The sequence below is a fragment of the Micropterus salmoides genome, unplaced genomic scaffold, assembly GCF_014851395.1.
Source record: "Micropterus salmoides isolate LMB-PRFRI ecotype aquatic unplaced genomic scaffold, ASM1485139v1 Ms_hic_scaffold_1, whole genome shotgun sequence".
NCBI classification, from domain to species: Eukaryota; Metazoa; Chordata; class Actinopteri; order Centrarchiformes; family Centrarchidae; genus Micropterus; species Micropterus salmoides.
The window spans coordinates 34,804,764-34,948,942 of NW_024040040.1; the positions used below are offsets into that span (position 1 = coordinate 34,804,764).

The following is a 144,179-nucleotide window of genomic DNA, read 5'->3' on the forward strand; positions in this document are numbered from 1 at the left end:
CGCATGCTTTGCTCATGAAGTTGATAGAGATTGAGCCATTAAAGGCATTATCACCGTTCTGCTCAGGGGGACAATTGATGGCGACGCAAACTAAGACAAAACCATCTCAAACTGTCTCTTTGCCATTTATCATTGTTAGGACGACAGCTGCAACACTCCCAATATCCCCACAAAGTCCCCAAGTGTGTGTGTGTGTGTTACCGAGAATCCTCCACCTCACACTGTATATTCCACAAAGGAGGCAATTTACAATGATGTGAGGGAGATAAAGCTCAGGGAAAGAGAGGGAAACACAAGACGCTGATGGAAGGAAGCAAATTTTATCTTGGCAGAGAACGGGTGGCCAGAGGGTTGATGGTGTTTTTGTATTCCAGATGCTCTCTGGAAAAATGGGCTGTCGTCTGGATTTCTATGTGAACATAAGAGGAGACAGTGGTGGGACCGGGGGTGTCCCAATGCACGGTTGACTCTCTTTGTATAAATATGTGTGGATGTGTATGTTCTTCATTATTTAGGAATCTCCGGACACCTATCTAAACAAAGTTTCATTGTGCACTTGTTTATGCATGTACACTCGTCTGTCCACAGACTTGATTTCCTGTGTGTGAGCGCATGTTTGTATGTGTGTCCGGACCCCTGAAGGGACCTGTCCAGGCCACAGTGTTGAGCACTGAGCGCTGAGTGAGTGCATTACTGTCATGGCAGATGTATCCTCCGGCCTGTCCCCTGGCTCTCACTGCAAGCCCATAGAGATGCATTCAGCTGCAGCCAGCGGCACTTTGCGTGATGAGCCTGGGCAATGGCCTCAATAAGGACTGATGGCACCATTTGGAGAGAAAGAGGGAAGGAGGAGGGAGAGGAAGGGATTGAGGGAGGGAGAGAAAAAAGTGTAGGAAGGATTACTGAAAGGAGGAGGAGATCTAGATATAAGGATGGGGTGATGCTAAGGAGAGTAATAGTGGGGAGAGATGGGTAAAAGAAGGGTAATATTGGTGTATATTGAGCTGTGTGTGCACTCAAATGGACAAACTGCTGGCCATTACTGATAAACAGTAATGTTCTCTGACTACAGCCAGCTCAGACACCTATCATTACCCTGGTGAATTTATTATGAGACACTGGGGGAAAAAACTGAATCCATTTCACAGCGACATTGAATCAATGACCTGAGATTCTTGGCGGCTGAGTCCATGGCACGTGTCAGCCGATGGCACGCTTTTAAAAGCCTGGTGCTGCTGCTGATGGGAGGGGGGCCAAAACAGGGGGTGCCATCTGATTAGCACTTCAGATCCATATTGCTGGGACTTATAAATAATTAGCAGCAAGGCACTATAGGGAGCCAGGCATGCTGCCGTCTCACAAGCTCATCAACAAAAGGATGATTTATTTACATGGATATCATTGTCGTGTCACATGGCTCAGTCAACACATGTTGGTTAGTCAGATAATGTTTTACACAGCTGACCAGATGCTGACCCCAGGTCAGTAAAAAGACCATCAGTCAACAATATGCCAATACATTTCTATCTCGCTTGTAATACCTTAAATAACTGGAAGGCTGGACCAATCTGCAAACTATGGGGAAAGGAATGACCTTGACTTGCCCAAGGTCCAAAATCTCTCTGTTTGCGTCTAAAAACAGTTTCCAAACACAGTTGCCATTTGAATTTTATCATCAATGGCTGGTACAGTAATTTTGGCCACATTTCTTCAGGTCGCTACATGCATAACACAAGCCCATTGTCAGCCTATAAACATTAAAATAGAAGGGTGTTCCGTCAGACGCGTGTGAGCTGAGTCACTGAAAAAACAGCTGAAATGCCTCATGTAGACACAATGAGACACAGAAAGCAATGCCAAACAAGCTGCAAGGTACTGAAAATGCAACAGCTCTTTAATTAGAGCGACACTATTCAGCCTTTATAGTGAGCAAAGTCTTTCAAAACCTTAAAATTGGTGAATGACATGGCTGCATCCACCTCCCTGGAGCTTGATTATCTATGTGCTGATTTCATGTACCACCTTTCCCCTAGTGAATCCCTTTTGATTGGGTATGGCTGTATATAAAATCCAGTATGATGAAGCTATTGTGCAGCAGAAAAACAAAACATAGGATACCAAACTTATTATGTCCATTGAACTGCTTAAATGTACAGTTTAACTGTAACCCAGTCACCGCTATCTGATGATCACCTATCATGTCCGATAGCACTGACAAATCAACACGTCAGTGCTGACATTTAGCTGACTCAGATAACAGATGACTCAGTGGTAAAAGTAGACTGATGGCATCACCAGCCTTCGGTACCATTAAAATCAAATCAGGTAACCGAAAATTATGTTTAGGCATGCTTATGCCCATCTCCGTAGTTTATGATTTAGAGTGTTTTGTTTATAAACCCATGTGTTTCTCAGACACATTTAACATTAATAATTTGTAGTCTTGCAATTTGCTCAACATTCCTTCTCCTATCAGCAAGAGGACTACTCAATTCTGAATATTACTACAGTCTGATAATGAGTTCTTCTGCTGAGGGTCGACTCAGTCAAAAAGCTTTCTAATCAGTAGCTGATCACCTACCGACCTGCTGCATCTACTTCCATTGAACTTGATTATCTCTGCTGATTTCTGGCAGCGCAGCAACACTGCATGACATCTCCATAATAAGAGATCACAGCTGACGGCTTTGACTGCTAATGAAAATGGAAAGGAATAAAGGAAGGCAAAGGGAATGACAAAAGTTGTGCAACTGACCAAATAAAACTTGTAGCCCGCTGCACTGGTTATGTGGGTATATTTGAAATTTTCTATTGTATACAGCAGGTTTACACAATCCTTTCTTTTGTTCTTATTTATGGCACCATCTTCTTTGTTACTTTGCACTGAACTGTAGTACTGTTCACAACACTGTACTGTTTAAACCAAAAGTAAACAGCAACTAGAACAATCTCAACTTTTGGTTCCTACTTGGCATCCTTTAGTTTTGCCAAATTTCCTGCTTTCACTCATTGTTGAGATTTCAGGATGTTATGGACACTGTTCAGGTTGCTGTTTCTGGAGCTGTTGCAAATGTTTGCCAGCAATTACACCAGTGGGCTGGAATCTCACTGTTCAATCCAGGCTGCTTATAACACTGCATAGCTATGAGGAATTCTGTAATTGTAACCTGTTTTTCACATACAGAGCACAACCATGTAATGTGCACTGGGACAATTAATGACAGCTTATTAACTACTGTAAGTCAACACATCCCCTGGTCTCTCAACCCCAGTGTAACGGAATAAAACTTTAACTTTACATGATCAACAATAATCCTGTAACCTGTTGGCAGCCAACGTTAATAATTAATGTGATGGCAGCCAGCGGGACATAAATGATTACCTTAATCGACCACCACAAGTTTGGCAAGCAAACAAACGCTCATTCATCTTTTCATAACATCTAGCAACAGACAGTCGAACTTTACTTCCCGTAGGTCGTAGCTAAAGCAAGAAGCAAGCTAACGTTAGATGGCCAATGCTGCGCTAAACATGTTTACTAATCTATCAGGTTACTCACGTAATTTGCATTCAATGCTTCTTTTTTTAGGGCCTTGTTGAAAATGATGAATGATGGATGGCACAGCAACTGCCAGTGCAGTCAACATGTTTGTTCTCCTCTCTCACACGTGGCCATGCACAGCAGTAAAGTACTCTAGTGTATGCCTCAGTGCCACAGATGGGAGACGCTGCATGAAACTACCTGACATCGCCTTCAACGAGATAACCCCTTTCAATTTTCCAGCAGTTGGTAAACTCACACACAGGCGCTTTAGCTGCAGCCGTTATTCACTGACAAACTGCAACTGAGTCAGAGAGAGAGAGAGAGATAAGCAACCCAACACAATGTCCAAACAGAAAAGCAAAGCAACAATGTTAATAATTGTAACAGCAGCTGTCGAGCAGGAACACAGGAGGCAGAAAGCCTGCAACCACAGACCCAGACCCCACAGCTCAGGACCCAGAAACACCTGCAGAAAGCGACAGAAGGAGAGGGGAAAGAGATGAGAAAGCCCAAAATTAAGGGAGAGGGAAAAAGTCGAGTTAGTAACAAGCATTGATAGGATAAGAATGCATACAGATGAAGAGGGAGAGGAGGAGAGGAGCTCGGTGTATCATAAGAAGTCTCCCGGGAATCTAGGTCTATAGCAGCATAATGTAAGAATTGTGATTTTTATCTTTTAAAATTCTGAACTGATTCCCAACTTCCAAAAATCTCTGGGAGAAACTGTGCCTGCTTTTGGTAGAGGTTGCTATGTAACCATCTATTAATACATCCCTGCAACAAAGTTTAATTTTATGAAGCCACATGTTGTCTCTCTTCTGTATTCAGCTTCCTCTTCCTTTGACAAAGCATTCTTTAGTTCACCAAACTGATTTCACCTCCCAGCAAACAGACCAGCAGTCATTGTGTTCCCATTAGCTCTTGCTAACGCCGCTGCTCCAAACATTATCACGCTTAGATGCTAATGTTATGACTGTGATTATCATTATGTGTTTTTGGTGTTGGAAACACACACACCGGTGCTGGAGACCTCATTCTATTTCCTTCCCTGCCGTGAAACAAATCAAAAACTAGTTACGCTGCTGTCTCTGAATGCCATCTCTACTACCTCACCACAACATTAATGTCAACTATCAATAGGAGTCAGCCAGGAAACTGTCGACTGGGGCCTACTTCTAAGCTGGGCTCTGTTAGTGGAGGACAACCTCTTTAGATCTCCAATTATTATCCCTTCTCTAAAAACCCTCTGGTTGATACCAGTCCGCCCTAATAGCATCTCAGCTGCGCTGCTAAGTAGAACTAATTTACATTTATGAAAGAGGATGAATGTGTGTGTGTTTGTACATGTTGTAAAGCGCTTCAGTTGCTTGGTGGGGATTTACACACTTTCACAGACTGTTTTTCGCCTGTTAAAATGTTTTCTTGACAAGTTTCAATATTGTAAACCAAGGACAATGTAATTGCAATGAATTCTGCTCCTTTCAATCTGCTTTAGCTTGAATAATAGCACAACAATAACAGATGTTAGTGACTGGTCACTTGCCAAACACAATTTTCTTACTTTTTTTACAGACATGCAGAAAAATACTGAAACCAGAATGGCAATAAATTCCCTTCACCTGTGAGAGCTGCTGGTCTAATGCACTGATTTGTTTTACTATTTTTATCTTACCTTTCCAAAACCAAAATAAATTAGCAAAAGTGAAAGAAATACATTAAACAGTGTGTTTATATTGTTGCATTATGGGTAATGCAGGCACCAGGTTTTGACAAGAAAGAAGAATGTGTGGAATTAGAAAGACACTATCTAAAAGTCTGCCGAATTGATTTTTCTATGAATTGATTGTACTCACCATGGACAGTTTTCAAACTGACAATGGAGGAGTGCAATGCAAACTGTTGTCAACCAAAGAAAAAACCTGCAAAGTGCCTACCTGCACTTTCCTGCATAATTTCTGCAGTTTCACCAATTATTTTTCACACTTGGCTATATCATTACCTTCAGGGCATGTCTGTCAAGTAAATTTACATACAGCAGCAACACACACACACATAAGCAAGCATCACAAAGAATGGGCTTCCGTATAACAACAAAGTGCTAGCTGGGCTGCAGTATAAAGTTTCTACTGTTACAGGCATCAAACCAAATATTCTCTTTATTTAGCTGGCTTCAAATCAAACTTAATGTTCACACAGTTTCCCTTGACTGTCCTTCAATATTAAAACATTAGTCCAACATCCCCCACCCTGTTGGAGCCACATTATCCGCACAACAGGCTAACCTACAACCTAAACAGTAAAACAAAATAAAACAGCTTCCAAGTTTGAAGTCAGGTCACTGACAGCCGGAGCCATTAACCATGTTAAGAAAGCAGTCTGTAGTCAAATACACATAGAGGTTGCCATCAAAAATAAACTTAATCCACTCAGCTCTTCTGTCCTCTGAGGCTGGAGGTCGATGTAAAGATTTGTGCTGCTTCTTTGATATGATGTCAATTAGTTTGGAGGCGACTAGGGCACACCCACACTTGGCCTCAGCGCGTTTAACCCCCAAAGTCCGGTCCGTTTGACCAGTGTGATCGCTCTGTACCCATGGTTCGAATTACGGGGGTCTGACCCCCCTAGTTAAGGCTTGGATCCCCCGAAAAGAGCCAAAAACAACAGTTTAGGGGGGTCTTACAATATAGTTCCCATACTTATGCCTTCTATGTAAGAATTTTGAAATACGATTTTAGACACCCCTAAAATGGACCGTACCACTTTCTAACATTGCCGTTAGTTAGTAACGTCTGTCTGCCCACATCACTCGCAGTGGCAGCTGCTCCAGTCCGGTACATCATACGCTTAATGGAGACACTGTAAGTTAATGTCAGAAGTTAACTATCCAGCTGCTTTAATACACTTAACTTTTCTACCTTCAGAGTTTCGTAATTTGCATTTCTTTCACTTAAAATGAGCTATCTGATGTTAGCTAGCCCACCCTGTCATTTCATGATCACTATGTAATTTAAAATTTTATGTAATTGTCAGCTAACATTGGTGCTTAGGCATGAGCAGTGAAATTGGCGATTAGTTATTATAGAGATACATTTTTACATTAATATAGAGTTTATTATTTCATTTGAAGTCTTTTAACCCTGGAATTCCCAAAATAATTCCCCAACAACAGTGTATGACTACTGCTTTATTGAACACAGATTACATCATTCACAGTCAACATGAGCAATTGGAAAGGAAATATTTGCTTAAAAAGAATAAGTTGAAAATTTAACTTGATGGAAATGATAAGAATGAGGAATTAGAGATGATAGTGCACACTGTATTTTATGATAGTGTCTTTGGTTCTGGTTCAGCATTGTGTGGGTCTGGTTTGAGCCGTCATGATGGTCTGCTGTTGTGTGTCTAACCTCAACAATCCAGTTGTAATCTACTGTTAACATAGCTACCCTTATTAGTTAGGTTCTTTATATGCTTGCTAATAACTTTTTTTGAAGGTGGGTCTCCGACATCGACAGCTTCATGTTGTGTGCAGCGGTGTTCATGAGAGAGAGAGGTTGCAAGCGAGCGAGTGAGACGAGGAGCTGAGCGAATATGTGCTCTGCATGCAGCTCTGCAATCAAACAGTAGAATGGCAACCGGGCCTAGTGTGAGTACGCCCTAAATGTTCATTAAGTTAGGCCTAGCAGTTAGATTTAGGTTAGGTTGGGTGAGTTCAAAGTTGTTAAAACAGGGTTTTTTTTTTTTCTTTAAGTCTATTAAACGATACAATAATTAAAACAGCATAATTAAAACATTAAAAATAATTCATTCACAATCAAAGTTATTGCTAATACAATATAGCCTATAACTCAAAAAAATAATCAGGACTGCATTAATCCCTCCTGCTCATGTAAATAATGAATTAAGAGCCTGTCTCCTTGAACGCGAATTTGGTTGGAAAACATCATTCTGACCAACCTATCGACCACCAACCAGAAGGTGTTTGCCCTAAATGCTAAATCAGTGAGGTACTCCTTTTACAGTATTTTTGTCATTGAAAGAAGTCAGTCAGAAACATTGAAAATTCAGCCAGAAACAACATGTTTAACCTATTCATGGCACTAATGTTAGCTTAATTAGCTAGGTAGCTACCTACGGCTGATAAAATATAGCAAAAGTTGCGAAATCAGTCACTAACTGAGAAACTTGGTACTGCCACAATTATCACTGTGCCACATGACACCAGAACGTTTGGGCTTCGCAAACGGACAATTTTAAGTATCTAGAGTTATTTTACACCAATACCACGACTAGTCATTGTTAATTAATCACACTAATTGCTATTGTCTCTCTTGCATCACCATCAAGATGGTTCAAACAGCCACGTACGTCTGGAAATCCCCCTCCAGTATCTCCTCTCACCTCCTCTACCCCTCCATAACCTCACACCTTGTTCTTTTCTCTCTTTGATCTCACGCTGACATATCTGCACATCTGAGTGCGGCCTTATTTTGTTAACAGTAAGTGGAGAGGCATGATGCGAGTAAAATGCAGCTGGACTCAATTTGTAATACAAATGTAAATTTGATTTACTTACAGGGTACAGGGAGCACCTCTTGCTCTTGGCATCAAAGCTGTCTCTACTTATTCTTTTCCAGATCAAAAGAATACAAGCACAACGTGATTTTTTTCAGAAAGGCAAGGCTAGTTCAGTTGGCCAGAGTTCATCGATTCAACCGAATGAACCTGTAGAGGTTCACCTACACCTGTCATACTTTCTACTCTCAATTTGTTCTCAGATTGATCCTCAAATTTTCTCCAGTAACAGGTAATGTTTAGTTTTTATGTAGTTTAACTTGTAGTTTATGTTAAGCAGCTGTGGGGAGATGCTGCACTTTTCCCTTTTTTGTACAACTCATTAGACTTTGCTGGCTTTGCAATGAAGTACAAATTGCATCCTGTGGCCTGCGAATAACATGGGAAACAAATAATAATAAAAAAATCCTCCCCCAAACCTGCCCCCTCCCTCTCTGCATTCTCAATCTTCTCTTCACCTTCAGCTTCCTAATAACAGTCTTAAGTTGACATTCATTTTTTCCCGGGGCCAAACACTTCTGCTGGTGCTGCCTGCTTTCTAATTGTAATAATAATTGTGGTTCCGCCTAATCTTAGCCAGGGCTTTGACCCCGGCCTGCTGTGAGCGGATTTGAGATAATGAAATAATTGCCCCAAATGCTTTTTTCCCAAGCAGCCGCTGAAACCTGAACCCTCAGACGAAGAGGCATCAACATTCATTCGGTCTCTATCAGCGGCATTTTCCACTTTAATTGAAATTTAGATTGTTGTTGACCCCCTGGGTGAGGCTTGGTGGACCAAGCCAAGGAGAGGGAGGATAGCATGCAACGCTGATGGGGTGGGCTGGCCGGAGAATGCCATCTATCTATCATTGTACGTGTGTGCTCATGTGTTTGTGTGAGTGTGTGTTCATGCTTTCATAAAAAGAGGAAGTCCAGATCATCTATCTTCCTGCTGCCATTTCTGCATATGTATGTTTTTGTGATGATTAGTGGTGGACTTCAGACACAAACACGCACACACACACACACACACACACATAAATGACATGTATTCCATTTGTCTCTGCAGCCGGCTGGATATCACCATGCATCATTTATCATGCAGGAGGCTGGTCCAGCCTCTGATGTGAATAAATCGGAAGACAATTTCTGACTCATTTGTGAATGCCCTACATCACAGTGCGGCCTGAGGGATATCAGTGGACCAGTGGTTATCCAGCTTTTAAACGATTACTCCATCTGCCTCCATTTCAGTTTCTGTGTGTCCGTTCTGTATATCTGCTTCACTAACTAATGAGAGTGGTAAAAAAAACATATATAAAATGACTCACCATATGTCTCTTTAAGCAGTCAGTTTAAGCAGCTTAAGGATTTCAAGTCCGTTATCGCAACACAAATGTGGGCTAAGGCTTCATTGTTGGCACACACTGCATCATTTAATAGGAGTGCTTTAAGGACATTTACAGTGGAACCGAAATAGACATAGGCTATTGCATATATGAGATTACAATGTCATTCTTTAGGTTTGTTATTCTGTAGTAAATCACTATAACCTCACAGCAATATGCCAACTTTGAAAGTCATGTAGTCATCTACCATGGTTACATGTGTTATTGTGTATTAAGATAATTGTTCCATGCATTCTTCTTTCTTGTCAAAACCGGGTACCTATATTACCCACAATGCAACTCGGTTGGATTTAGGCATGTTTTGCTAGTAGTGGCTAATGTAGTCTCAAGCCTCTTGCCTCAAGCAGAGATAATTAGCGGGCTACAGGGGTCTGAAAATCTCACTTCTTTCCAACTTAACACCTAGATTTTTTTCACTTTCAAACTTGTAGCTCCAACTAATGCTGACTAAAGTGACATCATTTGAGGTAATTCATCAGATTTCTCGCTGCTCCCTCTGGGGCCACAATTTTTTTTTAATTACATTTACAAAAAAAAAAAAAGAATTACATTTACAGTAGTAATCCCCATGACCTGTAAACAGACTTTGATGTGTAAAATTCAGTAGAGTTCCCCTTTGAGGAACACGGTGATTTGTGTCTGCATTGAGGTACAACCTACCAGCACAGGTGGGTTTGTCACTATTAGTGGCCCCTTAGACACAAGTAGTCATGTAATACATTATTGCTTAAAACCACTTTAAGCAGTTGTCAGTGACTGATATGAAGGCTCACCTTTCGTTCTCAAACCTTCCCTGTAGTCTACAGCTGAATATTGATTTAGGGTGATACTACATCTCCTCACTACTCGTTGCACAATGCTGTTGACTGCAAATTTCAGAGTGCGTTGCTGATGAGTGAAAAGAGAACATGATAAACAACATGGTTCTGCATCTGTTCAGTATATTTTAATGCTATGATTATGCCATATTTATCATACTGGTTGACTAGTTGGGCACAAGCTTCCTGTACAACACCCAAACCTGTGCAGTTAGTATACCACCAGGCTTCCAAGGTGCTTGATAGAAAGCCAAATACTCATCGCCACTGTCACAGTCTAATCATAATTTACTGAGCTGGGACAATTATATTAAATTTACAGATGCTTGTCTTATTTATAAGATTCTGCATGGCTTGGCTCCTCCCCCTCTTACTGCTTTTATAAAGCAGAAAACAACTGATAATAGACACACTCGGTCTGTAGCAAGAGGAGACTGTATAATACCTATGAGGAGGACTGCCTTTGGACAGTCAGCTTTTTCAGTGAGAGCAGCTCACACATGGAATAGTCTGCCAACTGTTATTAGAGATTATGAAACGTATTATTCATTTAAACTGAATTTAAAATCATGGTTAAAAGACAATCAAGTGTGTGACCACAGTCTGTGAATTATTTAGAAACACCTGAAGTGCTTTGTTTTATGTTTTATGTTTTTTAAATTGTTGTCCTTGTTTCAAAGTATTTTACGAGTCCTTGTGAAAGGAATTTTGTTGTATGTATAGGTACTGTTGTTCCTGTTTTAGTGTATTTTATGTAGTTGTGATAACACCTGCCCAGGGACTACAGTCGAACATTAGCCAAGCTGGCTAAACTGGCACATTTACAAATGTTTATCAATGTGCACTGTCTCTGTAAACTTAAACTCTATAAATAAAATAAAATAAATTAGCGCGAACAGGTTTATTGCTTTCTTCCTAAAAATGGCTGCAGTATTGATGCCCAGATATAACTCAGACTTTATAGTAGTAAAACATTTGATCCATTCTGAAGCTTTAACTTACAATTTTAAATGATCAAAAAAGAAACATTTTTAAAATCATGATTCTTTCAAAGTGTTTTTATCCTTGTAATAATCAAGTAACCCAGATCAAAGACAAAGAACAAACAAAGCTTGGTATCTATCAAATATAACATCATAATTACTTTGTGATTTGGGCAACTTTTGGCTTCCATATAAAATGTCGCAGAGACCTCACAAAATGTTAAATATTTCACACACATTTCACAAATACATTTCAGCTACCATTTTTCTACCACATAGCTACAGTCAAAAATAAAGGAACACATTTTTAACACACTGCCCCATTAACGTGCAATGCTGCAGTATTCATGGGAAACACCATGTTGGTTACATTGCATGAAGGTTAAGATATCACTGAGGGGAATCACTGAAACATAAAGCCAATAAGAGGATTCCTCAGAACTGGGCCCATTACCGCACGACACAAATAATGTGGAAAATACTCCAATGGTTGGGGATGGATCGATGTTTCTGAAGAAATGAGTAAATGAGATGTCTTTCTCTTGCTTTCTCTCACTGAAACACAAACCAGGGCTTGACATCAACTTTCTGAGGCATTTTCATTTTGTTTGTGAATGCAGAATTCAGCTTCTAACACGTCAACTTCAATTTATTTATGTAAGTGTCTATATGAAATGTTTTCACTTCAATAAATCACCTTCATACTCATTTAAATTTTTTTAATAGGCAACGCAGCAAGAGCAAATTTTTGTGGATTACAGTACTTTAAAAGTCAGTTATTTAAAAGTCAGACACGTGCAAAACATTTATTTAGATGCATATTTTGAGGTGTGGTCTAAATTTTTAAATCCTTCACTGTTATGGTCACAACTTACCCCAGGTTGTATTACAACTTACCCCGGTGGTGGGGTGGGTTGTAACAATGGAACTCTCTTTTTATTATGTATTGATCATGCAGCCTGCCAAGTGTAAATCACTCGGGCTGTAAACAACATTATTAAAATACAGGACTAATCATTTAGGCGGACAGGCCTGGGTTTTTCTTTTATTGTCCCGGCTGTCAGACTCTTTCTTCATAAGTCCCAATTTGAAAACTAGCACTGTGTTTGAGCGTCCAGTGTTTGAAAACTCACTGGATTAGAAAAATACTGTAAATTGGTGTCTATGAAGATTCTCAGTCATCCAGGTCATAGTTATCCAACGAAGGTTAAAATCAAGGGCAACTGGACTTGGTTGAAGATACTGGAAGACATTTCGTCCCTCATCCAAAGGACTTCTTCAGGTCTGACTGACTGGCAGGGAAACTCAGCTATTTAACCTCAGTGGGGTCGTTGGTCCGGGTCATCGACCATGGCTTCCTTCTAAAAGAAAGAGGTGTCAAGGAAGCCATCTACACCAGGGTTGAGAAGCCATCATTGAACAGGGGAGGGGGTCTACGCCACCACTTATCCCCCACTTACAATGCTGTCCTTTCATCACTTCCCAGGAAACTCAACAAACGTAACCTATTGGCCTCAGGTGAAGATACCAACGATGGTCGTTCAGTCTTGGCCACAGGTGGTCCTAACGACTGTAACAACTGTCGTCACAGCAACAAGGAACACTAACGAACCAGCGGTATCGATGACCCGGGATAACGACCCCACTGAGGTTAAATAGCTGAGTTTCCCTGCCAGTCAGTCAGAACTGAAGAAGTCCTTTGGATAAGGGACGAAACGTCTTCCAGTATCTTCAACCAAGTCCAGTTGCCCTTGATTTTAACCTTCGTTGGATAACTGTAAATTTGTGTGCACTGAGCTACATTCCAGTTTAAAATCCTGCTGGTTCTGTCACTTTGACTGAATGATGGACCTGACTAGAAGTTATGCTATTTGTCACCTACATGAGCCTCAAGTTTTAAAAGAAAAAGTGACCGGAAAATTTGGTGCTGTATGGTTTGGCCAGACTTTTGCCATAGCCACCCCCTGGCTCCATCCTATAGGTCAATGTGGATTATTCAGTGAGAGCAGGTCACAGTTCTCTAGGTCAGTGCTTAGTTAAGCTAAGCTATTTCAGTTTGTGACTTTTAAGGATATTTCTCTTCCACTTGCCCTAAAAAAATCCACTTGCCCCAGACAAGCAAACAAGCCTTAATGCACACACACACACACACGCAGATCCATTCAGTGCTCAGGCCCATTGTACCAGACCTGTTGTTATAAAAGCCATGACACAACAGTATGAATAATAGTCGTTATAAGTCCACTTCAGGGCCACAGTGACCACAACCTCAGGAATCAGTGAGTCTGAATTATTCAGGTCACAAAGATGAGACCATGGGAGTGAACATGCTGTTCAGGGATCAGAGGGGTACAGATGACACATATACATGTGCAGGATGAAAATATTGATATAAAATTGCAGCAGGTAGATTTTGTTGTCTTTTTGTTTTTTTGTTGTATCTTCATTACGTATCAAATGAGACAACCTGCCCATGTCTTTTAATATCAGTAGAGTTATTAATGGCTACAGGACAGCATGACTGCAGTCATTAAAGTCAATCAGAAGGGAGAAATAAAGTTTGTGTTTAGTTAAGACTGCCCATGTTCAATCACAGCATGCAAGTGATGAATATTTATAATATTCGGCCTTTCAGCAGAACATTTACAGTAAGTCTCCCACCACAGTGTCTTAGCAAAGTATTACCAAAGAACTATTTGAAGTATTTGAAATAAAAGGACAAAGACAAAGCATTTTTCTAAAACTCCACAAAACAGCCTTCGTCCAATGAGTTCTGTGCTGAATGGCATTTAGATCCTGGTTCTTACACTATTCATCACACTAATTAAACTGACTAGGGAACAAAAGCCAACTTAGCCCATCCAGTTTCCTTAATTGCTTTTGACGCAATGCACAGATCTTCAAAGATAAGATCCATAGTCAGTTTTAGAATTAGTACAATTTTTAATTAGCCTCTTCTATAGAAGTAATTTTCATGAAGGCAGAAGGAGGGAGACAGGGACTTTTTATGACCACTGAGAGCACTCAAGTGAAGGAATGACCTGATTCTGATTAAGGCAATTTCTTTATTGCAATGCTCAACAATATTGCAACAGTATAACATGAAGCAGTGAGGCTAAAGCAAATACAAGTTGCCCCATTATTACAGTTATCAGTCATGGTCATGGTGCAGGTTCAACAACCCAGCAATGGACCATTAAATTACTTTTCTAAAACCCTTGGCCTCACTACTTGTATGGTCAAGGTCTGCAATGTCCATCAGCTCCAAGAGCAAAACACGTGACAGTAAGCTCAGCTGCATTTATATACTTATTAACTCCTGGCAGATAATATTAACATATTTCTATAATAAAGTTTGTGAATATTGCCTCGTTTTTGGCAATAGTTTTAAATGAGAAGAGTAGAGAGATGTTCTTACATTTTTGATTAGCTCACAATTTTAATCTAATATGGCAATCTGAAAATATATTTCTTTTGTTCCGCAAAATCTACAAAAGCCTTACACAGTTACACAGTCACTCTGTATCGCTGTCAATCGAGAGACACTTGAAGCCAACAGCTTAAAAAAAACTACCTCTGTGGACACCAGATGATAAAAACAGAAGAGATCAAAGGTCATCCAGGAGACACCAAGGTTCAGAGAAAAATCAGGGAGGCCATTAACATCCGACAACAGAGACAGAGGTTGCATTACGCTTTCTCGTAGTCTGTCATTTTGGCAGACTGGTTCGTAAAAATTCTGTCATAATTGATTAGTACCCGTCATTTAAATTGAAATGTTTCAATGATAATGAGACATATAGGCTAAAATAGCAAGTAACTTTCAAAAACAACTCGATCGAAGTGTATATTAAGTAATTTAATATACAGAACATACAGATTATGCATTTATAAAAGCATGGAGAGAAAAGATTAACAGAGACACTTTTAATGTCACCACACGAAGCAGATAAATGATTTCGACCTTCTTGCTGCCACTTGCTTCCCCCATAATATTAGCTGCCTCTGGCTGATAAAAATTATCAGTATTGCTTGCTCTTCACCCTCAACCGCATCTTTTTTTTAACTCGTATATCAACCACAAAATAATTATTGGGCTTTCTAAAGAAACTTTGGACACTCAGCTGCTATGACGTTTGCGATAGCCCAGTAATACTTCGACATGCAGACTTGGGGGAGCTGGGGCTCAAACCACCGACCTTTTGAAAAGAGGACCGCTCTATCCCCTCAGCCACAGCAGCTGTCATGCATGTCAATCAAAGACAAGACTATTAGACAACAGCTAATGAATATGCACATTTACCCCCAACTGGACAGGGGCATCTACTACAGGTGGTCTACATGTGGTTATTGATAGTGTGAACGTTACAGTAGAGGCCTTTTATTATGGCCAGCCTAAGGCACACCTGTGCAATACCCATGCTGATCAGCATCTTGATATGCCACACCTGTGAGGTGGATGGATTATCTCGGCAAAGGAGAAGTGATCACTAACACAGATTTTGATAGATTTGTGAAAAATATTTGAGAGAAATGGGCCTTTTGTGTACATAGAGAAAGTCTTAGATCTTTGAGTTCAGCTCAGGATAAATGGGGGCAAAAACAAAAGTGTTACATTTATAATTTTGTTCAGTGTATTTAGAACTGTGTTTGAATACATTGTAATCCACTTTCTTGAAGCCTTAATTCCCAAGCACACCAGAAAAGAGGAAAATATACAGTTGGATAATCATCTCATGAAATTTGGGAGGTCAGAGTGTCTGTGTGCGGTGGGATTAGAGGAAAGACTAAATCAGATCGGAATCTGAGATGAGTTTAGTTATCAAACAAGAGCTAAGGTGGGAGGCTTTAGCTCGCAGTCCAGGGTAAATTAATATGAGTGTGTGCACTGAGAAATACATCTCAGTTATTGATAAATACACTTCCCTGAGTTAAAAATGTAACTGTACAGAGAATTTTAGAGTGAGTGCCAATTTATGTTTCATTTTTAGAATAAGCTTTGCCCAAAAATTTTAATCCAGACGTTTCAGCCTGCTTTCCTGAGAGGTTTGGAAATGAGATTCTGCTGTCGTGTATAATCCACTTCTATAATGACTTCCCTGTAAAAAGGATAGATAGTCTGAGCCCACAGGGGTTTGCTAAGTAACTCTGTCAGAGAGCCACGGCTGCTCACCACTAACACAGCCGCTTACTATAAATACACACTGTCTGCTGAGCAGCACATTTCCACAGCTCAGGTCTATACTGTGAAAAGACAGGTGACAACGCTGAGCCAACTTACAGTGGAGGCTCAATGAATGTTTTCTGATACTTTCGTTTCCCTTACAAAGGGCCGTCTGTGGGGCACTGCCACAGTCTGATCATGCCTGCCACTGAATCACTAATAATGAATATTTCATTATGACGTCTTAAATGGATTCATTAAGTCGGGCCAAATGGTGCACAAGCTTGATAAGGCAGAAAGGGTTATTTTTTTAAAGCTGGAATATTACCATCAACATCATTCCTTCCTAACGTGATGCAATAACAAGCTTTAATCTGAGGTGACAGGAAAAGTCCAGGGTGAGGAAAAGTTGGACAAGGACATAGAAGTTATTTAATTACAGTCATCCATGGTCATGGATGAATTATTATATGAGCTCCTGAACCTGAGCTGAGGTGGTTGGCAACTGAACTGGGCTCAGGAGCCTCCCAGCGAACGTGGACCAGGACTGAACAGAGCCTCCAAGACCAGCGAAGGCCAGTTTCACAACAGGGAATACTATACAAAGGTGATTTACAGCTTCTCCGACAAGGACTCTGACTTCGGGGATACAACGGCGGCGAGTTTTGTGCCCTCCATCAAGACTCCTGACGCGACAGTGACAGACTGTTAGCATGCTAGCCTGCTTATAAATTGCGGTATTATATATAACAGCAGTGACAGCACTTGTCAGGTGTGCAGCAGGCCTGACAGAGCAGCACAGACAGTGCTCAAATACACCAAGCTATTATAAAGGTGCGTGGAAAATATGTCTCCAGAAGTCCATGATGTCATGTGTGAGGGCAGCTCACTTTAGTAGCTGGCTGACTTACTCTATCTATTTCTGTTTTTTTTATGGATTACATGCTGGAGGAAAGCAGTTAGGTTCATTTACTCTGTACTTAAGTGCAATTTTGAAGTACTTACTACTTCTTGTATTTGCAATACTTTACATTACAGTTTTTTTTCAATTGCTAACCTGCATTGGTCAAAACTCAAGTTACATTGTCAAAACTCTTCACACAGTCAGCGAAACAGAAGTGTGTGGCCCGAACTGTGAATCATTTTTCATTGCTTTCACACAAAATGCATTCAGTGATCTCTTTCTCCAAAATCCATGAATTCTTTTCTCATTATTACTTCACCAACCTGCAAAACAATGTATATCTGCAGCACAAAGATGGCAAATGTCCTGCTTTTCTGCAGTAACTGGACAGATATATATCGAAAATATTAGCAGAACATTTACGTACACTTTATGTTTATGTCTATTTGCGTAGAGAAATGTGTGTAGTGTTTTAAATATAGTTTTACTGTAAAACTGCAAGCTGAGTGTAGAGCAGGAAATATGCTTGTATTTTAGCAGAATTAGTTCAAGGGGTTGGTACATCAATTACAGGTTGTGGTCATTGTGTCTCAGGTAGCAGTGTTACTGTGTAAACAACTGAGAAAAACTGTAATGCAGCACTGAAATTTCAGGAACTTTTTTTTTCACAAGTAAATTACTGAATGCAGTGATATAGAGAGAAAAAAAGGATATTGAAGGAAATGTCTGCATTTCTGATTCATTCTTGTTAAATATACTGTTGCACAGTCAATAAAGTAAAACTATGTTATTCTTACAGTTTTTCTCAGTGGCTTTAGTACATTTCTAGAATCATCCTAAACATTTGCAAAACTATTTGTACTGGTAAACTATGGCTAAGGTTTGAATGAAAATGCACAAGGCTGCACTTTTTGTGTATGGCATATATCAATTTCAACAGTACAGAGTTATATATTGCAAGGGTTTGGATTGGGACAGGATTTACAGTTACACCTTTACTGGATGCACTGTAATTTGTTGACTGAGAATGTCATTGTGAGGCAGAAAATAAAAAAAAATGAGACTATTTTACCGCGCTGCATAGCATAACGGAAACAACTGCAAAATAAGAAATGGAAACATGGAAACACCCCCTCAGGTTGACGTTCCTGTCAATTGGGCCACAGATTCTTATTCTTTGTCTGTAAGTCGACCTGATTTAGAAACTGTGGAGCATGCATCTTACATGTAAATAAGCTAAAGACCATGAGTAAGTTGTGTGTGTGTGTGTGTGTGTGTGTGTGTGTGTGTGTGTGTGTGTGTGGCACAGCAACTGAAGCCAAACACAAACCATCAGGACATCCATGAGTCATATTGAAATCTTGAGCACATTCATGCAAAGACATAACACAGATACACTTACACACATACACCATATGCACTCTAAAACATATTTCAGCCTATTCAGGCCACTGGCCATACATCCTGTAAGTAGAACAGCATGCAACTATACCCTTCAGTGCCCTTAGTCAGTTCCTTTGTGATCATACAGAGCAGCATACATAATTATGCACTTTGCGTTACAAGGCCCCAGCCCACATTTCCTCTGTAAGGAGCCATTTACATCAGCTTGACTGCTTCATGGAGCTCCCTGTCTTTCCCACAGTCATTTGTCTCAAACAGCCTGCTGCCATCTTACTTTAACTCTCACTTCCCTTCCTTTACATATTCCCGAGAGACCTAATACATGTTGAAGTCTACTTATGAGAATAAAATGTTTATGTTTGATATTGAAGCTGTAGATTTGTTCGACTGAGGCCAATAAAGTCCCACGGATCTTATCCTAATTGCATGAGATTTAAACTTCTGCTGAGCACAGGAAAGAAAATTGTCTCTGGAAACAAACAGGGGTCCATCGTGGCTTTAGCACCAAAATAGTCCACAGCAGCCCCCCCACCCCCACCCCCCAAATATTATCTTCACATCAAGGCTTGAGACAAAGCAAGGGAAAGCAAATAAGATGGGCTGCCAGCGGGTAGCCACACAGCCAGCCTCTCTGGGCTGTTTGAAATGCGTAACACTTCCTGAGCCTGAGTGAGTTTTCTCTCACTGAAAATAATCACCAAAGAGTGAGAAAAAAAAGGAAATTGTCTGATTTTGCAGATTTGTTGCTGAGGTCCTCAGAAATGGTAGTGTTCAACATGAAGAGATTTTGTCCTGTGTCTCCTGCTGATAAAACTTTATCACTGTCAAAGGAAGCTGCGAATTCATTGCAGGAAAAAATAAACTGATATTTTTGCTCTTCTGGTGTTCTCACGCTCATTTTATTCAGTTCTGTAAAAAGTCAAAATGGTGTTTTGATTCTTAGCCACGGTGCAGCTTTTGTAAAGGGGCACTTCACCAATTTTACACATGAAGTTCAGGATACTCATTATGACTACCGCTGATCATAACACAGTTTATAACAGTAAAATCTCTTCTGTGGATCTGCAGGAAGCTTTCCAAGTCATCAGTTATCTAAGCTTAGATCAGAGACTGTGTGTGTGTGTGTGTGTTCGTGGAGTCCAAAAACCGGATATTCACTGTACTTGTGGGGTCCAACAAGCATTGGGGACCAGAATGCTGGATTTCAGTTTACAGTTTTTTTCAATTGCTAACCTGCATTGGTCAAAACTGAAGTCACATTGTCAAAACTCTTCGAACTCTGCGAATCAGACGTGTATGTGGACCAAACTGTGAATCATTTTTCATTGCTTTCACACAAAATGCATTCAATGATCACTTTCTCCAAAATCCATGAACTCTTTTCCCATTACTACTTCACCACATGCAAACCACTGTATATCTGCAGCACATTTATGAAATGCTAACACACTGTGTCCAAAACTGTTAAAAACACGTTCAAAACAAAATGTTTGCAAATTTCCTGCATTTTTGCTGTAGCTGGACAGATATATATAGAAAATCTTTGCCGAACATTTACATCTATTTTATGTTTTAGAGAAATATGTGTAATGTTTTGAATGTGGTTTTACTGTAAAACTGCAAGCTAAGTGTAAAGCAAGAAATGTGCTTGTATTTTAGCAGAAATGGTTCAAGGGGTTGGTACATCAATTACAGGCTGTGGTCTCAGGTACCAGTTTTACTGTGTAAACAACTCAAATTGCAGCACTGAAATTTTAGCAACTTTTTCTATCACAAGTAAATTACTGAATGCAGTAAGAGTAAATGTCTGCATTTCTCATTCATTCTTGTTACATATACTATCGTACAGTCAATAAAGTGAAATATATCTTATATTTTATCTTTGTCGCTTTGGTACATTTCTAGAATCATCCTTAACATTTGCGAAACAATTATAAAATAAGAAACAAAAATTACTTCCTCACGTTGTCTATTGCACCACAGATTCTTATTCACAGCACAACAGATATCTTCATCAATTTACTGTATTTACAAAAAAAGTCAAATAGACATGTAGAAAAAATCCAGATTATGAAGAGTTCAACCACTTTATGCTTTCTGAGTGAGAATTGTCGCCAGTGTTTTGGTTGAACGAGTTTATTTTGAGACTTGTATGAAGTGTTTTGGTGGTTTGAGTGACTTTTGGAGGTGAGATTAACTGTTTGGCCAAGATGCATGTTGGTAATGCAGACTGTGTGAAGAGTTTTGAAAAAGTTGCTTCAGTTTTGATCATTGCATCTTAACAACTGAAAACAACTGTAAAGGGCTGTTTGAGGTTTGGTTTTAGGGTTCAGATTAGAATTAGATAAAGGTTAAGTTTAGGGTAAGGGTTAAGGTTAGGCATGTAGTTGTGATGGATACGGTTAGGGTAAGGGGCTAAGGAATGCATTATGTCAATAAGATGTCCCCACAGGGATAGAGGAACAAATGTGTGTGTGTGTGTGTGTGTGTTTGTGTAGCTTGTTGCAGACTAAACTTTTCAAAGTTTTCTGACCCACATAACATGTAAAAGTTTCACAATGACCAAAAAAATGCTATCTTGTTAATCATTACGATTAGGAAGTGGGAGGTTTTGCTGGCATTTGATGTCTGGAAACATGTTTGATGTTTGCAAAGACTTTGGGGTTTGCAGAACTGACATGCCAAATAAAATTCCTCTCTTTGTTTCCACCAAACCTAAATGGCTTGTGTCTGATTTCCACAAATGTTGCTTCAAAGACCCATAAAGATATACCATGTGGAAAATCCCTTTTTTAGATGTTTATTTTCAAACTGTGGGTGAGAAGAGAAGAAAGTCATTATGAGTAGAAGGAAGGTGTGTTTGATTCACAGCTCCATGTTCAGTGGCGACCCTCCAGGTGCTGGACTGTCCTCTATGAATGGCCAATGAAATCCTGCAAAAAAACAAACAGAAACTCCACAATTTCAAAGTACAATGTGTGTATAAAGGCGCATTTGAAGTCTAAGAGCACTTCCTTAATTCCTGAATGAAGGTATTCTTATTCAGAGCAAGTGGTTCCTAACTGACAACATTTTGTTCCAGCTTGTTTAATGACCAAAGAGCTGGCAGTGAGGGAACACACTGGGTTTTAGATGAACAGATACTGTTTGGCTGGATTGCACTGCACAGGGGGCTTAAAGAAAAACACATCATAGGAAAAAGGAAAAATGAAACACACGTTAATATCTGCCACTGTATTTGTGCAGTAAAAAGGCAGCGATCTCTCACAGGTTTGGAAAATAACAATAGAGTTTCACATTTGCAGGTATTTGGCGCATGACGGCTGGCGCATAGTAATGGCCTCTCTTGCCTCAAATCTCATACATCTTTCTGGAAGGTGGATATCAATCAAAGAGAAAGCTCTCTCACTCCCCCTCTGGAATCTGGCTGCAAAAAAAAGTTTGAAAAAATGAAAACAGTTCATAATGTCTAGGTCACAAAGCCGGCAGAAAATCTATCAGGGGGAGGAAGGAGAGAGGACAAAGGTGGTGATGCAGAAAGTGAGATTTAAAAGTTTTCAGGCAAATCGCTTCTTGAGTCTCCCTTCTTTGAATGGGCACTTGGGGGGAGGAAGTTTTCAAGCCCAATTCTTCTTAATCTACAAGGAGACAGGTATCGACTGTTCCTCCAAAGACTGAAAAACACAAACAGTGCGAGGGAAGAGTCTCCAGATAAACAAAGATGTTTCAACAAAAACTATTCCTCCACAATAAAAACATATCATTTATAGTCAACCATACAGCCATGCCATGGAGGAGCATTGCATTCTGCAGCTGACCAATCAATGGTGTGATTAATGGAGCTAATTTCACCTGGACACTGCAGATCATTACTTCTTGCTTTCCATCTCCTCCTTCCGCCTGTCTATATGGAAGTCAGCATGGATAATGTGTTTGCTTCACTAATGAGAGTCCTGCAGAGAGACAGAGGACAGTGGAGGGTAAAGTCACGGTCGACAAGTCACCTGGGACAGCAGCCTGGCACGCAGAGATGCTATCTGCAGCAGTCGCTGAAAGCACCGCTACAGTATGACCTTCCCCACAGTGCCCAGTGCTGACAAGGTGTTGACTTGTGTTGATGTTATCCTGCATACCTGTCTCATAACAATATTTCATTAGGCTGTCGTTCTGTGGAGAATTTTAGAATGGAGAAATCCTTTACTGTGGATGTGCTATCAAGAACATGGTAACCCTGAAAAATAAAGTAGTCCTATCTTGGTCTGGAAGTCATGCCACGTTAGGGTAAGGTACTATTGCAGTTAGTGAGCTAGTTAGCTGGACATGCTAATGTTTGCAGCTTACATTAGAGCAGACAAGTCACAGTTTATGTATGTATTTTTGGTTTTGAAAAGACAAAAAAACCCTCAACAAAATACTCTTTATGGATGCAGAACTGCATGCACACTGCTTCAACTGGACAGGCTTCCTATGCCTACGTATGGTTGCTAAGCTGTGACTGGACAAAAACTGTTGGGTTTAGTTAAATGGTCAAGTAGCAGTGTAATATGCCTGACACTGCAAAACACATATGGCAGGAATGATGACATATAACCTCAGTTTTGTGTGAAAAACAAACAAAGTGGACACTTTTAGACCTTTTGGGTTTGTGAAGCCCTTTCAAAGCACAGAGTGCATGTCTAAGATAAGGTCAACATAAGGTCAAAGCTGGTTTTCCTGAGCCTCTGCAGTCGGCATTTTGGACATTTTAATGCAACAGCAACAATAAGTAAAGCATCTTTGTTGACCTTAATCTTGAGCCCAGTTTCACAGCAGGACAAGGTCACATGTGTGATGCCTTTTGTGAATTAAGGCTGTACCGCTGCAAATGCCACATGAGACCACGGTTTGAAATACGACTGAAAACAAGGAACCTCCCGGGGGCAGTTTTCTGAGGATGACCCCTACAAACTTGTGACCCATGCAGGAAAAGAGAAAAAATAGGCCCACAGGGGTTTGTACAATTTATAAGGCTGACAACATGAGTCAGCTGAGGTCTTTGACTCCATTAACCATTGAACTACTGGAATGTGTCCCTTAATGAAGTGTATAGTACTACATATTTCCTTTGTCAAAATCACTATTAAAAGGGTCAGTTCACAAACCCCCCCATACATCTACTTTAAATTTAGTGGTAGCTAGCCATGCAGATCATGGTTTTGGTTTTATTTGTTCTTATTGTGAGGTATCCATCACTGAGAGTCAAGCCACTACATCAATACTATGAAGGTGGAAGGAATTTTTTTAAGGGTCATTAACATTTTTATTTTGTAAGAGTATAAACATAATCAGTAGTATGTTTTAACCTAGCTTATTCTCTTAAACAGTTTCCATTGGATGTGCTGTACTTTCTACAGAAGAAGTAGTAAAGATGAAAACTGTAAACATTGTGCTGTGCAGATTATGCAGAGGAATGGAGCCACAAGCGAAAGAGATATAGCTTTTTTAAATGTAGCATGGCTCTAGGGGTGGAAATATCTGCTTAAGTCTGTCGATTCGCCGGTTCACCACCTTCAAAACTAATGACATTCCCCCAGCCATAGTCACTTTGTGTTTAGTGCTAATTAGAAAAAAATAGCATGCTAACACACTAAACTAAAATGGTGAATGATTGTACCTCATAGATATCAGAATGTTTGCATGCTGATGTTAGCATTTAGCTTAAAGCCCTGCTGTGCTTAAGTGCAGCATCACAGAGCCACTAGCATGGCTGTAGACTTAGTCTTGTTCAAAGACAAATTAAACCAAAACTATCTGCATGCCCCGTTAGCACTTGAGGTAAATGGGAACATACTCATTATTATAATCTTCATGATTAGTGGTGTTGGCAGTAGGCATAAGTTTCCAGATGTTCTGGGTAATAATGGAGACCTTGAAGTGCTGGATCTGCATTTAATAGATGAGCAGATGGTCCTAACGTTTCTTAGCCTGAATCTATACTACCTTAATCTACAAAGTCAGATAAAGCCTGCAGCTCCAACCTCATCAGCCTAACTTCAGGTTGTGCCATCTTGTACCATTAACCAAAAGCTTTCTAGGAGGACAGTAAATGGACGCAACAGAGAGCAAATGAAAGCACAGAAAAGGACTGTTTCTTTACTTCGTTTAGGTCTGTTCTGTATTAACCTCTTTTCCATTGTGTCTCAATCCATCAGTCCCATACCACTGGAGTTAATGATGTGAACATAGCACACATAACGGCAGCGCCTGAGACAGCTGGAGAATCAGGAACCAGAAAGCTCTCAGTCAAAACATGGTGGGAAATCTAAACAAAATGTCAGCAATTAGGAAAAAAAGGATCTAATACTGTTACAACAGTGCAGAAATACTTTCAACAAAAGCATAATGTGTCTCATTTGAGTGTCTGGAATGTACAATATGCCGTGGGTATGTTTTCATATGCATGTAGGTGTTATTCTAAGCAGATTTCAGTGAGAAGGTGCACGGCCGAAAAACCATTTGGAACCAGAGATGGAAATGATAGAAATTGGAAACAGATTACAAGCTCGTCTGGTCAGAGCAGCTCGTTTGAAGCCAGCAGACACAGAAATTGGTATTTCTTTTCAGATGTCCAGTGTATTGCAGCAGTGAGGTGTCATTGATTTGTTCGTTCAATATCATTCTACATGGTGCTGCGTTAGAAACTTCAGTGTTTCATCCTCCGACTGGATCCAACCGTCCTTACAGAGGTGGTTTATTGCTGCGGATGAGGATGGTCTATTCTGTGGTATGAGGAGAAAGGCTGTCTGCCTCTCAATGGACCTGAGGGAGATTGGAAGATGGCTTTCATCTGTCACACTCCACATAGTGACAGTAACTATTCTATTTCTATACAAAAAAAGGAGAAAAAATCCTGGCACGGCTCTCTTCACCTCTTTGAAGGGATGACAGAGAATGTGGGAATGAATGGATGTGAGAGACATGAAAAGCTGACATATGATCAAACTCTGAGTATAAAAAATTGGAAAGTAAAGTTGACAAAAAATACATTTTAGATCCCAGGTATACCTATTTCACATTATACCTGTAGAGATAGTTTTAAGAAAAGTGTGTTTTAAAAAAAACCCTGTTTCTTGATCATCTGTAACTTTTCCGTGTCAAATTGTCTTGTCACGACTGAGTGAGCTTGTATTCCTGCAGGGAATGACAGTGGGTCAGGACCATGCATGCGTGAACACAGGCATGAACAAGACAAGGATGCATGGAAACATCTTTTAAAATGTATTTATTGATCGACAGAGCAGAGCTTCCAAAGACAGACTAACAGAAGAATGATGCAAAGAGACATTCGGTGGAAAAATGGTCTAAAAAGAATTGACATTTTTTTAAATGGGTGTCATCAGAGCGCCTCCCCAAACATTGTAACATGACTGGACAGGTCAATTGACCATTCGCTGAGCCCTGTCCCCCCTAGCTGCAGTGCCTGTCAAGCTTGCAGTTTATAAAGATAACAGAGGCATTTACCATTCAAAATTCATAGTAACTTCTGAAGCAATGGGTTTTTTGATTTCAGACAGAAGTAACAAAAGCTGGCTTCCATTTTTTTAACTGGTGACTGTCCACTATGTTGGCTGAAAAGACAACTGTCGCTAGCAGATTTGATCAACTAGCTTGCTAATTGAGCTAATGTTAGCTCCATGAAAGGGTTAGGGTTGAAAAAGTTGTTGATAATGTTCCAGCTGACTATAACCCGGTCAAAGGACCTTAAGTAGTTTTAGAAGGAAAAAAAATAAGATAAGACTACTTTCATTTTAACACAACTCTGTTTAGCTGCTTAGCTTACATTCTAGGACAAAACAGAGGTTAGATTTATGATTTATTGTTCTTATTTTGTCAGAGCAATATAGTGAGTGTTTCTTGTTAAACAAAAAGAATCTTACTCTTTAAAAAAGGTCTCTTACTGTAGGGATCCTTTCACCCCTTGTTGCTCCAGAGGCGTGTGACCTCTCACATATTTAGCAATTGTAAGTCGCTTTAGATAAAAGCGTCAGCTAAATGAATGTACCTTGACCCTGACTTAGTCACAAAGACGTAAAAACATGTGTAAATTAGGTCCAAGTTTAAAAATAACAAAGATATCCTTTAGGTGTAAACTTCCCCCAATCCACTAATGAGCTGAACAGAGTTGCTAATGTTAGCCTAAACTTTGGATCCAGGACTAGCTTTCACCAAGAGGAAATACAGTCCATGTACACAGAGATTCTTTTTTTCCATTACCCAAAAAAAGAATGTATCACACTCCTTTTTAGTTAATGATCTGCTACTTGCCCTTGTTCAATTACTACTTCAGGAAGTAAGCTATTTGGCCGATTGGTCGATTGTAGCTTAGACACAAACACTATTCCTTCCATTGCTGAGACTTTTGCTTGATTTTGGTTTTGGAAAGGCAAAAAAAAAAAGACCCAACCAACCATCCTCTTTAAGTATAGAGTCTCGCTCTTAGTATGGCCACATGCACACGTACACCGCCTCGGTGTGTGGAGAAATCCAAAGCTTGACAGACCTGGGGTTTAGCGAACGGTCAATTTTGACAATGAGTGAGCTGAAAAGGAGGTGCTGAGATGTCACACACATACAGTACGCATATTAAATGTCATCAAACTAATGTAATGATCCAACAAACAGAAAAGAGGAGAACAAGCAATGTTACAATGTTATTTCTGAATACGGATGATCTACTGGCCTCCCTGCTGCAAAAGACATTACAAGTAAATAACCACTGACCTCTGTGTGTGCCTTCTTTACCTTTTTTGTCTGGGCCAAGGCAACAGCTTGATCCCTACTGACCTTCAACAAGCTCCTTTCAGCTGCTTTACTGTGCCGTGCTAATAACCACCACTAGGATATATGGTTCTTAACCTAAGAGGGGCCATTACACAGTGCACTGTAAGGACTTGGGTTAAATGAAAATGTATTACTTTGGTTTCTGTTGTAATCACTCAAGTTTTGAGCGAATGACATTAGGAGAAGGAGGTGGAGGAGGAGGCGGGCTGGTAAAAATAGCACCATTAAAAAAACAGCCCTTGCCAGTGTAGGTCAGTTTAGCACCAATGTTTTAGCCTGGCAGTTGCAAAAGAGGCTTCTGGGCCCACAGGGTTTGTCCAGGCTCCAGTTGTGAGGTTGACATGCTTGCAAAAACACACACACACACACACAGTCCAGTAAGCATGCACAGGGTCAAGATGCAGAAAGAGAGTCACTTATTATACACCAGACAGAGACCAAGACACAGATATGCCGAGGCGGGCAAAGAAACATGATGTTTATGGACCAACCTATTACTTCTTTAACAACACCATGCACTCTGCTCAGAGCACGCTCACACATGAGCACACATAGAAACAAACAGAAGTAAAAGAAAGAGTGCCGACTCACTTTTTTCAACGCTAAACTGCTTGTATTACTGCTACAGGACTGGCACACCATACAGTGCACACATCTGCAGGGAACATAAGGGAGAACACAAATAGGCACATGGACATAGACACATTTAAAGTCTGTATTTACAGCGATGGAGAGAGAATGGACAATGAGTAAGAGCCTCGGGAAAAAGCACCGATCTAAACATAGCTGAGCATATAATGCCTTTGTCTAAAAGCAGAGAGGCAATTTCACCACTGAACAGTCCTGTGATGAGAACCAATGAAGTGTTATCCTTAAGAGTTTAATTTCATCACACACACACACACACACACACACACACACACACACACACACACACACAGTGACCACAGTCAGTAAACTGGCTTGACTTACACCTTCTTTGTTGTCAGTAATTGTATGGCAAATGTGTCCCAGCAAAGCTAGAATAAACACTAGCGGGCCGCAGACGGCTCCTGTTTCACATTCAATCCGCAATAAATGCCAGCGCTGCACAGCTGGGATCATACATCTAAAGCCATGACTTTTGTCATGCCACCCAAAAATACAGCAGCAGACTGCTGAGCTCTCAAGCCCCGATCAACACGTATACAGCTTTCTCTAAATCAAATGCTACTTTTTTTATTTTTCTTTCCTGCTGCAGGCTGAGTTTATCTCTGGAGTTCAGAGTTCACTATAGTTTTAGCCAGTATCCTTATCTACTGTACGTCTCCATTGTTTGCTCTACATTTTGTTTCCGGCCGAGTTTCAAGTCTCTCAAGTCCAACTGAAATCACATTTAGTCATCCCTTTTTGTAGTCATAATGTCAATGTGATTTTTTAAAAAGTGCTGTTCAGAGACGTAAAAAGAAGAAAAAAGGTCTTTGAGGAAAAATCAGAAATGCTCCTTGTTGTCTCAGCCGGCTGGAGAGGCGTGTCTGTTTGATTGACAGCAGTGTGCCGATGTTACGCTGTAGGGAAAGAGGGGCAAAGTAAAAAAACTTGCACTGTAGCTTAAAGGTACTGTGCAGACAGCATGTTGTTAGTGGTATTGAAGAGTAAGGACCACACCAGCATCTAGCCAGACAAAAGTGACATTTGTAGGTATGTTTAAATGCTATTTAATGTGCAGCTGAGCAGCCAATCAGCTATCTAGGCTTCAAAATGATGTTAGTGGCGCACTTTTCCCCGGTGAATGTTTGTTTGGAAGCTCGTTCAACCAACTAATGTCCTTTGTTTATAATTCAGATAAGGAGACTAGCAGAAAAGCTAATGTTTATTGGTCAAAATCTGTGGCTCTCGTGTTGTGTAGCAGACCGCTGTCTGACTCAATGTGACCGTCTGCTCTGACTTGGATAGAACGCTGGCATTACTGCTGTATGCAAGATTTGATTGGCTATACTGAAATAAGGTCTGCATCTATGCAGACTAATACCGAACAAATAGCGTGATTCAGTCAAATTAATGCAAAGGAGAACACATTGCAAGTGATTTACAGAGCAAATATGTACGCTGTAGCAGACAAAATACTATTTGATTTTAGTTGGACTTTATTCGAAATTTAACATTTTAAAGCTGCACGAGGTGATTCATATTTTAACCATGCTTGCAGCAGCAGACAGAGGCAGATTTCTTTTTTCTAGCCAGCAGATAGGGCAACTGTCTAGCAGATTTCATCAGCTAGCTAGCTAGATATTTAAGCTAATGTTAGTGCCATAAGTTGGAGATGAGTTGGCTGATTTTGTAATGTTTCCAGCTGACTTATTTTACAGTGACAGCTCTGTAAAAGGGGTCTTACATATTCACTTGATTGCTATATGTGTGATTGTGCTAAAAAACAGAGGCTAAAGCTACATGCCCCAGTTAGCATCCAGTTAATGATCCATGTGCAAGAGATGTGGAAATAGGAAAACAACACTTATTTTATCACAGTGTAGCGCTAGTTAGTCCTCGTGTTGTAAGTGTGATAAAGAGTGCTAGCTGCATGACTCTAGGGATGGCAATGTTGGTCTGTTGGTTGGTCAACCGCGTTGGGATAGATTGTATTATCTCAACTACTGTTGGATGGATTGCCATGACATTTGGCACAATTATCTATGGTGCCCTGACGAAACATCCTAAAAAAATTTGGTGATCACCCAATCATTTCTCTACCATCTTCATTAGGTAAAATTTCAATTTGTCCAATACTTCCCATTAGCATTGCAGTCAGCATGGCTGTAGACTACAAAATGAGATAAGACATTTCCTTTTTTTAAAAATTATTTTTTGGTGTCAAAATGATGTTCAATATATAAAAAGCTCATCATTAGATTGCTTTTCTTCTTCTTTTATGTTCAAGTTCCCTATTGTTTAAGTTTCAAACCGTGGCATCATCTTCCTGTCGGTTTTCAAACCACTCTGCTGTAGGGTGCACACCATCGAAGAGTTAGAGATAACAAACAACCATGAGCTCAAACACACGCAAACACTCAGTGAAAGCAGATGTGGAGAAAACAAACAGCGCAGACCTGCACTGAACATACTGTACATACAAGTTAAAAGACGAGCAGAGTTCGAAGGCAGCTCTTAATCATATATTGATCAATTTATTCATTCTGTCAGGACATGTTTTGCCGTTGTCCCAAAGTCTTACACAAAGAAGTCATTGTGAGATGTCCAATTTGTTTTGACCAGAAAACAGGAAAGAAAGGAAAACCAGTATGTAATCATGAAAACAGACACACATTCAAAGACTGCTCGCCAAGACAGCGAGGACTACATGTCCTACATGTTTGGTTGGTTGGTTTGGTGAGGCCAATTTAATTTGCCAATCACCCATCAGATCTCCCAAAGATTTCCCAAATGTACCACTTGAATCTTTTAAAGTTTTTTCCCTTAAATTTCATTGTACCTGGAGGTAAGGGGAGGAGGGTTGGGGTACACTTAAAATGTACAAAAATAAATGCAAACAGTACTTTCAAGAGAACACTTCCTCCTCAGCTTTTGAGGGGTTCCAAAGCCACGTTGAGTAGAACCAGTTGGATGTACAGTAAATGCTTGCATGCACGTTGACACAGGCACTGATGTTGACTTGGTGTCTCACTTTGTGGGTCCTCAGTCAGGAGACAAGAGCATTCTGGGAACTGTGAGCTCTCTCAAACAAGGCAGTCAACAGGATTCTTTTTTAAAAAATGGTCTGTCCATTCACAAGAATGACTTTTTTGGATGCGCACTTCTTCAAACCAAGGGGAATGTGGCCCAGGGACAAAAAAATGACATCACCAAATCTAATAACAAGACACTCAAGCTCATAATTAGCCTGATTCCGTTTGTATGAAAATGATAAAAGTAACAGTAACAAATTTTTTAACACACAAACAATAGTGGCTTAACTCCAGAACTTTTCCAACATCTTTTTTTTACGATACAATACATTACTCTCAATACAGGCTGACCCTACTGTATGTTCTGTCCAGACTGGCTCAGCAAACCAGTGCTGAGAATTCTGGGTAACGTAATAAAATCCAGAAAAAAACAAACAAAAAACAATCATCAGAAGCCCTCAGTTAGCTTCTGTTAAAAACAAACAAACAATAAACAAAAGCGGTATACAAATTTAAAAAAACAAAACAACAACTCCAAGAACAGCAAAACCAAGTACAAGTAGTATGATCTATAATTAAGGCGAGTTAAAATATTGCAGAACAATTTGGCCCCTGTGTCTCAAAACAGACTGCCACAACAGTCAAAGCTCCCCGACTCTTAATCGCTGCAAGGATCCAGAGAAGGGAAGGAAGGATGGACTGAAATGAGAACAAATAAAAGAAAAAAAGAAAGCAAAATAAACAAAATTAAATTGTTTTATTTGGTTTAGTTTGGTCTCTTCCTCAGGAACGTGTTAAAGGGAACAGTGAGGACCTCCTTTCTCAGAATAATTAGAAAAACAAAAGAAAAAGGACTGAAGATCGGTAATATGATTAACTCGTGTTTGATGGTAATATGATTAACTCGGCGGGGAGGAGGGGCACCAGATCAGAAAATATAAAACTGTTGTTTAGTCAACAACCTGATATGATAGATGACAATGCAGTGCCCTGTGGGAAGAGTGCGTGTCCCCATGAATGTTCTCCTTCCGTTTAAGAGCAGTCGGGCAAAGAAAAAAAAAAGAGGAATGGGCTGGGAAGTCATGTTTCTGAGATACAAAGTGATGCAGACCCTCCTGTTTTTTGACTGGGACTGAAGGTCATTTCAGGCAAAGATCCCCCACAAAGTGTCCCTCCGCTCCCCTGTTTGTTAAAAAGGCTGGGGGTTAGCGGAGTCAACTTGAAGTCCTGGGGTCACCTTATGTGTGAGGGGGTGCCAACAGGCTGTCTGGCTGTTTCTGCGGGTCTGAACGGAGGGCTCAGATCACCCAAAAAGGAGGAGGCGAGGCCGCGTGTTTTCACTAAAGATGTCCACTGTCCTCCTCTGTGAAAGTGGGGGCTGTCATCCTGTTTTCACCCGTCTTATCTGTCACCCTTGCCCCACCTTCTCATCTCGTCCCGACTTTTCAGACCCATTCCTGCATGGAGCGTTTGCAGTACAGTATGTGGCGTGGCGTACCCTTCCTCTTGAACTGCACCACAGTGTAGATCAGCACCAGCAGGCACAGTGCGAGCACGCAGGGGATGACAATGGCGATGGCCTTCACTGTGTTCGCCTCGTTGTCCAGCTCGATCACCACGTCCGAGTTACCGTCATCGGCCGGCGGCCGGGCGGGGTCAATTGGCGTCAGCTCGCAGCCCATGAAGTCCTTAAGGATGGAACGTGGGTAGCCCGGCTCCACCCGGAGGAACTGGTTGTTAAACTTCCAGTACTCCTTACCCTTGTAGAAGTAGGTGAAACCTGAGGGTGGGAAATAAAGGAGAAGCAGAAACCTGTAAGTACGTTGTTATCTGTGGTCTTTGAGAAGATTGAACATGGGACAGTGAAACACAGATTTTCAGCCTGGTGTTAATATACTCTAAAGGTTTCACTGATAGGCATGATGGGACGCTTTGTGATGACACGGTTTACTGAGACAGCGTCTACTGTTAATCACTGCTGCAAGTTAGACCACCGGAGGTCAGCAAAACTTTTCAGTGGGTGTTCAGCTGTTATTCAAAAACAGTAAATAAAATTAGAATCAAGATAAGCCAAAGCGATAACTGGACAACTAGCCTCTCCTCTCAAAATTAACTGGATAAACCAAAGATACTTATGTCAAGTGATGGAAACGTTACCAGCTACATCAAGTGTCTTGTTGGCTAATTATATTAATATCTCAGTCAGTGGTGAAAGAAGTATTTACATTTGATTCTTCAGTAAGTACTAATACCACAGTTTATTGATACTCCATTAAGGTACAAGTAAAAGTCATGCTTTTAAAACAAAACTAGGGAAAAGTGCATAAGTCACATTAGCAAAAATTTACTTAAAGTATAAAAAGTAACAGTGCTTACTATGCAACAGATTGTTCCTTCTGTGTTATATTATTTGAATATTATTTCTTATGCATTAACATATACATTTTAGCAGCATCAGCAGCATTTTGGGAAGTAACTAGTACAAGTTTTCCCTGTGAAATGTAGTGGAGTAGAAGTAATAATTCTTAGAAAATGGAAATATGTTCAAGTACCTTAATATTTTACTTAAGTACAATACTTGAGTAAATGTACTTATCATTACATTACACCACTGAGCTTAGTGTTGGGACCATTTTGGTTTGTTTGGTTGCTAAAACAACAAAAAATACTAAAAATTACTTGATTGACTTTTTCTGTCTTTAAGGGTTTAAGGGAGAGCGTTTTCTTTCTAATTAAAATACGGAACAAACTTTGCCTCTGGACAGCTGCCTTTCCTATCAGCAGAAAAAAACAAGAACAAGAAAAGTGATTGAAGTGAAACTGAAGTGACGATAACCTGCCAGTACAGTGAAACAAGCTCACCTCAAACAATTGTGTCTGATGCTCTGCTTTTGAGCCATTGTTTCTGTTTCAGCTCTATTGTTCAGCTGAGATGTCTGTGACTGCCCCTCGGGACTAATTATATCTGGTCATAAAAGAGAGAACACACCCAACCAGGAGCCAAACCCCACAGCTAATATCACACAACAGCACAACAAATGTCATCGAGATCCAAGCTGCTGTGGCGCTTTTCAAATCACAAGAGTAACGGGAATGTCTGCTGTGCACGTCTCCTTACACAGTGAGTCAGTGTTCATTTTTTGATGATGGGTTATTTCACTTGGGAACACTTGTCCCTCCGTGTTTGTGTCGAGAGCAATGAAAATGGTGACAGAAGCTAAAAACAAATGTCTTGGGTCTTTATTACTTGTTATTACTCTATCAAACACATTGCAGCAAACATTTTGACAATACATTTGCAATACAACATTTATCAAGTTTGAGAAAAGGCATAAAAAAGTTGTGAAATTACTTTTGTTCCCTGTGCCATGATAATAACTTGCCTCCCGCGAGTCACTGTCCCTGAAATGCTTATTGGGAAAGTACTGTATATGCTGTGTAAAATTGAGCATGACAGCATGGATGAATTCTCAAGCCCTCCTCTTCCTCACTGGCTCCCCTTTACACTTTCTTTCTCGCCATTTGTTATTCACGCAGACTCTTCTCTAGGAAAATAGGGCAGGAAATGCTCTAAATTTCCAGTCAGATTGAGATTTTATTATTAGATTATTATTATTTTTGATGGTTAACTGTGTTTTTAATGCCATGCAGACTGTGTGCCTACGCAACTGACATCTTACAACTAATTTATAACTAATTTAAATCACAGAGATCATTTGGGGAAAAGCACTCACTGGCTTTCTTGCAGAGAGCCATTAGCTTAGCCAAATAATTAGCTTAGCATAAAGACTGGAAACAGGGGGAAACAGCTAGCTCGGCTTGGTCCATAGAACATGTCTCTTTTACATTGTGTTTTGTCTAACTCCTTCGGCAGCGCCCTCCATTACTGTAAACAGCATTCTGTGTTACAATTTGTTCATTATAAAGCTTTAGAATTTCTGGTGCGCTTATTTTTTAACTGTGGAGGCTAGCTGTTTCCCCCTGCTTCCAGTCTTTATGCTAAGCTAAGCTAATTGTCTGTCATTACTGTACGCCAAGTAGCTTGTTTCATAAAGAGGCACGGCTAGGTACTCAGAGTAGTAGGCAATGAAACACAAACCAATCTACACACAATAGTCTTCAAACTCTCATTTAGAGTTCAGCTGAGAGCTTGGGAGTTTATTTTTTTTTCTTTCCAACCTGGCGGCAGCTTCTGATACACTTTTCTCCTACATTTAACACAACTGAAGTGTGATTTAGAGACATATTTAGAGATGATATTATATACACTGTGCAAACGTTCCAGCAGGTGTGGAAGAAGCTGCTATAAAGTAAGAATGCGTTAAAAAATAGACATGTTAATGGATTATATTTATGATTTTACAAAACACAAAGAGAGTGAACAGAAGAAAAATCTAAATCAAATCAATATTTTGTGTGACCACCCTTTGCCTTCAAACAGCATGAATTCTTCTAGGTACACATGCACATAGTTTTTGAAGGAACTTGGCAGGTGGGTTGGCCCATCATCTTGGAGAGCTCCCCACAGTCCTTCTGTGGATTTAGGCAGCCTCAGTTACTTCTCTCTTTTATGTAATCCCAGTGAGACTGGATGATGTTGAGATCAGGGCTCTGTGGGGGCCATACCATCACTTCACCTTGTTCTTCTTTATGCTGAAGATAGTTCTTAATAACTTTCGCTGTATGTTTGGGGTAATTGTCATGCTGCAGAATAAATGTGGGGCCAATCAGATGCCTCTCTGATGGTACTGCATGATGGATAAGTATCTGCCTGTACTTCTAAGCATTAAGGAGGCCATTCATTCTCACCAAATCCCCAACTCCGTTTGCAGAAATGCAATTCCAAACTTGCAAGGAACCTCTACCATGCTTTTGTGTTGCCTGCAGACACTCATTCTTGTACCGTTCTCCAGTGCTTTGGCAAAAAAATAAAAAATAACCTGCCTTCTGCTCCAGCCAGTGTCTACAGTGCTCAATGTTACCTGTTTCTTTATGCATCTTCAGAAGACAGCACATCTGGAAACTTGTGTCTGCCTTGAAATGTCTGCCTGACAGAGACCTTGCTGATGCAGTTTAACTACCTTGTGTCTTGTTGCTGTATTCAGTCTTGACTTGGTGAATGACTTTTGACAGTAGACTGTCTTCAGCGACCTCACCTCAGTTAGTGATTGTGTTTCAACCTATGTATTGAATTGTTGAAAAACAGCCGCTATTTGGTGTAATTGTTTAATCATACAGATGTCGATATGCCTCCAAAATCCCTGACTTTGTGCGCGTGTAAGTAGAAGAACTGACACTGATTTTAAGACAAAAGTGGTCACACCAAATACTGATTTGATTTAGATTTTTCTTGTGTTCACTCACTTTGCATTTTGTTAATTGGAAAATATAATCTATTAACATGTCTATTTTTGAAAGCATTCTTACTTTCCAGCATTTTTTCCACACCTGCCTAAAACCTTTGCTCAATACTGAAGACATTATTAAGAGAGGGAGAGAGAGGGGAAGAAGGACGAAAGGTGAGACAGCCTGGGCTATTGTGGGTTACAGCCAGGTCAATGTCACCCTGGGGTGCCTACTCTGAAACGTGTTACCTCACATACAACCATCGGCGGCAGCAGCACAATCTATTATAGCTGGTTATCTGGGTCAATGTTATGAGTGTGCCACTTGACACACTGTCTCTGCAAACAGGACGCCCGCCAAATAAATGCTAGCCGACGCATATACGAGTGGAAACACGTGGGTAGCACGCAAACACCCATCATCCCCTTGGACATCAATCCACCCTTCATGCTCCGATAGATGCCCGCTCCACCTGGACTCGCCGGGCAGACACGCCTGGCTACAGATCTGGCAACAGATCCAAGGCACAGATGGCCAGATCGTTCAGCACCACCTGCCCTGCTTTTTCCACCCCAGGCCCAAACCCGCATAATACATCCAATGGGAAAAGTGTTTTCCCTCTTCACACTACCTGACTGGCCAATGGGTGAGCTCTTTGAGAGTTATAAATCCCGCCTCCCCACCCTTGGCGAGGGCCAACTGGCTTAAACCGGAATAAGTGCCCAGCGGTGGTCTTGTCCTTTCTGTTTTCCACAATCCTGCTCCAACTGGGTCTTGTGGCACACTGAGCGGGATGGACTGATTATAGAACATTCTGCTTTTGAAACAATAAAAAAAAAGAGGCATTTCTGGATAAACCGACCTCTTTTCATCCTTCATTTGCTATACTCAAACGCTCTCTATCAGCCTATTTTCCCTGATGTGCAAGTATGGAAGCGTGCCACTCACTGAGACTGAGCGTAATAACTGGGGCAAATTTCAGTCAATGCTACCCTAGTTTACCTCCCACACAGCGTGTGCTGGTGACCAGCTGAAATCAATGCTGCCTGGCACATTAACCGCACTGTTATTGCCAAATCAGAGTATCGGGCAGGACAAAACGTACCGTTGGCTTTGTCGACAAAGGCTCCCTGTGGCGAATCAGGCACACCTCTCCACACTGTGATGGGCTTGGGATAGCCAGGGTCCATGGTTCTCATTTCTTCATTGTAGCGCCAGTACCTAAACAGGAACAAATGATGAGCCGCAGGAAGACAAAGCAAGTTCTGTATGTCTATGAATGCAGGAGTAAATAGGTCGAATTGTGAACAGACTGGTATTTTATGCTCATATCGTGTATCTTAACACCACATATGAGTATAAATTTGCCTCTGCTGCTTCGACTATCACCATTCTTTCTCTTGCAAGTCCCCCAACATTATCGGAGTACAAAACTTCAAGCCACCAGACAAGTTAGACAGCGACTATACAGTGAGGAAAATAAGTATTTGAACACCCTGCTATTTTGCAAGTTCTCCCACTTAGAAATCATGGAGGGGTCTGAAATTGTCATCGTAGGTGCATGTCCACTGTGAGAGACATAATCTAAAAAAAGAAAATCCATAAATCACAATGTATGATTTTTTATGATGATACTGCTGCAAATAAGTATTTGAACACCTGTCTATCAGCTAGAATTCTGACTCTCAAAGACCTGTTAGTCTGCCTTCAAAATGTCCACCTCCACTCCATTTATTATCCTGAATTAGATGCACCTGTTTGAGGTCGTTGGGTGTCAACACCCAACTTTTCCAGACCTGTAAAATAGGATTTTTACTTTACAGGATTTCCATGACCAAGGAATATCTTTTGGGAGAATGGTGTTCCATCCCTCCACTAGAGTTCCTCTGACTTCTTTGTCGAGCAGCACTGAAGCTGTTCTGGATGCTTGTTTTCCTTTAATTTGTCACTGGTTTTTGTATCGGCTGACTAAAATTGGGGTTTATGGGTTCGATTCCCACTGTGACACATCCACCAATGTGTCTCTGAGCAAGACACTTAACCCCTAGTTGCTCCAGAGGCGTGCAACCTCTGATATATATAGCAAGTGTAAGTCTAGATGATGTAAGTTTAGATAAAAGCGCTAAATTAGTAAATGTATTGTAAAATTAAAACTGCAAAACCTCATTGGTCAAATTGTGACCTGCCAAGGAACTGCTTTTAGCTAGCTGTCGTACAATACACGAAATGGTAACATAAATGTTTAAAATCATCAATGACCCATACAAATAAATGAAATATATACACAAGTGCTTGTATCTGCAGTTCTGTCACAAGTCAAATGGGAAAGAGCATTTTTTTTGGTATTTTTTAGATAGTGGTAACTGGCAGCTGCCTCATTTCTTAATAATTGAAGTTTTGAAGGTTCCTTATGGTTCCGTGTTGTTTAACAGTGTTGTGCCCACCTGTCCCCTTTAAAGAAGTAGGTCTTGGCCACATCCTCCCACCACACAGCGGTCTCGATGCTCTGGGCCGGCATGCCATGGCCAAACTGGGTGATGTCCTTGGGGTATCCAGCCTGCAACACCGTGTCCTTAAAAACCCAGAACTGCTTCCCTGCACATCATGAAGGAGAGGGAAAAATAAATTAGAAGAAGGACAAGTAACAGCTGGGATTACCCTCCAGGAACACCACATGAGAAGGGCAGATTTACAAGGACAGATACAAGCCTTCTAACAAATGGCGGGCAATAACCTGTTGCCTTGTATTACTGTCTTTGATGTTGATGTTTCGCTAATTTAAAACAGACACAGACATGGTGACACATTCTCCTTGCCCTTGCTTATAGGTACTCTGGGAACTTTTTGGTGCTGGAGCCTGAGCCTGTAACTGCTCAGCTAAGAAAATAAAGAAACTGACGACCCTTGTGGGAAAATTGGCGACAAAAGAGTCACATTAAAACGATTTTTTAAAGTTTCCTAGCCCCAAGGAGCCAAGCAAATACCTGTGATATGTTGAGAAATTAAAAAACATGTATTGTTGTCGTTTTCTCAGTTTACCGCTAACCCTCCATCCTTCCTTCCTGTGGAGTAATTAGGTTAAACAGCACATTTTTGACACAGTGTGACCCCAGGAAGTGCTTTTCTTCGTCACTGGTGGAGGTGATGGTGTAGCAGGAGGAAGTGAGGAGAGGGTGGGTAGGTGGGTGGAAGAGTAGTGTGTTAGAAGAGAGAAAGAAAGAGGTGGAATGACGAAGGTGGAGAGGAAAAACAAAGCTTATCATTCTTTACTGACTCATGTACAAACATGGCCTTCCCTTTTTTTCCGACAATTTCATTTGATTAATAACTGCAATGTGGCCTCAGGCTGTCAACACCCAACATTCCATGCAGGGGGGACAATATTCATCACAAACATCATGAACATGATAATATCTGTGAAATAGAAATACTTCTACACAGTCTTTCGATAATCTGACAAAAATAAATGTGTCTCTCTTTGGAATCTAAACCCCTCAGGTAGAAAAGTTTTGTTGATGGAAAGATGGAAAGTACGCTGGAAAAACATGAAAGTGAAAACAAGTTTGTCTAACTTTTGCAGATAGAGGAAACTAGCAGAGGATAAATATACAATATGCAACACACTTCCGTAACCAACTTTTTTAAGGAATCAGGTTTATTTTGACTTTTTTGTCTACTTAAATGGTAGATTAACCCAGACGTTTTTATGTTTCTGGGCAGATTCGTACTCCTATCTGGTGTCTGATTAATCACCAGGGACTCTGACAGACCATGATGAACTTTTGCAAGGTCAGCTTTAAGATGACCTGTGCACTTTTCTTTAACAAATACAGGAAAGGGGGCGTAAAATAGAGCAGACATGATCCCAGCAACATTTGCACTTATTCTCTTGCTTTAAAAAGGCCACGCATCTGACATTTAACTTTAACGAAGTATTTACACTATATGTCTGAGGTGAAGGAGGGAGATTTATAGATATAAAGGAGGAAGGAACAGTAGGAGTGTTGGCTAAATGTAGTGACCTCTTTTTGGAAAGGAAATTCCTGTCATTTCACATCTTTCTCTTACAGTGCTCCACTCATTCTGGGTCACACTTCCTCTGGCTCTGACACACACACAGACACACACCACACCCTGAGATTAATAGAGTCCCCACATCCACAAAAAGAATGAGTTTTGATTCACAAAACAACAACAACAACAACAAAAACTATCCCTTCTCTCTCTCTATGCTACATAAAATGGGATTCTCCTCACTTCCCTTAAAATTGGAGTCGACTTGCATAGCCTTCTACATAAAAGTCTGGCTTCATCTTCAGAGCTACGAGGGCTGCTTTGATGTAGTGGCGGCTCCAGCATCTGCTGCAGTGTAACAACTAATCCCCCGCTTGCCCTCGACAGTGTATAAAGTGAGTTATAAAGGATTTGTTCCAAAAAGAGACCCCTCCTCTGTACAAAGGCCACACACATAAACACATACAGTACAGTCAAATGAAGCACACATGTGCATATGTGTACTGAAATTGTTTTGCATAATCATACGCACCCACAGCAAAGTTCCCTACGTGACCCTGAGGTAAAATTGCTTGACTTTTCCAAGATTTTGTGTATGACCTAAATCTTTGTTCCTTACTTGTAAATGTTTTTTTATTAAAATTAGAGTAAAATAGATGATAAAGCAATGCTTTAGGGAGTGGCTATCTTGTGACTGACAAGTCACTACCATGGTGACCTGTCAGTTAGGCTGGAGGCGACTTGTATCCACTGCTCTGTGGAAATTTAACTAGCTCAGTTGAAAAAACGTATTAGGAGTTGGCAGTTCATGTTTTCCGGTAAGTACATTTTGTCTTAAGCCTGTTTTTGGCAAGACAAAATTAGCATCCAGGTAAAAATCACAGTTAACGTGTAACATGGATGCACCTTGTTAACCAAGCTAGCTAGCAGCAGCTCTGGCCTGCTCTTTATTTGGTTTGGGGAAAGTTGATACTCCAACAACTACGGTATAGCTAAACTACATGGTATTACATTTGCCAAACTCACTTATTTAACGTTTCAGCATTAGCATTAGTTGACACTTACTAGCTTCAGCTGATAAAATCTGCTAGTGTCAGTCGTCTTTTCTGCCTCAAAATTCACAGTCCTCCGAAGAAGCCGGTTTATGTTTATCTCTGTATGAAGTCAGAGACCCATTGTTTTGTGAATATTCCGAGTGGTAAATCTGTCACCGTTATCATTGTAATGGCCAAAATGAAAAGCTTGACAAATGTACAACAGTTACTAAGGGGGATGTGAGAAACTTGTGACAAATTATGTAAAGCTGACACAAACTTCAAACATATCTTTGGCATTTCTCTACTGAGAGTTCCATCTCGTAATGTACACGCCAACACTGACATATCTGCAATAAGCTAATGCCGGGAGACATATTGGCCTGGCCGATTTATGGGTCTAGCTTTAATCTAAAATAACACACTCTCAGACATGATCTGGATGTCTGCATGAGGTAAATGAAGCAAGCAGCTCTGTCGATCCTCTGACATAAAAAGCACCAATCAAGCTCTGATTGGATCCTACCTCCTGCCAGGAAAATGCATGTTGCCGTATAGATCTTGCTGGATGTGTAGGTTGCCTTTGTGTAACCCTGGTACTGCCAAAATTGCGTTTGATTCATTCAATATTGAATTTATAATGCAACCTCTTACCTTGTGATTTAGGCTAATCAAATACTGTAGTTATATTTGCACATATACCGCTTTTAAGTGAAATTCTTCATGCTTCATGCATGCTTTCTACTGTTGCATTTCATTTTCACATGATGAGCTAGATACACATTCTTGACTCGCATATCCAGTGTCTCAGAAGAATGGAAACAGGGAAATACGGACTCAAAATTGGCACAAAGCTGCAGTTTAGGATAAAGAACACATGCTGAATTAATCTCTAATGTATACCAGTGGTGTCTGCTTACTGACCTGCTCTGTGACGCATTAACAGCACTAAGCTAATCAGGGTCTCAGGCATGACTTCAGTGCAAGCTCACTCTGCCGAAGGAGGCCTTGAGCAAGCCCCTGAACCCCTAACTGCTCGGGGCGCCGCACTGAGTGGCAGCCCCCTCACTCTGACATCTGTCCATGTGTTGCTATGGGTCATGTGTGTGTATTTCGGACCTGTGTGTAAATACTAACAATAATAACAGAGTGAAAACATTGAATTTCCCCTTGCGGGATTAATAAAGTATATATTCTTCTTCTTCAGACAAGGCGCTGTTAGAGGATATTCAAAATGGCTTGTTAGACAAGGACCTGGAGCGCGGCATTTTGATTTCTTTTTTTTAACCTTAATTTAACCAGGGGAAAAGACTCAATGAGATAAAATCTCAAGAAAGGGAGCAGGACAGCAAGTCTGACAGTACAAACATAAAACGACAATACAAAATACAATCAAAACATTTACCCTTTTACCTATATACAAATCCAACAGTCGCAACCCACTATCAAACCAGTACATTAAAACTCCAATGAGCTCTGGAATACATCAATGTAATGCCTGCTTATTCAAATATAGTTACATTCATCTCTGTAATCAACAGAGGTTTTGACAGACAGAATAAGGCCTTCTGGGGAATCAGCTGTGCGTGTTCAAATGAAAAAGTTCTGTTAGCATGAATTTTCTAAATTTGGGTGCAATCTCGTTGCTACCCACTTTGCCCAGGAAAGAGGGCAGGGTGGCCCTGAAATCAAACTTCCAGAGTATGTGGTGCACACGGGACCAGTAGTCTGCATTTCCAGGAATTGTTTGGTGCTGAAAATAGAAATTGGTTTGAGTGAAACTTGTAGTTTTATCTCAGCAGACTTTCATTAAGTCCTCATGTCTCCGTTCATACCCCCACCCCCCCTGTCTGTCTCTCTCTCTTCCTCTCTGGAGTCTATGCAAATGTAAGTTTACAGGACTGCTATATTTGTTTGCTGTTTCTTTTAAGTGGCTTCTCAGCTTCAGACATAATTAGCTTTAAATCTCAGTGTTTTGGGGCCAGCTTAGTCTAGATTTGAATATGTAGACAAATCTCTTCAGAAAGGTAAAACATCTAAATCAGGGATCACCAAAGACTGACAGCAAGTATTGAATCTCATTGGCACATGCCGTGATAGTGACATGTATAATGCATACTAATTATGTTTAGCTACAGTTGAAGATTTAAACAAAAACATATACTACCCCCCGCAACCCTGTACGCAGGATAAGCGGTTGACGATGGATGGATGGACATATACTACCAGCTGGGGATGAACAATTAACTGAAATCTTATCGAAATTATCAAATCACAGGAGGCGCCATACTTTTTAAAGGCGATATGTGTGACAAAATAACATTTTAAATTAAATACTGCAGAGATGTCCTTGCCTGGACATCATATATAATATGTTTTTCAATGAAAATGAGAATAATTAAATTAAAAATCACAACAACAATCGTATCACAACTGCAATATCAATCAAAATTAATCGCGGGATATTTTTTCAAAATCGTAAATAAAAAACTCTGTTTTTTTATATACAGACATATAAAACATGCATAACGTTTATACAAAAAGACAACATGACACAGAACATATCTAGGAAGTTCAAGTGGATGAGTAACACACACAATAGACAACATGAGACGCAAAATATGAACCAGGATACAAAAGACACAATATCTGGACTGGATGAAGATGAATGAAAGCTAATGGAGAAGAGCTTTACACAGCAGCGTGGTGACAACAGTGATGATGGTGGTGAAGAACATGAGCTTACCTTTGAAGAAGACAAACTTGCCCTCGCTGTTCTCGTAAACAGCATCTATCTTGGGCGGCAGGCCGCGCCAGAAAACACTGATGAGCATGGGGTACCCGGGCATTACTGAGTTATCTCTCACCCGCCAAAACCAGTGGTCCTGAAAGGGAGCGGAGGACAGTGTTAGGAAACAGAAAAAAAAGCTTGATTAAGGTCAAACACATCTTCTGTGGCCCTGGAGAGAGTTGTCCAAAAAGATTTTCCTTAAGGAGGTGGGTAGGGTCAAATTAAATTTCCTGTCTTGACCCATAATAGCGGCTTCAATTTTAATGTGTCTCTTGTGAGTTACCTAACTTTATTCAAATGCAAATCACTGCAGTAGCTCTTTCACCAAATGTATGTGGTTCAAATGCAAACCAAAGGTGGTCAAAGGGCTACTTAGTCCTCATCCTTGAAGTCTCTTGTAAAACCAACTGACCAACTATGACTGCGGTTCTCAACTTCTTTAGTTGGAATGGGTTGCTTACCTAAGCTTTTGTGGTTGGGACAGATCACAAACAGGGCTAGTATGTGGTGTGCGTATTTCTTCAAGTAACGGGGGCAAAGTGATAGTGAGGAGCTTTATGTGAAGCCAAGAGTCTTTGATTTCTGATGGTCGTGAGCGCGGCCAAGTGGAAGGTGTGTCTTCTTGATGTTGGATGAAACTTGATGACAGAGGGAGCTGAGGGGAGACCCAGCTGTGAAAGCCATTAGGACTCAGCGAGATGTCCCACCCTTTGGCAATGAACGGCCAATTGCGTCTCCTGAACGCGTTGAGCGCTCAGGCCAAAAGGCCTGACCTCATAGCGACAGAGAGAGAGGAGGCGCCCCACATCATCACACCCTGCCTCATTCACAGTGAAAGCTAAATAAACAGCCCATTTATCAAACACTCTCTCCACTGCTCTCCTTCTCTCTCTATGTCTAATCCAATTGTTTCTCTGGGATTCTCATCTCTCCCTGGACTCTTCCTCCTCTGTCTTTTCATTTCCCCCTTCTTTCATTCCAATTCCTCCTCTCTTCCTCTCCCTCTCTAGCAATATATCTACTGCCTCCATAGATTTCAAATGTTCAGCATTTTCTTCTGTACACGGCCCGGCCCAATAATTGAAAACAGATCAAACTGTGAAATCTGACCCATTTGAATCTTTCTGACTTTATATAAAGTCAAACCGTTCTGTCTCCAGCCCTACCATCCCACTCCCACTCTGAAAATAAAGCTCAGGCGAGCAAACTTTTCAGAAAATTTCAGCCGACAATTATGGGAATGTCTAGAATAATAACAACAAGTTTAGTCTTAGCAGAAGTTGGAAATATTAAACTTCAAATTGTTCATGTTTCTGCTTTGAGAGAAAGGGCAGGGTTTGTCAGAATACATACCCGCTCTTTACAGGAATATAAATTCTGGACTGCGTGACGGAATTAACAAACTGTCTCTACGGATTTTTTTTCAGTATTGAGGAAAGTTCGTGAAGCGGAACGCAAACTGCAGAAATTGCCCTGCCAACGACTCTACTGAGAGATATATGAGCTCAAAGTTGATATTGAACAACACATCACTGTACCACAGGATATTTCTGGCCTGCTGAGTTTACACAACAACATTTAGCTTCAAAACAGATAAATGATGGTGACCGCTTTGTATTTAATTAATACTCAAATTAACAAATGTACTGTAAGTCTGTCGTGAGAGAGGTCAGGGGTCCCCTGGGTAATAGCCTGTGTTTGAAATGACTGTTAACATGTCTTGTTGGGAAGTCAATCAAACGACTGAAAGAAACTCCAAATGACTACAAAAAGACACAAAACAACATCATAAAGATGAAAGCTGACTACAAAGAGACACAATACAACTACAAAGAGACAAAACCACAAAAAGAAGCAAGCCTACTCTAAAGAGTAACAAAACAACTACAAAGACACATTTCGACTATAAAGAGACAAAAATGACTACAGAGAGATGCATAATCACTACAAAGGTATCTTGCTCCTGTTTAGGAGGAGTGTGGGTCTTGTTTGTGCCTAGGAGTCCATGATAAAGATAATATAAGATAAAAATTAGTTTGCACTTTTTAGTCATACAGTATGACCTGTAGAAGTACTTTAGGTGAGCTATACCAGTATACAGTTTTATCCACTGCACAATGATTTTGAAATAGCGAGGGACAAAGAAGAAAGTGTCCAAAGTATGGGCTTATTTCAAGCTAAAAGAAAATAACTTTTAGAAAATAAAACAGTCTGGCCTACTGCAACAGCATGACGGCACCCGGTCTAGCATCAAGTCCACAGAGCAGACCACAGACAAGGTAACAGTAACAGCAACTTATGTATACACGTGCATTTGTTGTTCTCCACCTGTTTGTAACGTCACAGTCAGAGTTAACTTACACATCTGATCCCGTTACTGGGGGAAGGGCAAATAATCTGTAGAAGCTTTGAGTACTAAAATCATTGTTAGCTGCAGCCCTAGTCTTAAGTACCCTCACATAAACCTTCCCAGTTACATTATCATCACTTTCCCACCTTGTTTTAGTAAAGTAAAATGATCAACAAGTGGCTCTCACAAAGAATTACATTTCAATATGCAGACAAAGAGCCAACTGAGGAATAAAAATATTTTTTGCTAAGAGAACAAGACACTTTTGTGTCTCATTACAAGTAACCTGAGCGGATCTCAAGTTATCACATTATTAATCATATGAATGTTCAGATGTAATTTTAATGTTGGGAATTAACATGTGAAACAAACAATAATTTTATTTATACATAATATATAAATAGGAATAATAATAACAACATTTGCAGAAATGGGAAAAAAAGAACAAACAAACAAGAGCAGGAAGGCCTGCTTATGCCCAACTCTAAGAATTGCACTAAACCTAAACCTTTGTTTGTTGCCGACATACAGGTCAGCCGTGGGTGCATCTGCTGCTGCCGTGTGTGGGTTTCTGTGTGCATGAACGTGAGGTGAGAATATGGTAGGCCGTGGTGTTAGGATGACCGTGTTGCTGACCTCTCACTCGGTTAATGTGACAGACACGCACACTTGCTTGGCTTGACTGGGAGCAGAATGCAGCTGTAAATAATTCAGATGGATGAGGATTAGGGTTGAAGCCGGAGATCCCAGTATCTAGCAGGATTTCTTGCCAAAATTGACTTTCCACTGAACTGCAGAAGACTGGCTTTTCTTTTAGCATTTGAGCAGTTGCGTACATATGTGTTTCCTCATGTGTTGAAAGCTACCTCATACACTGGAACAAAACTTCTCCAAACTACATTAACATTACTTAAACTGTTTTAAATAATTAAGTATGACCTTGAAATACAGTCATTACAGCAATAAGAACTGGTTTCAACTTTTCAACCCTTTCAACCTACAGCTGTTTCTTTCCACTACTGTTCATTCTAATAAGGCAGCTTTAGAGTTAATACGTGTGGCAAAATGTTCTAATCCAACGTCAACAAAGCAGACTGCAGGTGGTTAGAGGATAATTTTGGTACTCTCACAAATTTTGCTGTGGAAATGATTTGCAGTAGATGGCTTCTGCCCGAGTATGTTGCAGCTACTACGTACTTGGGCATTTCTTCAGGGCCATTGAACTCTTCAAAATTACGCCCACAAAAAGTGCTTCTTTTTGCCACTGACAGGCTTAGACTGTTATATCAGGTGTCTGACAACATCATGGAAATGATGACTTTTTAATACAAAATTTAAGTCTCACTCATGGAAAGTTCTCGTTCTGAAATCTCATGAGAGCAAGTAATTGCAAGAAGACGATAAAAGACGATAGACGGTAGAAACGTACGTGAGTTGGAGTGAGGGGTTTGTTGTGCTGGAGTAACGTTAGGATATAAAGTCTTGCTAGCAGTTTCTCTATGGACAACAAACTCCTCTCCATTGTTTCCATCTGCGTTTCCATTCTGAGACACTTGTTGCATTTCTGTAATTTGTCACCCATCTGTATTCCTGGTAGCTGTGTCCACCACAAAGGGGATAAACGCTGCATGCACTATGTATTGTCTCCGCCACCCTCATTTTACACTTCAAGGGGAAAGCAAGTATTAGTAGTAAATAGTACGACATTATGCTACATGCTCTTTCTGGGAGTTAGATGAGAAAATTGATACCACTCTTATGTCTGTACGGTAAATGTGAAGCTAGGGCCAGGAGATGGCTAGCTAAGCTTAGCATAAAGGCTCGAAGCATGGAGTTAGAGCTAGCCTGGTTTTACATTTATTTTAGTGTACAGATTAAACATCCAATAAATACTGTGTTAATTAGTCAAATGTAAAGTGCCTGTAAGTGGACTTTGTTACTTTTTGACAGAGCCAGGCAAGCTGTTTCCCTATGCTCCCAGTCTTTATGCTAAGCTAAGCTAAATGTCTCCTGGCTCTAGCTTCATTTTAATGATGAGCTACTGTTCTAGCTCTTTGTGTTTATATCACTTTCTATCACTATTTCAGAATCTTATAACATCTGAAAAAGACTCATCATCTAAATTGAGGACCTTGATACTGTAATTATCTATTTTTAAAGCTATATTTGACTTCTTTAAAAGTCTTAAACTGGTCAAAAAGTGGCATTTAAAGGTCTTCTTCTGAGTCCACTCAGAAATCCTATTGCAGGACTTTTTCCTACCAGTAAGAGTAGACAGCTCACTGCCTACTTGGCCACAGTGTTCTCATTAATGGATTGTCGATCAGTGGCCAAGTGGCCAATTCTGAACAGCAAGGCACACTCTGGCATCCCAGAATCCCCTGCTCTAAATCTGTCCACATCAAGGAAGGAAGATCTCTCAGGGACTTGCAAGACTTGTCAGTGTACTTAGGACTAGTGGTGAGGAGGAGCAAGGAGGAGGGACACAGGAGGGTGGCAGTTTCCTTTATAATAGACTGTCTCAGGATGAGAGCTGGGCGATGGACTGCTGACGGAAGTGTCTCTTTCTCTATTATACCTGACTATAGGCAGTGCGAGAGGCTCTGATTGCATCTATGCAATGGTCTACAGCTACTACGAAGGTTTGAACAGGCAAACCTTGCATTACTAATATGATACTATGATATGAGAGCAGAGGTAAACTCGAAAAAATGAAGCATTCAGACATTCAACAATGGATACAACCATTCACCATTCATTCAACCATTCATTATATGTATACATAATACATATAGTGTTGCAAATATATATATATTCTTTTACACTTTCACATAAAAGTTGTAGTGAACCTTGAGATGCCTTTAAGTGGCTTTAAAACTTCTCTCTACAAATAAAAAGGAACACAAAATTTTAAGCTCAGTAGTTGATTTCTCTTCTAATGTTACTCCTTGTGTTTAGTTTGAAAATTATTGTTCCATTTAGAAAATATTAAGGCTTCAAGAGAAACATGCTTTAGGGAATGTTTGGCCTAAAACCTTAAAGCCCTGGTTGGATTTTCTGGCTCTACAAACCAACAAGATGGAGGTGAGCCATAAACTCAAATCCAGACTTCTAAATGTCTGTTGGATGATGTCTGAGACTATATGTCCATATTTTACTCCACTCTAAGCCTCATGGGAAATCTAGCTTGTAGCTTGCCGTCTGGTCATTGTCTGACAAGTGATGAGGTCACAATGCAGTACACTTTTGATCCAGCAGGAGAAAACTGGTTCATTTAAAGCCCGAGAAAAACACTCTTCATGTAAAACATACACATGCATATACATGAATGAGCAATTCTATGTCTCCAGTGGGATACCATATGGTTTGAGGGTTCACAGAAAGTTGAACCTGTAGTGCCTGCAATCATAAAAGTGGTAGCTGTATAAATTTATTGAGGCATTTACTGGTGACACCGGATCTACACGGCCATTCACAGTCATCTGTGAACCCTAAACGACCCCTTGTCGCCCCATTGGAGTGAAAAATGATCGGCCGTAAAACTACCACCTTAACAAGCATGACTCCTAACCTGCCTTTGTAGATTAACGTGCCTCAAAAAGGTCAGGCACTTCTCAGCACCATTGGCAACACTACTCAGTTAAAGACTCAAGAACCAACATGTTTTCTGCATTTTACCTTATTACATCTACTGTACATCTGCAGTAGTTGCAGTACTTCCATTAAGAAAGCATAGATCCTTTAGCGTGTAGTTAAAGTTTGATGGTCTTTCTTGATAGAAGTAATTTGAAAGACAACTATCATTTGTCATTCAGGCTTGCTTATTCAACTGCAGTCCAAAATGTGGAAGGTATAACGGCAAAACCATTAAGCTTTGTCCCCCTTTATTGGTAACTGTAACATTATCACTTAAGTTAAAGTGGCACGGCGCTGATTTTACATGTTAAGATCATTTTACAAGTTACAAGGATTATTACTTAGCTTGTAAAAGAAATAGTTGTATAATGTCTTCTGTGGCTCTTAAAGCAGCTTTCCTAAGTTAGGAATATTAACCCTGAAGATGCTTGAAACTTTAAAAAAATTTTTTCTTTTACAGAAAGCCAGCTTTACAAATTGAAAGAAGTTGGCATTTAGTAGTGGGGTCATAAATGAGGCCTCTTCTGTAAACGCACAAGTGTAATTGAACATGATACTCTCTCTGTTTTGCCTAATTTACTCTTTTGGTGACCTAAGATGCTGACAAAAAACACATGGTAACTTTTAGTCAAAGAGTAACACGTTTCAACACAATAATTGCTGCTTTTGCTTCATAGAAAACCTCAGTGCTCCCTGTGTATTTCACCAGATAAACTCTTGTGGTCTCTTCTCTAAAGCCCCCTACTTTACATTGCTGAACCACCTGTGGACCTGGGGGACTGTAAGACTGCTGAGATCTCTGCTATAATGACTTGGCATCGACTTGACACTGCTCTTCCAAAACAATCAAGTGGGAACGGTGAGTATAGCCAAGCAGTGCAGGCCAAATGGGCGTACAGCGTGAAGTAACCAAGCAGACAATCACTCGAATAATCATAAAATAAATAAATAAATTAGAAATCAAATGACAGTAACAAGAGACAAAAACTCACATAAAACTGAAATAAGTAGTTAGCACAAGCTGTAAATCAATCTGACATCATTTAAACCAGTCCTTAGTCTAATGCGTAGACCTTGGCATGCTCTAAAAGGAATATATCAAGCTCAGGAGTAACACAAACATCTCTAACTATGTTTCCAGATCAACTGTACCAGGAGAAAAGAAAGCCTTAACATATACCTCAGTCTTCTTGGAGAAAATTGGCACAATGCTCACTGAGAATCAAGAAATATTAGGACCACCTGCTCCTCCTGTGAAACGCACTTAGAGAGCGAATCCAAGTCAAACCTGTGATCCCTTATTGATTTCACTCCCCTAAACACATCTGATTCACTGGCTGAGATGTGGCTCACGCAAGAGGGTGAGCAAATCACCATGAGTCACAATGTTTCTGGTGGTCCTAATGATGTGAATGCAGTGGATTTACAAGTGCGCTTACATGTGTTGTGTAACAAATCATCTCCGTCTGTCAGTCTTTCCCCTCCGCTCCTCTGTACCTTTGGAAAAATGTGAGCTGGTAGCCAACAGAGAGAAACGTTCATCACAGCCTTTAAAATGATGGAGCCAAAAGCCCTCCTCACGGTGGTGATGCCCACTTAAGCAGGGACGTGCACAGGAATTTTGAAGGGCAGTTGCTCTGACCTGAAAAAAGGCACTAAACACAGTATCCAAAATGTATTAACAATATAAATGTCACCAAAATACATATGAGAAAAAGAGTTCCTTATATTATTGTTTATTGTTTTTTTAATCATTATTATTTTTTATTTTTTTTCCTTTTTTTTTATTTGAAAATAAATAATCTAGATTGAATTGACAGATGGGGAAAACTCGCTTCTAATAAAATATTAAATAAAAAAACGCTTAGATTTCGGAAAAAAATACAATCCTTTTTTAACCTTTTGGCTTCCCGTACATTCAGTTGTGCTTCTAGCTCGTATTCACTTCTGTTGGTACGTATCACGTATGGTAACTGGGCAAAACTACGCATGATTTGTTGTAGTATGATTGCATAAAGGAAGGAAACAGGAATTCCGGTAGGGAACAGAATCGACTGACGTGCAGGCAGCGCTGCAGCAGTGCAGCCACTTAAACAGAGTTTGCCCTTCCCCTACTGACTTTCACTTTCGGTGCCCGAATGGAAGTGAATGAGGCTTTGCGATCGCGATTATTTTTTTATTTTATTTTTTTTTCTCGGAAGGGCGAGTCGGAAGGGCAACTTGAGTCAGGAAAGGCAAACGGGCAGTTGCCCGGGCAACCAGAGCAACCCCCCTGTGCACGTCCCTGCACTTAAGCCAAGCAATTACTGGTACTCACACTACAAAATTCTACAATCTGATTTAATATTTGGATTATAGACATGTCTGGTTATATCCTTTGCATGTTGGTTGTTTTCCAAGTTCCATTTGGAATGCAGTACATATAATACTGCTCTACTGAAGATGCATACTGCCATATGTTTGCTTAGGGGTTAATTGCACACATTTAATTTACAGTATGGCTGTAACAAAGGCCGGCGGGAATAAGTGGAGAGTTTAAACAAGAAGAGGGAGCCACGCAATTTATGCTGAACACCATTTTACATGAGTGGCCCCTGTGGATCGGCCTTTAAAGAGTGCTTACAGACTCATTTTGCACACAAGACTAAGAACTGTGGCTGTTTTTACTATAAACTAACCTCAAGTTATAGGGAAATTCATACATAAAAACTTTCACCTAAAAACTTTCACTTTGTTTTCTCCGATTGTCCAGCAAAGCAAAATGTTCGCCTTCACTTTCACACTCAGCTGCTAAAAGGATCTCTCTGGCCAAAAAACATCACATCTCAACAACTCTGGTGTTATAGAAGATATTAATTTTAAGTGCATCAGACAAACATAATGGTTAAAGCGCATAATACAACTAAATCTTTGTTTTTGTTTTGAGTCATAGCGCGCTCTCTCTCTCTCTCTTTCTCCCCCCACATTTCCTGTATATCTCTACAACTATTGAAATAAAACCAAAAATGCAAATAAAAAGCTATAAAAAAAAACAAAGTCAAATCATACATGCTAGTAGGACACGGCACTTGGTATGCTTGGGGATTGTCATGAACAGCTGAATCATACATTTCAGGTTTTACATTCACTATATGACGATGGCACCAAAACAAAATTTATCTGAAGTACATTTCCAAGAATCCTAACATGAGTACAGTGATCAGATCAGAATCCTTGAAAATAACCCTTCTGAAGAGACAATTATCTGTCTCTCAGCTGATGGTTGTTGCACTGCCTCTGTAAAATGTATTGATTTTAGGCAATAAAAACAGGCTAGAAGTAAACAACATCAAATTGAGGTTTGATTAGCTATGACAAATAAAACTAGAAATTACAAAAATGATTACAGAAAGTGTTAAGTAGTGCCAACACAATTTGTTGGTGCACCAATGTACCCAAATTTTATTTCAAACCCACAGACACACCTGAGGTGTTTTAGAGCTCACTGTCCTTGTATCCTTCACTTCCTAAACTCATAAAAAAGGCTGGCTGGTTCCTGAACATCCTTTTTGTCTCCACAGGACCTCCGGGCACTGCCAAAACCCCATGATCCTCATCACTCCATCAGACCAGGCTGCAGCCCTGGGAGTAATGAAGGGTGACAGGAGCTACTGCAGACACCAAGTGAAAGAGAGCCGGGGCTGTATTTACACTACAGTAACAATCAGATAACATTTCCACCCAAAAAACAGTGTGAGTCTAATTTTGGTTAAATACCTTCACAGGTAGTAGCTCGGGACCGAGCCAGATTTATTTATGCAAGTAGAGAGGACAGAAAGGGTTTCCCCCCTGGCTCCACAAGCCTCTTATTTAACCAGTGAATACTATCTATTTATATCTCCAGAAAAATACAGTCACACTCACATAAAGCATCAGAGGCTCTCTTTCTCCTTTCTGTGGTGAACACAGGGAAGCTTTGTGCTGCCCCAAGGTTTTTCACAGTTCCTTGCTGAGTGTTGCCAAGGTCTTGTGCTCACAAGCTTAGACCAAGGATAAAGATGCATTAAGGGACATGTGTCCTTTTTTCTCTTGCATGGGAATGAAAACCAGGCAGAGTTTGTTGGAAGAAATGAAAACTGTGCTGCACTGTGCGTGGCATGGTGCTTCTTCTTAGTGAAATATCCATTTTGTCCAAACTCCTGCTCAACTGGCCCCATGTAACCTGGAAAGAGCTCCTGTTAGACCTAATAGCTCCTTTAATTATGCATCAAAATACAAAATACACAGGTGCTAGTTTGAAAATATGTAATGGAGCACTGCTCCACATTTCTACAAGCTATGACCACAGTGTTAAACTTTTCTCTCAAGACAACTTTTCCACCAATGTGTAGAAAACAAAAAAAACTAACTCACCCAAATAATTTATATTACATCCAAGTGGGCCATTTCCACATTTCATGCACATACTGAACATGAAGCAGATTAGCAATAAAGCTCCCATCCTCTGTACATTTAAGTAATCCTCGAAGCTCTCTTGCACGTTTTCAAACTGCAGGCCATTTCCATTGGTCTGAATCAAGGGATGAGTTCCCTTGTTGCACGTATCAGCTGATTAAGTTATAGGTTATAGCCATAAATCTCACGTAGGACAAGACGATCCTCAGGTATATATTGTTGGTGTGCAAACATTGTATGAAACTACACTTCCAACAAGGTCTCACAAGTTTGTGTGGCCTGCAAAGACTGACTGCTGTGCTCTCACACACCGCCTTGAGATCCAAGTTTGGGGTAAAACAGCTCCAGGGTTCAAAATGACTCCCCAAAACAAACAGAATGTGAAAATGCCCCAGGTTGTTTTGATATCACAGACTCTTCACTTACCTTGAAGACAAACATCTCTCTCCTCAGTATGGCGAGGGTGTTGAAGCCTCCGTCACAGATGTTGGGTTTAGCGTTGGGGTGGGATGGTCTGTCTCCTGGGGGTAGCCTCGGAGGTCGCGTCTGCCTGTCTGGCTTGCGGGGGTCTGAAGGAGGATGGGAGCGGGGAGGGGGCACCGTCGGCAAAGGCTTGGTGGGCTGGGGAAGCTTATCAGGAGGCCCTGGAGGAAGTCAGAGGAAAATATCTCACATATATATATCTGCAACAATTACACATACCATTTGTTACCACAAATTCCATCTTTTTTGACTACATTTTTTGGATAGTGGTTTAATTTGGGCCAAATTCTGATGTTCTGATCAACAAATAACACACACAACACATAGAAGCAGATCACTGCACGAGGTATTAAACATGCATCAGAGTTATTTACGAGTTTAAACTCTCCGGCAGATACTGTATACAAATCTTTTAAAAGGGATAGGGTGACATCTTGCGAAACATGCTCGTTTATTGAGAGTTTGATGAAAAGATTGATACCACTTTCATGGCTGTATGCTAAATATAAAGCTGCAGCAGATGGTTAGCTTAGCTTAGCACAAAGACTCAAAACAGAGAGAAAGAGGTAGCCTGGCTCTGTCCAAAAGTAACGCCTACCAGCACCTCTAAAGATCACTAATTAAAGGGAGAGTAAGTGAGTCTGCAAAAAGATTGTTGATATTTGAACTCAACTGCCAAACAAACTCACACCTCCCTTTAGTACTCTCTCAGAAGCTCCACCCCCTAAATTGCAAACTTCTGAGGTTTCCCCAGCATTGAAACGTCTTTACCATTGCCTGGTCATATAACTTTATTCTCTGTTTATACTCTTCAGACCTTTTCCCTTTTTTTCTGTTTATCGGCTATCTCTCCTTCTTTCCTTCCACAGTGCCTGGAGCCCAGCACGTTCGAATGTACTGGTGTATAGAACTCTCTCTCCCCCTGCTCCTGTGCACGAGCATTAACTGTTGCTGATTGGCTGGAAAAATACTGTAGGCAAGGTCCACACCACTTTCTTTGTTTTACGTACGCCTCTAGTTTAATATTTACTTTACATAACTTCTCATCATGTCTAACTATTCCTTCAAAAGTGTACTGGACAAAGTAGACTTAGTATTTTTAATTTCAGGCTCTCCTAATTGCCCTAAGAGGGGTGGGACGTAATGAGCAGGAAAACTTGTTCATATAGGCAAAACTTAAAAGATAGTTAAGGATGCAAAAAAGTATGCAAATTTAGTCTGAACTACTTCACATTTACTGTGCCAATTACAACCAACCAGCCGTTGTAACTAAAACCACAATGGCAAAGGAGGAGGTAAGAAGTGAAGAGGAAATTTAGCAACAAGGAGTTGAAGACAAAATAGAGGGAACACATGAAAGACAAAGGAGACGATAGAAAAACAATTTGAGGCCTTGCGAAAATCAGTGGGTGGAGATCAACACTGCCAAGTTTAGGGATTCAGCTCACCAAGGCATATGATATGCTGAAATGAATAAAACAGAAAATCAAAAGCATAAGGAATAAAAATGTATATACTATAGAGATGAAACTAAAATCTCCTCCCAAACTGAGGTGCAGACATGCCTCGGTGTCTTTTCACATTCATGATTTACACGAGCGAAGGAGAGCGAGAGACATACAGAGGAAAAACAGAGGGAGGAGAGTGGTAGAGGGAGGGCAAGCAAGTGGATTGTGTGTATGAATAATTGAGCACATGACGACACATGAATAACACTGTGTAACTGTGAAAACGAGGATGTGAGTTGCCATGTGTTGATTGGGGCCAACAGATGCAGGAATAGATGACTGCAATATGAAAGATGCAAATGTGACAAGCAACCCCGCACCCTCACCCTCCCAGTCATGAAAAGTATCAATGCATAATGGCGGCATATATAAATAATGACCTTGAAAGCAACTGTAAGCATTCAGGAGCTGTGCATGAATGATTAAATGACTCGACAAATGATTTAAAAGTCAGAGAATGAAAAGAGGATTAAAGAACTGAAATAGCAACCAATCATTTAACGGACAGAGTCAATCTATAGTAAGCAATAAAAAAAAGAGAGAAAGAAAGATAAATCGTCAAACTAGTCGACACACAGCTGATCATGGAGATTAAGAGGTAGCGTTTCTCTGCAAGACTTCTCCCAGTCCACAGAACTGATCAGCGGGTCTGCGCGAGAGATTGCATCCACTGACTGAATTAAATCCCCTGAAATACATCCCAGATTAGTGGAGCCAAAGCACTGCAGTTATGTAAGCACTGGGAAGACCTGCAGTCTGATGGACATGAAGACAAACGGGCAAACGGGTACACACACAACAACATTACGGTCAACTCATGACAAGAAAATTATCGATGGCAGATTTGGAGCCTTTCAGTCTAACTCTAATTTTAGCCACTAACCCACTACATATTTTCCAAATGATCTGGAGATCTTCAGGTGGTGCCACATGTTAGACCAGTGGTTTCCTGTGTGCCATCAAGGGCCAGCCAATTACTACAGCAGCTCATTGCATTGATTAGTACACTTTAAACCAAAGAACAGGAATCTAATCAGTAGTGGTGTGATGAGACACGATGTAGGGTTTTTTAGAACTTTTCAATGCTGAATTATATGAAAATTTTGATCACTTTCCTGCATTCTGGTGAATTTTTCTACACCAATTTATAGTGGAAATATTGTTATTTATGTAAAGGGAAAGGCAAAATTCAGGTGGTAAGTGACAATTCAAAATCTAAAACTATAACAGTATACAGTAAGGCTATCAGTAATGAAAACACCTTTAATCAGGCAGAAACCCACCAAAAATCCACACAAACTTCAGTACCGCCGATAAAGTGTAGCTTACGGTCCCTAACAGAGCAAGTTTGCACCTCAGTTTTCAGATGTTTATATTGGAAAACTCGACTAGTTATGTTACCACTCGTCACAATTGTCTGGACCCATAGTGTGAGAGGGGGGTTCAGATTCGCATCAGCTGGCCGAAGTTGATTCACTCCGTGATTTGTTTTCCACTGTGTGTGAAAAATTATTTGTGGTGTGAGAGCGTGTGAAAAATGTCAATTGCATGAGTCTCTTTAGGCAACTTTAAACCTGACGAGAAATCTCATCACAAACTCAGCTGGTACGGTGATTGGCTATAGTGGAAATCTGCCTACTCCTGAGCCATAATGGAACATAGATGGAAACCAATAGTCTAGACCAGGGGTAGCCAATACGGTACCTGCGAGCGCTTAGTCGCCCTAAGGGAGCCAATGAAAAAAAAAAAACAGAATTAAGAATAAGTAAACTGGTAAAGCTTCGATCTAAAAATATTATAGCTGAAGCTATGTCCGCCTCAATATGATTGTTTTAGTCAACCAAGGGTCAGTGGTCCTGGTGGTGGGCTAGTGAGCGTGTATAGGAAAAATTTTAAATGTCATCAAGTACGCTGTGATGAATTTAACTCCTTTGAAGTTCTCACTCTTAAAGTTGGAGGGCTATCATATTTGTTATAATTTATCGCCCCCCAAAACCTCCTGGAGGATTTTTATCAGAACTTCCTGAATTTTTATCTACTCTGGTTTTAAATTATGACAGAATTGTTCTTTGTGGCGATTTTAATATTCATGTTGATATGTTAATGCAACTGACTTTTTAAATATGGCCACTTCTTTTAACTTCAAACAACATGTCTAAGGGTAAACCCATAACCGTGGTCATACACTGGACTTGGTTTTTACCCTGTGTGTCAGCATTTCCTCTGTGGAATTAGTGGACATGACCATATCTGAGCACAGATGTATTGTTTTTAGCTGCGATTAGCCTGTTACTCATGCCGCCTCACCAAGCTCCGTGTGTTCTCGCATCTTTAATGAACAAAGTGTTTCAAAGTTTTGCGCATTCTTTCAGAGCCAAAGCCAACACCTGTCTGATTCCAACACCAACAATCTGGTCGATCACTTCAATCATATCTGCTTGTCGTCACTAAATATTACTGCTCCTCTAAAGGTTAGGCCTACGTCTAAAGCTAGTAAGCAACCCTGGATAATGACAGCATTCGCAGCCTACAAAAGGGAATGCAGGAAAGCAGAGCGCAGATGGAAAAAATCCAATCTCCAAGTCCATTACCTCAGTCTGAAGGATTTATTAATTAACTACAATAACATGGTTAAGGATGCGAGAACACACTATTTTTCGGAACTCATTACTACACATAAACACAATCCCAGATTTCTGTTTAAGACTGTGGATCAGCTGGTAAACCCAACCCCTCCTTGTGCCTCAGCTGGAAGTAATGATGACTGTGAATTGTTTTTATCTTATTTTACCAATAAGGTGGTGTCAATCAGAGCCTCTATTACCCCCGCAAACAGTATCACAAATGAGAGTGTCCTCCAGCCCACTTGATGTAATACCTACAAAGTTTTTACTGAAAGTAATAGATTCTGTTGGGCCCCATTTGATCTCTGTTTTCAACAGCTCCCAATCTACTGGTTGTGTCCCTGATTATTTTAAAACAGCTTGCATGAACCCACTTTTAAAGAAACCTGGTTTAGATCCCTCCCTCCCACATAATTTTAGACCAATTTCAAAACTGCCTTTTATTGCAAAGATTCTAGAAAGAATTGTGTCCAAACAGCTGCTCACTGTACTGGAAAATAACAAAATATTTTTTAAGTTTCAATCTGGTTTCAGGAAGTACCACAGCACTGAGACTGCCCTGCTTAAAGTCACCAATGACCTTTTAATGTCTGCTGATGAAGGCATGTGCTCAGTCCTGGTACTCCTGGACCTTAGCGCTGCTTTTGACACCATTGATCACAACATCATGTTAGACAGACTGAGGCACTGGGTGGGGATCTCTGGTACTGCCCTAGAATAGTTTTCATCCTACCTGTCAAATAGGAAGTTTTGCGTGTCTGTAAACAACTATGTCTCTTCGTTCTGTCCAGTTAAATATGGTGTGCCTCAGGGGTCGGTCTTAGGACCCATTTTGTTTTCCTTGTATCTGCTTCCCCTTGGACATATTATCCATAAACATGGTATTTCTTTTCATATTTTTGCTGATGACACACAAATGTACTTGCCCGTCAGATCCACAGACCCTGGAATGCTGAGTTCACTTAACAACTGCCTTTGTGAAGTTAAAAAATGGATGTCAAATAATTTCCTCCAGCTGAACTCAGACAAAACAGAAATCCTGGTCATTGGGTCCCAGCAGATGGCAAAACAAATACTGCCATCTGCTGGTTCCCTAGTAAATCACATTAAGCCTGTGGCAAAGAACCTTGGTGTCTGGTTTGATAATAATTTAAATTTCGAGCAGCACACCACAAAGCTTGTTCAATCATGTTTTAATCAACTTAACTTTTTAAGGACACCAAGACCATTTTACACACCATCACCTCATCACGCCTGGATTATTGCAACAGCCTTTTCACTTGTTTAACCCAAAAATCTATTGATTGACTCCAGACTGTCCAGAACTCAGCTGCCAGGCTGAGTTCTGGACCAGAACAACCAGAACAAAGAAATATGAACACATTACTCCTATTTTAGCTTCATTACACTGGCTCCCAGTATGTTTTAGAATTGACTTTAAAATTCTATTAATCACTTTTAAAGCTCTTCATGGCCTCTCGCCTTGTTATATTTCTGAACTTTTAGTCCCATACACACCAGCACGTACCTTGAGATCCTCGGGCAGAGGTCTGTTGTCTGTTCCAGAGTCTCGACTGAAAACTAAAGGGGACAGAGCGTTTGCTGTCAGGGCCCCGAGGCTCTGGAACAGCCTGCCCGGGGAAATCAGGTCAGCTGAGTCAGTGAACTCTTTTAAGTCCCTTCTTAAAACATACTTTTATAGGAGAGCCTTTCCCGATCTTATTTGACTTTATTTCATCCCTTTTATTTTATTCTATTTTACTAATTTTATATTTATCTTAACTGTGTATTTTAGTCTTTTCAATGTTTTCATGCTTTTATCTTGTATTGTTTTTGTATTATTGTCTTTTGGGTATTATTGTCTTTACACTTTGTAACTTGTTTTTGAAAAGTGCTCTACAAATGAAGATTATTATTATGATTATTATTATTCCCTCTTCTCACTCCTTCATTCCATGCCATCTAGCTACTACAGCTACGATGGTGAGCTACTTCAGTACATGCCACAAGACTTTCAATGCTAGCTACCCCCGAGGTAGCTCATTACGGGTAGAAAAATATTCTGTATATCTGTATTTTCATCAGCTCACTTGTTAAAACGTTAATAATAATAGTGATCAGTGAACATAGATGGACGGTCTCAAATAGCCTATTAAATGCATAATTTTCATTCATATTTAAAAGCAAACCAAGCAGATTTATATTAGTATATATATATATATATAGTTTATATCAAACAAGTAGCCCCCCATATTATTCTATATCCTTTAGGTAGCTTTCAGTCTAAAAAAGGTTGGTGAACCCTGGTCTAGACTAAGACCAAAGATTTCTGGATAGCCTTTCTAGCTGTCCTTCTACACCTGTCCTTAAAGGTGTAATCCAGCATCCAGCAATTTGTGTTGACTTTCCATAAACTCAGAGATGAGAAGAGATGCATTTAAATTTTTTTTTAGTTTGATAGAGAAGAGACTGAAATATCCTGAATGTGAATCCCTAGTGTGGGTCAAGATCCAAAAACAATGGATCCTACAATTCCCATGATACAACTCGATACATATGTTAGACCCTCCCCACCTGCTAAATCAGTCAATCAAACTCCAGTCCCCAGTTTGACACGCAGGCTTTCTGTTAAGTATTTGTCTATGTTTGAAGTCTGCAGTTCAGTGTAATTATGACTATGATTGCAGATTTGCAGTGCTGTTCTTTTTTTTCTCCTTTAGCTGGCTGCATTATCATGTACAGTAAGTAATGTGAGCGCTTTCTTCAGTCCGCTGCATGTGTAAACAGGAAGTGGGCAATTCTCTTCAAAGGAGTGGGAAGTCATTATGTTCAAAGCTCAGAGAGAGAAAAAAAGTGATTTGTCCATGGGGATTTAAAAGAAGAAGGGAAAAAAATGGACTACATGACAGTAATTCCACTTTTACATGTTTGTATAAGATCTGTCTTTATTATCTATAATTACTTGCAGGCTGATTAAACTTTCATTAGTTTAAGCTGTTAATTATTCATGAGAAATGATTATGTGTTTGTAAAAGGGAATATAAATGATCTGAGGAAGAAATACAACTGTACTATGACCTTAGCACTAAGCTGAGAAACAGGTACAGCTAGAAGTCCAAAAACTATTATCGACCCTCAAGATCAATCTCATTCTACCCTTGTCAGACCTTTCTTCCCACAATTCACTGTGTGATCCTGCTCCCCTGACTGCAAATCAAAGTCTTAAATTTAACATCCTTCCCTTTTACAGTCCTACACCACTTCTCTGTGTAACTCTTGTACTCTTCAGTTTCTTCTACACCTCCTTTTTTATTTCTCTACTTTTTTCCTCCTGTTCAACCTTAAATCCCACCACCTTCTAATTCATCCAAACTGTGCAGCTCCCTGTTTAGCCTCCACATGTAGCATCACTGTTGCCATATGGAAGGAAAGGAGGCCAACTGCAGCTGGGGAAAAAAACCAACAAAACAACGAGACTGAGAGAGGAGCTGCCATCACTTGTCCTGCCCTTCAACTCCTCGTACAACACAGAGGAGGAGGGAGGGGCAGCAGCGGAGAGGAGTTAAAAACGAGAGGGATGAGGAGCGATTTGATCGCTTGCCCAGGTCTGTCACTCCCAGAGGGACGTGCCCGGACCATGTAAGCAGATGGCAGGTTCTTTTGTGTTGGTGTTGGCGTGTGCAGCCATTCATGTGACAGACCAGAGTCATCTCAGCGGAGTGTGACTGCTTTACAGCCTCGACAGCTGTAAGGCACAGTGCCGCCACTTCCCACCAAGTTGACTCTTAACTTACAGCAGATGTCAAACCCAGGTTGAGGCGACAACGCGAACATTCAAATACATTTGAAACTTACAAATTCTGAAATTGTAAAATGATGGGTTCCTTCACAACACATCAACCTCAGTACATAAACACGTCTAGATCGATGGCTTAGCAATGTCTACCCTAATGCACTACTAATTCAACTCTAAGAGTGTAAAAATAAAGACACTCATGCTTACATAAATCTGTTACCGTCCAACTGAATTTCACACTTCAACCCGCCCAGAGCTATCTCAGCTTTATGAGAAGACAAAGCATTGGAATCAGCGTCTGTCAACTCAAAATGTTTGTCAATGAGCAATGTGTAGGTGCGCTGCTGATGAAGCTTGCGCCTCCTGTGATCTGAAATTTAGGTTTTAATCTTGAGATCTGTGCTTTATCATGTTATCAAAATGATCTTGTACTCTAACAGAGTTAGACTAACACAGAAAATATACTATTCCAGTTATGAGGAACCTGGTTATGGTGCCTAACGTCAGGCTCTGTCACATCAGCATTTAAAATATGCAAATTTGGGGGTGAAATCAATCTATTTACAAAAGAGTCTCAACAATTAGAGGCAAAGTAAATGTGCAAATTGTTTGTTTCAACTTTTGCACCCTTGACACCAAAGTGTCTTGACATTGGTGTCATAGATCGTAGCTTATTAGCTGTGTCGCACCATCTGCTTATAATTAATCTCCTCAACTCATCAAAGAGGCATGGTTCCCGGGCAGCCAATGGTACAAATAAATGTCTTCATTAATTGTGTTAACTTGTTGCCCTGTAAGCGACTCCATTAGCTTTTTTGGAAGCCAGCAAGCTTAGAAAGTTATTGTGACTTACGTTAGAACTTTCGCAGCTTGGTAGTGTGTAAGCAGTTAACACATTGAGGTCCTTCCAGTGGATTAAAAAATCGTGTGTGGATTGGTGTCTGATAAATGACTATAAAATCCTCAAATATCAAAATCGGTATCGGTCATAAAAATCCCATATCAGTCTGGCTCTACTCTGTACATCTAAATGAGGCCTTACCATAAATCTTCTGGATGCCCAGCAGGTCATCCATGGGCAGTTTAAAGTTGTCCGTGTCCATGTACTGGTAAAAGGGAGCCATGATGGCCGTGGGGTCGTTGGAGTGTTCGAGGCCCAGCGCGTGGCCGAGCTCGTGGACTGCTACCAGGAACAAATCGTTACCTAGAAACAGAAAATGAGAGGAGGGAAGGAGGAAAAGGGAGAGCAGTCTGTCAGCAGTGTGCTCAACAGTAAATGTTTTTGCAGCATTGTATGTCTCCCACAAGATGCACCTGTTCTGGCTGGCAGCAAAAGTGTAGTTCCTTCAACATAAAGTTTTATACTGACGGATTTAAATAAACAACAGCCTTTAAGGGGAAAGTTTGGAATAGACAACAAAATAGTCCGTGAACACTCCTCGCACCAATATTCATTCAAGCATGTGTGAATGTATGTGTATGAGCATAGATAATCCACTACTTACGCACCAAATGAGAGGATTATGTAGCAAGCCACAGACACTGATGGGGTATATTACAGAAACACAGAGACGTACACATGCACACATACTTATACACACGCACTCCCCCTCACAGAGCATAGCAAACCCTGCGTTTTGTAATTAGCTTCAGGCTGTGGTAAGCTGATGACTACACTGGGTTGACCTTTTGACTCAGAAACCCTCTGTGCCGAGCCCAAAACCAATCCCAACTGTATTAGATTTGGATATTTGGTATTTGAAGCCGCCACTCCGTGGCCCCATTCAAGTTCCTCCGCTTACGTCACTAGCAACCAAAACAACAACAAACAACGCTCCCTCTCAACCTCCTCTCTGATGTCTTGCCAATTTGTCAAATCCGACCCATAAAAAAACTCATCATCATTGTTGAGAAACTCGTGGGTATTCAATTAGGGTTAGGGTTATAATAGTACACTGCCTGTCTGTGGGAAGCTATTAACCTGATTCCAAAGAGACCGCTAATGCCTTAAAAATAAATGTCATTACTTTACTTCAAAGGAGAGCCTTTTACATCCTATAATGAATAACATGTTATGACAGTGATCTCTTGGTATTAAAAATCATCCGTTTCAAGACACTAAATATGGTATTTATAAAGCTTTTTGAGTAGGAGTTTGGAATTGGAATTGGGCTGGTTAAATGTTTTGCACAAGATCTAAAATTCTTGTTTGAAGGTTGACCCTCTAACCCCCTCCCCGCTGCCACCTCTAAGTTTTACCTTTCTCTGTCTTTCTTATCACACAGAGAGACTCAACAGGAATGAAAAGGAGCATCACTTATTCACTGCGATTCCTCCTAAAGTGAGGCACTTATCTGTTGCCAATCTGTCACATGAATAACGCATCAGCAGATACAAACGGTGATTCAGATCGCTTCTTAGCAGCTACAGTACAATGCATAAGAATTTACGGACCAGACTGCCACAGAGAAATGGCTTAATTGGAACCTTGTGAAGGATATTTGACTGTATAAATGTCAGTTTATAGGGTTGATGTAAAGCCGGGTGTAAAAGGACAGACAGCATTTATATCCAGGGTTTTGCTGAAAAGGCTTTTCTATCCAGCCAAATTCTTCCAATGAAAATAGATGGCTTGTAAAAGTTGGAGATATACAGAAACGGAGGCAAAATTTATTCAAGCGTGTAATATTGAACAAGTGTCTGGAGATAATGTTTATAGCGAATAAAGAGAGGCATAGAAGGGAAAGGAGATAAAGAGAAGAGAGAAACGGCTCGGTGATTTAGGAATCACTTGTGGTGGAAACAGGGTCACACTCCTCTGCAGCTGAAGACTCTTCTCCGGGCCGTTTCCTATCATGGCATTGGGAGCAGAGGAGTAAAAGAGCTCATTGAAGCAGTTTTAAACAATAAAATGTTACTGTCTTCTGCAATTATTGTACACTTTGGGACCATAGACTGTGACAATGGTAGATGTACTGACGGTGCAAAGTCAACACATTTAACTACAGAAGCATTTCTTGAAGGAAATGCGTGTGATTGCTGAGTGCACTGATGCCGACTGGCACACATTTTGAAAGACATTATAATCATATGAAAACTCATTTACCTTAATGTATTAGCTGAGTTATAGATGTAATGGGAGCGAATGGATGCTTTAAAACACTGTATTAGGCTTCGATGCATTACAGTATGTAAATCGTAAACTTATTAATTACAAGTTATGTATACAATAAGACTAAATAGGCCTTCATAGACTTTGATGAACTATACAATTTATAATAGTGCATAACTGTACATGTCATCATAGTGAGTTTATGCACACTTCGTCAGTGTATTTTAAAGAACAAATGGAGTTAGTACTGTTACCAGGTGTCAAGTTACGGTATAAATACAATGGGACAGAGTAGGCCTCCATAAGATTCAATGGGTTTTATACACATAAGTCCTAAACTGTACATCACAATGAGCAGTGTACAATACTTTTCTACAGCAAACAAATGCTGTGTTACATATGTATTACTATCACAGCTCAACTGATATGGTATTTTTAAGACTGATGCTTATTTTAATATTTGAGGATTTTAAAATCTGATATTCCGATATATAGGTCGATATTTTTCTTCTTTTCAGAAGACTTTAACTCACTAGACTTTAATGCATTATATAACTAATAATAACATCATCAGTCATCAAAATGAATAATCATAGCACCCATCTACAAAACAACTATGCACGACTGACATATGAATCATTTTGCTGCTTGTCTAGTATATTTTTCATTAAATATGCAAATGTAAGCTAATTTTATGTTAGAAAAGAAGGCAACTGTTACAAATTACACACACGTCATATTCATTCATTCATTCATTCATTCATTTAGCTGACACATATATAAACAGTATATGAAGCAGAAACTGCTTTTGTGTCACAAGTGAGTATAAAAGGCACGGAAGAATAATAAATATGCAATAATAAATGTAATGTGATAAACGCAACATGTTCCTTAATGTTTAAAAACCTGATAAAGGGAATGTTTTTGTTGCACAGAAGACCACTAAAAGAGTGGAAAATGAGACCATCCTTCTATTTACTGCTCTCGCTGACCTTTGTACTTAGAAATACTAGTTTTTCAGAACCAATGCGATCTCCACCTACTTCATCTTGTACATTGTCTCACTGAACATATATCACATACTATGAATCTATCAATGAATCTATATCAAGCATTGCATTTATTCATCATATTGATCTACTTCAGCTATGAAAATGCAATATCAAATTATAGAGTACAAGCTTTTAAAGGTCATCATTTACAGACAATTGCAGTACGTCAGAGCTGTAGCAGTGCAGGTCCTGATACTACGGATGCTGTACTCACATCAGCTGTATGAGTAAAGGGAAAGACTGTCTTTTTCCATCTTCCTCAATCTTGAGTCTGTCTTCCTGCCTCTTGGGGCCATTTGAGGTCAGCGTTGTCACTTTGTTTCGGTTGCTTATGTAAGTCACGCTGTGGTAGACAGGGACGTCCTGTTGGCCCCGGGGCCACAAACAAAGCCGAGGCTGCCTGGCTAATTATCAGCTGTAAGGTATACAGAGCCTACACAGGGGATGGTAGAATGTGGAAAGAGACGGGGGAGGGCATGAGGCAGAAAGTGAAAGGATGAAAGAGACAAAGAGGCAATGCGAGGGAATGGTGTACAGGAGGAGGAAAGATGAGAGATGAAGGCGAGAGAAAAAGTTATGGGAGGGAGGAACAGATGAGTGGGAGACAAAGATTCGAAATAAATAGAGAGATAAAAAAGGTGAGGTAAACTGAGGAGAAAGGGCGTTTGGAGTGATAGCTGCATGAGGAAAGGGGGGGGGGGGACAGGATGATAAAGAGAAAGGGAAAAACTGAGGCGAGGAAAATGATAAGGCTCGAGACTATTTGTTATCTTGTAAGATATTCCAGTGTTCCTGCAATCACAAAAGATGTGGACGGTGAATTATACAACTGTAACCTTTGACCTTGGCGTTTGTAACATCACCCTCCTGTCAGTGCCCATATCTTCGTCCCACATGAAACAAAAATAATAATAAAGAACAAAACAGAGCGAGCGGGCTTCAGCCACCGGATACAGCTGGTACAGCAGTCTGGCCAACACTCTCCTCAGGATAGGTCATGGTCGCCGCTAATGAGATAGTGTAGCTGAGAAGGAGCAGGGGGAAAAAAATAAACAGAAAAATAAAGAAGGTAAGATAGAGTGGAGGCGGAGAGTCACAGGAGATTTATGATCAGACGTACCTCTCTCTGTCTTTCCCCACAGGGTTGCAGTAAAGTAAACCGGGGCTGTGATTAGAAACCAGAGACCTCTACCTGCTCTTTCTCCATAATTTACCGGCTCCCTGCACATGCCGCTGCTGCTACAGTCCATCTGCCGGCTGAGGGCACACGTGACATGGGAATACCAGGTTTGAGACAGAAACACACAGAGATAAACACACAAATGGCCCACAAATCAGATACGGGGCACGGGACACGGCTGTTCAATTGGGGTAATAGCTCAGGTTGTCAGCGCGGACCCCCAGGGGCCTGTAACCTTCTCTGCTTCCTTTCTAACTAAGCACCTGTACTTCACTCAACACGTGACGTTTGACGACAAGCATGTTACGAAAGTTTTCCCCTCAGCTGTTGGATGTTCATTCCCACTTAGACAAATTACCAGCACTATCAGGGGACCAGTTTTTTAACAACAATATACAACAATAACACAACAATCCCTGCGATGCTAGTGCCCTCTCAACATCCTGAACAGGGGAAAAGCTTCTCCAACTGACAAGGATGCCATGCAGGGCCTGACAATATCTAACTCCTCCACGCTTTCTTTAGAAAACACACACAGCTGCGACTATTACTGCTTTTATCTCGTTGATGTTGTTTTGCCGTCCAAGTCTAAGCAAGCATGAGCACTCTCTTTGTCCTGGGGGACCTCAAATGTTTCCTATTGTTCAGCTTCCACAACGCCCTGAGTGGCTGACACTGCACTTTCAGGAAAGCTCTTGGAAAAAAACGTACCAAAACTGGGCTGCACGGTGAAGTAGATACAAAAAGGTGTTAATTGCAATTTCAGCAATGTTTCTGAAATTGCAATTAACACCTTTTTGGGCGGCATGGCAGCAACTCCCAAGTTTTGTTGTCCAACGTCCCCCCACTGCAATGCTGGATGAATGAATGAACCTCTTATCAATCGTGTCATGTTCCAAATGTGCTCATTTGGACTGATATTAAACTGGATGGTATTTATCACTATTAACTATCTATAACATAAAAGTAGATAGTAGATAAGGTATTAGGAACTTAGGAAGCTTTCTAACTGGTTTTCATGCACTCTCAACTGCAACATGTAGTCTAGTGTTCAGCTGTAACTGCTGACACAATATGTGGATTTCTATTCTTATAATCTTTCCATGTACCACCTAGCAAATGCAACAGTATCCACAGGGGTACAAGTACCCCTGGTTGAGAATCACTGATAACATACTGCACACATGACAACCTCAGTAACATTGAACAGAAGGAGTGGGCCACCTGATCAGACCTGATCTAAAACAACTGAAACGTGAGAAGTGCTTAACCAGCTTTAATCCAAAAATTGGTTTTCAAAAAGCTTCAATGCGAAGCTGTAAGCTGGTGAAACTGCTGTTAGGTATTTTACTGTCCCCGGCACTGGCCGACAGCTCAACAGTGGAGAGCAGGAAAAGGAAAAGGAAGGAAATCAGCTGTTATCCACTAGCCGGGGTGAAGCTCACAATACTGACACTGGTTGTTGTTTCTCTGAGCCGATACAACCTTGACCCTGAAGGAAGCTGGATATGCGAGGTGAGAAGGAAAAGCAGGGAGTCCAGAGAGGCAGCAGAGACGGTCAAACAGACTGTGAGTCAATGAGAGAAGTGGCCATCCAGGAGTGCTGTGCGGTACTGACAAGCTGCCAGAGAATCTTAGCCCAGTGGTTCAGTGCCTGGCTCAGGGGGCCCTGGGCATACAGAGCTCTGCTGGCTGTCAAACTAGAGCTGTGTGCCTGACTTGACAGAGTGACCATTGTGAAGAATGCAGCCAAAGTACAATGGCTGCATTCTGCTCGCTTCACTTTCACTCTCGCTCTGCTTCCAACATACCCTCACAGGACAAAACAGAAACACACAGCGTGCCATTTGGTGCATTTCACCAAATCAGCTAACAGCCCTGCAAGTATAAACACCAAGGTTTTCAAATGTAAAATTCCAGGAGTATCCATAACAAAGTGGAAGTGAAAATGTCATTCCTGTCTGGTTTGCTGCGGGTACGATTTATGATTATAACTTGGTTGCAATGGATAATGTATTTGCAACCATTAACAAATTGTAAGTAGATGTGGTACCCTACCACCAATATTCAGTCATACAGTATATTACCACCACACAACTGCTGAGGTGTGGCTGTAACCTTTGCTCAACTTTTAGCGGCCACTGCAGTCGCAAGACAATTAACTAATCATAATTAATTAATGATGAAGCATCATACTAAAACACAGGGAGACAGTAGCAGAAGGAGAATAACGGCATACAGTTAACAAACCGACTGTTAATGTCTGTTATGCAGCAGTATCTAAAGTTTATATTGGTCCACCTAAGATACACCTGTGTATTTAATAAAGCAACAGCCTTTGTCATTGCTTAGGTTAACTTTTAAATAATGAAGAATATTTATATAGATCCCTCAAAAACTGCATAGCTTTAAATGTGTTTTTCTATTGTTTTCTGATGCTATAAAAACATTGTTTAGCTATATCAGTAATATTTTTTTAACTTATGATCAGCTATGATCTTACATAAGATGCTAACACCTTAATTACATATGTGAATATACCTGTAAATTCTTATGTGAAGAAATGATGGACTGAACATTTTAAGTTTCTCTGCTTTGAGACATTCACAGGCGACCCCAGTCATTCCACTACAAGCTAGGCTAGAAAACGACATCTAATGTGCTAAAAGTGTCATCAGTTTGTAAAGTTCCCTGAAATTCTGTGACTTCATATTAAAGGTGTCGCATTCTTTGACTTCTCTTTGACATTGGATACTTTGATGAACCCACTGTTAGTGTGTTAAAGTCCTAACCCTGGCAGTGATGGCATCTGTTACCAGGAACTTTCCATTGAGCTACACTATCATATAGAGGAGAACAGTCTGTTGTTCCACTTGTTCTCCTCCCTTCACTCTTTGTCAGCCCTCTCTCTCTCTCTGTTCTCCTTGCTCAAGGCCATTGACGTTAGTTGAGCAAGACTTCTGCTGTTGCATCTATTATACTTAATTCTTACAAGCTTGTCAGAGAACAAAACCCGCTGATGGGAGCAACATATGTACACTGGAGTAATTATTTATTTACAGAAACTGCTACAGACTGAAATTCTGTGTGTGGAACTCTGCCAGGGATCCAAATATTGGCTGTTCCTGCGGACTTGCAGGTAAATAAACCAGCAGAAAGGAGGGAAAAAAATGCTGCCAAGGAAAGGACATCCTTTATTCTTGTCATGTTTATCTCTGTGCAGCACCTGTGAGCGAGACGGGGATGTGTGTACATTTTCTTTGTGATCATTAATCATTAATAATGCATTTGCAAGCAATGGTGTGTGCACACGTGCCTTCAAAGGTTCACACACGCTTATGCAGCTGCGTCCATGGACACATGGGCACCACGAAAATGCTGGTGAAAACTTACTAAACTCAGCTTGCACAAGTAAACAAGTCAGAGGGATAATGATAACAGAATTTTCAATGAAGCTACAAAGCCCAAAATACTAGAAAAATATAGTGATTAACGTCACCAATACGGCTCCTCTTTTAGTGCGGCCTATTCAGTTGGTGCTTAAAGAGAACTTTGCTGGTTGACAGAAAATTCATCCGACCATCCGAAGGCTGTTCGGGAGCAGTTCATCAGTCTTTACTCTATACACTGCACAGCAAACAGTACCCAAAGAAGCTGAAATTCCACCCGACTCCAAGTGAAAATTGGGTCCAAAACAGGCTCTGAATGTTCAGTGCATGCCCAGCTTAAGGGGCCTGCAAGGTTTGGGAGTGAGCTCAACGTACACCAGCTCCCTAACGTTTAGAATGTAGGGATCATCACGCTCAGTATTTTGGGATCAACATAAACATGTGAATCAAGATTTTCGCACATGAACTCAGTAAAAAGCAACTCTCGTTGCTCCCTGACTGGCAGCAGTCTTCAATAATGCCTTTGGATTGTGTTGACATCTAACAAGCCATTGCTCTTGTTCTTGTTCAGAACAACAAATGTCATTTCTCCCACTAAAAAAGTCATGGCATCAGTGTAACTGTAGCCTTAATATCAATATAATGTGTGTGTAACAAGGGTTTGCCTAATCACAGATGTTCTAGTGAGTTAGGGTTTGTTATTGGTTAGTATTATTGCCACTTCTGTGCAATGGTAGCACTGACGGCTATTTTTTAATTCTATTTCTGCACTTTTTGATGTGCCTGGGTCAGATGTGACCACATTTTTAAAATGTATTTCAAAAGTGAAACAATAAATTGATATTTTTACCACATTAATTGGCATTTTAAATTTTTCATTACCAAAAACTAAAAAAAAGCTTTGTAATAGGTTGCTGGAAATGTCTGACCCATCCATATTTCCTAGGTTTGAAATCAGTCCCATTTCAATTTGTTATTGACAAGCCCTGGTCTAGGTAAACATACTTTTCACTCATTTTGGATCCTCCTCAAGTCGTTAAGATTCTCTAGTTAGTTCAGCACACAAGTGATGGCCCACCAACCACCCAATAACTCCTCAACTTTTAAAACGCCTGGCTTGTTACTTCTAAGTCATCTGTATTTTTTTCTACCATCTTGTGGAAAAAAGAAAGTTGACTGCTGACATTTCGCCTGTCAGTTCTAACTACACAGCAAAAGTTGAAGAGTTAAAATACGAATACTGAAAGAAGTAAAAATAGCAGTTAAAATGCAAGTGCTGAAAGAAGTTTGAAAGAAATCTGTTTCAACTATTGTCAGCGCTTCCACTTCAGCTGAAAATTTAACTACTTTTCCCACTCACACATCAACTGATCTTTCAACTGCTCTCATCTTTTACTCTTCATCTCCTTTCATCTCTTACTTTTCAACTGGCAATTCAATTGCTTTCATTGGAAAAATATCAACTGATATTTTAACTGCATTCATCACTTACTCTTCAACTGATGTTTCTCCTTTTAATGATTGCACTTCATCTGACAGTTCAAACCCTTTCAGGTCTCCCAAAATGTAGCCTTTTTTAGTTTTTGCTGTCTTCTTGTGAAGCAAAAGAAATGTTGACTCCTTTTAAAGAGTTGACAGTACCCTTCGTTCTTTTATGACGGGATCAATGGGAGCATTATTGGGTGAGACTTTGTTCCAGGATGCAGAACTACAAATCTGATGGTTACCGACAGATGCTGCCTGGATGTGTCACAGAGTTTCTAGCCTGAGGTCTCAAAGTAAGTAGGTTAGGAGTGAGTGCCTGGGTTTGTAGCAAACACATTTTCCTTTAGTGATCCAAATAGTAACAAAGGTTTCTGTTGAAGTATGAGCTGCTTAGTGGGTCACTAGGGCGCCAAAGAATCCTTGAAGATTCCAAAAATGTTCCCTTAGATATGAGTAACTTTTACCCTTTGAAAACGAACCCCGAACCAGAGATTGTTGTTTGCATCATCCTGTTTAAATAGATCTACAATAAAAACTATAAGAGCTAGAGAATTTTTTTTTTTTAAGCTGAAAACTAAGGCTTCTGTCTTTCATGTCATCACATTGTATGCTCGCGATGATGTCATTGCGTTGTATGCAGTGAAAATTGTGTGACAATACGTGGTGCCACCATAGGAGCAGGTCAGTAGTTTAGCACAGTTAGCATTGTTTAGTATATAGCTTATGGTTAACACATAGTAAATTTACATAGTAGTGTACATTGTAGTTTGCATTGTAGTTTGTGTATTTTGGAGCACTTGATTGTGAGGAAAAGATAATCAGACTTGTACAGATTTTTAGCAATTTGAAGCATTTGAAGATACTCCAAGAAATTGCAGATGAAATTCTTATGAACACTGCTCATAAAAATGAGCATATCTCAAAAACTTAGAAAATGTACAAATAACTTGTGTTAAGAAATATTTTCTTCATGTTTCTACATTTAGAAATATTTGGATCAAAAAGGTACGTATCACACATCATTAAAGACACAAGTGATATTTCTTGAACAGTGATAAAATGTGTGTGTTCTCAGAACGAGATGTACCCTCAGCAGGGTGGATTACACTTCTTGTTTGCTAAAGATCATGGGTACGAGGTTATGAGAGCATCTGACTGACTAGTGGGAGGGCATATCTTCCCAGGTGCGCGCGTGTGTGTGTGTGTGTGTGTGTGTGTGTGTGTGTGTGTGTGTGTGTATTCACGTGTGGGGGCGGAAGAGAGTACTGCCGCCCACGTGGAAGCTGATGCTGCTGTCAGTAGGCGACCGTCTATTTCTAGTGGCAGCCTGGTGGGCAGGAACGCATGCTGGTATCTCTTCTTTCTCTTGAGTTCATTTGCTTTGTGTAAGTGTGAATGCAGCGATTCAAATCCCTTATCTTTCTGGAAATTAAACTAACATTGGTTATGTAACCAAAGATCTCTTCACACACAAGAAACAAGGCTTTAAAAAGGTGTTGTATCTTGCAAATTTACACATGCATTCATAATTTTGTGTAGTTTCATTGGTAGATAACACTGTATCTATAGTCAAACAACCACTGACCTGTTCTGCCTTATCTTTGATGGATGTTCAATTGTAGTGTCCTGTTAGGGGAATATTACTCATCTTATTCATATTTTACTTGAAAAAGATGCAGAGAAGCTGGGAAGGGGGCAGTATTTTATTTTAAGTGTGCAGGTGTTACTTTTTTCATTGATGCTGTTTTCTGAGCCTTTGTGATGTGCATAGTCCTTCAACTCTATATTGTATAAAATAATGTATACATGTATTGTGTATATAGTATTGCAGCATGTATATCCATCATGTCCCTAGACTGGATCATGTAGTATCCTATACTGATCTATTTTATTGAATTGCAATATCGCATCATAGTGTTAGATCATGTAATGTCAACTGTCATACTGCATCCTTAAGATAAACTGCATACAAGGTGGTGAGTTCCTCCAGCACCCTTGAAAAGTGTGTGCGTGCGTGTGTGTGTGTGTGTGTGTGTGTGTGTGTGTGTGTGTGTGTGTTTGTGTGTGTAGCTTTCTGTGCTGTTTTACTGCCTGTGTCCTCCCACAAACCCTTCTTCTTACAGTAACCCAACCATCAGTACTGTTCCTACTTCCAGCCCAAAAGTAGCCATGCTGGAAGTCCTCGGGACACAAACACACACACCTAAACACACACACACACGCTTCCAGTAGAAGATAAAAAATCTGCTCCTGTGGTAAGAAAACACATCTGAATCACCCCATTTATTTTCTCAGAGATAGAGAGCCGCTGCGGCGGAGCAGGGGAGATAGTGGGACACAGATAGAGAAAGAAGGACATAGGAGAGATTGACGATCTTTATAGAACATGTTGGATGATGACGAAACGGTTTTCTGAGAAGCTGAACAACCTTGAAAGAATGAAGAATTGTTTAACTTTGTGGGTTACCCTTTTAACATGAGCATGGAGACAAAAACCCAAGATTAGCTATTTCAGTCTTCATCTCTGTCAATATTTTAATCATGGGTTGAATAAATTTTCAAATATTAAAAGAAGAAGGCAAATCTTATGCAGAATACACGCTTCTTTTTCACTAAAGAGGGGCTTACTTACACCCCAACATTTAACATTAAGGCAAATAAAATTCTAAAAATATCTAGGTTAAAAGGAAATGATGTATAATTTCACATAGCTGGGAATCAAACAGAGAAATACATACCATTTAAGCATTAATTAAAATCTGACAACATTGACACTACATGCTGAATCATACTGGGTTCAATCAAACACACAATGCACAATGCAACGGGTTTATGTGAGATAACAAAGTTCTTGAGACATACAGAGTTCTGTAAATGTATTTGTACAACCCAGAGTAAAGCTCACACTTCAATGGCAAGCCAGGAGTAGGGATGCACCGATCTGACTGATATCGGATAACGGTCCAATACTGACTCAAACAGATGGATCGGATAACAGAGACAAGGGGCTCTATCTAATTTATGGGGCCGATCTATTCAATTCAATTATGCACATACTAGGCTAGAAGTGCGCCGGTAGACCTGAACATTTTGCTAGGAGAACAAACATAGCATGGACGGAGCTAAAAACAAGGGGTCAGCAGTTTGGAGGTATTTAAAGCTTGATGTTGCCTTCCACATAAAATTATGATTCCCAGTCTCTTCCTCATGGTAAGGAATAAACTTCATTAATTTAACACTGGTACTGGATTGGTACGCGGCATCGGCCGATGCTCAAAGTCCAGTTATTGGTATCCCTAGCGGAGGTCAATATCTTTAACATTTAAAAAGATCTGGAGCTACATCAAGAAATACTGACTCCACCCCTTAATGTTATCAAGCCCTGTTCTGCTCAGAAGTGAACACAGAAAGGAGTCCCCCTGTTGACATCACAAACCTCAGCCAAACACAAGACATAGAGGAGACTCAGTGAGCATTAGATCAAATTATAACTAGAGAAAAACAAACACATCGCTTGCGGGAATGGAAAATAAATTCAAACACAAACTGGAATAACATGCAGCAGCGGACTAACTTACCAAAATACCTGATAAGAAACCTAAAAAAAGAGCATGACGATGTAGAAACTGAAAGACCTAAGTCCGACAGCAGACATACAGGGCTCACTCTCCAGACAAACTTGACTACCGAAAACTTTGTCCAACCAACATCCACAGACATTCTTTTCAACATTTGGATACACACTGTATTTCAATGTCTGGACAGCAAGGAGAAATTACTCTTCACTCTGGGGCAGTGCTGGCTGTTATAAATATATATATATATATATATATAAAAATATTACTGCCTGCAACAAAAAAAGCAAGCAGGAAATATGAATCAAGCAAATGTGTTTCTCCTGTTCTTTCTTTTACTTTGTTGTAGATAAACAGTCACCCGCATGAGAGAATCCGTTTTGTTTTATTCCCGTTTATGCCGGTTTCTTTTGTAGTCATTATTATTTCAACAGCTTTAACAGTGCTTTGGAAACAACATCAAGCCTCATGCCAACTAAACCCACTGAACTTAATGGAGAGAGTGAATGCAAGAGTGACAAGGGAGGAACAAAAGGAAACAAGAAAAGGCCGTATGCTGCTACATCTTCATCACCCAGTAGGAGTAGCAACCTAAAAATAAACCTGCAAGGACAACATATGCTCTTCTATTCCTACACCTCTTTTTTCCTCTTTTGTACTCTACCTGCTCCAACTTTCCTTACAATAGCTTCATTCGGCAGAGGCTGCTCCACGCAACCATGCCCGCACTGTTCAGAAGCCAAAGATTGAGCCTCTTTCATTGTCTGCTGGTCAAAAAGTTACCAGATTGGAACTCAATGATAGACCGTTCTGCCAATTGACGCCAGAGAGCCGAGCTTTCTCCTGCGACCATCAATCAATCAGCTGATCAATGTCGAGCCCATCCCGGCATCCCCTCCCTCAGCCAATCATCACTCCCACCAACTCAGCCCATGTTATCTAAGCCCTAAACCTGGAAACATACATTCTTGGCATATTTTTCCTCATGGTGAGGGTGTGTTTCTCGAACCTCTTTGGCTCATTTCAGGGGCAAGGGTGAAGAAAATAATGAAGCCCTGGAATCTCTCATTTCCTGCGTGTAGGTCTTGCTCACATGCTGTGTTATGTTACATAGTTTTCAATGATTCTACTACAGGCTGGTGGTCCTTGAAGGCATACCAGACCTTATAAGTCACCCTCGGGTGAGACTGGGTGTTTGTGTACCGTCATGGTATGCAGTGGCAGCAATGAAACCTTTTTTCCCCCCTCTGGTAAAATCCAATCAGCCTCAGTGCGACTGGAAGTCAAAATGGAATCTGCCTTATCTATTCCTATGTGCATCGCTTTGATTTTTCACAAAGAACAACACGGCGGCCTCAGCCCACAAAGATGACCTTGTGATAAAGCATGCATGAGTGTCTGCTTGCTCTCTTTTTTTTTATTTGTGCAGAAATGGAAAACTGTCAAATAAAAAACTGGTCATGGCCACAGACTGTATAAAGGAAGTGGATGCAGCCAGCATGACGTAACCCATTGGTTTGTGGACTACCATTTGGAAGCCTCCAGTTTGGCATTTGGCCATGGTTTTTTGGAAACACGAGTGGCCATATTTGGACAAGAGGGGGGAGCTGGGGAGACATACACATTGCTTTAACTAGCGACCGCGACCATAAACTCATTGGGAAAGCCCTCCGGGCACTGCATCCCAGTTTTACCTTTGTTGAAACATTTGATTTCATCTTCTTACTCTCCAACCTCTGCCCTCCCCCATCACAACCTATTATGTCTTTAGTTTATTCTCCCATGCATCTATCTATCTATCCATCTATCTCTCTCTCTGTCTCTACCTCCATCTATTGATCCCTCACAACTATCATCCATCAGTCTCTAAAGCTAAGCAGTCTAGGAATGTAGGGCAGCTGTAGGAGCTCCAGGACCACTTCTCTCTGTTTTGCCCCCAGGCTTGTTGCACTCTCAGTGGGGATTCTGGCTGATCACCCGCCCCCGCACACTCCTTCCCTGTTGTCTCTCACTACGCATCATCCTGGCTAAAATAAGCTAGCAGCTATCACTGTGCAATCCTTAACAGAATAATGTGTGAATTATTACAGTGAAAGATAAAATAAGATTGAGGCTGAGAGAGAGGGAAGGATCCAAGGACAGAACACGTATGTCATTGTGTTTCTTCTTAATATCTGACTTTGAAAAACTGAGAAAGAACTGATCAGTTGAAGGTGCAAACAATGTAGATAATAGTGTTGCTAGCTACCTCCAGCATGGATACACAAATCAAACAGTTTATTAATCACCCAGGATGTTGCTCAATTTTGTAAAATCAACACGGATGTTGATCTTTCTTGTGTACAGAACCTATGTACATGTACAACTTCACATTTTCAGATTTCCAGTTTACCTTTTCTCTGAACGGGAGATGTGTTCCACTTTGTTAAGACCAATTTGATATGAACAGACGTTGACTGTGACGGAGTAAAACCCACAAACAATTTCCTCAAGGCAAAAGTCATTCTCTAATCCACTGTTGGAAACGTTTGTTCATTCAAATATTTCTTAAACAAATCCTTTCCCTCAACTGTGAGCCCCATTGTTTTAAAGCAGCGCCAAAGGCTGACGCGCACGCTGAGGGAGGGTGGAAATGGAAACGGGTAAATCTGTCAGTTAGTCTTAATAAAATAGGATTCCTCCAAGCCTAGGTGTCAAACTCCGCTGTGCTCGGAACTTTTTTCAGGCACGATATGCTGTATGTAAGGGGTTCTGACGCTGGGATTTGGCGTGTGTGGTGTGATCACGGAACCCACTGTCAACCATAGAACTTGTTACCATAAAAACACAGAAGAAAGTGTTTTGCGGAATAGAGGCAATACCACAGGCCTGACTGAGAATGAATGTGAGACTCACTTCCCAAGTGTTTCCCAATCTTCCGCAGCCATGATGCACAGATAACACCGCTGATGCTGTTGCAAGTGGCACAGAGTGTCTCTGCAACTTATTATTTCACCTCTACATGCGTGCCATTCTTGACTATTCATACCATGCTGATTGTTGTGTGACAGAAGCTAATTTGTATAGCTGGATTTGTTGATATTTGGAGGGGCACAAGATCAAAAAAGACGGAGGACTAAACCAGGTGCTTCTATTGATTGGGAATTTGATTCTGATTGGTTATGATGATCTACAGTCAAATTATTGTCTTGGTGAAGGTGATGAGGCAGTATGTCAAAATAGGCAATAAGAAGCAACTACATTTAAAATATGCAACACCTTGAGAAACATTTTTACTTGTTTCCAGTATCTCCAGATCAGTGCCACTTTCTAGCCGCGCTAGTGCGGCTTTTTCGCTGCGTTTGAATTTGCAGGCGTCACACCTCTTTCTCTTCTGCGTGATAATAGCATCAAGCCACACGCATACAGAAAGCAGCGGCTGTATACTGTATATCTCAGTTTCTCATAAAATGCCATTAGCTAATCCCGATAAGAACCCCATTCTGCTGTGTGTGCTAAAAATGCCTATGTCAATGAATGCAACTTTTCAGTAATCCTCTATCATCAAATACCTGAGTTGCAATGCAAGCAGAGGTGCAGACAAAACAGTGCAATTGCATGAATGCATGTGTGTGTGTGCGTGTGTGTGTGTAACAGAGAGAGAGAGGGACAGAGAGTGAAAGTGCATGTGTGAGTACTACACGTGTATGTAAGTGTTTATCTCCATGCAGACAGGGATTAATCCTCCAGTGCATCGGCGACGTCATCATCCAAAACAACTACAATAACATCGACAGTGTGATGCTGGCAACCGTTGCTGCGACAACTGATCCTTCTCGACAACATGTGTGTGCGTGTGGATTAGGTATGACAGGCACGGGCAGCTTACTGGACAGGGGTTCATCTTCAGTGTGTTTCAGTGTGTGGTTGTAACTTTTAAAACACAATAAAAGGAGGGAGAGGGAAGTGAAAAAAGACAGATGAGAAAGAGAAAGGAAAAGCCAGCCACACAGACATTATGTGCTGTTCTGAGCTAAAATTACATCATTCTCAGCTGCTCCCTACAAAGCATGGATACGGGAGGAGATGGATGATAGATGGATTACAAATCCTTGAAACTAGTTAGAAATATATGGAATTATCTCCCACTGTGGGGAGAGATTTTGAGAGAACATCTAGATTAACATGAACATCTACATGCTTGTTTTCATTTAAATAATGTATTTTGGAACTTTTCATCTGAGAGAAGAATATGTATAACCAAACTGATTTAGGCTTTCATTTTTGCTCATGGATGATGGGACATCAGCAATCAGCCAATTGGAATCACATGATGAGCATGTTTAGGTAGAAAAAATGGTCCAGGACACACGTTTTACAGTCCAAACAACGCAGTCCCACCTGTCCATGCTCACTGAGGAAGCTGTTTTTTTAACTTCACTCCATCAGCTGATTTTTGCTCTTGAGTAGGGCTGAACGATTAATCGTTTTCAAATCAAAATTGCGATTTGAAAGAACGCTAACCATGAAGTGATACCATGAACGCTAACTATTAAAATGTAGGTCAATTATACAGCGCATCTGACCTGTTTTAAAGAGTCACGCAGTTACAAATTCATGTCGTTGTCATCCTTGTGTGACAGATCTGCTCGCGAATCACAAGCGCCATGCGCCTCCTGTTACGGTCCTACTCACCAATCAGAGCGGGCACAGGGCGTGTACATTTTACAACAACAAAGGAAACTGGAGTAAAACGTGGGATAATGGCGTCAGCAGAACCGACACAGGCAGCGTCAACACACACTGAAGTGTTTCAGCAGCATTAAGCCTACGTTTACGTGTTAATTTGTCATTTTGTGTGCTTCAACTACGGATAACAGCTCTCTGAGCCCGTTTCGCTCCGCTCTCTGCAGGCTAACATTACATATCCACATGGACCATTTTAGAATAATAGGGTTTTGCCTGTCTGATTTTGACTTGTTCAGATTTTACTTACTTGTTCAGTTGTCCTTGATTTTTGTGCATCTACTATGGTTAAGTAGGCTACATAGTTAAATTGTTTCTCTTTTTATCTGTTTAACTGTGTTTATTGTTGATGTACGATCGGGACTCTGCAACGGGTGTTTTATTTTGAAAATTGACCTGATTCTCTCTGCCGTTCTGTGTCTGACTTCCTGCCTGGTTCATCTGCTCCATGTTGCTTGACGTGTTTCCCGTCAAAAATAGACAGGCAGTGAATATTGAACTTTAGCAAAACTTCAATAACAAAATCGCAAATAAAATCGTAATCACAATATCTGGCAGAAAAATCGCAATTAGATTTTTTCCCTAAATCGTTCAGCCCTACTCCTGAGTGAAAGTTGAAGAAACCAGATGGTTAATTGTGGTTTTAAACAATTTTTTGCCAAACAGTGGATCACTTAACAAATCTGAGGTAGAACTTTCAAAGCAATTATGATAAAATGTTTTTTCAACAAATATGCATGAGTTAAATTAGGCAAAATCTTTTTTTAGTCCCTCTTCCTCAGCTCCAAAAATATCATTAATAGAAAACTCAAGTGCTAATTCGTTCATTGTAATCATTTGTGATTCAAATGAATACAATCATACATGTATTGAACATTTGTTATATCGTTATTGAGGAGAATTATATTGTAATTATTATCATTATTGTTTTACTACCCAGCCCCTTGCAATCATAATCTAGAAAGCATCACTCATTTCATTAGTGCAGTGGTTCTCAAACATTTTCTATCTTCAGAAGCCAAAAAAAGTAAAAAAAACAAACAAAAAAAAACAACAAAAACACGCAGTACAACACAATGCAATGTCTTCTGCACTAGCCATTCAAATACTGTAAGTGCACTTTGCTAGTAGGTTACTTTGTAACATGAAGGATGTACTAGTGGCCTCGTGATTGACGACAATTAATTGATTATTTCCGGAGTTTGAATCTCCGTGCATTTGGTGTTCAGTAAGCCTTTATAGGCACTGATTTCGATCTGAATGCCACCCTTTGCTTTCCAATACACTCGCTGTTACAGTTAATTGTTTGGTTAGGCTGATATACGGCGTCTTATAAAACATCTGATATTGGACAGTCAGTGACATCCCCGTCTAATGGATAAGCTGCCGTTGAACTGAATCACTGTCAAAGTCACAGTACAATACTATCGCAATAAAAAGAATTCCCGCACCGGGACAATAAAGTCCAACTATCAGTATCATCTGCAGCAATAATCATTTTAGCAGCCACATTTTGTGCATATTTTAGTTTTTTCTTAGTTAATTGTGTTTTTATCTATTAGACATTATTTGGAATTATTTCTCAATATTTACAGTTATATTTACTCATTCATTTCTGATGACAGTTTATTGCTCAATAGTGAAGTATCTTTACTCATTTCTCTACCACAAAATGTTTGGTTGTTACATGTTATGTGTTTATGGCATAAATCAATTTTGGTTAAATTTATTGTTATTAGATTTTAATCATACTCCAGTACTGATATTAGCCACGATTGTATTCTTACAAATCAGGAATCAAAATCTAATGTAATTTGCATTTTGCCTACACAAACGCAAACAGACCCACATGCCTCTTCTCAAAGCCAAATGCTACACTGGTACAACGGCACACACTGACACATGACTATGGTTCATCATTAGTAGTAACATTAGTAATACTTGCAGCATGAGGTTTGAGGTTTTAGCCTGCCAAAATCTACACACTACCTCAGAGGTTTTGCTGCCGTGCCAAAAAAGACAAAAAACTATCTGGCTAAAATACAGAGTACCTGATATTTGTAGTATTTTTTGGCATAAGAATCGTGAAATTTGAAGATATTCAACATCTCAGAATAACATACTGGCTGTGGGCAGCTTTAAGCTTTATGAGCCTTTGGAAATTCATTTCAGTGTAACACTGGTCATCATGCACGAATAAGAGCACCCCCTGCCACGGCAGTTGACTTGGTGCATGTTCATATTTGGCAAGAAAGCCAGCTGGAGAGTGCGTAATAAAACTGCATGCATTATGGGATGTTTTCACAGCAGTTTGGGCCGTAGCAGCGCTGTATGAATATTGCATTGAGGGGTAGAGAGACAGTTTGTCTCTGGTAGTGCTGAAGGGAGTGAATCATAGCCTTCAATGACAGCTGCTTCTCCTTCCTATAAGTTGTGACAGCAGGGATGACAACACTGTGTGTGTGTGTGTGTGTGTGTGTGTGTGTGTGTGTGTGTGTGTGTGTGTGTGTGTTAATATGAGTTTTTATGAGGGAATCACATGGTCAGTGAAAGGGCAGACGTGCCAATAGCGTACTTGAGGTTATTGTTAATCGCTTCAATTGTGTATTTCAACCTGCAGAAGGGGTTCTTCAGTTCGATCAAACGACGAATTCTAAAAAGCCTTAAATATAGCCGTTCACAACATATTATCTAAGCCTACAAAAGCCCCTATGCTCCTACTTAAAATTCAACAGCAAGTTCCTCACTTCTATTTCCGACGCATAGTGCTCAACAGCTCCCACTCATCTCCTCTGCTCTCCTCTCTCCCCTTTCCTCTTCACATGTTTTCTTTACTTCTCGCTCTCTCAGTTGTTCCCTCTTCGTCTTTCTCTCCTGTGAGCTCTCAAACCTCCAATATTTGTCTAGAGATACTCTGCCATTCTCTCTTATCTTCTCTTTCTCCCTCTCTGTTATCGCGGCTTCCTTCCTTCTAGTAACCCTTCTTTGTGTCCTCCCTTCTTGAGAGAGTCTCCTTGTGTCTCGCTAAGTCGTCCCCGTCATTGTTTTAACTTGTGACTCAGCAACAGTCATAGCTCTTCTTGAGTTGTCTCGGTGGACCACGGGGCACGCTTGCCCCTTATATTAATGAGGAATTCAAAGAAGAAATCCCCCATCTTTTAGAATTTTGAGAGGCCAGTTTGAAATATGTTGCCCTCCTGTGACAAGCATCTGGTCAAAAAATATTAACCCAAAATCCATTTAACTTTCACTATATGATTGGATTTTCATTACTCTATTTAACTTTACTTCTATTATGTCTCCTTTACAGTATTCATTAGTTTCATCACCACACTGGAGGCTGCACTGGGATCACCACAACGCTAAACAGCTGCTCAACATGCAACCCGCGTCATAGCATGACAAGCAGACCCGGGTAAAGCTTACACGCAGCGTGACATGCTGTAAAACTCTGGGGGCAAACACTCAGTTATGGCACGAGCTTGGGGTCGCAGTGGAGTGAGAGGTGATGCGATTGCTATAGATCACAGAGAGCAATGTCTGCTAGCAGGTTTGGATGTTTTCGAAGAGAGAGGAGAGTGACCAAGCCTCAAACGGTGAGACTTGAATCACACTAGAAATCTACAGCACAAATACATCAATATCCATCAGACTTGCATTTCCTCATGACTTTACTGAGTGGTTCTATAACTGAGCCACTCATCTAAATGGATGAACAGTCTAGTTTCATATGCAGACGGTCTGAAAACCAGTTTAAAGCAACACATGTATGGAACAAGCTACGACATCCAGTATACTACATCTCAATGTAGTAAAGAATTTGTAAAAAATATTCCCTGATACCTCAGAAAGCTGACAAACTCCTGTTTCGAACACAAATACTGCAGAAACTCCATGACCTGTCCACTTACTATCACTATGCATCAATAACATTATTACTTTTCCCACTGACAAGCAGTGCAACAAATTATTGTTCCAATTTCAGTATTAACATTAAATTAATGATAGAAGATACCTGCAGTCACAAGGCCGATATATCACCCTAAATGACAGCAGATCTAATTTTAAACCATTACAGGCTAGCCTTAAATCTACACTGTTATACTGTAGCGCAGGGATCGGCAAATAAATCTGGCATCGGGCCAAATTCTTTTCAAGTCATTAGATGGCAGGCCAGAACATAGTCAATTTATCATTTGACAAAGTCAATATCATTTATAATCTGTCATTACTCTGTGCCTGTTTAGCTCAATCAGTAGTGCACAGGACTCTTGTTCAATGGGTTGTGTGTTCAATCTCCACTTGCTGCTAGTGTTATTTTTCTCCTGGCAGAGGAAATTCCTGTGTTTCTCATTCAGGGGAATCTGATCTCACATTTTTAGACGTTTTTTTCAGAGGTGTGTCAAGCAAGCCAGAGACTCTTTTGAATTTCCTTCAGAACTTTTCAAAGTAAAAGCTCTCAATTAAACACGACAAAGTACTGCTGCAAAGACGTTCTCGCTCTTTTATTTTGTAGGCACAATCCCTTAAGAGGAAGTGATTATGTGAGTAACTTTTGCTGCCATGACAGAGATCTGTTTCAGCACCAGCCGCAATAATGTTTTTGTGTTTTTTTTGCTGTTATCAAAGAACTCTGGCCACAGGCCAGCGGGCTAGCTTTGGCCCACTGGCCACCTATTGTTGCTGACCACAGCTGTAGAGAATGATGCAACTGAATGACGTCACTTCTGACAAACTGTACCCCGCTCTCCATTAAACATCAATCATGTTCTGAAATCTACAGCAGAACCCAATATCTTTTTATTTTATTCATTAATAAAAAATCCATTTAAAACAACACGTTACTGGCTGAGATAACATGTATAGTAGATTGTACTCTGCATGGAATAATGACACCTGTGCCATTTGCTGATAAAGACCTTGACACGTAGTTGAAAGACTAAAATAAACAGCTAGTATAAGTGGATCTCTGAGTTAAGAATATTTTTTCAAACATTAATGGTCAATGGATAGAGCATCGCACCCTTGTGATCATGGTGTTCTACTAGCGTCAGTGTTCTGCTCACTCTTTTGCTGCTATGCCATGCTATGCAGCTCTCCTGAAAGCTTTGCTGTCAGTTGCTGCTGCTGCTGCTGCTCCACCTCATCATGCACCTGTAAACTCAGAGTCTATGTTCCCCTAGGGGTAAATTATTCTCATCACTCCCCACTCCCTGCTGCTGCTGTTCATAGAGCATTTCATAAGCCCCGTCTCCACTCCAGCTACCACCTGTAAACTGAGTCTATGTTCCCTTAGGGGGTAAGTTACAGGATTATGGTCACTCCCTGCTGTGCTGAGCTCGCCGTTTCTGTATGGGGAGTGACAGGTCAGAGCCTAGACGCAAATATCAACACTGTATTGTGCATTCACATATTAATCCATTTAAGGTGAGTTAGCTGACTGACCTTTTTCATAAACATGTCTGACACCTACCCACGTAAAGCCATTATAACATTTCCAAAGAATACTAATGATTGTTTACCGTCATGGTTGGGGTTGCCCAGCGTCCATGGTTCATCTGAGTCAAAGTGTGTGTCGCCTCCTATTCCCGGCCCTGGAAAGTACGCGTGGGCCAGGAAGCCACCCTCGCCATCAAAGGGTGAGCTATCGCCATGGAAGCCCGAAGCGAAGATGATGGTGATGTCCACGTCTTTCTTGGTCCTCTCCAGCTCGCTGTAGGGCACGGCCTCAAAGCGCAGCGGTGTCACATTTTGCCAAACGTCAAAGGCTCGCCGAATGGCATCATGGGTCTCCTCTGCACCCACTTTGGGTGTCACGTTCTTTATGCTGCAGAGACGTGAGATACAGGAAGAGAAAATTAGACAGGGAACAACCCTTGAAGTCTTTGTATACATTTCACACGAACAGATAATTTTCTCTTTTCACCATGCCCTGGTAAGCCTCAAATCAGGACGTCTCCTTCAACTGTCAGGATGAGCTAATCTATTGTAAATTGGTCTGATAAGACTTGGGATCTCCAAGCGATTGGTAAAACAAACACAGCTAGAAGTAGCTTATTCTGCTGGATGTCCAAAATGAAAAATTAGAATCTAATCAGGGCAAGTAAATAACCTCTAACTCCTCTGAAGCATGATGATAGAAAATAAGAGTCAGCTTAGTCTAACTGTTACCAACACAAGGGCTGAAAAGGGAGTACTTTACCGCAGGTCAATCTACATGATCACACTACAGTAACAAAAATAAAAAAATTTAAAAATTTAAAAATCCATCACTATCACTGTTTTCCCTGCATGCTGCCATTTCACACTCATCCTGTTCACCAACAGAGAGCTAAATGGAGCGATTTGTGAGAGAAAACAGCTGGGTCCTCCCCTGCCGGCTTTGAGTTGCTGCAGGTGCGGATAGGAAGGGACAATTTCCTGCCACTGGAATTTATTTTCTAATTAAGGATTATCAACAGCCCACTGCCTGCTGAGAGCCCCAGTCTGGTTTGGGCAATCAAGAAAACCTCTCCCCGCATCGTTCACTCCGAATATATCTCAGTGTCACGCTCTATTAAAATGTGGCTTCTCTCTCAGGATAGACAGATAGGTATTGGTTTACATCATTCAACTTAGACGCTTGTAAACACACAACACTCTGTCTTCTTATGCCGGTAGTGCAGTGTTTGAGTTGAGTAGGAACTTGGTTGACTGATGTTCAGTTAATTGCGGTGTGTAAATAAAATGTGCAGCAAAAACAACACTGCGCCAACTACTTTCCCCCCCTATTTTACAAGTCTTCTTGCTCAGGTGTTTAAAATTGTTTCAGGATTCCCTTCTTTCTAATGCCATCTACCCTGTTTCCTTGGTGTACTCTCTTTCTCCTCCTCTCCTTAGTTTTTCACAGCATCTCTGTTTGGCTGTCAGACTGTCATTTTCCATAATAGAAATAAATATTATCAGAACGTCTTTTGTCATCTTCATCTGCATGGGCAGACGGCTGCAAGGCACATTTATAAACTGCATATTAATATTGCATGTATGCTCAGATTAATTATTGACTCAGACTCTGAAAAGGGAAATTTAATGGCTGGTTATTAAATATAAATAGAGTGTCACTGGATAACCTGCAATGTTCATTTAAAATGTTCTAATTGCTTCTACCAAACCACAAACTGCTTCGCTTTCTCTATCTGCTCTTTCAAGACTGACTTGCTGACAGCTGACTACCACTTTAGCAAAGATGTCTTTGCTTTAATTACGCTCTCAAAAGTTTTGGTAAAACTTTCACTTTCAGCCAATGACACACACACACACACACACACACACACACACACACGGCTATCATGAAGAAATGGAATACATGTTATTTTAAAAGACAACTCTACAAAAACAAATCAACAGAAATGGACTTGTTGAAAAAGAAAGCAGGGCTTTTGGTGGCTGAAATGATGGGAGTAAGCGGTTTTAACAGCAGCATGGCAGGTCGATCTGCAAAGATGAAAGAGAGCAATTAAACTGGTCTTTTTGGGGGGTCAGGTGATGTTCTCACATGATTTATGTGAACCAAATATTAATCTGCAAATTTTATTTTAACAGCTACAAAAGAGTTTTGTCAAGCCTAAAGTTAAACCTGCAATAATCGTTTTTTTGGATTATTTGGTGGCCATGCTGTAAAGACAACTTTGACATATTAATCGCCATATCAATTTAATATTATTTAATATGTTAGCAAACAGTCGCTTATCTACACGAGTAGACACAAAGCAGCATTACCACTAATTTGGAGTCGTTTTTGTGCCCACCTGATGAATGTGTCCAATACTCTCTCTTCTTTTCAGCTCTGGGTTTGGTCTCCACCAGCCCTTGAGGAAAACATCTGGCTGCTACACTATGTTCACCAATTAATTGCGAACGTTGTATGTCTGCCACTTGGTGCTGACCAGATAGTGTATGGTGGGTTTCAGAAGCAATAATGCTGATAAGAGTGAACCAAAACAGTAAAGTTGTGGGCTGTAAAAACAAAACAATGAGCTGAAAGACACTAAAACATTTTGCAGAGCTGTGAGGTACATCATGGTCGAATGATAGCTCGCTGTGGATTCACTTGGAGCAACAGCTTTTACATATACACACAGTGATTTGATCCAATGATTATAGCAGCTTTAACTGTTAGCCTTCCTTACATGACAAGTAATTATTAATGCTACATAAATGAATGGCAGATCAGCATATATTTTCCCTATATGACTTTTAGTATATTTTAGTGCTCATACTGAACATATTTTGAGACTGCTTTCTTTTTTTAAATAATCTGTTCCATGCTCTGTTTTGATGGCTTGTTGTTTATTGTGATCCGATTTGTCATAAGAGATATCAACTGTAATGAATAACAGCTTGGAAAGTGTGCGTCCTCAATTGTCCAACAATAAGTCTGAGAAGAAAATGTTCGCATTTCAAGATTTGCCAGTATTCTTGAATTATAGAAACAATATTGAAAATCAACCGAAGTGGTGTGTGATGGTTTGCTGTTGAGTAAGCAAACAGTCTCTGCCTGGTTGAGCCCAGTTACGGAGGCAACACAAAATGGCCTTTTCTTTTGAAGTGCTTATGTAGAAGAGATAGAGATATGCAAGTGTGATAAACACAACAAAACAATCCCGCTTTCAAATCAATATCAGCGGACCCAACCAGAGTCTGCAAAGGTACCGATGTTTTCACTGAGATTAAAATAAAGAAAACAATTTGTAGCACCTGCAAGGTTCTCCATGAATACATGTCCTTGTCCTGCTCTGTCTGGGGTTACAATGAAAGGCCTTACGAACAACTGTGGCCTGTTGAGGAATAAAAATATGTTTTAATTTGATTCTATTGCCCATCTCATATTATGCTTCCTATTTTGACAGCAAAAAGAGAGAAACACGTGCAGGGAGAAGCTGTAAAACAACAAATGAAAGAATCCCAACCTGCTCTGAAGCCATAATAAATATTAAACTCCATGGTGATAATGATTCCGGATGCAACTCATGTGCTATAACAGTACCTGCATGTAGGGAGAACTGTAGGGATGCCAAAGCTAATTAGTGCCTCCCCACAGCAAGTACTGTATGTGGCTACATGGAAACTAGCACACACCTGAGGCGGCAGTGCATTTGTTATACTTTCCAAATGCCAGCGTTGTTTTATTATTTTTGGACTGTTCAACTAATAAATCTGGGGAGAAAGAGTGACAGGACTTCAGTCAAATGCCTAAACTTGGATTCAAGACATTGCAGTAGATTAAAAAAAATGTGACACACATTACAAACAGTATACTAAAGCATTATGTTCCCTCTTACTTCAACTTCCAACTTCAACCAAAAGTACAGTTAAAGTAAAACGATGCGATTTATCATTTTTATGTTGGACTGATATAAAATTAGAGGTTTGCTGGTTAAACCAAGAAAAGTTGGATCTAATTTCATATTCTATCACTTGCAATAAACTCACTTTAAACAGTTAATTGTTGTAAACAAATAGAGCTGCAAAGTGAGAGTTATTTAGGGGTGGTTCTGAAAGAAAGAATCACATAAATTTTTCCTATAGACAATGTTATTTGGCTCACACTTGGAGCATTTCTACAGCTTGGATTATCATGAAACTCTCCCAGTTAAATGATCAGTACAAAAGACTGAGAATTGTGACAGAAAACATATTTTTTTAATGAAAAGTCAAAAGTACAGGCATGTGGACATTGAAGTAGTTATTAACTATGAGCACTGCTAACGTTGGGTGGAAGCTAAAGATGATGGTGTTGAGAACTGTCAAACACATTTTAAAGATTGATCTCCTGGTTTTGACAGTCTGTGTGTGCCAAGCCCCCAGGAAGTGCGCTGTGTTTTGAAGCCAATTTAACATGGAGGCTAAACAGCATAATTACAACTTCCTGGTCCATCATGTGAGGTCCATCAATGGCCCAATAAGACTTTTTCACATAGACTTAGATTGTGACAAAAGCAGCTGTAAAACATTGGATAATTTATCACAACCTACGCCTCATGACTCGTTTCCCTATCAATATTTGTTCCGATACGGTTAAATCCTTTTTTCCCCCCATTCGAGTTAGCGGACCGCTAAACATGAAAGTAGCCGCCACGGCCAGCAGAAGTCTTGACTGCTCTTACTATTCCAGGCACATGATGCGGAAGACCCGGCTAGTTTTCTACAACCTGTCTTATTGTCTGACCATTTTACCTGTCGCTATTCACAGTTCTCAGCAACTTAACTTTTGTTAGGATAAGCGATGGCCGAATATAAAAAAATTAGACTAAAGTTTTTTTAACTGCACTTTATGTCAATTGAGATGAAAGTTTCCCATAAGCAGTAAATATACTGCATATTGTTTCTGTTTCTTTAATATCCATGCATTTGTTTAAAAGAACCTGACAGGAGAAATGATAACAACGTTTTACACCTATATAGCCGACATACACACAAGGTTCTGACAAGGTAAAACACTCTTATACAGGTAGAACAGTGCGACTAGCATATAATTGTTTTAACTGTGAAATTCTCCTGCATACTTTTTTGTACCCTACAGCTTAAATCTTGAACTTTTGATAACATTTTCACACTGACATTTCAAAATGGTAACGAGTTATCGATATGGAAATGCAACACAGAACCTTTAAGGACCTTCAGATGATATATAATGTGCTACATTTTCTAACTACGTCCATTGCACCAATTTGACTTAAAAGGAGCAGCTGCAGGCACATCTGACAACTGACTGGAGACTAGGCACACATCCATGTATAACACAGACACACACATACATACACACACAAACACACACATCCTCAAAATGCTCCCATCCCATTACATAACCCTAATCTGTCAGAGAGCACCCCTCTGCGTTCCACTGGGGTTTCCTCCTCTCAGCTCATTCCTTTCTCTCTGCAGCTGTTTCTCCTCCAACGCTCTCCCTCCACTCCTCACTTTCCTCCCTCCTCAGTTCTTCCTATCTGCTCCTCCACTCCTCATCAAGCACGCTCATTTTCTTCTTTTCAAATCTGTGCCTTCACAGATGAACTAAGCACTAACTCTACACGAATTCCAAATGCAATGTAATTTTTAAAAAAGAAAAATGCACAGGCATGAATCTGGACAGTTCTGCCATCAGTGATATACAGTCCTACTCCAGCTATAGGTTACTGATCCACTACATTATATTCAGCATGCAACACTGCTTGTGCATTTATCCCCAGGGCAGTGCAAAATTAAAAAAGCAAATCCAGTTCTTAAGGATTATCTCATGAAACATGAAGCTGGAGGCAAGCGACAAGTATAGTATGTATAGAAAGTTACAGAATCTGCGCCACTGACCTCGCTAAATCAACAGAGGAATATTATATAACCGCAGCATGTTGTCTTATATATTATTACTCGTGTAGCTGAATGTTAGAAAATGTCCCTGTTAATTATGATATTTCGGGATCTCTGGTGCATGTACAGCTCTTATATGTACCCTCTTTTCCAATTTATGCTACATGTACGGTTAAGGATAAATCTGGTTCTTCTACACTCCGAGGTTTAAAGAAAATGGTCTGTGTTGTGTATTGTGAGTGTAGTTTGGCATAAAGCAATGCTGAACTTTGCTTTAACCTTTGGTTAAAGGTCGCATATTATGCAAAATGCACTTTTTCATGTCTTTTCAACCTAAATATGTGCTGCCGGTGTGTCTAAAGACTCCCACTGGGTGGTCAGGATGAACTGAAAGTAGCTTCTCATAACCTATAGAAATCTATTTATGCATGATCCTACAATAATGACTATTCCCGCAACAGGAAATAACGTTACTCTTTTACTCATGGATTTGTTTTTCTGGTGCTGAAATGTTTCTCGGGGTTGGTGAATTATGAAAAAACGAAACAGCACTTTATTTCAGGTTAAAATGCTTTAAAATGCTTTAAAATGCGTTATATTACTACGTTACAGAAAAAAGCAATACATTACTGTAATTGCGTTACTTTTGTAACGCGTTAGTCCTAACACTGCCCAAACTATTTGAATAAACCATCCTCTCTCTGTTTCTCCTGCTCAGTCTTTCAGTAAATGTGTGTGCAAACACGCCATTTGAATTTGCCTCCCTTCTCAACATCATGGTGGGATCTGCGTAGCACAGGACCTGCTCCAGCCTTCACCGCTGTCGCCCTGCCGACTGAACACTTAATACACCACTCTCAGCCCCCCAAGTGCAACACAACACCAAGCACTCATTCCCTCGCTGAACTAGAGCTGGAGGTTGTTCAGTTTGTCACACAGAAAGTGCTTTTACGGTTATGAAGGAAAGTTAAATATTTTATGGTTTTCCCTCTGACGTCCTCCGGATGCTCTACAGTAACCGCTAGCTACTGCTAACTGTAGCTGCCGTTATCAGCTGACTCTGCCCAAACTGGGTGCTCATAGATGTCCAAAGCTCCTCTACTAATATTAAAGGTGTAAACACATCCTGGTCGCCCCAAGCTTTCAGTCCGAGCAGAGTCAGTTAATAGGATGGCTAGCTGCACAGCTAACTGAGCTAACTAGCTAGCAGCAGTGAAGCTTTATTTCCATCAAAGAACGGGCAGAAGTCGGAAGTGTGGGATAATTTCAGGGCCTTACTGAAGATGACTGATCACCTGTTCAAAAACTTGCCGTTAAAAAGGTTGCTGCTAAAGGAGCGAATACCTACATCAAATTTGATGCAGCACCTGCGGGATCACCACCCAGCTTTGCAAGTAAAGGTAATTTGGCCTACATAATAATTGAGTTAAATAACGTGGCAATTTGGTAGGGAACTGATGCCGTAGCGGTGAGAGTCGAGCTTTCAGTGCAATGTAAACAAACAAAGCAGCATGTAACTTTTCAGACCCACTGCAACGACATCACTGCTACGTTATGAAACCCGTTATTTTCAATGGCTTGTGCCACGCCACGACAGTTTGTTGCTGCATCAAGCAACACGCATCGCTGTTGCTTGAGGGCTTGAACTCTGTCAAAGCAGTTGAGAGTTGAGAGTTCAGTTTAATAACAATTTCCCCTGGGGGATAAATTAAGTTAATATTTGTCTTTTATTAATAATAATAATACTTAAATATTATAGATGTATAATTGTTAATGTAATTAAATATTAAAAATCAACTTAAGTAATTACTAGTGTTGTTGAATTAATTAATGCATAATAATCGTGATAATCGTGAAACAGTGATTATTTCTCTGACTATAATCTTACCAACAATATCTATAATTGTTGCATCCCTAATCTCCACACATCGAATCAGCGCTGTGCCAGTTAGCCAATCAGAAGAAAGTGGGCTTTTAGGGAGGCCTTAAAGAGACAGGGGCTAAAACGGAGTGTTTAGCATAACATAATAACATATTATGGGACATTTAAGCCCAAATATATTATCGATTGTGTTTTGCTACAAGTCTACAGATGGATCTATCCAGTCAAACGCTCTACCAAACTTTTACAGTTTTAAATAGGCTGCCACATCAAAGAAAATAGAAGAAACAGGGTTTTCAAAATGGCAGATAAGGAAAGAACAAGAACTGCATGAAAAACTAAGAACAAGCTGTTTTTTTCTGTCTCTGTTAAAGGAATGTGTATCTTAACAAAAAGGTCAGTGACACCGGTGAAGTCCAGAAGCCCTGTTTATGTGCACATGCGACCGTGTGTGCGTATGTGAAGATGTAAGTTATTTCTTTGTGGTGGTAGGCGCATACTGGGTTAATCTTCTTGACCGGATGTCTTGACAAATGCCCTCTTGATGGGGAGACACAGCATGTGTGGCTCTGTGCATGTCGGGGCGGTTAAAGGGGTTGGAGGGAAGCTGCATTATTATAAAATGCTAACGACACCTCCTCTATATTAAGTTAAAGATAAGTGCGACCAACATAATCTTGATGGATTTAAAAGCACCCACCTGTATGTGATATGTTTGTGTTGCCACTTCTGTCCTGTAAGGGCGTACCGCCGTTTCCTGACACTGAATTTGGATGCACCTCCTACCTGGTCAGGAACCCCACATCTGGGCCTCTTCATCCACCTACAGGAAAGATGAAAGAGAATTGACACTGAAGATACATTGATCATTCTGCTATAGGTTTCAACAGGAGCATATTTTTCATAATGTGACTGAGAATGACGACATGATGACTAGAACCAAATTCTGATCTTGTTTGTTTGTGTTGGCATACATGTTGAGATGCATACAAAACACACACACGATAACACATGAATGCACTACACTTAAATGTTCCTTTAAAATCTAAAACACAGCACATGCAATTCTTCGCAATTCCCATACTGTCATGAAACACACATTCATTCACATACTACACACAAAAGACGCCTCACCTTATTGTGTTATCGCTACATCGACAAGGAGAAGTGGAAGAAGAAAGAAAAAAAACACAGGCATACTGTTATTACTTATCACATCTCACTCAGTTTCAGCCCAGTGGTTGGACAGCTGTTAGTCTGCATTCACACCGCTGGCCACCACATTGCCATGTTACAGTTCAGCGGCCAATTTGAGCTCCTCGCTATTTGTAGGACGGATGGTATTTCAGTGTTGGCGGGGACAAATGTCAGTGAACACTGTTTTTAATGATGTGCAGGTAAAAAGATGTCTGGTTAAGTCCCCAGGGATAGAAATCAGAGCTACATATACTGCATTTGACCTTTTGTGTTTTATTTCTACAATCCTCACATAACTAACATCTTTGTACATCTTAAAAGACCTATATAAGTCTCAGGGAGGTTTACCCTCCATTACATTCATGTGTATGCGCAACAGGCAACATCAGAAAGACTGTTCTTGTCGTTGTCCATTTAAAAGTGCATGTCATCCTGGTCTGCACGGAGCTGCTGCGTTCATGTTTGGCTGATCGTAGGAGGAGCAACCAAGCGCCGTCACTGCTCTTCCTTCTCTTCCACCGAGTATTATTACATTGACATTTTGCAGCCTTTGATCTGACAACAGAGGTGTACTCTCCGTAAAAGGCTCCTTGATCTAATTAAAACACCCCACTCTATCCCTGTCAGGGTAACTCTGTGTCTGGCAAACTGACTCTGCTTGCCTTCAGAATGCAAAACAAAGGATGAAGGAGAGATTCATCTAGCATTTGTCCCCCATTTCAAAAATGGTTGCGCCACTTTCAGTTTGTGAGTCTTAACAATCAAAAACAGTAAATGACTAACAACATTTTACTAGCCATAAGCTGTAATTATCCGCACAAATCATTGGCATTCAAGCTAACACAATGAAAATTTACACTACTAAATTAAACATTGCTTGGGCTGACTGAATAACTGGCCGCGACTCAGATCTTTCAAACTCCCACACGTTTCAAAAGAAACACATTGCAAAAAAAGATTAGGACTCAAAGTGCCATCTTTAAAAGGTATTTTTAAATGAGCGTGACTCACTCTATGGTGTTGCCGTCCAGAGTCCCTGTGACATTGAGGCCATAGCGGCGCTGCATGGCAGCGATAGCGGACTGCATGACTCGAGCAGAACGCAGCACTGACATTCTGGGGTCTGCAGAAGGGAGGTAACCATACCTCTGGAGCCATGCCTATGGACAAAAACATGGAAAGAGAAAGGGACAGGTGAGCAGTTACAGTAAAGGGTTTCCAGTTGAGAGGCTAACGTCTTTTAAAAACATGAGGGGCGATTATAGATTCATGGTTAGCGGTCTTGTTAGACACATTGGGAAATATGTGTATTTGCTTTCTTTCGGAGAGTTAGATGAGAATATTGATACAAATCTTATGTCTGTATGCAAAACATGAACCTGGAACCAGCAGACGATAAGGTTAGCTTAGCATAAAGACTGAAAGCAGGGACACACAGCAAGCCCAGGTCTTTTGAATGTAACAAAACCCACCTACCAGCACCTCTAAAGCTCACTAATTAACATTTCCTGCTGGTTGCCTGGCGCACGGCGAATAAATAGCCTGGGACATAACGTCCCGTAAGAGCACAACCTGTCAATTTTACACTTGAATGAACACACACGATTTAAACAAAAATCTAAGTGAATTAGTTACCTTTAGAGGTCCTAGAAGACAGACTTTTTACCTTTGGACAGAGCCTGGGTAGCTGTTTCCCCGTTTCCAGTCTGTATGCTTAGGTAAGCCAACTGTTTCCTGGCTGGCTCTTTTATGGTAAATATGGAGCTAGACTTCATATTTAGTTTACAGACATGAGAGTGGTATCAAAAAAAAGCCAAGAAACCAAATAAGCATATTCCCCAAAAGGTTGAACTATTCTTTTAAACCTGCCTGCTAGAGTAAGGCACTTCACTCACATCTGGTCTGCTAGAGCAACTCAGGCTGCCAGCTGTGAATTTACAGAACTGTATTTGTGCATGAGAAGCACTTTAAACAGACATTATGCTCAGCTGAATTTCCCTGAATAAATTAGGGTAAAAAATATTGCTGTACATGACCTAGAACACTGTTTAAATTTATATAAGGGTGAGATACAAGCATAAGAAAAAGATCAGCAAATAACAGATTTAAAGGCACAAGACATTTTGCTATGGGAACGGGCAAAGTAGAAAGAGAGGAATGTCTATATGAGTTTATAGCGCAGAATGCCACCTGTTATCGTGTCATTTGGCTTGTCAGGGGATTGGCTTTGGTGTAATAGAGCTTTCAGTGGCCCTATGAAATCCTGCCAGAGGGAATCACAGCTCAGATCTTTGGACCAGGGAGAAGAGGAGGGATCGGCTGGGTTTCCCCACTGAAGAGGCTTTAGGGATTTGGATAGTCCCAGCCTCTCTGTATTCTCCTCATCATGAAAATGCTAAACACATTTGCCAAATTTAGATACAAAGCCAACCAGCCAATAAAAATAAAATTATACCAATAAAAAAATTATTGTATTGTTTGAAGTATAGAGAAAAACTCTGTCAGGCTGCATATTTGCCTCAAACTTTTTTATTTTTCACTCAGCAGCGCTGTGCTGTGAAACCTGAGCGCCACTCTCGTACATAATGTTGTCAAGCAGCTTCAGCCATTATATGGAGGCCTGCTGCTGCTCAGGATAGCATACACACTGGGAATGAAATAAAACTAAACAGGGAGGCAAGCATGGTGTGAGAGTGAGCGAGGAGAATGCAATAAAAGGCAAACCATTATTCAAAAACAGAACAAATGTGAGTCTACAGCTTCTGTTACAGTGAGCGAGCCTCGTGTCGGGCTCAAAGCAGAAACATGAGCTCTTTAGAAACTCACTGGACAAGATGTTTGTAGATATTTAAAAAGTGCTACAAACTGGAACAATAAAAGACGCCTGTTACTTTGACCATACTCTTTTAACAAGCATATAGGCATTATTAATGAGTAACGCTTCATTTCTGGCATTGGCTACATTTACTAGGCGCTTGATCCCTGTGTATACATGTGCAATGGAAAATGGTCCAATACTGACTGTATAAAGTACATCCTAGTTGTAAATATAACAGAATTTTAAAAGCTCAGGGCCGAGAAACAGCATATGGATAGAGGTGGGCAATGTCACATTACATCCTGAGAGCATTATACAGTGCATTTAACTTTTACTGAAAAAATTACCGAACAGGAATGAACACTTAGCTTAGCTTAGCATAAAGTCTGGAAGTCCATAGTTTCCAATATCCTAGAAAGGAAGTGATATGTATCTGTAAAAACATTAAAAGGTTACTGACAGGACTACATAATGAAACTAATTGTAAATAATGGTAATATTGGAGAAAATTAAAATGAATGAATTCCAATTAGGCCTAAGTGAGAGTGTAACGCACACCACGTTTGCTGAACATGCAAAAATGTAAAATCTGTCAAGCATACAATTTAAAAGATATACAGAAGGTTCAAGTAGTAAACGAAACGTGACTGAACGCAGTATTTACTTGGGTTTAATTGGAACAACTCTTTCAAGGAACCTCAACAAAACTAACTAAATTCGTGTCTCACAGTTTTGTCTCTACATTCCTTTCACTTAGTATCAAATGAGTGTTTAATCTCCGGGACATTTCTTAAGAAATGAGTAGTGAAGTACAAACTGACACTGACATCCCCTTCCTCGTTGTAGTTTATCTGTGGTGTGACTGGCACACGGACAAATCCCTGAAGCTCTGCCCACTTGCTTGCCACCCCCTGAGGACTATAGGTAAGCACATGCAGATTCACATCATGCCCAACTCTTGCCAATGTCAAAATGTTATGCAGGTGTCATGATCCACATTTCTTCTCACTTTCCTCCTCACGTCATTCTTTCTTCCACCATCTCTGCTCCTTATTTCTTCTTTAGTTGTCCTTCTTTCTCTGCTGGGTACTCTGGTATATTTCACGGATTTCCCACTGCCCCTCTGTTCCTATAGCCGCTCCCCCTCCCCCCATTGCACACAGTGAGTGGGTTATGACATTATGATGTGTGTCAGGTTTTTACACTTTGGATAGACCTCCGGGGAGAGAGGAGCAGGGGTGTGATTTCCATTCGGCTGCTCAGGTACTGAAACTACGACACACACACACACACACACACACACACACACACACACACATATGCACAAACTTAGACAAAGACACATTCATGAAACACTTGCACACAAGCGGTGCACTCACAAGAACAGCCCGGTGACACTGACAAGAAGACTCAGAAAAAACACATGACAGCTCACAGTGGGTCAGACTGCTCGGCGAAGAAATCCCAGGACGGAACTAAGGCCACACATGCTGCACACATATACAAACAAGCAAATCAACAGATCCCTCTACAAAACACACTCATGCAAATAGTTTATAAATTGCAAATTCACAATTTATAAACTATGATTTAGGTTTTAAAAGCACAAATGATGGATCGACCCTCCGTTAGACCCTGACAAGTCTGGTTTGAGTTGTTTTTGAGCTGCTCCCCAGAGTCTCATATCCTTCCCCTCTTAAATTAGTGTCATAAATGCCAGCATGCAAAGCTGAAAGGGCATGTTTTAATCTCTGAAGAAGATGTAACATTCAAACCTTACTTTTAGTCATTCAAATCTTATTTTCAACTTTCCACATCAGAGTTGAAACTTACTTTCTCAGTTTTACTGATGGTAAGTTTGATTATTCCTCAAGCAATCTTTACATTATAGAGTCACACTCAATTACAGGCATGCCTAACAATCATCTTCATAGCCCCATCATAAAGCTTAATTCATTAAAATCCCATTAACCAGCGGGTATCACACACACACCCAGTAAGAGCTTGTTCTCTCTCGCTCTGTCCTGCTCCCACATCTTCACTCTGCCAGGTCACTCTGCTGTCGTTCCTTTTCCTCCTAATGGCTACTTTCCCTTTTCTTGTCCTGTAATCATCTCTGTCCCTCCCTCACATCTCCTCTCTGACATTGGAGGTTTTTCCACTGGAACCACGTTTGGTCTTATAACCACTGCCCCGATGAATACCCTGCTGCTTTTAGGGTAAAAGAGGACAACAACAAAAAAGTATACAGTTTAGATGTGGCAGTGCATATTTAGCCAAACAAAAGTCCAAACGCTATAAGGTTGTTTTGCAGCCGCAGCCTTAGAAAACTTTACAGCCTGACTGCTGGCAGAGAAATGTTTTAATTCAACAAGGTTTTGAAAAAGTTGGACCACTTCTTCCTAAGATGAAGTCGACTGTGTGGGCGGAAACTGTTCAAATGAATCTGCATTCATGACTTTAACATTGTTGAGTATACACAAAACGCATGTGCAGATACAACCTTTAAGTTGTTTTGAAATCCTGGTCAGAACAGAAAAAAAGCGTGTGTGAAATGTATTTGCAGTATATACACGAATATCATGTAAATGAGAAGGTGCAAAGAACACAAGACAGTGGGTTGGCAATAAGTATTAAGTGAGGCCGTGTGATGGGTTCGGGCTTCCAGACAATGCAGCCATTATCAGATACAGAGATGTATTAGAAAAGAGGCGACAGAAATAGAAAGAGACAGCTGAGACTGCTGTTACATACGTCACCCAGACATTGACAGGATATTGGATGAACAAAATTGAATAAAGCAGAATAGAACAGCCAGTCATTTAATTGACGATTGGTAGACTGACAGCAAGCACAGTCAACTAAGTCATTCTGGTCACTGTGGCTCTTCTTTAGCAGCATTTTGCAAATTAAACAAAAAATGTGGCAGCTGATTATGAAATTGACTTGTGTGTTTTGTTCATGCAGAGAAGGACATATAGTAATACATAAATGCCATTTACTGGGGCTTCTTCATTGTATGCTAGAGTGAGATACTTACATATAAATGAACGTCTGTTACACTCAAGCCCTCGCCAAATAAGTTCACACAATACAGAATAAAGCTAGCTCCGGCAGGTAAATCTCTCTGTATTTCGTGTTTCATGTTTTTAAATCTGTGCTCTGGCGGCATTCCTGCAGTGGCGCGCCAGTAGTAGTGATACGTTTTATGTCAACAAGCAATGATTTTGGTTTAGTGGCTTTGTATGGTTTGTCAGGGCTAAAGAGGGAGCAAAGGTAGCGACAAAGTAGGCTATAGCAACTAGGAGTATGGCGGAAAAACCTAAGAAGTGTCCCAGAAAAGTTTCTGATGCTCCAGATAAAATCTACAATAAAACCAATATCTTAGCAGAACTATTTAGAAATGCAAGTGGAGAGTTGTGTAACCGTATCTCAATCCGCAGGTGGGTAATCAGATTTGTAAATGTGTAAAAGAACCTCTAAATGTGTATCAATCTGTAAATGTGTAAACAAACCTGTAATAGATTATTAATGGAGAAAAGTATTTTGCTCCAAGAGATGGAAAACAGACACATCTTCATCAGTTACAACAAAGAGATCTTTAAATGTGTGTGGAGATTAGTCTGTGTTCTACCTTACACTTTCCTATCTGTCCTGATCTCTTTCTGTTTTCTTTCTTTATCCTCCCTCTCTGCTGCCATCTTCTCTTTCTCACTCGTTCTCTACGTGATATATAGCTCCCAGTGTTCTGCCAATGTAAGGATTCCTGAGAGCAGGGTGCTCCGGCTCGACAGCCTCCTTATTCAATAAGACAGAAATTCCTCCGTCCTCTCTCCACAAATGGATAACGAGGCAGCTTGTAAGCATGGTAGGTGCTGTTCCAAAGAGCTGCAATTTGGACTCCTTGTTGCTGTAATAATAATGACAGAGAGTGAAGAATGAAATGACAGTAGCCATTCTTCATCTAATGCTGCATTAAATGGGTTCTCTGGGCTACCAGAGCCCACAGTAACGGTACTGCAAATAGAGACTAAAAACTTTATCAGGGCATAATCATTATTTTGACCAGAGTGTCAGATCATAACGGGGAGAAACGCTTCATGAATTGTTAATGAGGAGATATTAGGAGCATGTTCCCATCGGTAGCTCAGTTCTCTAGATCAAAGCTGAAGATGATACATTTGTGCATTTTCATTCTTGCCCATTTAGAGTTAACACACTGTTCAAATCAAAAAGTGTAAATCTTACACACTGGGAACGCCCAACCAATAGTATCTCTTTATCGGCATCCAAGCTAAGAAAAAATTAATCTGATAGGGGCCTTAAAATAGTTCTAAATCTTTGGATATATTCGTATTCAATTTATCAAAAAAAATAATAATCAAAAAACATTAATACCACTCTCATACCTTAGCTTAGCGTGAAGACTGGAAACAGGAGGAGATAGCTAGCCTGGCTATGACAAAGTGTAAAAATGTGTGGGTTTGATGGTAGGTTATCTGGGTGGTTGTTTCCCTCACTATGCTAAGCTGAGCTAACTGTGTCAGGACTGTAGCTTCATATTTAGCTGACAGACATTAGAGTAACATCAGTCTTTTCATCTAACTCTCTTCATCTCACGAAACTGGACTTGATGTGTTACAGAGAACAAAAAAGAGTCACTAGACAGAAAAGGATATAGATGAAATGTCATATACTGCAACACGGTGAGGGGGCCATAAATGTAGCTCGATATCCAGTAATAATTTTGTCGTGTTTGTGCGATCCATTCATCCATTTTCCCTAACCCATGTCATGATGCAACTGAATTAAACTAACCAAGTGTGAATATGTCATAAGTCTCTCATGTGTAATCTAAAAATTATGTTGTTAGAAAAATTGTGAGTCTTCTGGAAAGAGTGGAGTGCTATAATGAGGTTAAACTTCTCCAGAAATCAAGGCCCTTTTGAAGTGGAAAGATAAGGAGTCCACCAGCATGCCCACATAAAGGCTAAACTGTCTGAAATATATCAGTGACTATTTTTGGGTTCTCCACACTTGATTTCACTCCACTTTGAAGTAGATTTTCCCTCATGCTTCTGATGAAATCACACAGTGCATTTTATTTTCACCTTTGTTAAAAAAAAAAAACTGCTTCTGGTTTAAAATCTTGGCCTCGTAGCCACCCTAAAGGACGCTTCAGTGCATTAATACAACTATATCAATACAATATCCTGGTTCTCCTTATCCAGCTACATTAGAAATGTCAGGTTCAGAATGGTCTCTAACAGAGACTAAAACCAGAACCAGACTTAGCAAAGCCATCTCAAGTAAAGTCAGCCTACATACTGGTGCCACACATCAGAAAACTAGCATGGAAGTCACCCAGTGAAAGGGCAGAGTACTGGAGTGACTCAGAGGCCTTGTCCTTATCCAGATGACTCAAACAAGCAGTAAACTGAGGTGAACCCGGACCACCTCTCCACCAGCCGGCTTGGCTGCACTACCTGACGAGCAGAAGGCGGGCCAATTAGCTGATGGGTGCCATCAAAAGGCCAATCTGGAAGGCGATGGAATCACTCTATTATGGATGAGGCGTGTGTCAGGAAGCCCGGTCGGCATGGCAACACACTAACAGCGTGCAGTGGCTGCTGTGGTTGACGTTTGTGGCTGATAGGCACTCGGCCCCCCTCGGGTTACAGGGGACAGCATGCGGCTTGTGCAGCACATCATGTGTGCATTAACTGTTAATGGCGAGTTGTGGAGATGGCAGTTTAGCTTTAATCAGAGGGCGATGGTGTAATTTTGACATCAATATGACCCCACCCCGTGTCTACGTTCTGCTAAAGTTTCTGCCTGGTAAAAGGCAGGTTTTCCTTGCAACTGTGGCCAAGTGCTTGCTCACGGTGGGAACTGTCGGGTCTCTGATAACAATAACATTACACAGAGTACCTAGACCTGCTCTGTATGAAAGGTTCAGTGAGATATCTGACATGAAATGGCACTATATAATAAAAATTTAACATGAATGTATGAAAAACTAACATCAAGTGAGAGATCAGGTTTTTTACATTCTGAAAATTACCACAGCTTTAATATGTTAGTAATCTTTTCTTTGGTCACAAACTTTTGGGAAATGCTGTCATAGATCACTCTCACTGGGTCCTGTGATACACACAATTTTACAGGAAGTTAAGCTCAGGCTGCTCTATAAAATCTCAGAATTTGTCAATGAACTGCTCAGAGAGTAGAGTGTGATCACAACCCCGAGCTATGCTATGCTGTACCTCGTATTTTTAACAGTATTACTCACCTTGAGTAAACACACTGTTCCTGCATGTTTATAAGTTTAAATATATTCTATATACACATATGCATCAGCCACATTAGTTATGCCATCGTGCATCTGGCTTAGAGTTTAGCAGTTTTAGTATCTTTTGTCTCTGAATCTGTCAAACACAAAGGTGACATTATTATTAGTTTGTGTAATTATAGTATAAATATCTTCACACTTCGCACATCTTTTTAATTTTAATTCAATGGCTTTATTGGCATGGGAAACAAATATTTACATTGCCAAAGCAAGTGTGAAGTAAAAACATGTACATAAACAGAAGAATTGTGCTATTACAAATATATATATTTTTACATATACACTAGAAACCAGACAACCCAGAAGTGCAATCAGACTTATTTTGGATTTTGTCTCCATAAACATTCAATCATTATTCAGAATGTCCATCTGTCAAAACGGAGAATGGTAGCTTAAACTCCAGGATGTTTCACATTAATTTAGCCGACATGGTGGTCCTGTGAAGGGTAGTATTGGCAGGACAGAGATGCTGCCTTAAAGTTGCCTGTAGGCTGCAAACTGAAAGGTTCCTCTGTTATGGGCGAGTTCCTGTCAGTACTCGCCTCCTGGTTTTCATTCTACTCATCTAATCAGTGAATGATTTACACCCAGGGGTGCTGAGTGAATACAATTAGCTCCCTGCTAGGACAGAAAATCAACAGGAAAAGACCTTGAAGTACTTTTTCTATCACAAATATCAGCTCTACCAATAATTACCAATTTAAGAAGCAGTTGAAGTTGAAACATTTTGGAATCATTCCAGCCCTGATACTTATGATAATGATTATCAGCCTTATTGACCACATCATTTTTACACAGCACAATGCATGCATTTAATCCATCCTAATTAGGAGCAGTGGGCAGCCATTGTGTGGCGCCCAGGGAGCAGTTAGGGGTTCGGGGCCTTGTTGTGGTCCATGCTGGACTTGAAACGGCGACGCTCCGGTTCCCAAGCCAGGTCCCCACAGACTGAGGGGATTATTAGGAAAAAACATACAGCAGTCAGTCATAACATTATGACCACCTGTCTAATATCGTGTAGTTTTACCCATTTTACCACCAAACAGCCCTGACACGTAGAGGCATGGACTCCACTAGACCAGTGAAGGTGTGCTGTGGTATCTGGCATCAAGACGTTAGCAGAACATTTAAGTCCTATAAGTTGTGAGGTGGGGGCCCCATGGATCGGACTTGTTTGTCCAGCACATCCCCCAGATGCTCAATTAGATTGAGATCTGGGGAATCTGGAGGCCAAGTCAACACCTTGAACTCATTGTTTTGTTCCTCAAACCCTATCTGAACCATTTTTAATTTGGGGCAGGGCTCATTATCCTGCTTTCCATGAAAGATGTATGTGGTCTGGAACAGTGATTAGGTAGGTAGCTCAAGTAACATCTACATAAATGGCAGGACCCAAGGCTTTCCAGCAAGACATGTCCCGAAGCATCACACTGCCTCCACTGGCTTGCCTTCTTCCCATAGTGCACCCTGGTGCCATATGTTCCCCAGGTAAGTGACAAACCCAGCCATCGACGTGATGTCAAAGAAAACATGATTCATCAGACCAGGCCACCGTCTTCTTGCTTGCCCATTGTAGGCTCTTCAGTCACAAGGGTCAGCATGGGCACCCTGACAGCCTTTGCTCCCCACGTGCATCAATAAGCCTTGGCCGCCCACTTTTCCTTCCTTGGACCACTTTTGATTGAGCACAGATCAAGAACACCCCACAAGAGCTGCAGTATTGGAGATGTTCTGACCCAGTCGTCTAGCTATCACAATTTGGCCCTCGTCAAAGTCACTCAAATCCTTGTTCACTTGCTGCCTAATATATCCTACCCACTGACAGGTGCCATGGTAACTAGAGCACCTGTGGTATAATTGATCGGTGTATTTCTATATGTGATAAGCACATCGCATTTTCAGGGATTACAGTGGGTAACTTTACCTTTTCTCAAAATCAAAATGCCTCTTGTTGCATTTCTACTTATTCTGCAAAGCAGAGATATAACATTACAAAATCTAGGGAGTATGTTGCGCAACTTGGCACTGATTCCGACTGTATGACAACATGTGGGTGATGGCAGCCGGAGGGGGTAAAAAGTGGATCTGTCTGTCCTGTAGCAGAATTGGGACAGAGCAGCAAGAAGTAACCGGAGCTCTTGCCACAGGTGACTCGTGGGAACATGATCCCGGGCCTCCTGGGAAAGCCCGCCATCTCTGACCACCCTGAATTATTTATCAGTTACATGTGGAACCCCTGGCGAGTGTGCCAGAGTTGTCAAGGCAACCACAGCCTTCCTGCCTACACCAGTAACCACAAAACCACACACACATACAAAGATAATGTAACTGCTTTACTTTAATTCACACCGTAAAAGTGAAATTTGTATAAGACTCAACATGACTTAATGATACCAAGACTATCAACTGCACCTCATGACCCCAATGCAATGCGATTATTGCAGAGGTTGAACACTGCTACATATTTAGCCGCTAGCGCCTACACATACACACTCAATAGCTAGCCTCCTTAATGCACACCATGTTCACCATCTCAGTGGCCCCATTAGGACAAAATGTCACAAAAATGTCACCCAGAAATGTCACAGTCTGATCATACATACTGATCAGAACAATGCCTTTTCTAGCGGATCATCTTTTGGGGGTTGATGACTTAAGAAATAGATGTTGGAAAATGACATGTCTGGGTTGTGACATCAGACATCAGCTGATGTCTTGAACTCACGCTGCAGAAAGATCTCAATCTGACAAGACTTAACCTCCATACGACTGAATGATAGTTTTCCACTTATGTTCGAACAGTATGCACATATTCAAACCTGCTGCTATACGATTATATCACACGCACACAAAAACAGATTGTAACAGTTGCTGTGACTCTCAAAAATGTGCAGTGGAAAAATACACACACACACACACACAAGCCCCAATGCGCACACACACACGCGTCCAAGAGTGTTTCTGTCAACAGCCTAATTGACAGCTTTACATGCGATGCCCCATTGGCATCATCTAATGTTGCCGTTGTCAGTCACATTAAAGATTTAACAGCTCAGTAAGCTGTGGCCAAAGATACATCTCAAGCGAGAGAAAGACTGTGTGGGAGAACGATGTGGAATGGTACATAACAATAACAAGTGGCTGATAAGGAAAATCAGGTGTGTGTGTGTGTGTGTGTGTCTGTGTGTGTGATTATGAATCATTTAGGTCAGCGCAGGTGTTGTGTATTTCTCTAGGATTGGGTGAACAGACTGACACAGACACCCCAGTAGCTCAGAAATCTGCTCTCTTACCAAAGCCAAATGACGTCAAGAATGCTGTGTGTGTGTGTGTGTGTGTGTGTGTGTGTGTGTGTGTGTGTGTGTGTGTGTGTGTGTGTGTGTGTTGAGAAACGAGGGCAAGGCACACCAGTATAAATACACTCATAAATATGCCTGCATGCACTCAGACACAGAAGGTAAGCTCATACATACAAAGTGTACTGTATGTAGGAGGCTGCATAGAAACCGCAGCAACAATTTAACATTTACTTTGTTAAGAAACTGAGAAAAAAAACAAGAAGAACTGACTATATTTTCAAGTAGATAAAAGCCCAAAGACTCTCACTGATTGATGTAACACAAAGGCAATTGTAACAGTAGTTTTTATTTTGACAATTGTGAAGAGTAGTTAAGTAGTTAATATAAAGTTAAAATAAAGTACTGATAACCTCCATGGCACAGGAAAGTAAGGGTAGGGTACATTTGAACTTCATTAAGAGAAGTTTCAAGTAAAAGCAGTCAGTACGCTGCCTGACTGCCAAGTGATTTCTGGGAAATGCTGTACATCATGCCAGTGAACACCTATCACCAAAAATAGCAAATACGATCTTTCAGATTGTTTTAACAGTTTCTGGATTGTATTCAGTTGCATTTAAGCCTCTGTTCACTCCAGCAAAAGAAATCTCTCTATCCTGTCTTTGGTCTGGTCATCTACAGGACCGTGGTTACCAGCGGCAGAGCCGAGAGCAGCAAGGGCAATGACACACACACACACACACACACACACACACACACACACACACACACACACACACACACAGAAGTGAGAGAAGCCACAAATGTTTACGCATAAGACACACACATTCACACCAGTTGCTTTCCATTATTCAGATGCCACTCAGAAGTTGAGCATGCCAACTGGTAACATGAGCTGTGACAGGAACGGAGCTCTACCATTCCCCACATAGTGACAACAGCTCTAAGTAGCATGCATTGGACAGGACAGTGCTCAGCATTAACATAGTGCTGAAAACAGCCACAGTAGTTACAGTGGCATGTGACGCTTCATCTTGCAGGTGGTCAGGGCGATATAAACTCAACATCATGATATTAATAATCATGATGAATTATTGAACGATGCACAGTGACACCATCTGCAGCAAGATGATGTTGTAGGTCTTTGGAGGTGGTCTGTGGGCTGTTTTTGACCGTTCTCACCATCCTTCGCCTTTGCCTCTCCTATATTTTACTTGGACTGCCACTTCTGGCCTTAACAAGAACTGTGCCTGTGGTCTTCCATTTCCTCACTATGTTCCTCACAGTGGACACTGACAGCTTAAATCTCTGCGATAGCTTTTTGTAGCCTTCCCCTAAACCATAATGTTGAACAATCTTTGTTTTCAGGTTATTTGAGAGTTATTTTGAGGCCCCCATGTTACCACTCTTCAGAGGAGTCAAAGAGAACAAAAACTTGCAATTGGCCACCTTAAACCAAACAAATTGTGTGTTCCAATTAATCAACGAAACCGGCTCACAGAGGTAGGACTGTAACAGGAAGCGCATGGCGCTTGTGATTGGTTAGCAAGTCTGTCACACAAGGATGACAAATGGAATGAATCAGTAACTGCATGACTGTTTAAAACGGATCAGATGCGCTGTATAATTAACCTATATTTTAATCGCCTTCTTCATGATTAGCTGCATTCTTTCAAAATTGCAATTTCAATTTTAAAACGATTAATCGTTCGGCCCTACTTACTGTACAGACATGGTCGTGGTATTGATCTTCTCACCTATCTCTCGGCAAAAAATTTCCCAAACTATTTCCTTAATCAAATCCGTAATTTGGAAACCCGATATAATCATATCACATCATGATTCCACCTTAAGTAGATATACATTAATTAAGGATTATCCCTATTTAGTACCAAAATAAATTTTTAAAAAAATTTTGGAAATCAGTCAACAATTCATTTTGAAGGCAGTACCAATGTGCTCAACATTGCACACATATTCCTATAGCCTATATTTAATGATGCATAGATTTTGGCATCTTTGATTTTTTGGGGGGGATCTTAAGTCTCTAAAAGATTTTGTATCTGTTTCATAGTTCTGGCTAAAAGGCAATAACTGAATTTCCATACCTGGATCACAACCAAAACCACATCAATTGTTTTTTGATGAAAGGGCCGTCCACCAGATTTCATAGAAATCTGACCGTAGATTGCTGAGATAGACTGACTGCCTGACAGACTTGACAGTCGGAACAGATAAAATCCTTAATAATTACAACCGACAGTCAGCGGAGTCTAGCCAAAACAGCTTTTATTAATTCATTCATCCATCTGACAGAGGATGTGTTAACAGATGGGAGTACACCAGAGCAACTTTGCGCTCTCTTTGTTGTACAGCAGACTATCTCTGACTATGCAACTTTGCTTTGTCTCTGGTGAGCACAGTGGCATGATTCAAACACTTATGTGACTCAGAGTGAAGTGCTGCACCTGACGCCTCTCTGTGAAGTACTGAGTGTAACCAAGGCAGTGCGATGCTCATGAGGCTTTGGCGCTTCCATGTTGTTGTTGTTGTTCTTGTTATTGTTGTGTTCCTAGAGAAAGCAACTGTGGTGAGAAAAATCACCCATGAGTCAAAATACCACAAATCCCAACAGAATGAGGAGAAGGTAGACTCTATAGCAGAGAAACAGCTGCAAGTGATACAATGAGGATTTTATGTAACCAGATAATTTTTCAGACACAGATGGAAAGATAAGCACTTAAGATGAATATAATCCTGTTTAACTGTAATGTTTGCAAATTCTTAAAATGTACCTATCGGTCACATGCTGCCTGCATTTAAAGCTCAACCCAAACATTTTAGGATAGCGTCAATCCAATGAAAAAGCAGCACAGGGGAAGGAGTTTCAGCAGTCAACTTGGCATTTAAATCTAAATATGAAGTATTGTATCTTGAACTGAAAAGCCAGGTTAAAGCCACTACTTTAGACAAAATGGGTGCATAGCTGAAGAACAGTTCAGGATGGCTGTGTGTTCGTGGCACTGAGCGGAGAAAACTCTTACACAATATTAAGTGAAATTTCATCCTGTCAGCCAGTGTCAAACACAGGCAGGGAAAAAAGAGATTAGAAATCCATTATCGCTCTTTTAATTACTCTGTTATATAAAAACTAATGATACAAATAACTCAAGATAGCTCGACTGCTTGCGCTTGGAGAAGGCATTAAAAATTACTTCACTGGCTGTCACACAAAGCCGTCAATTTTTTCATATAAAATCAATAAAGATTGAAACAGAAAACAAAACTCGCAAAAAGATAAATGAAATGAACTCATGGCAGTGCCATTGTTGATGACATTGTCTAATTTGCAGAGGAAATGACTTCTTCAGGGAAGACAATTGGATAAACAAAAGCTGAGGAGCTTTTTCGGAAATACTTCAGCAGTAAGCACAGACTGGCAGATCTATAGTGTTAGACTGAAGTGAGGTGTTACAAGTTAGTATTAATTACCGTTTTATCGCCCAGCGACAGGCTGCGCTTTCTGTAAAATGTCATCCAGAGCAGAGAAAACTGTAAGAAGGGAAAAAATTGGCAACACAGAAAACTCAGCCATGGAGTCAAATCCAGGAAGTCAGCACTAAAGCTGCCGTCACAAAGGGTAGAGGCCACCGTCTGACCGGCAATTACAGGGCAGTTTAGATGACCTCCCACCTCAAACCACACCTGTTATTTAGAGGCAATACTCACCTCTCTCTTTATTATTGCCCTCTATAACCTGTGGTACAGACACACAAACACACGGAGTCTTAACGAGTCCAGTAAATGGCTCCAGGGAAACCAGTTCAACACAGTCCACAATCTTACCAAACCAGAGCTTCACAGACACACAGAGGGACATCAGTCACCCAGCTACTGGCTGTATAACTCTGTCTAACACAGAATAATACTGCAGGACATGACAGCACAGTTTACAAAGCACTTACAGTAAGACACGTTTTAGGCTATACCTCAGCTGCCTCATAGGGTCAAATAACATTGGATTTTTGCGCCACATTTCTTTCTCTTAGCCCACTGAGTGTGACATCCAGCTGGATACCCACAGTACAAACTCAGTCCATACGTTTGGCAACTTGATGCACAACCCTTTATAGTTTGCTCAAGGGCATCTCAACAGATGTGGATAGTAAGTGGATAATAAGTGTTTGTCATATGCTCTCCAGCAGCCTTAAGAGTTCTTTCACCTTGTGGATACCTAAGACAATGACGGTTAAATTAGGGGCCATAAATGGCTCGCATTACAGCATGAGGCCCACTTAAAACTAACAAAAGAATGACATGTTGTGGAAGCTTTGGAATCTTGCAACTCACACTAGCAAGACGGGAAGCCAAAAAGGACAGCGAGCATAGACATGAACGTACTCTAAGCACACGTATTCAACAGTACATCCATTTGGCAGCATTGTATGATGACAAGTTTGAGCACAGCCACATCTGTACACGCTGAACATCTTGTGATGCTTCTACTCTTATACATTTAGAAATGGATTGTTGTTTCACCAATGAAAAATTTATTTTTAGAGCAAAGTGAATGTTTTTAACCAAAGCATCTCACACATTTAAAAGTCAAATGACTTACAGCTTATATTTTTTCCTACGAGTCACTTGGCTGCCACACGGACGGATTTACAGCAACTTTAAGACTTCTAAAGTACAAGTAGACAATTTAAAATAGGAAAGGTTGGCGTGCCTTGACTGCAGTACATTAACGTGCAAGTCTGACAAAGAAAAGCTTGGAAAAGACAAGCTGGGGGAGAATAATAGCATGCAAGTGAAGGCGGAAGATGTGGGAGAAGGGAATGTGAAGCCATGTTAGAAACTTGAAATGAAATCTAAAAGATGACAACTGTAACACAAGCTATAATCAATAGTCTCTCCTATTTACATTGTTTATTGTGCCTTGCAAATGGCGAACGAGGCCAGGTCTTATTTAAACGCACAGGTTTTTGAAAGATATTTCTGTTACTTTACAGTAAAATGGTCAGCTGAAAATGGGCAAAGAAATATCAGCCGAGTACAAAGAACAAACCTTTTCACATCTCTCTGACTTTCTACATCTTTCCGTCATGTCAGCTTGGACAAATTTTAACTGAATAACCTGTAGCATCTGGACCAAATCTGCGCCCCGGCCTTTCCAAGGGGAACAGCGTGGCATGCCAAGCTTGCAAATCATGTGGATATGTGGATGTAAGGACTTGAATGGCCGTCAGTCGACATGCCAGGATGTTCCTGTATGTTGTCTCTGCATTTGTGTGTGTGTGTGCGCGTGTGTGTGTGTAGCAAAGTGTGAAAGACAGTGAGGGGTTGCTGTGTAACCCTTTATAACAGCCTTATGTTAAACAGAGGTGATTGCTCGGGAAATAAAAGAGGATGTAAATAGACATGTGTCCTTAATAAACCCCAAATGTCTCCCTTTACCCAAGGGAGGAAAGCTTGGGTTAGTTCTGCAGAATAGAAGAAGAGAAGAAAGAAATAAACACTAACTCTTTTTAAAGACTGATTGAGTGTTGAAGTTTATTGTTGTAGCATTTGTAGCCTGAAGTCTTTTAACAATCCATTAAGTCGGGATTATCAGACCAGAATAAAAGCTCCCTTTTTAAAAGAAACCTTGTTTTCCCAGTCAGTAGCTGCCCACATTGTTGCCTGTGAACCCATAAGATCTCTTAGAGCATGTGCTGATTTTGTTATAATGGCACATGTGATACAATCTGAATGCTCTTAAGTGGGGGGTTCTCATGTCTCCGTCACGGACCCCTAAAAACACAAAAGATCTGGCCATGCACCCAGTCTGAATATTTGCCCCAATGACTTCTTTTGTTAGATTTCATTGTCACTGTTTACTTAGTACTGAAATACATGGGCATGTAGAGTTTCTATGGGGAGAAACAGCTAAACAACTCTTGTTTAGGACATTTTTTCACGTTCAAATTATATTATAGTGAAATTAAGCTGCTCCTTTTCTGGTTGGTGACACTGCTTCTCAGCTGAAATGTTAGCCCACTTTGAGAACATAAACAAACCTACACAGAGAAAGAAATATGCTTAATATGATTAATGTGCTGTGACACACATTCCATCTGAAATATCAAGTTTCCAAAGAAAAAGTGGAGAAAAGGATAGGATGGGTGTTCAACCCAGTTGGGCATCTCACAAAGACCCTGTTGTTATTGAAACATAAACACAAACTAAACAATGTGCCTCAAATACATTATTCTTTTGAAATGAGACAAAAAAGATTGCAGACTAATGGGAGGGAAATGTCTCCTGCCTTTATTTGAATGTTGTCATGTCAAATAAATAACGGTCCGGTTCTTACCTCCACACTGAACGGCTGCTCCTCTCCGTTCACGGCGCATAAAATCCACAGCAACAACTGCAAGCATAACGTCCCCATACAGCAGCTATTAAGACATCTCCTATTGCGGACCGCCAATAAAACCATAGTGAACCCCGCTGTTGTCGCTTATTGTCTCTGGGCTGTTTTACTGACAGTCGGTACAAACGAACGGACAACGGGGATAAATCCTACACGTTTAGCAGCAACATTGCTGATGTCTCCGTGTCTCTCGTGCGGTGCCGAAAGCGATGAAGAGGAGAGGGAAAGCGGAGAGGATTCGTCGACCGCTCGCGCCGCTATACTTTCGCCGAGGTTTCAGTAGGAGGTTGTCTCCGGGGTAAGACTCGCTGTTAACGCCTGTCAGCAGCCTCCCGGTCCTGCAGTCCCCGGGTGAGTCCTCCGGTACACCGGCCGTTGTTCCAAGCGGACACGTCCAGCTCGTGTTCTGCACCGCGCGGCATAGCTGCCCGTTTTCAATCGTGCTTCCCACCGAATGCGCATGTGCGCACTGGCACGAGCGCCCCCGCCATCTCTCCAAATTCTCCTATAAAAACAGTCCACGGCCCTGACAGCTTTTGTTTGAAATGTTTTACATACGCTTAAGGCTTGCTGTTTTTGAAGGCAGTACATATATGGCCTACTTATCCATGTAAACAATTACTAAAATAACAAAGTTCAGAGTTTTTCTCATGACATGTATGGTTTTACCTTTGTAACCCAGAACAAGTGTCCGTTTACCAGAATACAAACACAACTTTAGTAAAACAAGCCGATTTTATAACACTAGTTTATAGGTTTCAGGAAATTGCTGAATCTTTCTTATGTTGGGAATAGTTATGAATTAGAAAATAGAAAAACTGTCGTAAGAAAAGTCAGTCATAGGCTTAGTTTGTATGTTACAACCATGAACTATATTGGGACAAAATGTGATAGCAATAGCCTAGATGACTAAATGATTCAGTCAGTTGCAAAAAAAACACTGACAATAATATGAGAATATAGGGTCTTCAAAGAAAAAGGAGCTTTATGTTTACATTGTTTCTTTATATTGGTGGGTTTTTGTCTCCCTCTCATTGTATGATGTCTGTGATCTAGTGATTATTTTTTATACTTTCTACCAATAACAAACTGCATGTTCAGTTGTATCATTGTATTTATATGTGTGTGTAGGTTGTATTCACTATATTTTCACTTTTTATTTCCTTCAAGGCCACTAGAGGGTGATGATAGGCTCAGTTCTTATATCAAATAACCACAACCCTTAGTGTAAGTGAGTCATCTATGGTACCCAGAAGTCTCTTCTGTGTCAAAGCACTGGTTCCAGTAGGTGATGGTGACGCCAATCTGCTTTTACAGGCAAACCTTTCATCATGGCCTGATCATCTTTACATTTATAATATAAACTGTATGATGTCTCATATATTTAGAAAAGATATGTTATTGTGGCCCTCCCCTAATAGACAAACAAAACTGTATCCAATGAAAAGGCCTTACTCTAATCTCCTCAGATAATAGAGAAGGGTCAGATCTAATGAGTCGGATCAATGATTTTCCACTTTAGACTAATACCAAGGGATGAGGAACAAGTGCATGTCTGTGTCAGTGTGTGTGTGTGTGTGTGTGTGTGTGTGTGTGTGTGTGTGTGTGTGTGTTGTGAACCACAGAAAAATTAGGTGAGCCTCACAATTAGCCCATTGATGAGGTTTCAATTTGCACACACACACATACACCCAACAGATCACACAGAATTCTCACAGATCACACTCATTGGAAAACTTTTTTTAAACCTAAAAGTTAGCAGCACAACTGTTGATCACAATGATCTCTTTGACCCCTGTGTGACCCATGAGTCTTGAGTTTCTATCACTACAATGTTAAAAAAACAACAGTGTCATGTTTACTGTAAGTCATAACGGAACCATCCATAATACAGTTTACACAAGTGTATTCAATGTACATGTACAGTAAGTGAGAAACAGTATGTGATACTCCGGGGTTGACATGTGACACGGTTAATCATGGGCGCAAAGGATAAAGGATTTGTTGTGCTCTGAGGTCTGCTGACTCACACAGCGATTTGTTCACAGTGTGTGTAACAAGGTGGATTGCTGTGAACTGTTGATTTACCTTTTGCACAGCTGAACCCCCCTTTTGGAATTGTGGAGATTTATGATTTATTCTCTATTTGCACAGAGATAGTTTTGCCTCATAAGTGATGAGAATATAGACACTCATCCTGGGACTCCCCAACAGATCATCATTCAAGTCAATGCGAAACTTTCTCATTTCTTTTCACTTGTGAGATCTTGCTGATGTCCTGATGTGTTTGAAAGTATAGATGCCTTACCAGAAATAGTAATATTACTATTTAAAAGGTCAAAGTAATTGTGGCACTTAATTATACTGGTTTTTCCAAAACGTTCCCACACGCAACATACTATCCATCAACTTTACCTAGCTAACAAGACGTATGTGCTGTGTCTCAAATCAATTCCATGTTTACAATTGCTATTTTGAGTGCACAAGTGTGTTCAGACAGACAAGTACAGCAAAATGTAGTGCACTATGATTAACTGAATGGTATACTCATAATGGTCAAAAAGTTGAGTGTGGCTACAGTCATCTTGGCTACATAGCGGAAAGGGAGGGACCACCAAACTGTTTTCAAACTTGTGAAAATGGCAGCAGGGGAAGCTATAACAATTGTGTTGTTAAAATAACAAGTACAGTAATTTATATTAATTTTTAATAAAATTGAATTGATGTCAAGCATTGAATATTTTGGTGGGTGACAATCATGGTGCAATGTTGCCGATAATGATAGAAAAAGAAGAAGAAGCAGTCAAATGTTGCGTTGTAATTTCTGGTTATTGCACAACAGATGCCTTTGATTTGATACTACCCTGTCGAAATTCACGCACTTCTCAAGTAAGAACCTAGTGTACACAGTGTACTACATGTTAGTGTACTAACGTTAGTATGTAGAAATGACCTGTGAGTCCCAAACGATCAATTTTCAGCACAGATTAAAAGCACCAAAGCCCCATCCACACACGTATTAAAAAAATGTTATGTTAGCATACATGAAATTCCTGCTGTTTGTCTGCAGCACAAGTAAAGGGCACAGAATCCCCCTGTTATGGATATTATAGTAGTAACTATGGAATGAAAATGCTTACCTTCAAACTATAAAGACACTACATGCCTTTTGTGTTATTTTAGTGCAATACCTCATATAACATGACTGCAGGCAAAACCTCACTTATAATATGCTATGTCAATATAGTGTTAGTATTGTTCATCAGCCACACTAGAAGAAACTCTTCGCACCTATTTGGTTTTTGTGATATTTGTAATATATTTTCCATCCAAAGCGATCAGTCTGCCCTCTCTATCCTCTACCAAGTCATACCCTGGAATTCTGAATGCATGTCAAACTGGTCACCCAACCTGTTCTCATTCCCAACTCGTCACATATGGACGCATAGTCAGCAACCTTGGAATTACTGTAAATGCCCTGGGTACCCTTTAGTGTTGTTTTTGCATATGTAGGATGTTGACTTTTTGTTTCACACGGGAATCGAACACTAGTCTCAGTACCGTGAAAATACGGTTTCTTACCCAACTGCCTTCTTACTCAGACTTTTCTGTTATTTATACTTGGCCAATCATTGAACAATGATGCTAAAGGGCTTCCCCTAGTGTGTTCAACTATGACGCTAAAGACCGCAATGTGCTTTTGTAGCAGACGCCAAAGGAAGTGACAAAGCGAAGGTGTTTGATGATGTTAAGATTATGTGGAATTTTTTCTTTATTATCATGTTTGATGTGTCATTTGCGTTGGATTTGGTTGAATGGTTGCTTCAAGAACACAGCTGAAAGGAATGGCAGGCAGTTAAGTAGTGACACAGAAGTTGCGTTGCTTCTCTTTATCCCTTGGATTTAATTAATTTCATTGCACTTAGCTGTGATAACAGTGTACAATAAGTTTTGCCAGTGTGAAAGTTTGACTTCCTTTCTTTGTTCCTATTGTGCTCATTTAGAAGTTTGTTGGCTGGTTGAGTCATTTTCTCTTCCCAACTTCCTCTCCATTCCTAATTCTCTCGCTCTCACGGTCTCTCTTCCTCTCCTCTTCTTAATGATTTCCTCTCTCACTCGATAATCCTGAATACCCTTTTTGAAAGGTTCTGGCCCTTTCCAACTGGTCCTCCCACCAGCGCAGAGCTTTGCCAGCATCCTCAAAGCCTCTCTTTCCAAACATGACTCTGTCTCATAACTGCTGCATCTGCTCCCAGTCAGACCTCCTGGATCTCCTGGCAGCATGAATCTAAAGCCTCCCGTCTGTCTCCCTTTTTGCCCGAGCAGAGGAATAAAGAAAAGAGTAGGAGAGGAATATGAAGAGAGGCCAGCGATCTGCACTGAGTTCTCTCAAAATGATTGTATCATTGAAACCTATAGTATGTTACAGTTCTGGGGATGAATATTCCTGTGTACCACAGTTTATCAACAAAAGGCTAGTGGGAGCGATCCTTTCTTTCATGTACTTTGGAGTAAAACTTGTCTTCACCCCAGACTTCACTACATGTTTAACTCCTAATGTGCTTCTTGAGGTTGGGTGGGATCATGAACAGATCACGTTCTCTCTCCAGATCTCACAGTGAGAAGCCGCCCTCTCAACAACGTCTCGCACTGATTGCCTTGTTATCGTATGGCAAGCTAAAGCCAACTAAAAGAAAGAAAACAGTAAGACATTAAGAAACCGTAAGTGAGAAATAAGTGCTCTACTCCAACAAGAGCCTTTTTCACAGTTGGACCACTCTACGTGGGTCTGAACCCAAAATCATGTTGTGGTGCTTTTCACCCTTACAGGGCATGGAAATTCTGCCAAACCATGAATAGTTTGCGGTTGTCAGAATTACTTTTGTATATTTCATGCCACAATTTTTATGTAAACTAAAAAAAATTATAAGTACAGTATGTGTCTCACACATTGTGTATTTAAAAAAATGTTAAAAAAATTTCTTGGTTCTTGTGTAGGAGTGCAAAGAAAACTTTATTTAAAAATATTTTTTTTAAGTCATGCGGAGTTATAGTTACTGCTGAAATGTTGTATTTTATGTGTTTCATTAGCTCATTAGCTAGTTTTTCCTTTATTAGTGGATTTATAGCCATTTGGATTTCAAGTCTGCCAATGCACATTTAGTTATTCAATTCAATAAAAGATGGACATTTTTGACTCCTTCTTCCCCAACTTGTATTGAAACCATTCACATTTCATTATGGAAGTTTGTGCAAGGTAGCTTTAATAAAATTGTGTGAAAAAAAATACAGTTGTAAAATACAGTTGCGTGTGTATGAAGTCATTAAACCAACCAGAATATGGCACTGCATGTGCACTGATGTAAAGAAAACAACCAACGACCCCCCCTGTAGTTTTGCCATTTTAAATCATGGTTTGGCTGAGCTCTCAGGACCAAATGACACAGGAAATCAACACGTCTGGGTCTCTGGCTCCGATCACAGCCCATCAATGAAGTGATTGCACCTCCTTCTAGGAAGTTTTGACATAAGGCAGAGAGCTGATCTCTATTAACCCAGCCATGACGCCAAAGTACTTACCATGTGGCTCCATCTGAGCCGGGCACTGGCTTGTTTAAACTTTGGACACACAGACATACAGACAAACAGCAGAAATGGGTTGGCTTGGTGTAAAAATAACCTGATTACAGCCCACACGTTGCCATCGCTGACAACAGATTGGATTTTTACATAATAAGCTTAGTCGTGCAGTCAGTTTCACACCAGCATGAAACCAGATTCACTTTGCACAAGCAATAGAATCCCTGTTATCTGCATTGAGAGAGAAATATGTAGTTAACAAATGTGTGTGGCTTTACACACATTGTATGGACTCAAGAACCACAACTTGATTTGGTTTACTGAGAAGAAAAAAAAGAATAAGATGGTGTTGTTCAGACACAAAGGTTGCCAGTTCATTTGGTAGTAGATTAGGCTAGTTGAAGATGCAACGTGAAGAGGAAGACAGTGGATTTTTTGGCTTTAGTCTCTTTGCTGATCTAAACAACCAGGGTGAAAGTTATGAAAAGATGTCCAAAACATATGAGAGGGGATTTGATGTCAGTACATTCAATAATGAGCAAGGTATTGAAATTACAACCTTGAAATGTAGATATTTAAAGCAACAGGTCAGTGATATGTTAATAGATTTCCTAAGGGCTTTTTCATAAACTAACACCTGTGAAAGTTGTGAAAGGATACCCAAGACACATGACAGATGGTATCATGATATATCCATAAATTTGCAAGCTATTGAAATTACAACGTTGAAATGTGCATAATTAAGGAAATAGGCCATTAATAGCCATGATTTGATGAGTTACAAACTCAGAGGAGTGAAATGTTTAAGGGCAGTCACACTCTATAATGGCAGTGGTTTGAGATTTAAAAACAAAAAATATTATTGAAGACTGAAATGGGTCATATTGCTCTTTTAAGATGATCCCTCTGTTTACAGCGACAGGTGCAATAGACAGGTTCTTTGCGCTCTTGACTTCGTCCTTATTTTTGGTGATTTTAAGATGGTCAAAACTGTGAAACCCCTGTCTAAATTAGCTCTCCAACGTATCCCATGACTGGAAGAAATCGAAGCTTTGACTTAGAACTATTGATGGTAACAGCTGCAAAAATGAACGAATGTTACATTTTAAACCAACTTCACCCTGGTATGAAACCAATGTAAGTGCGTACTTAACAATAGGCGATCCGTACCATGCCCGAGCACGTTTAACCCCCAAAGTCCAGTTCGTTTGACCAGTGTGATCGCTGAACTGTGCCAGGGCCCGATTGAAGAGGTGAACTCGGGCACGGTTAGGTTGGACTCTGGTTTTTTAGGTTGGACTCTGGTCCCTGTCTTGTTTTTTTCTTCCAAAAGAGCAATGACGTAAACTCGGGCACAGATCATTAGGCACAATGTGAGCGCAGGGCAGTCGGGGGGGGACAATCCTGCTAGGCACGGCACAAGGCTAGCGGGCCTAGTTTGAGTATGCCCTAAGTATACTGTGTGTGTGGAGAGCATCTTTGGAGGCTGGGAGGAGTTAACGTGACGTTTTCATCTGGTGAAGTTTCAGTAACAAATAAATGAGTTAAGGGTACAATGTGTAAGGTATGAAAACATTGTACATTTAAGGTTAGAAAACGTAATTCTCAAGAAAACCTCAATTTTAAATATATTATACCAAACACTTCTCTGTGAGTTTGACTGCAAGTAAACACAGAAAGTATCCCCCTGGATAGCTGTTGGAGCTTACTAAATAGGGCTCTGCTTCTGGGACAACTTGACAGCTAACCAGACTGTGAGACCAGTTAGCTCACCACTACAGCACGTGCCCAAGGTATAAAGGCTGAGTCCTTGTTGCAGCAGCCCAGGATTGAATCTGAGTCGTGGCCCTTTGCCGCTTGTCCCCCACGTTGTCCCCCAACCCATGTTGCTTGTCTCTCTCTGCACTGCTCTGCCACAAAAATAAAGGCTAAAAAGCCCCCAAAATATTTTTTTTAAATATGTGAGGCTGATGGTGATGATTTATACGGTTCTGCAGCATTCAGTCGAGTATAAATGGAGGAGGAACAACAACAATGAATGGAGGCACAAGCATAAATGCAGAGAGAGGGCCAGTGTCCCGCCTTCTCTGACATATGTTTTTTATGCATTGCCAGACTCTCTACAAGCATGACCGCTAGTCACAATTCAATTCAAAACAAAATCTGAAAAATGTAATCATTTGGTTTGGGAAACAACACACACACAAAAAAAGACAACTTGAACTATTGCTTTATGATACACTGTAAGACACACTACTTCCTGCAGGGGGCACTGAACATTAGCATTAGATGTAAATTAGCAAAATTGTCCATCATGAACATAATTCATGTGGGCACACTGATAAATAAAGTAAATATAGATTGTATCAGCAGACAAACAGTATTATTCTGACTTTACCTCCTGGATGGCCGTTGCAATGTCAAAAACGGTTGTGCAGTGCCTCCCTTACATCTGATAAGACTAGAAACTGTGAGCGTCAAAGTCAGGTCAACACACACACACACGCACACAGACACACCAATGGCTTTGGGGAGATTTTCCTCAGAGATTGGTTGTGGTTACAGCAGGGCTGCAACACAGACTCTCTGCTCTGCACCAAAAATGTTTCCACCCTTCCCATTGGCCAAAAACCTGAAACTGATCCGTGCCACAATATCGGAAGTAGGTCGATTGGCGCTGTTGGCAAATTCTGTCACTCTCTCTCTCATTCCCTCTCACTCTTGCTCTCTCTGGCTATCTCTGGCTTTCTCTCACTTTCTCTCTCTCTCTTTGTCAGGCTCAGTGTGGCCAACAGTTTCTTTTTCAAACTACAAAATTGTATGCATACTGTAAGATTTAAGGAATAGTTTGACATTTTGAGCAATATTTGCATTCTTGGTGAGAGCACGAGAAGATCGATGTCACTCTATTTGTACGGTGAATGTCAAACTACAAACAGCAGTCGGTTATCTTAGCTTACCATGACTGGAAATGGGAAAACACAAAAAGATTCTGGTATATAATTCCCCCTCAAAGTAACAGCTGTGTCTATATTCTCGGCAGGAAGTCAAGCACTTATTAAATGGGTGTAGGGCTCCGCCAGGGTTGTCCCTTGTTACCAGTTCTTTTTTGTGATTTTCATGGATAGGATCTCAAGGTGCAGCCAGGTGGAGGAGAGTATCTGGTTTGGGAACCTCAGAATTACTTCTCTGCTCTTTGCTGATGATGTGTTCTGTTAGTCATCAGAGCATGACCTCCAGCACAAACTGGGGCAGTTTGAGTGAAGCCTTCGGGATGAGAAGTTCAAGGATATCAGGGTCTTGTTCGCGGGTGAGGGTAAAATGGAGCTTGACAGGCAGATTGGTGCGGCAGCAGCAGTAATGCTGGCGTTGTACCAGGCAGTTGAGGTGAAGAGGTCACTGAGCCTGAAGGCAAAGCTGTCAATTGTCTGGAATTCCTTGCTTAGCCTACTGCCACCACGATCTGGCCATAGATAAGCAACGGAAAATGGATGGATGTATTAACACACTAGATATTAATGTTGTTAGGTTTGTCAGCCAGTCTAGCTGAGTCCCTATGTTTGTGTGTATGTGTGCTAAGCTAACTGGCTGCTAGTGGTAAAAGTAATTTAGCAGAAGAAAAGTTACAAAATGTGGCTTTTAATTGCGTTTTTCATTCTGACATGTTGATAATTACTGTTTATTCAACTCCAAACGATCCAGTAATATTGGAAGCAGCACCAGTGCATTTATTTTGTATAGAGAAAATAAATGTGTATAAATTACTGCCAACGATACATTATTCATAATTAGTGCTAATTTTTTTCTAAATGTTGTGGTGAAGAAGCACAAAATGCTCCAGCACCGTGAGAGAGTGCTGTGTTTGCCAACTGATCTATAATTTACCAGTCAGGGTCTAATGATATCTGCACCATCTTCTTCAAATGTGTGTGTGTGTGTGTGTGTGTGTGTCTGTGCGTGTTTGTATATCCCAGTGGGGCACCTGAATACACACTAACCAATGGGAACGTGTGATTTGTGGGGACAAAAGTGAGGTCCCCAAGGGTGCTTTTTGAGGGTTAACACGTGGTTTGAGGGTTCAGGTTACAATTAGGTTTAGTAAAGGGTTAGGGTAAGGGTTGAAGTTAGGCATGTAGTTGTGATGGTTAAGGTTAGGATAAGGGGCTAGGGAATGCATTATATCAATAAGATGTGAGTAATATGACAATAGACTTGGACCAAGATATGTTTTAATACAACTGATGTTAAGGTGGAAACTTCTCAGTGATAGATTAGATCAGAACCTCTAGCACTGTGGCTGCCGTTCGCTGCCTGTCGTCCACCTCAACATACTGCTGAATAAAACCTTAACGGTGCAAGTTCAGCAGTGAGGGGAATGCCACAGCAGAAAGATGAGCAATGCACTTAGCACCCTACTTGGAGCAATTATGATTGATTATAGCTCCCTGAAGTGTTTCTTACACCGGTCCTCTATAAACTCTAAATTGGTTCTGGGCTCTGGGCAAAGCACCATTTCACACAGGAACATTTAAAGCAGCCTGCAGCATGCAGAAGTGGCTTAGGCTAGACCTGTCACAGTTAGCATATGAATTAATGCTATGTTACACTAGATGAGTTTTATTCTTATTCTGGGTGTGACTGCAGAAACCCAGCCGTCGGCACAGATTAGCCGACCCTGAATGGGTTGTAGAGTGAATACCTAGACCCTCCTGACTGGAGACCAGGCTCCAGGCCAGTCAGGGACCCATATGATTTTAAAAATGTCTGAAGTGTTGGCCCAGACTGGCCAGGTTCATGTAGTGTGAAGCAGTGCAAGACTTAGCAGACGGAAAGTTTTTGTCAGTTTAGCTCAAGGGAGGGAAAAGAGAATGTACAGGAATTACAGTCGCTTTCAACAACAATGCCCACTTACACTGACAGTTTGTACCACTTCAAAATCACAACTCCAGCTGCTCTACTCACAATAAGCTACATTGGTTAAAATGTTAAAATCCTCCAAATCAAACAACATACAATTTAAAATCACATAAAATCTGATGATTCATTTTTTCCCCCAAGTGGTTCGTTGACAGAAGCTGCTGTTGTTAAGCCCAGTGCTGGACTGAAACAGCATGATCTGTGAATAATGTGGGTTAAGAACACATTTTGTGCTTTGTTTATGATTACTTGATTTTCAAACAACTATTGCAGGTAATGCTGTAAACAGCTCGAGATACAAGAGTTAGCTACACGTCTAAAATGTAAATGTAAAACATGTAATGGGCTAAATTAGCCTTGGGCCAAGAATAATCGTGAGCTGAAAAAGGAGAACCATTATCCTGCAGATGCTTCTCAGATGAATGATCACATTAAAACAAAGGTGTTATGACATTAGAGGCCTTTAAAAATGTTAATAGTAAGCAAAAAGCCATGGGCTTTCAAAGACAAAATTGCTCCAACAGTTAAGAAACACTTTATGAGGATGCTATGCTACAGATGTGTAGCTGATATTAAGAGAAATACTTTCAGGCTATGATCATTAAGGGAAATGTGACTTGCTAATAAGCTGGCTGAATTGAGAACACTGATAACAAGTCAGAGGGAGTACAGAGGGTTAAGTATTGTGTCTCACTGTGACACAGATACAAGCAATTTTGGTGCCCTAGGCGAGATTTTCAACGCCCCCCCCCAAAAAAAAAGTCCACCTAATTTGTTGGGGCCATTGCTCCCATATCCTCAAGAATGTTTTAAATGTTCAGCAGCCAAACTCACAATTTCAGCATGTATAGATGAAAAGCCAAGTCAGTAATCATGGTCAATAATGAACAAGTGTTATCTGCATACTTGTCAATCGCAACATCTTAGCCTAAATTAGGACACCAAACCTATTCCCCTCCAGAAACTGTGTCAACCCAGAGACTGTTTTCTTGCAGTATGTTGCAGATTTCTTGAAATGCGAGACCACTGGTTTAGTTTCAATAGTGGAGATGACTCAAATGAAGAGGAGGATCTGGGGGTCCTCCCCCAGAAGAATTTAAGCATTGGGGACTTCATTTCCTGCATTCTGGTGACATTTCTGCCTTTTCTGCCTCAATTTATGGTGGAAAAGTCTTTATTTATGTAAAGGGGACACAAAATACAGGCAGCAGGTGACAATTCAAAATAAAAAATATTTATAGAATATAATGCAGTGAGGCTTTCAGACATTCTGTACCTATTGCTTTTAAATAGCCAATATTTCTCCTGTACATCAACTTTTCTAATTTAATAAAATCCCTGCTGAGTCAGCACACATGCAGGCATGATTCAGTCTTCCCTCTTCTTTTGTGTCTTTTGCATGGGGGTGTGCATGTGGCACCTTTTCACCTCCAATAAGTTAATTTTAATTAAAGTTAAAAACTCCTGGACTTTAATAAATCCTGTTTTAGCAGGGTTTCTGCTTATGTTCAAACTTTCTGCACATTCAGAATCTCTCCCACATCTGTTCTCTCTTACATGTCGAAAGAAAAGACGTGATATTAAGAGACTAATGTCATCATTTGATGAGAATTCATGAGATCTTTTAAGTCTGCCTTCTGCTGTGCATTACTTATTGCTCCGCTGGAATTATCCCCTTTAGACCGTTTGACCGACACAGTGCACAGACTGCATGTTGCAAGTGAAACCGAAACGGCCTATGTCGCCTATGCCACGGGCCGGCCCTGGATACAAGAACATACTCCTGACTGAAATCATTGCCAGCATTCACATGGTGGAAGTGGAAACACTACTGGGAGCAGTAATAGGAAAGGAGTGGAGGCTCGCTGAGGTTGTTAACACCAAATAATGCAACCTTGAAAATATTTCGTTTAAAGAGCGCACCTGCAGCGCAGACAATAAAATGACATAACACTGCCATAGAAGTAGAGTGCGACATCAGACAATTTACTACAAACTGTCCTGACCGCTGCAACTACTTTGGAGTGTAATACTAAAAATAAAAACTAATGTGTTCACTTTGGTCCTTTCTGAAATACCTCATTCATGGTCCCCAGATGTATGTAAAAACATTATCCAATGAAATGTCTCAACATCTATTTGGTAGATCAGCACACCATGTTTTTCACTACTAAAGACCACACTATTGCCAGCTGTGTTTAAATCATTTACTGATAAAACAAAAAGATTGTGTGTGAGGCTTGAACTCGCTGTGCTGCGTAGCACAACAGTTTTGGACCCTGTACATAGGGATTCTCTATGGGCTCCTCTCCGCATCCACAGCTATTCATTCTAGTATCTCGGTGGGCCCTCCCCACATAAGGGCTCTGCATACTCCCGGTACTCTGCAGTCCCCTTTTACCCCTCAGTCCTATGCCCCTGGGCATGACAGACCCCCTCATAACCCTATGGAGAGGAGGAAGGAGTTTTAGGAAACAAGATAGAGAAAGGGTTGGGGGAAGGGGTGCAGACAGTGGCGGTTCTAGACCAATTTTATTGAGGGGGCAAGGCTGGGGCCACTTGTTTTGTCAGAGGCAAATTCAAAGCGGGACAAAAGAGACAAAGGCAATGTTCAAGCTTTCAAAATGTCTTGTTTACTATATAATGTAATGATTTAGTATAATAATAATGAATTACATTTATATAGCACTTTATCATGAAAACTCAAAGCGCTTCACAGTGAAGTGGATGTGACTCACTTCAACCACCACCAAAATGTGTAGCACCCACCTGGGTGATGGACGGTAGCCATTTAGCGCCAGAACGCTCACCACACATCAACTTAAGGCGGAAAGGGAGGGAAACATTGAGCCAATTACTATGGGGGATGATTAGATGGTCAGATGGTGAAAGCCAGGTTGGGAATTTTGCCATGACATGTTTAAGTAACTTACAGTTATTTGTTTCAGTAACACGATCTTTTCAGTAACTTAGTTATAGTTTTATTAAATTACATTATTCAAAAAAAACATTCCTGTTAACTTTAGCTCAAGTTACAGTACATTCTTTGATGCAACACTTGTAATGGTGCTTTCAGATCAAAAGCGAAGCAAGCGTTCGGGGCGGTGAGTTTACATACAAAGACAATGCAAAGACGCGTAGAGCCGCTATTTCCTGTCAGGCGGCTTCAGAGCGTTGTGTGGAGAGGCCCAGGCAGAGCGGGCGATTGAAAATCTGCTGGCCGGCGAAGAGCTGCTAAACTTGGGAGAGCAGGGAGCAGCGCTCCAGCTTTTGGACAAAAACACCTGCAGTCGGACTGGATTATTCTCTGACAACTAAAATTAGCTTTTTACTTTAGTTTTTGGGATTACAACTTTGATTTATCTTAACTCGAGTTTCTCAACAGCTAGATTCCGTGCACATCCGGTTCCAGTGTTGTTAGCGCTGTTTGGCACTACATCATATTTATATAAAAACCGGACAAAACTGGACATTGCTTGGAGAAAAGAAAGTGAGGTGAATTCATATTGTAGTTTTTTCGGCATCAGTTTGACCCGTTAATTGCTATTTAATCATAGCAAAATGTTTACTTTGGGTTCATACAGCCGTAGTAATGGCGAGTTGTTTATTCGCATTATCACGTTGTGTGTGAACACAGCAGTTGTCCAGCGATAAAACCCCCACGAGGAGAGCGTTGCGTGGATTAAATTCGCGTTTGGTCTGAATGCCGCATAAGGCTTAATGAACCGTGTTCTCCAGTGTACTAGACATTCTCTGGATCCCAGTTTGTAGTCCTGATGTGAAGTGTCCACAAAATTAAATACTTGATAGTAGGCCATCATCTGTGCATTATAAAGGGGGGATACGTTTTATGGCAGGTTGAAAACCACCTAATACAGAAACAATATGTATCCCACTATAACTTTTGCTAGGAAAATAGAAACGTCTCCATATTCAACCCTGTTATTAGTCCTGATGTGAAGTATACACAAAATTCAATACTTGATGGTAGGCCATCATCTGTGCATTATGGACAGGGATAAATATTTTGGCAGACTGCATGTCCAGCCTGGTAGGACCAGTAGGCTACTGTTATCGCTTTTTGTGAAAAGTGCTGTTTATATGCAATCCATTATTAAATTATGATAATAATTTACCCTTGCTGATTACAAGGACAAAATATTGTCTACAACGCTGCATTCAGTTTAATGTACATTTCGAGTCAAGTAGTTGTAACACTGAGGTGAGCAATGTGTTAAACTGATTACAGTGATCTTGATTTTACAGTATCGATGGCGTAGATATTTGTAAGAGCACAAAAGGTGACAGTTTGTCTAGATCTAGCTTCCAAACAGTAACATGGATGACTAAGTGATCAACTACGTGGTCAGTTACAACATCGTCAGACTATTGCGAAATAAATGTTTGCTTAACTGAAACTGCTCGTTTTGTTTAGACATTCTCAAATGAGTGCAATGAATAATACGAAGTTAAATAACACGTAACATTAACGTTAGCCTATAAAAGCGTTCTTATAATTCATGTGCTTGCTTGCTCTGCAAAAACCTCATTGATAAAACAATACTAAAACGATAGATGAAACAATCCACGTTATATTTTTATTTACTTTTGTGAAGTCAAAAGTCCGCCTTCACCATTGAATGCACGCGGGCTCCCACGGCATGGGAGGAACACTTTCTATCAGGGATAACTACCTTGGCAGGACACCGGACAGTGGCGGTGTAACGTCCTAAAGGATCCGACTAGTTGAGACACATTTGTCCTACCTATTGCATCAGCCCTATATCGTCGCAAGGAAGATATATTACTTTGATTATTGTAGACTTTGTGTTCAAAGGGGACCATAGGGGGATCCGAGGTCTGTGTTACAGGGGCACTGGCCCCTGTTGGCCCCCCCCCCCCCCCCAAAACCGCCACAGGGTGCAGAACGCAAGAGTGGAGAAGAGGAGATGGGTGGGTATTCATGGGAATTCCAGGAGTGGCGTGGTTGTTAGAAAATTCCAATTCATGGGTCCCATCAACCTCAGCTGTAATTTGTCAATTTGCAATGCTCACATTCTAAACAAAAATGTTAAACGTGGTAATTATAGTTGCAAGTACAGTTGCAAGTACAGTTGTTGGAATTAGTCTTGTTTAAACTTTGATGTTTGCTTATTTAATCGTGAAAAGTTACAGAAAAATACATAGGATCTGAAGTGATGTTTTCAGGGACTATGGGTGGGATTATATCTGTCCACCTATTATCGACAAGCCGTGGAAAATAATGGTCTGTATAAATTTTAAGGATGCTTACAGCTCCACTGGCCTCCACAACATTGTCCCGCTTGCAGTAACCTGAGATCATATGGTCAATATGGAGAGCACGTGAACAAAATGGACATCAAGCACCGTGTCCTAAGGGATCGCGATTGTAAAAAGAAACATATGGGAGTCTCACAGATAGATCAACAAAGTGTGCTTGTTGTCGGAGAGCAACCTGGCAGCATCACCCCCTAGACTATGTGTCATTTCCTGGCAGCCCCCCTACACACACATGTGACGGCATCACAGGAAGTTCACCTGCTGCTTATGACCCTGACTCATAAACCAAACTGCCAGCTGGGGAGAGGATGATGTACAATGTGTTTATGTGTGTGTTGCATCAGTGTTGGATCCCTGCACAGAGAACGTAATAGGTCACAGATATTTACTGTATGTTGCCCTTTTATTACAGTATAAGTCAGATGCAGTTAGTGTGATCCTCTGGTACATAAAGTATGACACTCATAGGAAACCTTTAGGAGGAAATGTCTATGCATCTATTTCACATTAAAAACATATTAAATAACTTTACATGATATATACACACACACACATATATATATACATATATATACATTTTTTTAATTATATATATACATTACAAATGCTTCAAAGGGCTTAAAATAAAACCCTGCAAGGTTACATACACACTGAGGAAGTAAAGGCAATAAAATGAACATGATCAAATAAATAAAAAAAACATTACTATACACATGACAAACATTACTAAAAGGCAACGAAATTAAGACTCTCCTGCCTGTGGCAAGATAATTAGAGTTATGCACATGGGCACATGCAAACACAAGCATTCAGGTCGTGTACAACCTCATTTATCTTTCGAGTTTAATCTGCAACCAGTGCTGATGGACGAGATTTAGTTCACAATCTTAGCTTCCCTCCTTTGTTTGTACCATTTTTTATTATCTCTGTCACTATTGCTATAATATCTTACCTCCATTACTTGAACCAGGTAAGAGTTCATGAAATGTTCCTTATGGCTGGTCTGTCTGGGCACATAACCCAATGGATCATCATGCATATCAAGCTGATGTTCAATCTCAAGTACTGTGCGGCCTGTTTCTCTCACTAAAGCCTGTACTGACGGAAGCCCTGCCTTTAATAAACAGGTCAGTCTGGGAGCTGTCCACATAAAGGTCTCAATAAATATACAGATAGATGTGACAGCAGCTGATGGTGTTGGACTGGCAGGCATTTTTCATGATGCAACTCCAGACAGGTTTGTGGATTAGCTGAGGATTGTTGACCACAGGTGGGAGAGCAGGCTTTCATCCTCCGTTTGGCTCGCCTCGAGAGTGCGGAGTAGGTCAGCAGTCTCTTCCCGAAGGATGATGAGCTTGCCCTGGCCCTGCGCCATGAAGCGTGGCGCATCAAAATGCCACAGCAAATAAATACAGCCAATGGGAGCGCCCCCGTTTGTATGCAGCGTGGCAGCAGCACAGGTTGAAACAAATCTATCAAAACTGTGCTCATGATAAGAAGATATATTAATTTTAAAAGGTCAGGCTTGTCTGAAACAGATAGTTGAAGATATTTGCAAATATTACATTATCTATGTATTGAATGTTTTGAAGCTAGAAGGCGTTCAGAAGAAGTTCAACCGATCAACACATACTCATTTGCATGCAGATGGAGACCCAAGGTTTGCACTGTTATGCTATTTGTTTCTTTATTTCCTAACAGAAAATGAATAGAAAGATGAGAGATGACAATATATTCAGAGTGCAGGGACCTCTATCAATCTTTTGGGGAATGTGAGTGCATATGTGTGGGTTCACTTGATGTACTTATGAGGCTGAGTTCCTCATCACCATTAATCCCCATTATGAAAGCAAACAGTAATATTTGACAGTAATAATGCTTAATTGTTCCCATTCTCTTTTGTAATGAATCTGGTGAATGCTGTCCTCCACTGGTGGCCTGCTGCCGAGCCAAACAGCATGGCTATCTGCATTATTATCCATTTAACCCAGTATGAGAGTGCAGCACATGGGTACTTAGAGTTTTATCTGATGCTATGATAGGCAATCTGTGAGTGCTGTAATCAATGGCTAATAACCATCCGGGCAGCTCAGCCGCTCGTTTGGACAGCCAGGTGGAAACGGATTATCTGATTGGGTTGTTTACAATTTGTCTGGGTGGGTATTGAGCGTTGTAGCCAGCTGCAGGGCAGATGTTCTAAGTGGGAACAGCATAATCACTCTGCCGGTACCACAGGGCCACAAGTGTACCAGTGCGGTGGGTTACAGAGAGTCTAGAAAGGTTCAAAGTATGCGACATGCAGAAATTGTTTAATGGCTCTGGAGACAGTTGCTCAGATTTTTGATAGAAGCTGCTCATATTTAGTGTTTCCACAAAATGTATTCTTAGCCTAAGAGAAACAGAATATTTCAGCAAACCAACATAACCAAAGTTTGTGCAGCAGTCTTACAGTATAATATATATATAAACTTGTGCACTTATTCGGTCAAAATTGTCATTATTAAAAAGACGACGTAGGTTTTATGTGTTTTCTACCACTGGTCACCAGCAGTGTCTGTGTTTGACATTGCCCTATAAGAATTCAGAATCTCAACAAAAGACACCGGTGTTAAAAAACCATAGTAAAGAAACAGAGGAGAAAACTGCGAAATCAGCTTGGGCAGTGCGGACGGGGCATTAAGGCCACTGGCAACGCCAGGTTAATGCTACTAGCAATCAATCCTGCAGAGCTTCTCTGGTGGGCGAGTCATGTAACCCTGTGGCTCGGTGTACGACACCCCGGGGCTCCCCTATCTACAGCGGGCGGCGGCACTTGGCCGGGGATTACGCTGTGTCCTCCAGTGGCGCGCTCGACGAAATCTGCCTGCCTTTCCCGCAGTGAGCCTACATTGTTACGACGTACAGCGTGCCGGCACGCTGCCTCCTGCAGTAGTGGAGAGACATCTCCACAGATTTAAATTGTTCAGAGCTTCTCCTGCATCGTCTCTTGAAACGGAGTACACATGGGCTCGGGCAAAACCCTATTCGCCTCTGACCGTGAAAGGACACTATCAACCACACGATATGAAACCTGATATGGTGTGCTCTGGCCTGGCTTTACCGCTAGTTAGTGTAGGTGCACATGCACTTCTCCACTGTTTTAAACCCTGTTTTAAACTCCTGCTCTAAACTTTTAAATGCTACCTGTCGTAGCGTTTGTGGATTTTAAACTGGATTCCAAACTGATAATAGGCCTATTGCTTTTGTTTAGCCACATGACTGGTTATCTGATTTTTCGTCTAGATGTCTTGAATGTTGATATTAATATTTCTGGTTACAATATTTACAGACAGGACGGATCCTCAAAAGGTGGTGGGGTAGCAATCTTTATCAAAGAACATCTTCACTGTTCAGTTGTCTGCTCCAAATCTGTACTTACACAATTTGATGTACTAGTCTTAAATATCAAAATCTCAAAAAATGCTTTGAATGTTGCTGGGTGGTTGCCGTCAGCACCAGCCTGTACTCTACCTGCATGAAGTTCTCTTCTGGCACCTAACACTAGATCAGAATTTGTGCTGTTAGGTGACCTAAATTGGGACATGCTAAATCCACCTGCCCAGGTTCTGAAGCAATGTGATTCCCTAAACCTCTCTCAGATTATAACCAATCCTTCAAGGTATGACAAAAAACATCCAGAAACTGCTACTCTACTAGATGTTATCCTTACAAATAATCAGATCAGATAGGTACAAGGCTGGTGTTTTCTGTAATGACGTTAGCGACCACTGTTTTATTGCTTGTGTGCGTAATGGCGGCTCAGTTAAACAACCTGCTCTGATCAGCTATAGACGCTTAATGAAAAACTTTAATGAGCAAGCTTTTATTTCTGATCTAGCCTCTGTAAATTGGTTTAGAATCAGCTTGATCCTTACAGTTAAAGATACTTGGACCTTTTTTCACAACCATTTCAGTATTATTGTTAATAAGCACACCCCAATAAAGTGGCTGAATTACATCACAAAAAAAAAAACTTGATTTGGAAAGCTTGATTCAATAATAATCAGGCTGACTGGTTATTATTCCGCCAAATAAGGAATAAGTGTACTCAGGGGGTCCGCAAAGCCAAAATCTATTATTATAGGGAACAGTTCTCTCTTTCTGGTTCTAATCCCAATAAATTTTGGAAAATAGTTAAGGGCATGGAAAGTAGACCCTCCTCCCTGCAGCTGCCAGTGTCCCTCAGCATTGATGATGTCATTGTCACGGACAAAGGCCGTATGACAGAGCTCTTGAATCTTCATTTCATTAAGTCTGGCTCTCTGTTTGACTTAACCACACCTCCCTGCCAATCCAACGTCCCCTTTTCTCCCATTAAATCAAAGGTAACTAGATGTGAAACACGTCCCCCTAGTCATCAATACCCATTATACAATTTTACCCTCCGACCTGTTACCTATTCAACCTGTCGTTTCACTGTGCAGAAGTTCCCAGTGCTTGAAAATTAGTGGTAGTAAGTCCTTTATTTAGGTGGAGATCAAGCTGATCCAAACTGTTACAGGCCAATCTTTTTTCTGCCCAGTATCTCTAAGGTCTAAGGCAATCTGGTTTTCATACTGGCTTTGTTTGTACCACCGCAAACCCTGACGGTCTTAAATGATATTACAAATTCACTTGACAAGAAGCAATGTTGTGTTGCTATTTTTATTGACCTGGCAAAAGCTTTTGACACAGTAAACCATTCCATCCTAGTGAACCGACTAAGGAACATTGGTGTCCAAATTATAAGGTCAGAAAATCTGCTGTCTAAGCCTGTTACTGTCACCAAGGGAGTACCACAAGGCTCATTTGTAGGCCCAACAATTTCAGTATACATTAATGACATACTGCAAAGTGCAGGACTCTCACTTATCCACTTATATGCAGATGATACCGTTTTTTATCCAGTTGGGTCCTCCCTGGAACAAGTTCTAAGAACTCTACAACAATCTTTCCATTGTATCCAGCATGCCTTCTCTGACCTTCACCTCGTCCTTAAAACCTCCAGTTAATGTGGTTCGATATGAAAAACACTCTCTCCCACCCAGGTGTAATTACCATAGTTGAGGGTTTGGAACTAGAGGAAGTAAATACATATAAATACTTGGGAGTTTGGCTAGACAGCACACTATCTTACTCTCATCACATTACCAAGCTACAGGCCAAGGTCAAGGCCAGATTGGGGATTCTCTACCGTAATCATTCATCATTCTCCCAATCTGCTAAACTCACCCAGATTCAGATGACTATATTACCCGTGCTAGACTTTGGTGATGTAATTTACATGTCTGCAGGTAAGGGGCTTCCACTCAACTATCAGATTTGCCACCAATGCTCCTTATAGGACACCGTTGCAATCTGTACACCTTCATAAACTGGACATCACTTCGTACTTGATGTAAGATCCACTGGTTTATGCTCAGCCGGTCGCACTGCCTTTCAGTTTGCTGCGCCCAACAAACTACAAAAAACAATAAAACTCTCCACTCTAGTCACCACTGCCACTTTTAAAGATGTGGTATTATGCTTTTTGGCTTTTCCCTCTCCTTTATTGAGTTATATCTCCTTTTTGTGCATGTAATAGGTTTGCAAAGTGAAAAAGCCCAAAGTCCAGCCCAAAGGGAGTTCCCATCTCCCACAGAGAAAGCACTGCTCTGAACCGCTTGAAAACAGCTCGTTTGTAGTCCAGCCCTTCACTTCCTTTACTGGCCGAATTGGTCATCACTCGTCATGTCGTCACATATCCACTTGCAGGTTTTGTTTTTTGGTCTTTTTTGGTTTTTGCTGTTTGTTGATGAGGTTAATCAAAGTATTTTTCCCGAGATGGCTTTGCAATTTTCCGCTGTTTATCTCAGAACATTAAAATGATCTTTCCGCCTGGCTCCTGACACTTATAAACGGTGTGAACAACTTGAGGTTTTACGCTGACCTCGTTACATTCACCGGTCGAGAAAAAAACTTCGGAATTATCATTACTCATCTTCCAATAATATTCCGGTTGTCTCTACTGACACCCGTGTTCCAGATACAACACAGCTGGATAAAAGACATAGGCCTATCAACTTTGGAAATTTAAGATCGCTGCATCTTGATCCTGACCTCGGAATCTGCAGATGTGCATCTCCAGACTTGCGAACACCCGTTCTCTAACTGATAAAGCATCAGTATTGAATGACATAATCATTGACACTAACCTGGACATGCTATTTTTGACGGAAGCCTGGCAGGTGCCTAATGTCTTTTTGAACTTGAACCTCTTAACGCCACCTGGATACATCTTTTTTTCTCAACCGCGTCTTCATCGTAGAGGTGGAGGGCTGGCTGTAGTTTGCCGTGAGACTATTAAAATATCCAAGATTGAGTTCCACGATGTAACAGCATTTGAATACCTAGCGCTGAAAATGACTGGCCAAACGTCACTGGCTGTAATTTTAATTTACCGACCTCCAAAATATCCCTCTGACTTTTTCTCTGATATTAGTGAGTTACTTACTCTTGTCTGTGGTTGTCATTCATCTGTTGTTTTGCTTGGTGATTTTAATATACATGAAAACACTGCACAATGAAAAGAATTGATGTCTGTGTTGGACTGTTTCAATTTGACTCAACATGTAATCTAACTGTCCATCAGAAATCTGCTGTATCTACAATAATGCTCTGTCTCAAACACTTGAGATGCATGCTCCTGTTAAAACTAGACTGGTTCCATCTACACGTACCTCACCCTGGTTCACTCCTGAACTTCGAATGACTGAGGGTCGCCGCATAGAAAGACTATACAGGAAAACTAGACTCATTGTGCACTCTTTCGTTCTTATAGAACATCTGCTCAACTACCGTACAGCCCTTAACAATGCAAGATCCTCTTATTTCTCCTCTACTATTAGGAATTCCACGTGCAGACCCAAATCACTCTTTGCTATGGTTAACAAACTCACAAATCCACCACAACATGTTATGTCAGGCTCTGAGGAGCTCGTAAATAGCTTCTCTAAATTCTTTTCAGACAAATTGATGTCAATCACTTATTCCATCACCAAAAACACTCATACAAGACATAGATACAAGCTAAACACATAGTTTAGCTTCTGCCATTGTCAATTGCCATTGCCAATTAAAAACAGCTGCGGTGACCCCCATTCTTAAAAAACCTGGCCTTGATCATCTAAACATGGACAATTACAGACCAATATCCAATTTAACATTTTTAAGCAAAATCCCTGAAAAGGTTGTTGCTTCGCAATTGCGATCTTATGTGGATATAAATGGTCTTTTTGAACCTTTTCAGTCAGGTTTTCGCCCATCTCACAGCACTGAAACTGCTCTTCTGCGTGTGGTTAATGACATTCTTTTGTCCTTGGATTCAGGGTTGATAAACATCTTGATGCTCCTTGATCTAAGCGCTGTTTTTGACACAGTCTGCCATGAACTACTTATTTCTTGGCTTTCTGATATCGGCATCACTGGTTCTGCTCTTTCCTGGCTTATTTCCTATATCAGCGACAGAAAGTATTATATCAGCATACAAGGTCATAATTCTGCCACTATTTCACTTACACAGGGTGTTCCTCAAGGTTTAGTTCTTGGTCCACTATTGTTCATCATCTATATACACCCACTTGGTAACATCATACGCAGGCATGCACTTCAATTCCATTGCTATGCTGATGACATCCAAATTTATTTCACCACCAGCTCCGATAGGCCATCCCTGCCTGGCTCACTCACTGCATGTATCCGGGACATCAAGCATCGGATGTCCCTTAACTTCCTCAAATTAAATGATAGTAAAACTGAGATATTAGTGATCGGCTCTGCTGCCTCAGTCAAAAGGATGGACCAGTCCTTCTATATTGATGGTTTCCATATTAAGCCTTCATCACTGACTCAACTCACTATTCGACTCAACTCTATCTTTTGGCTCTCATATTTCTTCTCTTGTTAAAAACTCTTTCCTTCATCTTCGGAATATTGCTCGTCTAAGATCTTCTCTCACTTTAGCTGACGCTGAAATCTTAATCCATGCATTAATCACATCACGTCTGGATTATTGCAATGCTTTATTTCTTGGTCTTCCCAAAAAACTTTTGCAAGATTACAGTACGTTCAAAACTCAGCAGCAAGAGTTCTCACCTCCATCAGGCGTTCTGCTCACATTACTCCGGTGCTTCATGACCTTCACTGGCTACCTGTGGCATCACGTATCCACTTTAAGGTATTGCTTCTAACATTTAAGGCATTAAATGGTCTTGCACCCCCATATTTGTCTGATCTACTTTTCACCTACCGCCCTGCACAGTCTCTCAGATCAACTGAACTTGGTTTATTGTCCATCCCTCGTTTCCGGTTGTCTACAGTAGGTGGAAGGTCGTTTAGTGTTAATGCTCCAAAATTATGGAATTCACTGCCCCTTTCACTTCGAAATATTTCATCTGTGGCTACATTCAAGACACAGTTAAAAACATATCTATTTAACATGTATTTCGTTTAAATGTGACTATATGTATTCTATGTGATTGTAAGTTGTGTGCTAGTGTGTAAATGTATTTTAAATGTACCATGTAAAGCGACCTTGAGCTCTGGAAAGGCACTATATAAATAAAACTTCTTCTTTACTTGTGACATCACAATGAAAACCCATCATAAAGCTGCTAGCGGGGTCAGGCACGCCCTCAAACCAAGCTAGTCTGAGCGGAGGCCCTTTGGCTCGACTCGCCTTTGTTTGGTTTTCCATTGTAGAAATGTTGCTTCCAGGTACTTTTTTCTGTATCACCTCACCTCCATCAAGGTTCTAAGCGAACTGAGGGATACTAAAATGTAACGTGAAAACATGACAGACTGCTGATTGGTCAGAGACAGGGACGTGCACAGGGGGGTTGCTCTGGTTGCCCGGGCAACTGCCCGTTTGCCTTTCCTGACTCAAGTTGCCCTTCCGACTCGCCCTTCCGAGAAAAAAAAATAAAATAAAAAAATAATCGCGATCGCAAAGCCTCATTCACTTCCATTCGGGCACCGAAAGTGAAAGTCAGTAGGGGAAGGGCAAACTCTGTTTAAGTGGCTGCACTGCTGCAGCGCTGCCTGCACGTCAGTCGATTCTGTTCCCTACCGGAATTCCTGTTTCCTTCCTTTATGCAATCATACTACAACAAATCATGCGTAGTTTTGCCCAGTTACCATACGTGATACGTACCAACAGAAGTGAATACGAGCTAGAAGCGCAACTGAATGTACGGGAAGCCAAAAGGTTAAAAAAGGATTGTATTTTTTTCCGAAATCTAAGCGTTTTTTTATTTAATATTTTATTAGAAGCGAGTTTTCCCCATCTGTCAATTCAATCTAGATTATTTATTTTCAAATAAAAAAAAAAGGAAAAAAAAAAAATAATAATAATGATTAAAAAAAACAATAAACAATAATATAAGGAACTCTTTTTCTCATATGTATTTTGGTGACATTTATATTGTTAATACATTTTGGATACTGTGTTTAGTGCCTTTTTTCAGGTCAGAGCAACTGCCCTTCAAAATTCCTGTGCACGTCCCTGGTCAGAGAGAATCGTCACTATTCACCGCATTGTCATTGCGTGCACCAGACAGAGGCCAGCAACAGAAAGTTTTATATTTTACAGTTTTCATATGGAATTTCATCACTAAATCCACTTCTGAGAAGTTCTGAGGTAAGAAATCAGCTGTGTAGATTTCAAATATTGACAGTTTTACGAGAAGTGATGGTGGAACAAAAATGTGCTTGAATATAAGTGGCAGTGGGGGATGCCTGCGCCAACCCGCGGGAGGAGCGTGTGAGGCCGGCCAGCTGCCCGCTCACAGAGCCCTCTGCTCCCGCCGTCACACAGACCACTGCAACAACAACGGCAGAGGAAAACACAGCTGGAAGGTTTTCATACCGCTTATCAGATAAGCGGTATGTGAGTACATTTAGACATGTCCGGCCTTATCCTCTATTAGCAGCGGTGGGGGTCGATCACCAAAAGGTGAAGACGGGTGTGAAAAGGGGGATTTGTGTATACGGGATGTTCGGTGTTATCCTCTAAAAGCGGATGTTTGAAAGTGGCTTTAGCAATCGGTTGTATATATAGTGGGCTATTTTTTTTTACTTACATCGGACCGAGAGCGTGGAACAGTGTGAACGACTTTTGGGTGAATCTGTATCGGACAGAGCTATCTTCATGCAGAACAACAGCGCCATCTTTGCAGCATCACAATCATGGATGTCACAGGTAATCAATTAGGAGTAATGACTCCAAAAAGACGTATAATTATAGATCCTGTTGCAATGAGTATGGCTCCTAAAAAGAAGACTCCCCCAACAACATTGGCTGATTTTCTGGACCGAAAGGCTTGGGCGTCTCAGTTTGAATGGGCGGTGGAAGATTTTAGAATGTCGGGATTCTTGTTTGAGCACAGATCAGTTCATCTTTACACAAGAGGGCTTGATGAAATTTTTCTTTCGTGAAAGCACACTGCACATTGCTTTTTCAACCGAAGACTGGAATTACTTCAGAAACAAAGTCTGTAAAGATATGAGTGCTTCAAAAGGAGTCGATACCACACAATGGTGCGGGTCTGTGCCTGGCGAGCTCTACCGTGTAGAGACAGACCTTGAAGTCTACGATCCAGAATCCTACATCTTTTTTAGATCATGCAAGGACGATTCTTTCATTCAAAATGCAAGGAAGGGGACCCCAGAGCAACAAAAAGGCTATCCCATCACGTCTAAAGAGTGGGAGACGTGGTTCAGCACCGGCTTTGTGGTCCAGTGGGGAGAATGGGATAGAATCCTTGAAATCTTATTGCACATTGATAAATTATTCAGATGGTATAAACCTTATGTTAGCTATGTAGGGATCAAATGAAAACTTTTTGGTCCTGAGGACAAGCAAGATGAACAACAAACAATACCGCAGACAACCTCAAAGACCTCCACGACAGGGCTGACAGTGACATTGTTCTAATTAAAATGTTTTGTGCAGGTACGAGGACATGTGCAGCGGGTGAGGATCTATCGAGCAGCCCTAAATATTTTCCATTACTCCAGGATGATGATGACTCATGGGTGGATGACTATGGCAAAGAACTGGGGAAAAGAAATTTAACAATTCTCGTTCCTGAAGAAAAAGCAGAAGAGGACAAGAGCAGGATCAAGCCGTTTAAGGGTACCTGTTTGGAGACTCTGGACTGCTGCGACAAGAACACATCTCCTAACACTACTGCTAGCAGTATTATACAGGTAACGGTAGCTTATTATTTATACAATATACTGCAGCAAAAAGCTATACAAACATGTGTGTACTGCGCTTATACAGACGAATGGTGCAGAAAACAACCTCACACATGCATTGACATGCTACCCTTCTTTTATATCAAAGGGCATAAGAGAGAAATTACGCAGGAGCTTTTTAACGAAAATTTCGCTGATGCTCAAAAGTACGTCCTACGTGGTCTTGGGTTGGTGCCAAGGTGTGAATGCAGTATTCAAGACATTGCAGCAACTGCTCTAAAGATTAGGCTGAGGAATCCTTTTCTCATTGCTTCGCTTAAATGGATAGTTAGAGTGGAGGACAGTGTCAACACAATAGTTAAGGAATCTCTGGACATCTGGAAGGGGTAACAACACTGAAAACATTGGGGAATGTGTCTAGTATACTAAACCATGTCAAAAAGAGATACATCGTGTATAAGATGAGAACACTGTTGTGTGAAGCTGTTAACAATGCGATATGTGACACAGATAGTACACTATGTTGTTCTAGATTTGACAAGCAGACAGAATGTGTTAGACGAATAACCTCTGGATGGCGTACCATGGTGCAAATGACTGCGGATAAATATGCAGATGTGAAATCTACTCTACTCGATACAGCAAATGTTTTTCCTATGAACAATAATGATTTTCATATGGGTCATGTGTTAAATTGTTTTTGTACTTTTAGCATTGATTTGTGTGTCTTAATGCTAACCAGATCTTTGGTTTGTAAAAACATAGGTGCTTGTACTGATTTTTTCTTGTAATCATTGCTGACGGATATGTTGCGTATGTCGTTGGAAATAAAATACCTGAATACAGACGTTGAAGCGTCAGTCTTTGTAACAAAGATCATGGAGGAGGTGATATATATACTATGCGACAGAAAACGCAGGGGCTTACGGAGGCAAGCAAAAACTTGCCATAGGCCATATTTGACACTACTGGAGTTCGGTACGCAGATTCAGACGTAGAAAACTGGATCATGAAGCACGATGCCTATACTCTACACAAGACGGCTCCAGTGCATTTTAAGAGAAACAAGGTTTTAGTGAATTCAATAGACTGGCAATTCCAGCTAGATCTAGTTGACATGTCCGCTTATTCTACTGAAAATGATGGGGTAGGCTATTTATTAACGTGTATAGATTTGTTTTCAAAATACGCATGGGTGCGTTGTTTAAAAAATAAGAGTGGTAAATGCATCACAGTGTCCTTTAAAGATATCTTAGCTGAAGGTAGAATACTGCATAAAATTCAAACAGATGAGGGAAAAGAGTTGTTAAACAAAGATTTTGATGCGTTAATGAAAATTAATAGTATCATACTCTTTACCTCATCAAATGAGACTAAGGCATCTGTAGTAGAGCGCTTTAACAGGACTCTGAAATCTAAAATGTGGCATTATTTAACAGCCAATAATTCTAAACGATACGTAGATATATGTTGTTTGAAAATTAAAATTACAACCCCTAATTAAGATTTTGAACCTGAAAATGAGCATAATACCACCTCTTTAAAGGCTAAATCACCAACTAATTTACAGAAAACTGGAATTGCTTCAGGTGATGTTATGTGTTGTTGTTATATGTCGCTCTGCTACTATCTAGATTGTTTTTATTATCCAACAATAGTGCCATTTGTTGTATTGTCTTCTCTCTGTAGATTATCTTATGTCTAGTCTGTTATCGTGTTTGTTATCTATCTTATAATTGTTTTCTCATCCGGTCTCTTTGTGTCCTTGTGTCTGGTTTTAAGGTTGGTTGTTGGGACTGTGTTGTTGTCCTGCATCCTCTGTCTATTGTTTTGTGTTTTTATTTAATCCCAGTACCCTGTCCCACAGGGGGCCTTTGTCTCCTGCCAGGCCGTTAATGTAAATAAGAAACTGTTCTTAATTAACTTGCCTGGTAAAATAAATGTATAATAATAATAATAAAAATCATTTTGTGAGGGGTATAAGGGCAAACTGGAGGGACATAGTGGCCATGGCTGTCATG

General features: G+C 40.6%; 1 protein-coding gene across 2 annotated transcripts; it reads right to left on the bottom strand.

Annotated features, from left to right (window-relative positions):
- Positions 1-30,738: 30,738 nt before the first annotated feature.
- Positions 30,739-115,537, bottom strand: LOC119907420 (matrix metalloproteinase-16-like). 2 transcript variants are annotated; one of them, XM_038725180.1, is made up of 11 exons: positions 115,045-115,170; positions 97,235-97,383; positions 96,161-96,175; positions 95,727-95,849; positions 87,321-87,625; positions 64,323-64,484; positions 55,296-55,513; positions 44,405-44,543; positions 39,055-39,205; positions 37,716-37,831; positions 30,739-33,044 (listed from the first exon to the last, which is right to left on the bottom strand). In XM_038725180.1, the coding sequence occupies exons 1-11, from the start codon at positions 115,168-115,170 to the stop codon at positions 32,710-32,712; spliced, it is 1,839 nt and encodes a 612-aa protein (XP_038581108.1). In that variant the 3' UTR covers positions 30,739-32,709. The 2 variants fall into 2 exon arrangements, with proteins under 2 accessions (XP_038581108.1, XP_038581116.1); XM_038725188.1 differs by lacking the exon at positions 96,161-96,175 and having other exon boundaries at positions 32,710-33,044; positions 115,045-115,537.
- Positions 115,538-144,179: the final 28,642 nt, after the last annotated feature.

Bases quoted from the DNA above. Each gene is read 5' to 3' on its own strand.
- LOC119907420 (XM_038725180.1), bottom strand. From the start codon at position 115,170: ATGGTTTTATTGGCGGTCCGCAATAGGAGATGTCTTAATAGCTGCTGT. The intron at 55,514-64,322 runs GTAAGGCCTCAT...GACTTCCTCCAG, and splicing joins GGGCATCCAGAAGATTTATG to GGCCTCCTGATAAGCTTCCC. The intron at 33,045-37,715 runs GTACGTTTTGTC...TCCCACCCTCAG, and splicing joins CTTTGTCGACAAAGCCAACG to GTTTCACCTACTTCTACAAG.